Raw genomic sequence first — 134573 nt, forward strand, 5'->3', positions numbered from 1 at the left:
AAAAGAACAAAGTAACTCAGCATGAATGTTAAAAGACGACACCAATTAGTCATGTTGTCAGCGTATGCCATTAAATAAATAAATGATAAATGGGTTGTACTTGTATAGCGCTTTTCTACCTTCAAGGTACTCAAAGCGCTTTGACACTACTTCCACATTTACCCATTCACACACACTGATGGAGGGAGCTGCTATGCAAGGCGCCAACCAGCACCCATCAGGAGCAAGGGTGAAGTGTCTTGCTCAGGACACAACGGACGTGACGAGGTTGGTTCTAGGTGGGATTTGAACCAGTGACCCTCGGGTTGCGCACGGCCACTCTCCCACTGCGCCACGCCGTCCCTATGTATGATGCTAGCTAGATCCACCCAACGTCCATTGCAGCGGTCCCCTCCAAGGTTTCTCATTGTTATCCCATTGGGTTGAGTTTTTTCTTGCCCTGATGTGGGATCTGAGCCGAGGATGTTGTTGTGGCTTGTGCAGCCCTTTGAGACACTCCGGATTTAGGGCTATACAAGTAAAGATTGATTGAATGGTTAAGCTTTTATTGTTTTTAATAGTGGTAAGATCGCTGCAATCTTGTTTGTTTGTTTGTTAATGTGTGTTTAAGTGTGTAAAAACCCCAAAAGTTCAAATACAAATAAAAATAGGTTAAGATCAAATTAAAAAAGGAAAAACAACTCAAAGTGCTAAAGTGAGATAAAAGTAAAAATGTATTAAGAAATGAGAAGAAATCAATAAGAATTAATTCAAAATGGAATAAACTAATGCGTACGACAGAGATAATGTGGGGGTATTGAAATAAGATGTGAATAAATTGGAGACTGAAGAGATACATGTATGTTTGTGTATAGAAATAGCGCTGTTATATATGCAAATATATATATGTATATTTTTTAAATAATGAAACAAATAAAAACCTAGATTAATAACTATAATAAGTGTTCATATGTATAGCATGATAAAGTGGGATATGCGTTTATTCGCTGAGGAAAGAAGAAAAAAACAAGAAACGCTCCTCAAGTGTTGCTGACCTTTGCCCTTAGGAGTGCAAGCACACACTCACACACAACTTTGTGTGTGTGTCTGTGTGTGTGTGTGCGTGTGTGTGTGTGTGTGTGTGTGTGTGCGTGGTGCACTGGGGAGGTGTGAAAAAGAATGTAACACATGTAAGTTTAAAGTAGGTTTAACTTTGAAGTGTAGTATAACATTATTAGGTTAATATATGTTGTGGACATTTTTAGTACAGCATACATCTGGGTGTCGAGCTAAGATAAGATAATAACATAATATAGAATAAATTAGGAAACATGGCAATCAAAACAACTATCAATTAGCAATAGACAACTATTTGCTTTGAATATTGTTGAATAATAATTGCAAATAAGAAATATAAACAATTGGAAGAATGTAAATTCTGAATGTAAAAGTATAGATTAAGTGGCGTATAGACAGTTAAGTGAGTTTAAAATGTTACTTAAAAAATGACATAAAGTAATGCTTATAACATTTGAATTAGGAGAAAAATAACATTAGCTTTATTAAATCATTTACATAGTGAAGGATATTGAACAGTACTGCACAGAGATGGAGAGTCTGAGGAGATCTTACAACCTGAGCGGGAATAAAGTCCAACAAATTTGGATGACTGCTCTGGGACCAGATTGGCATTTAATCAGAGGGGACCGGACACCCAACAATGGCCACGATCAACCCTTGCCCTATAACAGCTTGGAATTACACCATCAAGTAGAAGGGTTGAGTAACCGAGCACGCAACAGATACAGAATGAGAGCAAATTATACAGAAATAGGAAGAACAAAGCAAAAAGACGATGAAACTTTTGCTGAATATCGAGTACGTGTGACAAAAGTGTTTAAAGCACACAGTGGATTGGTGGAAGATAATGCACCCCAGGGTGCTTATCAGCAACAATTAAAAAAGGCCCTCCACGCTGGGTCTAAAGCAGCTATACATGCATGGGTTACCAAACATTACATAGGAATGACAACAGGCCCATTGGAAGAATATATAAACCATGCACTTCATGTGGAAAAACTAGTGAAAGAGAAACAAAAAGACGTGAAAGCAACAAAAGACACTTTCCTGTTGGATCAGAACAGTGACACGTTTTATCAAAACACAGGCAAAGGTGGGGGAGGTCAGAGAAGACGAGGTCAGTTCCATAGGAGGCTTTAGAGGCCGGGGGAAGACGGTTTGCATATCAAACAGGGTGCTGGAGTTGTGGGGAAGACGCTCACATTGCAAGTGACTGCCCAAAAAGACAAAAACAAGCATGACTTGGCCAAAATCAAACTAAGTCAGATTCTCACATGACAGAGTTGGAACTTGACTGTCAAAAAGAAATAGAAGTCAGTTTAAACATACAGGAAATATTTGCATTAGACACAAAAAGCCCACAGATCGAACTAATGGTAGACGAAAAGCAAATGACTTTCTTGTGTGATTCCGGAGCACGCAAGACAGTTTGTAAAGAATTAATAGCAGGTTCGCATTTGTCAAGACACATGGTGGGAGTTAAAGCTGCAAATGGACAAGTAACTCTAGTCAGTGAATCTGAGCTAGTTTGGATAAGAGACCCTGAAGGAGAGACATGCAAATTGACCATTTTACTATACCCAAATTGTCCAATGAACTTATTGGGAAGAGATGGCTTGACAAAATTGAAATTGGCACTGATAACAGACCCTAGTGGAAAGCTAGTGGTAAAAAGACAATTTGAATTATCAGAAAGTAATGCAATGGTTTTCCAAGGTGCAGGACAACCATTTTATTACTATGCCTTGGCAGTGCCTGATAAACAGCCAATGAAAGCCACACTCTTATGATAGTGTCACCCGTCAGAGCCACAGTTACATATCTGTACTCGGATACTGAAAGTGTGGCGGAGGCAGCAATAACAATACCACAGGAAATTAATCCAAAATCAAACATAATGTGGTAACCGTTACACATATAATTATTTCGAAACAAACATATGGAACAAGATTGTTTGTACAAGATATGCAACAACAAAGCCCAGAGAATGAAATTAAATTTTGCAAAAAAAATAAAAATAAAGGGGGCAAAAATAGAAAATGGCATCTTTAAATAACCAGAGGGAAAACCTATCCTACCAAAAAACCTATCCTACCAAAAACCTATACAAATGGGTAGCAATATTGTCCCATGTCTCAAAAGGGGGGTGGTTTGGACAGGTTAACCAAAGTTACACAACATATGGTTACAAATCTTATTAAACATGTTTTTTTGTCGAGTATGTTTGACATGCGCCAAACACAATCCATAGGGTCACTTACGACCGAGATGAGGGAAATTTCCCCAACCACAATATCGGTTTCAAGTAATACATATGGATTCTATTGAATTATACCAAAGTGAAGAAAATATATATTGCCTGGTCATAATAGATGCATTTTCAAAATGGATTGAATTAACTCCAACTAAAACACCAGATGCTTTGACAGTAGCAAAAGCATTGTGCAAAGACATAATACCAAGATACGGGATCCCAGAGAGAATTTACAGTGATAATGGGGCACACTTTGTAAACCAAATAATAAAAATGATAAGTACTATGTTCCATAAAGAATTGAAAAATCACTGTGCATATCATTCCCAAAGTGCAGGGTTAGTAGAAAGAATGAATGGAACAATTAAAAATAGGTTAAAAAAGTGCATCGAAGCAACAGGAAGACCATGGACACAATGTTTAGATCTGGTCAAATTGTACATAAACATTACGAGTACCATGGGCTTAACACCATATGAAAAATTGTTTGGACGACAATATAGATTACCTTATTTCAGAAATGAATGGGAAACTGATGATGATTCAAATTTGGCAGACTATATGAGAAAAATATCTGAAAGACAAAAAGAACAAACACTTAACGAGGATGTTTCTGTCCCCCAACAGGAACTGGAATTAGTGGAACCAGGAGATTGGGTTTAAATTAAGAGCATCAAAAGGAAGAGCTGGCATTCTCCCAAGTGGGAGGGGCCATAGCAAGTATTGCTGACTACACCAACAGCCATTAAAATAGCAGAGAAATCAACTTGGGTACATTTGACACGTTGCAAAAAGGTCATCTCTTACGAGGTAACGTCCAAACAGGAAGGTGAGCCAAAGTCTGATCAATAGTGTGGTCTTAGACGGTTAGCAGCTGGGAAAAACCCAAACGTCAGTAAAGATCTTAGAAGGACACCGACCTACGTAGAGAACCTTACCTCTGAGAGATGCCAAAAACAAGGAAGTGGATTAATGATGCTATCGCATGTTGGGTAGCCACTCTCATTACCATTTTGGTATTTTTAGCAATATGGTATTTGTGGAAACCACCAGGAGTACATTCATCCACAAAAAGGATGGAAGAGACAAGTGTACAGTTCAATCAATCAAATGGTATTGTATCGACTTAAAAGACAAGTGGGACTCATTGTCCACCCACAAACCGAGTCTGCAGGACAAACTACAGACAGATGTGTAAAAAAGTCTGGCAGGAGTGTAGAAATACTGCACCAAAAAGGGACATGTTAACCAGTGCACTACAAAGTCCACTTTCACAGTTGTAAGCATACCATTTGATGGTGTGTCAAAGTTTGATAATAATTGGTTCCTGTTTTGGCAATTAATTTGTTCCTCATGACGGAGCAAGTAGGAAAGGCTACACAAATTGATTGTGTTGTATGTAAAAGCCCAGACAATTACTCAAAGATGAGTCAAAAAAGGTTTCATTGAAGTAATGAGCAAAACGAAATTTACCTTGTAGCTAAAGAGACAAAACAGAAACCAATATTTGATCAATGTGTAAAAAAAAAAAGCTAATTATACCTGCATTGACATGTACAACAGTTAGGAAACTTATCATAAGATAACTGCTTACACATAACAAATGTATGAATATTTGTACAAGGATTGTTAACACGCCTGAACAGTTTGATACCTGGACATTGGAAAATAACTAGACATGATGTAAACTGGCAAAGTGTTTTAGATCTAACTTGATCGATCCAATGGGTGTCCAAAGAAGTGTATCTGACGACTATAAATTGGTAAATTAAGTTGTAGGTGGATTTGAATCCTCCGTCTACTGGTGGTGTACGATTAACAAGAATGTTGATAGAATAAACTATGTCCACTAGAACGTAGAGGGATTAGAAAATTACACAGGCCGACTTGAAGCCGTCGCTGATCAACTCGTCGCCACCTTCCTTATGGCTTTTCAAAACCGTATAACGCTAGATATGTTGTTAGCGGAAAAAGGGGGCGTGTGCACAATATTTGGTGAACAGTGTTGCACGTTCATACCAAACTACACTGATGCAGAAAGTAGCCTGACCAAAGCACTGGAAGGCCTGCACACCCTTAACGGTAAGATTAAAAAGTACTCTGGCATAGATACATCTATGTGGGAGGGGTGGTTGGACGTGTTTGGCAAATACAAGTCTTTGATATTTAGTATCTATGGCCGTGTTCAGCAATACTGACGTTGTGTGGATGTTGTTATATTTCCTGTCTTGTGTTCTCTGCTTAACCGTCTTGATTACCACAGTAATCAGACGGTTAAACCCAGCTTTATTGTCTGCCCAGCAGACGATAAAGCTGTTCAGATGCACTTCCTGGTGGACGACAAGGAAGATGAATATGAAGATGAGAATACCTACCTGGATGGTGTTTCTGATTTGTTTCCAGAAATGTATTTACTGTCTGAACAACAAATTGATGATGATGATGATGATGATGACACAGACGATCTTGCACCTGCATTACCAGACTTGTTTCCAGATCCATATGACTCCGAATAATGAAATTGCAACATCTATATTCTGAGTGTAATCATATTTTTGAAAATCGAAAGAAGTGGTCGTTTCAAGGTGATGTGAGAATTTGAATACAAATAAACAGGAAGGAAATGTTGGATTAATTGTAAAAAAAGTTATCTCATTTTATTCAAATATGATGGTTTTGTTAATTGTGTAGACAAGTAGAAAGGAAACTTTGTGTTGGATTGAATTTAGGTCTACCTACCCATGTAAACAAGGAATTTGCAGATGGCCCAGAGGAATGCAGGGAGTTGCTAATTTTTGTATTGCTATGTATTTGCTTGTATTTAGTTATCAGCACAGGGGTTAGGTATCCCACACAGCTGTAAATCGCCTTCCCTGAGCGCAGCTGTGTGTGCGTGTTTGTACTGAAAGGGCTTCCCTAAATGAATTAAAAAGGCGAGGAGACTGGAGAAATTTTCAGAGTAAATTGGGAGCCTGTAACTGACAACTTGCTCCTTTTTCTCTCCTTGCACGTGAAAAGCAAACACTGGTCTGTCTTCTATTCTCTGTTTTGGTGTCTTTATAATGTCTCATGGTATTTGACACAAACATAATCTATGTTAACATGCTATTTAGGCTAGCTGTATGTACATTTGTAGTTGTATTTCCATCCAGCGTTTCCTTCCACCCACATTTAATGCCAAACAAACACTAACCAATCGACGTATTTAAGTTGCTCCAGTGTCAATGCAAAAGTCCCTATCGTTTGGTCCGCACATTTTAACAGCGACGCTAAAGCAGACGTGGCCGAATAGCGTCAATAGCTATTTGCTCAATTTTCAGTTTCTTCTTCAATTTCGTTTTCGCTATCTGTCTCCATACTCCAACCATCCGTTTCAATACATGCGTAATCTATTGAATTGCTCAAGACACTGAAATCCGAGTCTGAATCCGAGCTAATGCCGCTATATCTTGCTGTGGTATCCGCCATGTTGTTTGTATTGGCATCACTGGATGACGTAAGAAAATGGACAGTGGCTTCGCAGATAGCGTAAATCAGGCAGTACCTTTTTTCGGGATATTCCGGGACAAGTAAAATTTTGAAAAAAACTTCGAAAAATAAAAGAAGCCATTGGGTACTGATTTTTATTGGTCTTAACCCTTCTGAAATTGTGTTAATGTTCCCCTTTAAGGTGCGGTAGTGGGAACGAATATGGGGTCAAATAAAGACCACAAGAGGTAATAAGGGAAATGTATTAATTAAAATGTACAGACCGCTTCGGCTGATTGTACCCGTGATCTTGTTCTTTCGGTCATGACCCAAAGCTCATAACCATAGGTGAGGATGGGAACGTAGATCGACCGGTAAATTGAGAGCTTTGCCTTCCGGCTCAGCTCCTTCTTCACCATAACAGATTGATACAGCGTCCGCATTACTGCAGACGCCGCACCGATCCACCAATTGATCTCAGGATCCACTCTTCCCTCACTTGTCAACAAGACTCCGAGGTACTTGAACTCCTCCACTTGGGGGAGGGTCTCCTCCCAAACCTGGAGGTGGCACACCACCCATTTCCGGGCGAGAACCTTGGACTCGGACTTGGAGGTGCTGGGTCCTATCCCAGTCACTTCACACTCTGCTGCAAACCGATCCAGATGGCCAGATGAAGCCATCAGGACCACATCATCTGCAAAAAGCAGAGACCTAATCCTGCAGCCGCCAAACCGGATCCCCTGAACGCCTTGACTGCGCCAACAAATTCTATTTATAAAAGTTATGAACAGAATCAGTGCCATGGCGGCGTCCAACCCTCATTGGAAACTTGTCCGACTTACTGCCGGCAATGCGGACCAAGTTCTGACACTGATCGTACAGGGAGCGGACCGCCATAATCAGACAGTCCGATACCCCATACTCCCTGAGCACTCCCCACAGGACTTCCCGAGGGACACGGTCCAATGCCTTCTCCAAGTCCACAAAGCACATGTAGACTGGTTGGGCAAACTCCCATGCACCCTCAAGAACCCTGCCCAGAGTATAGACCTGGTCCACAGTTCCACGACCAGGATGAAAACCACACTATTCCTCCTGAATCCCAGGTTCAACTATGCGGCGTAAACTCCTCTCCAGTACTTCTGAATGGACCTTCCCGGGAAGGCTGAGGATGCTTCTACATATTGACACAAATATATAAAAAACACTAACCTTGTGACGAATGCTTTTGCAATTGTTTTATTTGATCTTTCACAACACCTGGTGGCCACAATAATTCATGAAGTCAAGCTCATGGCACAGAATGTTGGCTAACGCAGACTTGTTTGTTACTGGATACTTTCTATCAGACTTCTGTTTTGGAGACATTGTGTACGTATTAAGCAACTATAATTATTTGATATGCTTAAATGTGCTGTTTTAGCTTAGCTGTTGTGTAGCTGCTGGCTCCTCATAGCCTACACACTAAGGGTGTAACGGTACACAAAAATTTTGGTTCGGTATGTACCTCGGTTTTGAGGTCACGGTTCGGTTCGTTTTTGGTACAGTAAGAAAACAACAAAATATACATTTTCTGGTTATTTATTTACCAACATTTGTAAACAATGGCTTTATCCTTTTAACATTTCTTTAAAAGAGCTTTTGTTTGTGTCTACTAGTCATGAATGCTAAGCATAACAATAACATACATATACACACAGGGTTGGTTGCCAGGGTTAATGCGGTCAAAATATATCAATCAATCAATCAATCAATATTTATTTAGATAGCCCCAAATCAGTAGTGTCTCAAAGGGCTGCACAAGCCACAACAACATCCTCAGTTCAGAGCCCACAAAAGGGCAAGGAAAAACTCACTACCCAGTGGGACGTTGATGTGAATGACTTTGAGAAACCTTGGAGAGGAATGCACATGACTCGCCCCCCCCCCCCCCGACCCCCCTCCTTCTAGGGGAGACCGGATAAAATGGACGTCGAGTGGGTCTAGTATAATCTTGTGAAAGTCCAGTCCATAGTGGATCTAACATAATAGTTAGAGTCCAGTCCATAGTGGGGCCAGCCAGAGACCATCCCGAGCGCAGACAGGTCAGCAACGCAGAGATGTCCACAACCGATGCACAGGTGAGCGGTCCACCCCGGGTCCCGACTCTGGACAGATTATATATATATATATATATATATATATATATATATATATATATATATATATATATATATATATATGTATATGTATTTGTATATATATATGTATATATATATATATATACATATTTATGTATATATATTTATATATATATATATACATATATATATACATATATATATACATATATATTTATATATATATATATATATATATATATATATATGTATATGTATATGTATTTGTATATATATATGTATATATATATTTATGTATATATATTTATATATATATATATATATATATATATATATATATACACAGTGGGGCAAAAAAATGTTTAGTCAGCCAGCGATTGTGCAAGTTCTCCCACTTAAAATGATGACAGAGGTCTGTAATTTTCATCATAGGTACACTTCAACTGTGAGAGACAGAATGTGGGAAAAAAATCCAGGAATTCACATTGTAGGAATTTTAAATAATTTATTTGTAAATCATGGTGGAAAATAAGTATTTGGTCAACCATTCAAAGCTCTCACTGATGGAAGGAAGTTTTGGCTCAAAATATCACGATACATGGCCCCATTCATTCTTTCCTTAACACAGAAAAACAGCCCCAAAGCATGATGTTTCCACCCCCATGCTTCACAGTAGGTGTGGTGTTCTTGGGATGCAACTCCGTATACTTCTTCCTCCAAACACGACGAGTTGAGTTTATACCAAAATGGATACATGGATGATACAGCAGAGGATTGGGAGAATGTCATGTGGTCAGATGAAACCAAAATAGAACTTTTTTCGGTATAAACTCAACTCGTCATGTTTGGAGGAAGAAGAATACTGAGTTGCATCCCAAGAACACCACACCTACTGTGAAGCATGGGGGTGGAAACATCATGCTTTGGGGCTGTTTTTCTGCTAAGGGGACAGGACGATTGATCCGTGTTAAGGAAAGAATGAATGGGGCCATGTATCATGAGTTTTTGAGCCAAAACTTCCTTCCATCAGTGAGAACTTTGAATGGTTGACCAAATACTTATTGTCCACCATAATTTATAAATAGATTCTTTAAAATTTATACAATGTGAATTCCTGGATTTTTTTTCACAATCTGTTGAAGTGTACCTATGATGAAATTTACAGACCTTTTGTCCTCATTTTAAGTGGGAGAACTTGCACAATCGCTGGCTAACTAAATTATTTTTCGCCCCACTGTGTGTGTATATATATATATATAATAAAAACTAAATAAGATAAGGCTTAGAATTGGTTTCTTGACAAAACCTTTCTACATATAAAGTGCAACATTAAACTGCTTCAAGTTGTTGCTCAGATTAAATAAAATGACAAAACTTTTCTTCTACATACAAAAAGTGCAGCATTAAACAATTTCAAGTCAACTCAGCCTCATATTAACATTTCTTTTTCCCACCCTCCAGCCTTTAACCCTGATGACTTTCAATCAATTTTCATGTTTTCTGCCAGAAAAATCAGTTTATCCACATTGTCTGCAGAAAGAGCAGACCTGCTTGCAGTTACAATGTCTCCAGCTGTGAAAAATACCCTTTCGCTGGACACAGAGGTAGCAGGTATGGTGAGGTAGTGCCTGGATAACTTGGCAGTAAGAGGATATGTGGGCTCATTGTTCTTCCACCACAGAAGTGTGTCAAAATCGGGTTTTTAATGCAATATGGTCTTAAATCCGCTGCTGTAAAAACACCAACGGCATTTGTTATCGCTTTAGCCCTGCCTGAGTCGCCGAGTAGAAGCTGCTTGAATGCAGTGGGAGCTGTGTTTGTTCGTCTTTCTCTTCGTTGAAGCCATGTTACCCATTGTTGTATCGCACTGCAAAGCCGAAGTGTTCCCAAACGGGAGATCTTAACGAGGCAGGAGTGTCTTCCAGCTCTGGCTTTTACATGTTGTAGTAGCCCGGTCGTTGTTAGCATGCTGTGTGTTGTGCCTCAGTGTTCATTGTTTACACAACGTGCGGTGCGCTACTTAATATGTCCGTGTGGAAACTTGTTCGATACACCTCCGAACCAGAACCCCCGTACCGAAACGGTTCAATACAAATACACGTACCGTTACACCCTTAATACACACACATCCGAAGATTATAAAAAAAAAAAAAAATATTTGGTTGGCCAAATATAATGACTCGACGAACCAATGTTTGGTATGAGTGCTATGACCTCAAATCTATATCCTAATAACAATATATGTCACGATACATCATTTGGTATATGTTTGATGATAGAAAACTTTCAAAGCGGGTTACAAAAGCTCCTAATTTGGCAGTTGACATATGCAGTATCATATTGTGTCTTTTCTAATTGTATTATTTTGTCGAAACAATTATTATTAAGGACTTGTTTATTTACAGTTAATATCTGGTTAATTTATTTGCCAAAATAATACTGGAAATTATGTAATATTTGACTGCATATTTCAGCAACTAAATTAGGAGCCTGTGTAGTGTCAGAATAATTGTTTCTAAGTTATCACAAAAACTTTGTGTTGCATTGAGTGACTGGTGAGAAGCAAAAGCTGTCTTTGAAACCTACCAAGAGTAAGGCTCGTAAAACTCCACTGTGTTGGGGAAAGCAAGATGAAGGTGTTCCTGTTTTCTTTCAAACATAAAGATAATTTCTGACCCAAGTACTACAAAAGCAAAGAGGAAGCAGGACCAGTCTCCCCTGCAGGAGACCTCTTTTTGAACCTCCTTTTTCAACTGTTTTACGAACTTCTTTTTGAAATCATTTACAACCTTTTCTGTGAAGTGTTTAGGACCTTTTCTTTTGAACTGTTCCGTAACCAAAGGCAACGCTGTTTACCACCCACTTCCCTCTTGAAGCAGTTGTGGTCATTTGGTCTGAGAAAATAAAATAAAGAAGGGGGAGTACAATCTTTCGCCAGAGCGTGGGTGACACTGTAAGAGGTTAGAGGTCGACACATTTCTCCTCAATTGAATTCAAATTGAATTATTTCTCTGTTTGATTCTTTGCATCTTGTCTTGTTTAATTGATGTCATCAGTGTTTGAACCTGACATGTAGCCTGTTTTAAAATGTTTTTTTTTTGTAATTCTATATGAAATAATTTAATCGCAAAATCTAATTTAAACCATATCGTCTATCCATAGTAGAAAGTCCTGTCATCCTGGTTTGTTTTTCTATTCCTGTGAATAATGTTGTAAAGAGCAGCATGTTTGTGCGTCACTGAGGTTTCAAGAGAGTTCATACGATAACTTGTTTTTCCTAAGTGCATGTAAAAATAGTGAATGCATTGTGTGACTGAGCAGACATGGTGTGTGTTTGTCTTGCAGACATCTGTGAAGAACATCTTCACCCTGAACAACAGAAGTTTAAGGATGCGGACGGAGGAGTCACAGCTCTCCCACATTAAGAATGAAGAAGAATACACACTCATCCCCCATTTTAAAGAGGAAGAGGAACACCAATGGATCCCCCATTTTAAGGAGGATGAGGAGGACCCACTGACACCTCTTCCTCACATTAAGGAGGAAGAGGTGAATCCACTGAACTCTCACATTAAAGAGGAAGAGGAAGAACACAGCATCAGTCAGCAGGAAGAGCATCTTGAAGGACTAGAGGAGGTTAAAGTCACCAAGATGCCAGTGACTGGTGTCCCTGTGAAGAGTGAAGATGATGAGGTGAAAGGTGAAAGTGAGGAGAGGGGAGGGGGGGAGCCTCCAAGCAGCAGCTCAACACAACACATGACAACAGAAGCTGATGGAGACCACTGTGGAGGATCACAAGCAGACAAGCTCTTAGCTCCACTATCAGATAGTGAGGACACAACGTCACACTCTCCTGACACTGATGATGAAGACTCTAAAGATGATAAGACATGTCACACTGACAACACTCACTTCACATCTTCTCACTGTCACAAAACTTTTAAATACCAAAGTCGTCTGAAAAGACACATGAGAAAACACACTGGAGAAAAACCTTTCATTTGTTCAATCTGTGGTAAAGGCTTTACACAAAGTTGGAGTTTGAAAAAGCACATGGGAATGCACCGTGGTGAAAAACCTTATATCTGTTCATTCTGTGGTAAAGGTTTTACACAAAGTCAACATTTGAAAATACATAAGAGAACACACACTGGTGAAAAATCACATTTCTGTTCAATATGTAGAAAATATTTTGTACAACGTCGAGATTTGAAAGTACACATGAGAACACGCACTGGTGAAAAACCTTTTTCCTGTGTGGTCTGTGGTAAAGGTTTTACACAAAGTCATAATTTGAATGTACACAAGAGAACACACACTGGTGAAAAACCTTTCTCCTGTTCAATCTGTGGTAAAGGTTTTACAGACAGTCCAACTTTGAAAAGACACAAGAGAACACACACTGGTGAAAAACCTTTTTCCTGTTCAATCTGTAACAGAAGCTTTGGTGAACAATCAAAGCTTGTAGTACACATGAGAAGACACCCAGGAGAGAAAGTGTTGAGTTGCAGTGTGTGTGGTGAAAGATTGTCTTCTAAGTAGCAGTGTAAGAAACACAAGTGTGCTGGTGAGAACAGCAGCAGCAAATGAAACTGCAGGATTTGAAATAAACTGTCCAGACTTTCATTTTGACTTTCTAACAACATCAGCACATATAACATGTGTGACATTGTTGTTTGTTTAACAATCTGTTTAATATGCTTCTACATTTATATATTAAGATAGTTTGAAATATGAAAGTATTACATATTTGTATTTGTAATTGTTAATAATCCCATAGATTAGCACCTTTATATGATATACATATGTACTGGTTCACATCTGAAACATCTTCTGGACCACTTCAGGAAGCATATTATTATTATTTACTTCATACATCATTTGAACAGTTGTCTTTTATACAATTTTAAAATGTGTGACTTTATGAATCATTTGCTGGGTCTCTTTAATCTATTTTATTCATTATCGTTATTACTCTGTATTATTATGATTGTGTTGTGATTGTTTTACATGTATGTCCCCAGACCTTTATGCAATATAAACGTGAGAGAAAATGGCAGATTATTTTTGTGAAGGGATTTTTTTTTTTACAAACTTACATTTGTGGAAATATCAAATAAATCCAGTATTGTGTTTGAAACATTTTTTTATGTTTTTTTTTTTTCTTTTTTAACATCCCCACAACAACATCAATATCATTCAAAGTTTGGAGTGTCAGACAAAAGCCAATATTGTACATCATCCCACAGAGATTTACTTTGCATACATTCTTAAAATAAACTGTTTATTGTGTTTCCCTATCACAGATCGAACAAGTGTTGTATCCAATTGCAAAACAACATACAAAATATTACTTTAAGTGGTCAATTCTGTCTTTTTTTCTTACATTAACTCTTTTGCCTTAGAAAGAATGGAAACTTTTAATTTATGGGTATTTTTCTTGTTCCAGGTTGTACTTAATGAAATCTTCAAATAATAAACTATTTTTATCAGTCAATAAGTGCATCAGTGACCAAATGCCTTTTTCAAACCATTGCTGTACAAATATGGATTTGTTTCTCATTTTAATATAAGAACAATTCCATAGTGGAGTATTGTGTGTGATGAAGTTGTGTTTGTAAATTAGTTTCCAGTACAACAACACTTGCTGGTAGGGATGGGTACTGTTCACTTCTAATTCCATGTTTTATGTGTTATATATGTCAATATATTGTGTGTTTGTATTTTGCCAACATGGTAGAATCACATGATAGGCAGGTTGTATCATGTTTTTCTGTCACCTTGAGGAAATGGCATAAAGAGGAAGATGACAATATAATGTCACTTGGACAATGATGTACAGAACAGAGGAGATTTAGTTCATTTTTATTTTTGCTTTTAGGTGATTCTTTTTTTAATTATTATTTCACAAAACCTCTCCATTATCCAGCTATGGATTTCTGGTAGCTGGTTAAAAAGAGATGGAAGAGGATAAGGAGAGGATGTATGAGGAAGGTATGGACATGGATAGGACTAGAGGGGGGAGAGGAAAGAAGGGGAGAGGAGGTCATGAAGGAAAGTAAAGCGCTAAAAGAGTAGAAAGGAGGAAACAGATTATGGTTGATAATTGCAAGATTATATATACATTGAAGTCAGATCAAGACATGAAAGATATTAATTTGATGACACTGGTTAAGGGATGAAAGAAGGACATTGGAGAGGTGGAGATGGCCAAAGTGCTAAAGGACGGAAGTAGTTTGATTAAATGTAAAAATGGAGAGTAAAAGTACAAAGCAATGCGATTGCAAAAGCTGTGCAATAAGATACTAAAGGAAATAATGGAAGTGGGAGAATGAAAGGGGGCAAGAGGAGTGGTGACAGGAATCCCAAGAGGAGAACATTTAGAAGATTTGAAAATAAAAATGAAAAGGGTGAACTGTCACAATGATGCAGAGAATGATGGCATTTAGAAACTGAAAAAAGATGGAGAGCGAATCTGTGCTTGTGCAGTTTGTCCAGGAAGTCATCCCAGGAAAAAGTCATGTTTTATGCTTTTCAAGCTTTTAGGTTAGAACTTACGTGCCACCCCCAGTACCTTGTTTCAAGTGCCAACACTCTGGGCACATAGTAGTGTGTGTCATGCCAAGATGAGATGTGGACGGTGTGGAGGGGAGCAGGAATATGGACAATGTGGAAAATAATGGTGACTGGGAACAATTTATGGAAATAACAGACATGATATTAAAGGAAGTGGATACAAATCAAGTTATTGTGCAAATGAATGTAGATGTTACAAAGTGCATAATGGAAGCAGCCAAATAGAGCATACCAAGGAGTAGAATAGGGAGAAGAAGGAAGATGGTGGACACATGTGTGACACTTACAATTAGTAGTCACAAGTGTTTTGCAAAATGAATGTGGAAATATAGTATCCTAATCTAGTTGGAGGTATTTTCATACCTAAAGTAACAGTTAAAGGCCTACTGAAAGCCACTACTAGCCACCACGCAGTCTGATAGTTTATATATCAATGATGAAATATTAACATTGCAACACATGCCAATACGGCAAGTTTAGTTTACTAAATTGCAATTTTACATTTCCCGCCAAGTGTCGTGTTGAAAACGTCGCGGTATGATGACTCGTATGATGACGCGTGCGTTTGACGTCTCGGGTTGTAGTGGACATTATTTTCCAGCCTCATCCCAGCTCTAAGTAGTCTGTTTTAATCGCATAATTACACAGTATTCTGGACATCTGTGTTGCTGAATCTTTTGCAATTTGTTCAATTAATAATGGAGAAGTCAAAGTAGAAAGATGGAGGTGGGAAGCTTTTAGCCTTTAGCCACACAAACACAGCCGGTGTTTTCTTGTTTACATTCCCGGAGGTGAAGCTTTACTATGGATCAGAGTGGTCAAGCGAACATGGATCTCAACCACATGTCAACCGGCAGGTTTCGGTGAGAAAATTGTGCTAATAAGTTGGCTCTTACCGTAGTTATGAGCGGAGCCAGCGTCGTCCTGCAGCTGCTGCAGCGACTATTAACTCCTCCCACGAACACACTGGCCGTCACCACACCCGTGGCCACACCCCTCTGACTTTCAGGTACTGTATAATCTCACTAAAACACTAGCAACACAATAGGCAGATAAGGGATTTTCCAGAATTATCCTAGTAAATGTGTCTAATAACATCTGAATCGCTCTCACTGCAATCGCCTTTTTTTTTCTAGTCCTTCACTCTGAATTTCATCATCCACAAATCTTTCATCCTCGCTCAAATTAATGGGGAAATCATCGTTTTCTCGGTTCGATAAGCTCTAGCTGCTGCTGGCTATGATTATAAACAATGTTCAGATGTGAGGAGCCCTACAACCCGTGACGTCACGCGCACATCGTCTGCTACTTCCGGTACAGGCAAGGCTTTTTTATTAGCGACCAAAAGTTGCGAACTTTATCGTCGATGTCCTTTTTCTTTCTTTTCTTAGTTTATTTGGAATATGAATATTTACAACGCAATACAATACGGACAATACAATATTACCTCACATTTCATCAGGAGTAGGAAAAAGCAAATCTTATTTAATCCTACCCCTTTCCCACTTCAGAGCGCCCACAAATACATACATACATACATCTACTCACCCTCTTTACAGCAGAATATCAAAATGACATCCGTGAATGAGCAATACAACGGTTCTGTTACATGCAATTAACTAATCCAGTCGTTACCAACATACTGAGATGAAGAATATCTTATTTTCAATAAGGTTGAAAGTGTTTCTCATAATTCTTCTTCTTTGTACTTTGTAAGCACTATTAATTTAAACATCTTCTTAAAATGGATCATATCGGTAAAATGTTTAATTTCTTTACTTAATTCATTCCATAATTTAATTCCACATACTGATATGCTAAAGGTTTCAAGTGTTGTATGTGCATGTTTTAAATTAGATTTTCCTCTAAGGTTATATTTGTTCTCTACTAAATCCTTTCAGCAAAAATATGGCAATATGGTGAAATGATGAAGTATGACACAGAATGGACCTGCTAGCCCCGTTTAAATAAGAACATCTCATTTCAGTAGGCCTTTAAAACTCTGATTGTTAAGACCTTTTCTAGGTATAGTCAGGTAACAAAATGTGTAATTGTAATTGATTTCTAGTGACAGTGACAATCTAGAAAAAAGAAAGCAGCAATATTAAAAGGAGGCCATGTCAGGATACAGTACAAACATGTCAAGGGAAGAGGTTTATTCAAGCAACAGTAGACATGTTTAATAAAAGAGTCAGGCCACACCCTGCCATGAGAAGACAATAAAGCACTTTGTGTCTTCTTTTTATTCCTCTGAAAGAGAACAGGACACATGATTGGGAACACTAGGACCAGGCTACTCAGTGCGAGGCCTGTAACATGAGCACTGAAGTGAACACTAGGACCAGGCTACTCAGTGCGAGGCCTGTAACATGAGCACTGAAGTGAACACTAGGACCAGGCTACTCAGTGCGAGGCCTGTAACATGAGCACTGAAGTGAACACTAGGACCAGGCTACTCAGTGCGAGGCCTGTAACATGAGCACTGAAGTGAACACTAGGACCAGGCTACTCAGTGCGAGGCCTGTAACATGAGCACTGAAGTGAACACTAGGACCAGGCTACTCAGTGCGAGGCCTGTAACATGAGCACTGAAGTGAACACTAGGACCAGGCTACTCAGTGCGAGGCCTGTAACATGAGCACTGAAGTGAACACTAGGACCAGGCTACTCAGTGCGAGGCCTGTAACATGAGCACTGAAGTGAACACTAGGACCAGGCTACTCAGTGCGAGGCCTGTAACATGAGCACTGAAGTGAACACTAGGACCAGGCTACTCAGTGCGAGGCCTGTAACATGAGCACTGAAGTGAACACTAGGACCAGGCTACTCAGTGCGAGGCCTGTAACATGAGCACTGAAGTGAACACTAGGACCAGGCTACTCAGTGCGAGGCCTGTAACATGAGCACTGAAGTGAACACTAGGACCAGGCTACTCAGTGCGAGGCCTGTAACATGAGCACTGAAGTGAACACGAGGACCAGGCTACTCAGTGCGAGGCCTGTAACATGAGCACTGAAGTGAACACTAGGACCAGGCTACTCAGTGCGAGGCCTGTAACATGAGCACTGAAGTGAACACTAGGACCAGGCTACTCAGTGCGAGGCCTGTAACATGAGCACTGAAGTGAACACTAGGACCAGGCTACTCAGTGCGAGGCCTGTAACATGAGCACTGAAGTGAACACTAGGACCAGGCTACTCAGTGCGAGGCCTGTAACATGAGCACTGAAGTGAACACTAGGACCAGGCTACTCAGTGCGAGGCCTGTAACATGAGCACTGAAGTGAACACTAGGACCAGGCTACTCAGTGCGAGGCCTGTAACATGAGCACTGAAGTGAACACTAGGACCAGGCTACTCAGTGCGAGGCCTGTAACATGAGCACTGAAGTGAACACTAGGACCAGGCTACTCAGTGCGAGGCCTGTAACACGAGCACTGAAGTGAACACTAGGACCAGGCTACTCAGTGCGAGGCCTGTAACACGAGCACTGAAGTGAACACTAGGACCAGGCTACTCAGTGCGAGGCCTGTAACATGAGCACTGAAGTGAACACTAGGACCAGGCTACTCAGTGCGAGGCCTGTAACATGAGCACTGAAGTGAACACTAGGACCAGGCTACTCAGTGCGAGGCCTGTAACACGAGCACTGAAGTGAACACTAGGACCAGGCTACTCAGTGCGAGGCCTGTAACATGAGCACTGAAGTGAACACTAGGACCAGGCTACTCAGTGCGAGGCCTGTAACATGAGCACTGAAGTGAACACTAGGACCAGGCTACTCAGTGCGAGGCCTGTAACATGAGCACTGAAGTGAACACTAGGACCAGGCTACTCAGTGCGAGGCCTGTAACCTGAGCACTGAAGTGAACACTAGGACCAGGCTACTCAGTGCGGGGCCTGTAACATGAGCACTGAAGTGAACACTAGGACCAGGCTACTCAGTGCGAGGCCTGTAACATGAGCACTGAAGTGAACACTAGGACCAGGCTACTCAGTGCGAGGCCTGTAACACGAGCACTGAAGTGAACACTAGGACCAGGCTACTCAGTGCGAGGCCTGTAACATGAGCACTGAAGTGAACACTAGGACCAGGCTACTCAGTGCGAGGCCTGTAACATGAGCACTGAAGTGAACACTAGGACCAGGCTACTCAGTGCGAGGCCTGTAACATGAGCACTGAAGTGAACACTAGGACCAGGCTACTCAGTGCGGGGCCTGTAACATGAGCACTGAAGTGAACACTAGGACCAGGCTACTCAGTGCGAGGCCTGTAACATGAGCACTGAAGTGAACACTAGGACCAGGCTACTCAGTGCGAGGCCTGTAACATGAGCACTGAAGTGAACACTAGGACCAGGCTACTCAGTGCGAGGCCTGTAACATGAGCACTGAAGTGAACACTAGGACCAGGCTACTCAGTGCGAGGCCTGTAACATGAGCACTGAAGTGCCTTGATCGCACACGTGGCTCACTCTTGGTGATACTGCAAATCTTACTTTCAATCCCAAACCCAGTCAAAACTAAACAAACATGTTTTGGGTGGAGAGCAGCGTTTTGTTTGGACCAGCAATATGTAGCTGTATTGACAAGTATGGCAAGTACCGACAGCCTTTGTGACAAAAGCAAAAGGGGAAAAGGGCGCCCTATGCTGGGAGCGTCGCCAAAAGCTTACGTAACTGTTGTGGGTCAGCACAATGATGAGACTTGTTCCACTGTTCTCAGCTTTATTTATTTTCCTTCCAACCTGCGGGCGACAATCTTACGCCCTCAGCCATGTAGAACTGTTCTGTGTAAATATACATCTTTAACAATTTACAATGAAAAAGACAGATACTATTCAAACTAAATACAGGTTACAGGACTGCTAAGTGAAGTCTTTGCAGAAATGTAAAGAAGATAGCTGGAGTTGCCTGAATCAGGACTTGAACCCTGGACCCTCAGATTAAAAGTGTGATGCTCTGCTGTCTGAGATACCCAGTCCCTCTTCAAACCTGATTTGCCCAACATCTTAGAGAACAGCCATATTGGCAACCTCAGGTGGACATGGATTAGTTAGGATGTTCAGTGACAAGCTGGGAACTGTCAAAGCTCAACTCACCAATTGCTTGAACACAAACCTCATTATTGACAAATAAGCCACTTTTACACCCTCATCAAGTAAGAAGGTTTTGACCAAAAAAGAAGCTACTCTCCCGAAGTTGCCAATTCTGAGCTGGATTGACTTGGATGTTCCCCACATGTTGGAGCCAAATGCCTTGGGGACACAAGTTTAATAGTCAGTTGAGACAAATAGTCAGCTACTTTTGTTAAAGTCCAATTAACAGCAACACGGCTGAACAAGGTACACAACAGGGTATTCAAACAAGATGGTTTCAAAGGGTTTCAGGCAGGTTAAATGAAGTTTAATTGTATGCAATATTCCTAACATTTATGGTAGTAAAACATTCTTCAATGACGTGGCCTCATTTTGTTATATTTTTAATTACATCTGCGGTCCCCTCCAAGGTTTCTCATTGTCATCCCATTGGGTTGAGTTTTTTCTTGCCCTGATGTGGGATCTGAGCCAAAGACGTTGTTGGGGCTTGTGCAGCCCTTTGAGACACTTGTGATTTAGGTCAACTAAGTCAACTTTGATTGTTTGATACTAAAGTGACTCAAACATCAGAGTTAGTATGAGGTGATCCTAACCTTCGATAGCTCAGTTGGTAGAGCGGAGGACTGTAGTTGCTCATGCTGAAATACTTAGGTCGCTGGTTCAAATCCGGCTCGAAGGATCACTCTTTTTTTATTATTATGAAATCAAGATAAACAACACAAGATACACTTACAATTAGTGCACCAACCCAAAACATCCCTCCCTCATTCTCACTCATTCATACATTACATTTCTGTGTGACGTCGTTCAAATAAGAATCCAAATAATGTCTTACATCCTGAGGATGTAAACTGTGTGTTGTTTTGGCGTAAGATATTTACGAAACACAACCTGTCCTACAGTAAGATGTTTCTTTCTGTAGGGATAGTGATGCAATGGATTATGTGTCTCACTACGGACTAGAAGATTCTAGGTTCAACTCCTGGCCAGCGTGCTGTTGTTTGTTAACTCAACTGAAACAGTATTCTGTACAATTTTGGGGGGAAGTTATTTTGCTTTTTTTTTTTTTTTTTTAAATATATTAACTGAAATATGTGTTTTTTTTCTCTTTATTATTGCGAATGTATAACTGGTAGTTGTATCTGTTCTTATACCGTTTAAACTACCTTTCTTCTAAGCAAGGTTCATCTACACTTGAAGAATTAATTATTAGCCTGCTAAGAACTTTTGAACATTTCTGAAAAATCTGCCAAATGTTTGCAATAATCATAACATTCTCGGTAGTAAAACATTCTTCAGAAGCATTTAGGTACATTTTTTAGAGACCCTGATATGCTCAGTCATGGAGCGCAAGACATTCTTTTTGAGCTTCCGGGATTCAAGTACCTGTTCTGCTGACCAATACTAGACTTTGAGACCCCCTTGGAAAGACCTCCTTCCACCCCTCAAAAGTCACAAATAGGGCAGACCTTGGTTACATTTGAATGTGTAAACCCATGAAGGTGTTGCGTAGCTGAAATAGCTCAGTTGGGGGAGCATCAGACTGAAGATCTGAAGGTCCCTGGTTCGATCCCGGGTTTCAGCACAACTTGCTGAGTTTCTGAATCAAATCTTCTTACTAAAAAGCCTTCTGTGGCTCTTACAATACTGAAATGGTCTCCCTGGCCTGCCAGCCTAGCTGGTAGAATTCTAGTATCAGTAGTGACACACCTTTCCTCTCTTTTTAATTTGGACAACTGTTACGTGGTTTAACGGTGTATCGTTCCTTAAGCCAATGTTTGGTCTTTAACTGAGCCTTACATCGGGCTGTTTCAAACACAAATTTGTTGCCTTAAGGGTTTGTCTTGGACTGTATAACTTGAAACTGAGAGTAATAAAGCTGTGCTCAGTGTGAGGTGAATGTGCATCTAACACACCTACAGCAAAATATTAACCACAACTTTTTCATACAGATACACTGTCTTAACTATTTGAGTTTAAGGTATTGCGGTTAAACCTTCAGATGATCACACTAACGCTCTCCCATCCCTCACATCCACTTGTTGAATTACAGTTTTTCAAATTGAATAGAGGAAAAAGAATCATTGTTGAAAACTGTTTAAATTAAATATAGATTCGAAGGACTGCTGCAGGGGGGCAAAGGGACATTTTTTGAGAAATGTATGGAGGTCAGCATCAGCCACTTGAACAGGGACTTGAACCCTGGACCCTCAGATTAAAAGTCTGATGCTCTGCCGACTGAGCTACCCAGGACCTTTGATATGCTGATATGTCCAACATCTGAGAGAACATCCATATTGGCAATCTCAGGTGAAAGTGAATTAGTCAGCATGTTCAGTGACAAGCTGGGAACTGTCAAAGTTCAAGCTCCCCAAGTGCTTGAACCCAAAGCTCATTTTTGACAGATAGGCCAGTTTTACATCCTCATCAACAAAAAAGGTTTTGACCAAAAAAGACGCTCCTCTCCCAAAGTTGCCAACTCTGAGCTGGATGCTCCCCAAAATATTGCCAGAAGCATTTTGTTTTAATTTTTAGTGGAGGTTAGCTGCAACAGGTAGAGCTGCTGAAGGCCCAGGCTGCAACAAATAGAAGGTCACTAGATTTTAAAGTCCAACATAAGCAGTCAGTAAAGCCCTGTTTTGGTAGTAAGCCTCATGTAAACTGTGTGTTCCTTTGGCCTAAGATGTTTACGATATACAACTTGTACTACAGTAAAACATTTCTTCACATAAGGCTAGTGGCTCAATGGATAACACGTCTGACCACAGACCAGAAGATTCTAGGTTCAACTCCTGACTAGCTCATTGGTTTTCGTTAATTGAACTGAAACAAAATTCAGTGCTGTTTCTTTGAGAGTGTTTTTTTGCATTTAAAATAAATATCTACTAACTGGAACATTTTGTCTTGTTATCATTGTGAATAGATAACTGGACGTTGTATCTGTTGGTATACTCGGGACATTTATTTAGAATAAAGTGGGTGAGGAAAAAGGTGAAACAAAACAAATCTTACCTGAGCACGCCTTCCTCTTGTTAGAGTAAAACATGTTGGGGCTTGGTCACTAGCATTCAAACTAGTTGTGACTATTCTGTCTATGAACATGAACAGGGAAGCAAACACATTATCATTCAGGATGGTTTGTTACAGCTGTGATGGTATAGTGGTTAGTACTCTGTGTTGTGGCTGCAGCAACCCTGGTGTGACTCCGGTTCATGGCACTTTACCCTTTCATCAAGCTATACTTTTTTGATGATGATTTTTGAAACAAGAGGTATCTTGTTCCCTCTGGTAAGTGGTTGAACAAGATGTGAAACCAACCAGGTACTCTGGTGAAATTAAAAATATCTATTTGATGTCATTACAGTATTGTCCTTGATGCATCATTTAATATGACTGATGTGTGCTTTGTGCTGTTACTTTATCACTTGGTAAAATTGTATTATAAACTCAGTCAATCGATCAATACTTTCTTTCTTTTATTTCTTTCTTTAGTTTATTTTGAACATGAACATACTTACAACATAATACATCAGACACTTTCACATCATTTCACATTACATCATGTCCGAAAAGGAGTAGGAAGAAGCAAAGCTTATTTAATCCTACACCTTTCCCACTTCAGAGCGTTTACAAATATATACATTCATTTACTGACCTTTTTTGTAGTAAAATGACATCCGTGAATGAGTAATACAACAGTTTTGTAATATGTAATTCATTAATTCAGTCATTGTTAGTGTACTGAGATGAAAAATATCGTATTTTCAATAAGGTTGAAGTTTTTCTCATAATTCCTCTTCTTTGTACTTTATAAGCACTATTCATTGGAACAACCTCTTAAACTGGATCATATCAGTACAATTTTTAACTTCATTACTTAATCCATCCATCAATCCACCCATCTTCTTCCACTTAACCGAGGTCAGGTCGCGGGGGCAGCAGCCTAAGCAGGGAAGCCCAGACTTCCCTCTCCCCAGTCACTTCGTCTAGCTCTTCCCGGGGGAACCCGAGGCGTTCCCAGGCCAGCCGGGAGACATAGTCTTCCCAACGTGTCCTGGGTCTTCCCCGTGGCCTCCTACCGGTTGGACGTGCCCTAAATCCTGACCAGATGCCCGAACCACCTCATCTGGCTCCTCTCCATGTGGAAGAGCAGCGGCTTTACTTTGAGGTCCCCCCGGATGACAGAGCTTCTCACCCTATCTCTAAGGGAGAGACCCACCACCCAGGCGGAGGAAACTCATTTGTGCCGCTTGTACCCGTGATCTTGTCCTTTCGGTCATAACCCAAAGCTCATGACCATAGGTGAGGATGGGAACGTAGATCGACCGGTAAATTGAGAGCTTTACCTTTCGGCTCAGCTCCTTCTTCATCGATACAGCGTCCACATTACGATCCGCCTGTCGATCTCACCATCCACTCTTCCCTCACTCGTGAACAAGACTCCGAGGTACTTGAACTCCTCCACTTAGGGCAGGGTCTCCTCCCCAACCCTTAGATGGCACTCCACCCTTTTCCGGGCAAGAACCATGGACTCAGACTTGGAGGTGCTGAGTCTCATCCCAGTCGCTTCACATTCGGCTGCGAACCGATCCAGTGAGAACTGAAGATCCTGGCCAGATGAAGCCATCAGGACCACATCATCTGCAAAAAGCAGGAACCTAATCCTGCAGTCACCAAACCCGATCCCCTTAACGCCTTGACTGCGCCTCGAAATTCTGTCCATAAAAGTTATGGACTTGAATCCTGGAAGTCAGAATGAAAGTCTGATGTTCTTACAACAGAGCACTTCAGGGTTTCTTCACAACACGTAACAATAAATAAAAATGAAGCAAGATGCTTCTGGCAACATTTTACTTGCATATTTGACCCCGTTCTTGGAAATACTGGTAGATTTGATTGAAATGTGTTGCTTTCTTGAAACAGAGCCAGTTCAAAGCAATGTTCTCAAATGTTTAGCAGGGTTAAGGTCCAGTCTCTGGAACGGACATTCCAGAAACCTGCCTGAAACCCTTTGAAAACAGTTTTTATGTGTGTTTAATATTGTTGTCTTGTTGGAAAAGCTGCTTGTGTACAAAGATCAGCCTTTTCACTCCTGATTGGAGGTGAGGCAAAGTCTCATCTGACCTGTAAACTTTTCTCCCAAAACTGCTTTGGGTTCAAGCACTTGGTGGGCTTGAGGTTTGACAGTTTCCACTCTGTCACTAAACATGCTTCCATCCATCCATTTTCTACTGCTTATCCCTTAAAACTGGACAATTCAAGGCATGCGCCGACTACAGCAGTGATGAACAAACAATATGAAAGTAGGTTTGAGGTTCTAGGTCACATGACTAAAGCTACTGACAATTGAAATGTTCTTAGTGAGCTAATGACAAGTACTTTATTGACGGTCCCTTAAAGTAAAGCACTTGTCAGCAGGGACTGACAGACGTGGCATGAGTTTTCAAACAGTCAGCCTGGCTGGATGTTGAATGTCTGTTGAATATCCAACTTGGAACTCATTTGACCTCTGTTTGGCATTTGGAGATCACTCCAGCAGCACTGAGAGCAGTCGGAGTCAAACTACCTTGAGATAAATGTTGCAATTGTCAATGCCATCAAAGAAATGGACTCAAAAACGCTATAAATGTTATGTTAGCTTGATGCTAATATACATTGGCTTTGCTATTGACATGCTACTGATTAGCATTAGCAATTTCTCATGACGTTAACACCCACCAAATGAGTTGATTAAAACTATAACTAAGATGAATGTTAGAATCAGACAGCTGGTGCATAATAAATCCAATATTTACAATATTAACACTTTTTGGGGCGCAACAAAACACATTATGAATTTACACTACAGCCATCTAGCGTACTGGACTTGCAAATGTAAATAAAGCTACATTTAATGATGATATGACAACTAAAAAGAACAAAGGGTAACGAAAGGACTGCAGTTATCAATAATAATCTTATTTTTAAACGTTGCAATACAAATTTATCACAAACAATCAATATTATTAACAGGCACAAAAGTACCAAAAAGTCATACTGTTGAGGCTTGGTATTGATTTGGAGGTAGTGGAATGTGTTCCGAATCAGTTGAAAAGTGAACAGTACCCATCCCTACCAGCAAGTGTTGTTGTACTGGAAACTAATTTACAAACACAACTTCATCACACACAATACTCCACTATGGAATTGTTCTTATATTAAAATGAGAAACAAATCCATCTTTGAACAGCAATGGTTTGAAAAAGGCATTTGGTCACTGATGCACTTATTGACTGATAGAAAAAGTTTATTATTTGAAGATTTCATTAAGTACAACCTGGAACAAAAAAATACTCTTAACTTAAAAGTTTCCATTCTTTCTAAGGCAAAAGACTTAATTTAAGAAAAAAAAGACGGAATTGACCACTTAAAGTAATATTTTGAATGTTGTTTTGCAATTGAAGACAACACTTGTTCGATCTGTGATTGGGAAACAAAAAAAGCAGTTTATTTTTAAAATGTATGCAAAGTCAATCAATCAATCAATCAATGTTTATTTATATAGCCCCAAATCACAAATGTCTCAAAGGACTGCACAAATCATTACGACTACAACATCCTCGGAAGAACCCACAAAAGGGCAAGGAAAACTCACACCCAGTGGGCAGGGAGAATTCACATCCAGTGGGACGCCAGTGACAATGCTGACTATGAGAAACCTTGGAGAGGACCTCAGATGTGGGCAACCCCCCCCCCCCCCTCCTCTAGGGGACCGAAAGCAATGGATGTCGAGCGGGTCTAACATGATACTGTGAAAGTTCAATCCATAGTGGCTCCAACACAGCCGCGAGAGTTCAGTTCAAGCGGATCCAAGACAGCAGCGAGAGTCCCGTCCACAGGAAACCATCTCAAGCGGATCAGCAGCGTAGAGATGTCCCCAACCGATACAGGCGAGCGGTCCATCCTGGGTCTCGACTCTGGACAGCCAGTACTTCATCCATGGTCATCGGACCGGACCCCCTCCACAAGGGAGGGGGGGACATAGGAGAAAGAAAACAAGCGGCAGATCAACTGGTCTAAAAAGGAGGTCTATTTAAAGGCTAGAGTCTACAGATGAGTTTTAAGGTGAGACTTAAATGCTTCTACTGAGGTAGCATCTCGAACTGTTACCGGGAGGGCATTCCAGAGTACTGGAGCCCGAACGGAAAACGCTCTATAGCCCGCAGACTTTTTTTGGGCTCTAGGAATCACTAATAAGCCGGAGTCTTTTGAACGCAGATTTCTTGCCGGGACATATGGTACAATACAATCGGCAAGATAGGCTGGAGCTAGACCGTGTAGTATTTTATACGTAAGTAGTAAAACCTTAAAGTCACATCGTAAGTGCACAGGAAGCCAGTGCAGGTGAGCCAGTATAGGTATATATGTATGTATATATGTATATAAAGGTATATACAGTACAGGCGTAATATGATCAAACTTTCTTGTTCTTGTCAAAAGTCTAGCAGCCGCATTTTGTACCAACTGTAATCTTTTAATGCTAGACATGGGGAGAGCCGAAAATAATACGTTACAGTAGTCGAGGCGAGACGTAACAAACGCATGGATAATGATCTCGGCGTCTTTAGTGGACAAAATGGAGCGAATTTTAGCGATATTACGGAGATGAAAGAAGGCCGTTTTAGTAACGCTTTTAATGTGTGCCTCAAAGGAGAGAGTTGGGTCGAAGATAATACCCAGATTCTTTACCGAGTCGCCATGTTTAATTGTTTGGTTGTCAAATGTTAAAGTTGTATTATTAAATACAGGTCAGTGTCTAGCAGGACCGATAATCAGCATTTCCGTTTTTTTTGGCGTTGAGTTGCAAAAAGTTAGCGGACATCCATTGTTTAATTTCATTAAGACACGCCTCCAGCTGACTACAATCCGGCGTGTTGGTCAGCTTTAGGGGCATGTAGAGTTGGGTGTCATCAGCATAACAGTGAAAGCTAATACCGTATTTGCATATGACGTCACCCAGCGGCAGCATGTAGATGCTGAAGAGTGCAGGGCCAAGGACCGAACCCTGGGGAACTCCACACGTTACCTTAACGTAGTCCGAGGTCACATTGTTATGGGAGACACACTGCATCCTATCAGTAAGATAAGAGTTAAACCAAGACAGGGCTGAGTCTGACATACCAATTCGTGTTTTGATACGCTCTAATAAAATATTATGATCGACGGTATCGAAAGCAGCGCTAAGATCGAGGAGCAGCAACATAGATGACGCATCAGAGTCCATCGTTAGCAATAGATCATTAGTCAATTTTGCGAGGGCTGTCTCAGTAGAGTGATTTGCCCTGAAACCGGATTGAAAGGTTTCACATAGATTGTTAAACGCTAAGTGTTCATTTAGCTGCTCTGCAACAATTTTTTCTAGGATTTTCGAAATAAAGGGAAGGTGAGACACCGGTCGGTAATTTACCATGAGGTCAGGATCGAGGTTAGGTCTTTTAAGGAGAGGATGAATAACCGCTTTTTTGAATGCAAGGGGAACAGTGCCCGAGGAAAGTGATAAGTTTATAATATTTAGCACTGATGGACCTAATAATACAAAAAGCTCCTTGATAAGTTTCCCAGGAAGTGGGTCAAGTAAACATGTTGTTTGTTTAAAGTAAATCTCTGTGGGATGATGTACAATATTGGCTTTTGTCTGACACTCCAAACTTTGACTGATATTGATGTTGATTGGGGGATGTTATAAAAGAAAAAAATAACATTAAAAAAAGGTTTAAAACACAATATATATAATACATCCACAAATGTAAGTTTGTAAAAACAAAACCATCCTTTCCCAAAAAAATTAAATAAAAAATCTGCCATTTTCTCTCACTTGTATATTGCATAAAGGTCTGGGGACATACATATAAAACAATCACAACACGATCATCATAATACAGAGTAATGACGATAATGAATAAAAATGATTATAGAGACCCAACAAATGGTTTAAAAAGACACATTTTAAAATTGTATAAAAGACAACTGTTCAAATGATGTATAAAGTAAATAATAATATGCTTCCTGAAGTGGTCCAGAAGATGTTTCAGATGTGAACCAGTACATATGTATATCATATAAAGGTGATCATCTATGGGATTATTAACAATTACAAATACAAATATGTCACACTTCAATATTTCAAACTATCCAATCCATAAATGTAGAAGCATATTAAACAGATTGTTAGACAAACAACAATGTCACACATGTTATATGTGCTGATGTTGTTAGAAAGTCAAAATGAAAGTCTGGACAGTTTATTTCAAATCCTGCAGTTTCATTTGCTGCTGCTGTTCTCACCAGCACACTTGTGTTTCTTACACTGGTACTTAGAAGACAATCTTTCACCACACACACTGCAACTCAACACTTTCTCTCCTGGGTGTCTTCTCATGTGTGCTAAAAGGTTTGATCGGTCACAAAAGCTTCTGTTGCAGACTGAACAGGAATGTGATTTTTCACCAGTGTGTGTTCTAGTGTGTCTTTTCAAATCCTGACTTTGTGTAAAACATTTACCACAGATTGAACAAGAAAAAGGTTTTTCACTAGCGTGTCTTCTCATGTGTACTTTCAAACTCTGACTTTGTGTAAAACCTTTACCACATATTGAACAGATATAAGGTTTTTCACCTGTGTGTATGCTGATGTGTACTTTTAAATATGGACTTTGTGTAAAACCTTTACCACAGATTGAACAGACATAAGCTTTTTCTCCAGTGTGTGTTCTCATGTGTCTTTTCAAATCCAGATTTTGTGCAAAACCTTTACCTCAGATTGAACAAGAACATTTTTTTTCCCCAGTGTGTGTTCTCATGTGGACTTTCAAATTGTGATTTTGTGTAAAACCTTTACTACAGATTGAACAAGTAAAAGGTTTTTCTCCAGTGTGTGTTCTCATGTGTACCTTCAGGTTACGACAGTATTTAAAAGTTTTGTGAGAGTGAGAAGATGTGAAGTGAGTGTTGTCAGTGTGACATGTCTTATCATCTTTAGAGTCTTCATCATCAGTGTCAGGAGAGTGTGACGTTGTGTCCTCACTATCTGATAGTGGAGCTAAGAGCTTGTCTGCTTGTGATCCTCCACAGTGGTCTCCATCAGCTTCTGTTGTCATGTGTTGTGTTGAGCTGCTGCTTGGAGGCTCCCCCCCTCCCCTCTCCTCTCTTTCACCTTTGACCCCATCATCTTCACTCTTCACAGTCACTGGGAACTCCTCCAACCATTTAGGCTGACTGATGCACTCTTCCTCCTCTTCTTCTTTAATGTGCGGCGGCTCTTGGTCCTCCTCTTCCTCTTTAAAGTAGGGGGTCTGTGGGTCCATCTCTTCCTTTTTAATGTGAGGGGTCAGCAGGTTCTCTTGCTCCTTAAAGTGGGGGGTCAGTGGGTCCTCCTCTTCATTTTTGATGTGTAAGATCAGTGGGTCCTCCGCTTGCCCTTTAATGTGAAGGGTCAGTTTAACACTATGGGTCTGTGGCTCCTCTACTCCCTCTTTGATGTGTTGGGAATGTGGTACCTTTTCTTCCTCGTGTATGTTGGAGGACTGTGGTTCCACCTCCTGCTCACCAGGAAGATGTTCTTCATCGATGTCTGCGGGACAGGAGAAAACAAACATTCTTTAGAAAAGTCCTGCTTTGCTCAGTCACATGAGACATTGTCCTGCACCAACATATGATCTCACAATCTCATCAGTTTCCCCTCACTGCAGTCAGGGTACTTCCAGCTGACACATGAAGAAGACCTTCAGAGGAATGTCTTCCCAGGCCAACATCCAATCCACCTTATTCATATAAAAACAGTCTAAAAGTCATTCCTGCAATCCTCAATGGTAGACGCCATACGTGAAAGTGTGCTGTTCTCCCTCTGAATAAGTCATACACACACAGGAAATAATGTACCACATGCCAGCCTCCACGCAGTAGTACTAGTGATGAGCTCCCCCTGCTGGTGGACAATAAGTACAGTGATTTTCACATTCATCTTTAGAGACATGTCTGTTATAAAAGAAGCATGAGCACAGTCAACATGTTGGCCAAAAAAGATGACATCTGTTTTGCTTTCATTTAGATAGTGTCACCACAGTTAAACTGGGAAGAAGTAATCAGATTACTGACTACACCTTCAAAAGATAACGTGTTTACTTTATTAATAATAGTAATAATGGATTATATTAAGTTAGTGCGTTTCTAGACACTCAAATTGCGTTACAGAGAGAACTGAGAAGGCATCATTCATGCAGTCCACACATTCAATCAAAATCAGTATCAGACAGACCGTATGTCCTTGAATTGCCGCCGGGTATATAGTATGCACCTGCCTAGAATTACTGCCGGGTCAAACTCGTTTCGCAAAATAATTAGCGCATGCTTAGCATTACCGCCGGCCCAGGATTAACGCCGGGTAAACTTGTTTCGCAAAATATTTTTTTTATTAGCGCGTATCTTTCCGCCGGGTCAAACTCGTCACGTCACGAGTGACACTTCACCTGTCATCATTTTCAAAATGGAGGAGGCTGATTTCAATAATTTGAAATCGCATAAAGGGTAGAAGATTTAGAGCTATTCAGTACGATTTTAAGTCTAAGCTATGCTAAAAAGAACAATAAGCAGCTACGTTTTATTAATATACCGTAGCTGCGTGTGTCAAATATGAGTCATTAAATGACTCCCGCCTCCTGGTGGTAGAGGGCGCTAGTAATTTTTCTTGCGACAACTCGGCTGCAGAAGAAGTGACAACAAGCAGCAAGAGTGAGCAGCGTGTGTTTATTTTTTCCTCTCGCTTGCACTTTTAACATGGAGGATTACATATCTAAAATAAAACAGTTTTCTAAACTGGACTTTCAATAAAAGCAGGAGGTAATAAAGGAAGATCTCCATCGAGACAGAGAAACTTTTAAAACTGAAGAAAGATAGGGAAGACTTCTATAAACAAGTTATCGATGCTTTTGATCAGAAGGAGCTGCGCAGGGACTTCATTTAAAAGTAAAGGTAAGACCATAATAATGTTTTTTGTATTAAATGTGCTTTTCATGATGGTATCTTTACATCACACTCAATTTTTTAAGCACAGGCCTAAATTTACCGCTTGCCTTTGGTAAGTGTCGAAGTGTGAAGAGGGCTACACGTACGGCGCCCAGCTGGAGAAGTGCGGGCCGCAAGGTAAAAAAAGATCACTCCGAACACAAGCACAGACGAAGCAGAAACAGACTTTGCTTTTTCAAACTGTTAATCCTGCTAAAGTGATTTGGGATCCTGCAATGAAACCCAAAGGTATTTTGGGAGGTCACATAAACATCCAAAGCCTAGTTCGCAGGTGTGATGAAATCAGATTATTACTGTCTGAGTCTAATCTTGATTTTCTATGCATAAGTGAAACGTGGCTGCATGATAACATTTTAACCAGCTTAATCAGTGTTCCGGGATATAAATGTTTTAGAAGGGACCGAACTGTAGGAAGGGGAGGGGGGGGGGGGGGGGGGTACTGATATATGTCAAAGACTCACTTCCCCTGACTGCTGATATATCTACTGAATGTTTATGTATCAATGTCACACTATCACAAAACATGCAATTCAATGTATTGGTGGTATACAGCCCTCCATCTGCGTGCGCTGCAATGCTATGCGAAGACTTAGATGTACTGTTTAAGAATTTTAAGAATAACAGTGAAGTACCTGTCTTCGGAGACTTCAACTTAAACTGGCTAGATAAACACTGCAGAAAAAAGATAAAAGAACTCACATCCAAACATGACTTTAGTCAGAAGATAGAAACCCCACATGTATCACTAAAAACACTCAGACACTAATTGAGTTAATCTTCACAAACAAGCCTGACAGAATCATCAAAACGTACAATCTAGTTACCAGCTTGTCAGATCTTAATCTGACATTAGCTGCAAGAAAACTCACAAAGAGACGTCTGACGAGGTTTAAAAGTCAAGATCATAAAAATGTTAAACTTGAGATCCCTCGCCAATCAACAGCTTTATTTGAAAACAAATTAAAGGGTCTTACTTGAGACGAGCTCCAACAACATGACCAAGTACACGCCTGTTGTAATCAGCTAATGTCTGCCATCGGACACATTATTGATAAATATATTAGAAAGCGGAAAAAATCCCACGGAATATTTCAGTTACCATGGATTAATGATGAAATCCGGAAAATAATGAAAAAAAGAGATTATGCCTTAAAATTTTTTATCAAAACTCGTAGTGACACAGATTCGAAAATATTTAAAGACTTACGTAATCAAGTAGTTAAACAGCTCGGAATGTCCCAATCAAACTATTACATCCACATGCTTTTAGAGGCCAAAGGAAATGGTAAAATGATCTGGAAACTACTACACAACCTATTAAACCCAGAGGGTAACACCACCCAAACCCAATATAAACTAAAGTAGGAGACAAAATCATTACTGATTGTACTCAAGTCTCAAATGAGTTCAAAGAATTCTTTATAGAATCTGTCAAAAACCTTTCCTCGGGTTTTTCCTGTCTGACTAATGATGATCAAACAACAGACATACCTGATAAACAAGACAGCTCATTTCAGCTCAAGGAGGTTAGTCAGACAACTGTCTTAAATGCCATACATGACCTAAACACCACATACTCAAAGGATATTTATAACCTAGACACAGCTTTTATTTTTTTTTTTAAATAGTGGCATCCTTATACAGCCTCTTACCCGTCTTATCAATATTTCCATTAAAACTGGGCAATTCCCAGATGGATGGAAAACTGCACAGGTAATACCACTTTTAAAATCTGGTGATGCTGGATTGACATCTAACTATAGACCCATCAGCCTTCTTCCAGTTTCATCTAAAGTCCTGGAGAAGATTGTTTCGGAACAACTAATGCACCACCTTGAGACAAATCACTATTTGAATCCCTTGCAATTCGGATTCAGACGTAACCATTCTACAGAATCTGACACTTGTTTTTTAACTGAAAAGATCAAACATTCCCTTGACAAAGGACAGGTAGTTGGTGCAGAATTTTCAGACTTAAAAAAAGCATTTGATACAGTCAATCATAACATTTTAATTTCAAAACTAACTACTGTAAATTCAACTTATTCAAACAGTCATTGTCCTGGCTTGAGTCATTACTAAAGGGCCGTGAACAATGTGTCACCATTAATAATGTGAGATCTTCCTTCCGCAAAATTGAAACAGGGATACCTCAGGGTAGTGTCTTGGCACCGATACTATTTAGTCTATACATCAATGACCTACCAGATGTATGCACAGATATAGATTTACAGATGTATGTGGATGACACAGTCATATATACATCCGGTAAGACCTGTACTCTAGTTGCTGAAAAGCTAAATGCTAAATTAGACAAAATAGCATCTTGGCTGGCATCATCCTGTTTAACCCTGAACACTAAAAAGACTAACTCTGTCTGCTTCTCCATAAAAAAGCAACCTCAAACAAACCTGAATATAAAAATTAATGATGAGGTCATTGAACAAGTACCTGAAGTCAAATATTTGGGCATAATCATAGACTATCAGCTGAATTTTAAAAGTCACATTAAGAAAATGTGTAAAACCCTGAAGGCCAACCTAGGCTGTTTTAAGATTATAAGAAACTGCTTAACTCTCAGCTGTGCTTTTACTTTTATGAATTCAATGATTCTTTCACACATATATTATAGCTTAACTACATGGTCCCAGTCAGCAGTCAAGACCATTGAGTGTCTTTATTACCGGGCCTTGAAAGTCCTAGACAAGAGAATACAATATCATCATTGACAAATTTTAACCACATTTTAATATTTCCATTAAAACTGGGCAATTCCCAGATGGATGAAAACCTTGCCAAATTTTAACCAAATACAATATTTTAAGTTTTACCAATTGTATTTTGTTACATACAGTCAAACTGGTTTTTAAATGTTTGGATAACTCTGCTCCCCAATTGCTCTGCAAGGCCATTACAAGACTGCAAAGTGGTACCAGAACTACCACCAGAGCAATGTCAAAAGGCAACTGTTGTGTTCCATTCCGTAGAACATCTTTTGCCCAGACTGCCTTTTCAATAAAAAGACCACAACTATGGAACTCTTTACCTGACACTTTGAAAAGTATAACTGCACTTGTCACTTTCAAAAAACAAACAAAATTATGGCTAGTTGAGCAGCAATCGTGTTCCCATGTTTAGTTTTTTCTAATTTTTACCTTTTGGTTTTTATCTAGCCTGCACTTTGTGTTGTTATTATTATCATTGGCTTTTATCTAGTTTGCGCTTTGTATTATTTCTATTATCATTATTATCGACTCATTTTTGTCTTATTTTCATTTTCTTGTTTTAATGATGTTGGATCTGTGTTGTTGTGGTTGTTGGGGACAAGTGTTGTAAATTAGCTTTGGCTACAAACACTGTGATGCATACATTGGATAACTGTTTCAGATGTCTAGGTTTTTTGGATCTGTCCCTATTTCAAATAAACCTTAATATATAATATATATGAGTGGAATGTGTTGATGTTGGAATGGTTTGAATAGGTTGAAAAATGTGGGGATGGTGCAACTTGGACAAATGTCACTCAGGTGGGTGTACGCATGTGTGGAAGGTACGTAGACACAGAAAACTCCCCCACAAGCATGTTTGTGTGAGAGGTATTAAAACGGAGGTATTAAAACATTAGTCAGTCAATCAAACAAACGATCAATGAACTTTGCAGTCATGGATACACTGTTGTGTTTATTTTCTCCGGCTGCGGCTCTCAAACTGCATACAAAAGGTCTTCTTATGTTCGTTTGGTCTGAAAGCGTAAAAAAGCGCTGCCTCAATAAGACAAAAATAAAGCGGGTCTGGGGGCCCAAACGTTGCCATTCTTGTGTGAGTGTAGGCGTGTAGTCCTTATGTGACATCATCATGTCATGTTCATGAGGAAGCTGAGCTTGTTTCATACACGACTCCCCTCAGCCGTCTCCACTCCAACACGCATGAGCAGCTAACTTGGCTAACATTAGCAGGTGACCTACGAGAAAATTCTCACAAGACCACAACTCTTCTTCTCTGACCTTCCCAAAGTAATAATCCAATCAATAATCACTGAACTCAACAAAAAAATAAGGCATATTATTTCAACACTGACTTCCGGTGTCACAGAACTGGCTAATATAACAAAATCTGCTTTTCATTGCACAATATCAGGGAAATTGACAAAAAATGTAAGAGCAATATGTCATTCTTAGGAGAAGCAACATTTGTCAGGGAAAATAATGCCTTGCCGGTAAGGTCTATTCAGGTGTACTGGAGAGGAGCCTAAGTCAGATAGTCGAACCTCGGATTCAGGAGGAACAGTGTGGTTTTAGTCCTGGTCATGGAACTGTGGACCAGCTTTATACTCTGGGCAGGGTCCTTGTGGGTGCATGGGAGTTTGCCCAACCAGTCTACATGTGTTTTGTGGGCTTGGAGAAGGCATTCGACCGTGTCCCTCGGGAAGTCCTGTGGGGAGTGCTCAGAGAGTCTGATTGTGGCGGTCCGCTCCCACTATGATCAGTGTCAGAGCTTGGTCCGCATTGCCGACAGTAAGTCGGACCCGTTTCCAGTGAAGGTTGGACTCCGCCAAGGCTGCCCTTTGTTACCAATTCTGTTCGTAACTTTTATGGATAGAATTTGTAGGCGCATTCAGGGCGTTGAGGGGATGTGGTTTGGTGACAGCAGGATTAGGTCTCTGCTTTTTGCAGATAATGTGGTCCTGATGGCTTCATCTGACCAAGATCTTCAGCTCTCACTGGATCGGTTTGCAGCAGAGTGTGAAGCGACTGGGATGGGAATCAGCACCTCCAAGTCCAAGTCCATGGTTCTCGTCCGGAAAAGGGTGGAGTGCCATCTCCGGGTTGGGGAGGAGATCTTTCCCCAAGTGGAGGAGTTCAAGTACCTAGGAGTCTTGTTCACGAGTGAGGGAAGAGTGCATCGTGAGATCGACAGGTGGATCGGTGCGGCGTTTTCAGTAATGCGGACGCTGTATCGATCCGTTGTGGTGAAGAAGGAGCCGAGCAGGAAGGCAAATCTCTCAATTTACCGGTCGATCTCCGTTCCCATCCTCACCAATGGTCATGAGCTTTGGGTTATGACCGAAAGGATAAGATCACGGGTACAAGCGGCCGAAATTAGTTTCCTCTGCCGTGTGGCGGGGCTCTCCCTTAGAGATAGGGTGAGAAGCTCTGCCATCCGGGAGGAACTCAAAGTAAAGCCGCTGTTCCTCCACATGGAGAGGAGCCAGATGAGGTGGTTCGGGCATCTGGTCAGGATGCCACCCGAACGCCTCCCTAGGGAGGTGTTTAGGGCATGTCCAACCGGTACGAGGCCACGGGGAAGACCCAGGACACGTTGGGAAGACTATGTCTCCCGGCTGGCCTGGGAACGCCTTGGGATCCCCCGGGAAGTGCTAGACGAAGTGGATTGGGAGAGGAAAGTCTGGGCTTCCCTGCTTAGGCTGCTGCCCCCAAGACCCGACCTCGGATAAGCGGAAGAAGATGGATGGATGGAAGATAATGTGTTCTGGACCACTCATTCATCCTTTAAACACCCAATTGTCCCGTCCTTTTAGGCGGTCATTCGAAATAGCGACAAAACTACGAAGCTAAAGCTGGCAAGGAAAATCCATAAACGCACAACACATCTCATCTGCTTGTGTTGTTGTGAACGACATCATCAATGTTGGAATAATGTACAAAGAGGACAGCAGTCGCAAGTGTCGCCTCCACACATCGTTCTGAGAACAGCAACACACTTCCCCCTTCACAATAATAGGTCTGATTGCGCTAACAAAATAAAGGTTTAAAAAAAAAAAGCACCTTAAACAAGCGTAATGAACTTATTGATGCATTTACACAATTATTATGCTTTGACCCAAAGTACGGGTCAAAATTGTCTAAAGATTTATTGCACAAATAAATGTGAGCAATTCTACATTTAATTAAAAAACTGGAAAGAAAATAACATTTGCCTTGGTGCCCTAAAATATGAGCCCTCCTTTAAGGCAACACTTGTCTTGACCTTAAAAGTAACATTTTGAGGCCTGTCGATGATGTACCTTTTTCCCACCCATCCATCCATTTTCTATCGCTTGTCCCTTTTGGAGTCACAGGGGGGCAGAAGGTGGGGTACACCCTGGAAAATTCCATAAAACCTTTACACTATTTATTTAAATTGTATCCAAATTAAAAATGTATCCTCCGGTTTGTGGCTATTATGGGGCATATTTCCAGAGAATATGCATTTTTACAGCATGTTTTAAAGAGATAGCGATTAAAAAAATGACTTCTGGGTATATTATATTGCTCAACTAATTCTTATTAGTGAGCAGAATAGAGGCGCTCTCATTGACTCAAATGGTAAAATTAGGATGGTCAAGATTTTGCTAACGTTTGTTTAGGACTTAGAATGCATACAAAATAAAAACATGTTATTGTCTTACATATGGATTGTGAATGACAGGCAAAATAAAACAAATCAGATCCCCTTTGATCATTTTTCTACATCCTGTGAACGGGTTGATGCTGTGGTGAAAGTGAGAAAATAAATACATGTTGGGAAAATGCAAATTTAAGGAAAAATGGCTGACAAACTTTTTAAAGGGGAACATTATCACAATTTAAAAAGGGTTAAAAACAATAAAAATCAGTTCCCAGTGGCTTGTTGTATTTTTTGAAGTTTTTTTCAAAATTTTACCGGTCCCGAAATATCCCTAAAAAAAGCTTTAAAGTGCCTTTTTTCCACTACCTGCCAAGATACGGTCCATTTTCCTGTGACGTCATACAGTGCTGCCAATACAAACAAACAGTGGCGAATAGCACAGCAAGATATAGCGACATTAGCTCGGATTCAGACTCGGATTTCAGCGGCTTAAGCGATTCAACAGATTACGCATGTATTGAAAAGGACGGTTGGAGTATGAAAGTATTGAAGAAGAAACTGAAGCTATTGAGCGAATAGCTATTAACGCTATTCATAGCCATAGCATGGCCGATTAGCTGCGTTAGCATCGCCGGTAAAATGTGCAGACACTCCGGCACATTCAATGGGGGTCTGGCGGCAGATTTCTTGCCACTTTCGCATCTTCGGTGCAACTTGAATCCCTCCCTATTAGTGTTGTTACACCCTCCGACAACACACCGTCGAGGCATGATGTCTCCAAGGTTCCAAAAATAAGTTGAAAAAACGGAAAGTAACAGAGCTGGGACCCGTGTGTGTAATGTGTTGAAAATGAAAATGGCGGCTGTATTACCTCGGTGACGTCAAGTTCTGACATCATCGCCACCAGAGCAATAAACAGAAAGGCGTTTAATTCGCCAAAATTCACCCATTTAAAGTTCGGAAATCGGTTAAAAAAATATATGGTTTTTTTTCTGCACCATCAAGGTATATATTGACGCTTACATAGGTCTGCTGATAATGTTCCCCTTTAAAACCTGCTTAGAGATTGTTGGTGGTAAACCCAGAGAGGCATGTGTGTGTTATAAAATGATGGTAGAGTTACCTTTATTATTTGGGTTTAGGGGCCATGTCATGGAGCTCGTCCACAGCCCAACTCTGACTTGTTCCACCACTGACAGTTTGTAGTACAAATAGACTGGGATATGTAACTCATCTTTAGTAGTTACATTCCACAGAACACAGACAACCACGTGGTTGCAAGACCACGTTGCAAGTAGCAGACGGAATGCATCATCCTCACAAGACAACACAACTTCTTATACACAATATATTGCAGAAAAGTGTTAATAATGAAATATAGTGTTAATAAAGATGTGACAGTAAGAAGTCAACAAACCTGTTCTGTGTAACACAACTTGATGTTTCTTGAAAACAGCGTCCAGTAGTTGATGTTGTCGCTCCTTCTCCTCTTTTGTTGGACAAAGTTCCTGCTCATACTTTGCTATCCTTCTTTGGCACATTTTCACACAATCACAACACTTTACTCTCACACTTGATCTCTACTTAGCGATGTGTTGATAACTTCTGTGTCTTCTGTTAGCAGCTAACAAGCTAAGCTAACTAGCCAGCTAAGCTAACTAACAAGCAAAGATAGCACGAGAAGCGGCACAGTGCTTCTAGCGCATCGAGACCACTTTATCCTTAAAAACGAATCCCATATGTATTTCATACGACGTAAATATTATAAACTGGATAACAAATAACAAGACTGACTTATTAGCGTCCTGCACACTTCTTTCTCCTTCTCCTGTTCTGCTGTCTTCCGTTTACCCGGAAGCTGGAAATGACGTCACAGCTGAGCGGGCGAAGAGGTAGCTCTATATAAGATATTGCTTGCTGTCACTGTTACCATGCTTTTCTTTTACGTAATATTTATTTGAAAAACAATTTGATATAAACGAGTGTCTTGTTTTTCAAAAATAAATTCAAAGTATATCAAACAAAGCTTTAATGTTGGGGTTCAGTGGCGCCCCCGTGCGACATTCATTGCAATGACAAGAGTGAAAGTGCTAGAAATTGTAGCGATATTACTGCCTGATTTATTTAAATTTACCCTTCCACGTGTTTTTATTGTTGTACCCTTTTAGTCTTAATCTATTTTATACGAAAAATTAATAAAACATTGAAATATCACAGAAAGTGACGACGCAGGACCTCCTTTGTAAAAAAGTACAGGAAGTGACGTAAATTCACGCATGCGTGGATCGATCGTGTCGTGAATTTATATCCATTTTTAAAAAGTGTGAAACATTTGCTCTCATACACAAAAGTCTCTTTCTTAAAGTGAAATCCAAATCCTCACATTGTGTTAATGATTTCAATTTATTCATTCAGTCTTAGAAGATTTGTATAAAATAGAAAACACTTACATTATTACATTTATTGGAATATATTACGTCGTTTTAAATAAGCACATTTAAGCACAAGTTTATCATTTAATTATATACATTTTATTTTAATCTTATTGGAATGGTCTCTCATATTTACTTTTACTTTCTTTAACGGGTTTTGTTTGTAAGATGATTGGATTTAATGTGATGTTTTTTATATTGTTGAGTAAAATACTGAAAACACTGACTCATATTGTATTGAAAGTACCTTAATGTGTCCAAACATTGTTTATGTGTGTTTAATTGTTCAATGAAAAAAATAAATAAATACTCAGAAGTAGAACTGGTTAGCAAATAAAGTCTTATTTTAACATAAATAATGTTGAAGTCATATTAGATGACATTATATAAATATGTATATTAAATATAATTTGAATAGTTGGCAAGTAAACAAAATGCATTTGCCATACCTAATTGTATTATATCAATTATAACTCAACCCCACACATTACAACATGTATTCACACTTTGTTGTGTGAAAATATTTTACACAAACTTACATTCAATTATAGTAATGATTATAATATTATAAGATATATAACAATGTGTGTTCTGGATCTAAATTAATTCATGGAAAATAAATAGTTAAACAATCTTTTTAGTGAGGTGGCATCTTTTTCACCTGAAAACTTATCTACTTAAGTGTGCAAATAAAGTCTTACGTATTACTTGTATTACATTTGAATAGAACCTTATTGAGCATATTAACAAGACTCTGTTAAAAAATGTGCCGAGTATGAAAAAGGTAATTTTTTATTTGCGTACAGGATGTAGAATGACGATGATTTTAACCCACCATAAAACAAATCAGGAAGATTGGAGAATGTGGAAGGAAGTTATGACTGTTAAAATGTTGCACCACAAGGGGGCGATGTTGGTGTCGATATCAATGACTAGATGATCAGACCCCGACCTAAAGGCCTCATATCAGTTTGCAAGGAGATCCCATCATCTAAAGAGAAGTAAAGACAACTTGATGGTTGATGGCGAGGGGCAGTTTTGGCTGCCAGGCTCCGCCCACCACCAATGGGTACCAACAGGTACTGACCCATTCTGCACAACAGGGTGTCATCATCATCATTTGTACCAACTCTGAGTACAATCTCAGTTTGTGGAGCTGTGTTATAAATGTGGAAAGTTGTGTGGCGAGCCATCAGGTCAAAGTTTGGTCAAAGTCCCGAGGAGGAGTTTGTTCAAGTACCACCCCTTTTTGCCTTCAACATGGCTGATGGAAACCAAAATGGGCGACTTTCTTTTGGCTCTCAAATATGGCTTCTTGAGACTTTTACGTTCCTCCTGTCATGATAGACGCCGCTGGTGATGTTGGTGGCGATACGTGAATCTGGGGCGAGGGGCACAATCATTCACATTTTCAAGAGTTAATATTTGATGTTTGGCTTCGGGGCTCCTAAACTAAATCATTTTTTGCTTGCAAGATTTGGAGAGTTTTGAGAGAACCTTTCCTCACACACACTGCACATTCTATCACATTCTAGAACTATCCTTTAGCCACGCCCCCTGGGCTAATATACTTCCAGTGTTGTGACCTCTGTTTACAATTTGTCAGCTCCAAAATATACCTTCTCACTGGCTACTCGGCCTGTCAATCTTTGGCCTCCACACCATTCCATTCAGAAGCCATTCTCCATTCAAAAGCAATACTTGGCTGCCACTTCTCTCATCAACTACATCCCTCCAGAAAATACACTGATAATACTTGATCTGAAGCAATCAAATATATCATGAATCTACTCAGGTCGCATGGTTTATAACAGGGGTAGGGAACCTATGGCTCGCGAGCCAGATGTGGCTCTTTTGATGACTGCATTTGGCTCTCGGATAAATCTGAGCTGACCTTGCTTAACACGATAAGTAATGAATAATTCCACTTGTAATCACAGTGTTAAAAATAACGTTCAAAATATAAAACATTCATTTTTAATCCATCCATTCATTTTCTGCTGCACCTGTTGAAGAAGTTACATAAAGGTAAGTAGTTATTTATTTATTATTGGTTAATGTGGGGCTTGTAATCCTGGGGATTCTTCAGACCACCAAGCACCGACATGAGAGACTGTTTCAGGGTTTAAATATTGTTTTATTTTTAAATAAGACTCAGTTGCTTTCCAGCAATTGTCTTTTTCTCTTTCCTTCTTGCTCGCGCTCTGGCTCCAGCCCCAACCCCGTCTCTCTTCCTGGATGCTGCGTATAACAGAGCGACAGGTGATTACATAACAAGGCCCAGGTGGGCCTTCTACGGTCCTGGCACACCCCGCTTCGCTGCAGGCCCGCATGCCACGACCCCTCCACAGTTAGCTTCAGAATAACAATGTTATTACAAAAAATAAGAGACCTGTTATACTTTACAAATGTTGGTCTTACTTAAAAATGCACGCGTTTAGTTGTGTTCAGTGTTGAAAAAAATATTATATGGCTCTTACGGAAATATATTTAAAAAATATTTGGATTGTAGCTGAGATAGGCGCCAGCACCCCCTGTGACCCCAAAGGGAAAAAGCGATAGAAAATGGATGGATGGATGGATGGATTTTTGGCTCTCTCAGCCAAAAAGGTTCCCAACCCCTGGTTTATAAGAAAGATAATGAAGTTGGATAAATGAGTCATAATTGCAATGGTCTTGCAGACAACAGAAAAATAAATCTCATATTTATGTGGCTGAAGGAAAAAAAAAACACAATATTTTTTGTCTTCAAGAAACGCATTCAATAAATTTTAGAGTCAGAAAAATGGAGAAAAGAATGGGATGGTTCGATTTCCCGGGGTATACTATTCCCATTTATTGAACTTTGGGCTGAATACCTAAGTTAAAGTTAAAGTTAAGTTAAAGTAGCAATGATTGTCACACACACACTAGGTGTGGTGAAATGTGTCCTCTGCATTTGACCCATCCCCTTGTTCACCCCCTGGGAAGTGAGGGGAGCAGTGGGCAGCAGCGGAGCCACGCCCGGGAATCATTTATGGTGATTTAACCCCCAATTCTAACCTTTGATGCTGAGTGCCAAGCAGGGAGGTAATGGCTCCCATTTTTATAGTCTTTGGTATGATTCGGCCGGGGTTTGAACTCCCAACCTACCCATCTCAGGGCGGACACTCTAACCACTAGGCCGCTAAGTAGGTGGCCTAATGGCAGCTTGGGATGAAGTGTGCGCAGTGTTACACGGGCGCTTGGATAATACTCAGCAGTTAAAGGAGCTAGATAGTCTCCTCGGTCATTTAAGTGAGGTACAGCGTAAACAGTTGTCGGATTTGATTTTTGAGTTTTTGCCTTTGTTTTCCGACACTCCAACCTGTACCACACTAATTGAACATGACATTGACACACAGGGTGCCCGCCCAATACGACAAAGATTTTATCGAGTGGCTCCCGATAAACAGAAGAGTATGGAGGACAGTGTGCAGTATCTGCTTGATCATGGTCTCGCCAAGCCATCTTACTCCAGTTGGGCATCGCCATGTCTACTGGTGAAAAAGTCAGATAACACCTATAGATTCTGTACGGATTATAGGAAAGTAAATGCTGTGACTAGACCAGATTCTTTTCCATTGCCACGTATCGAGGACTGTGTGGATCAGGTTGGGAGTGCTCGTTATGTCAGCAAATTTGATTTATTGAAAGGTTACTATCAAGTGCCTTTGACGCAGAGAGCGCAGGAGATATTTGCATTCATGACCTCTTCCGGTTTGTACTCGTATACTCGAATGAGCTTCGGTTTGCGGAATGCTCCTGCAACCTTCCAACGGCTCATGAATAGGATCGTTGGGGGGCTGCAGGGGTGCGCGGTTTATTTGGACGACGCCGTTTGTCATTCAGACAGTTGGGACGAACATTTGGCTCGCATTCGAGCGCTTTTCCAGAGGTTGGTGGCAGCAAACCTCACAGTAAATTTAGCGAAATGCGAGTTTGCGCGTGCCACAGTCGTCTATTTGGGTAAAGTAGTCGGCCAGGGGATGGTGCGGCCCGTTAACGCAAAGGTGGCAGCTATTGATAATTTCCCTGTGCCGGCGACGAAGAAAGAACTTATGCGCTTTTTGGGTATGATCGGGTACTACCGCAATTTTTGCTGCAATTTTTCAACTGTTGTATCTCCTCTGACCAATTTGTTGAAGGGTGGCGCCAAATTCATTTGGTCGGAGGAGTGTCAGCAGGCTTTCCAGAATGCAAAGCTTTTGTTAACATCAGCTCCGGTCCTGGCTGCACCCAAACTGGATCTGCCATTCCAGCTGCAGGTGGATGCAAGCCAGGTGGGAGCAGGTGCGGTCCTCCTGCAGGCTGATGATGATGGAGTAGCCAGACCGGTTTGCTATTTTTCAAAAAAATTCAACAAATACCAATTTAATTATTCAGTGATTGAAAAGGAAGCATTAGCATTGATTTGGGCATTGCAACACTTTGAAGTCTATGTGGGAGGGGGTCTCCATCCAATTGTGGTCTACTCAGATCACAACCCTCTCACTTTTCTGCAGTCTTTCAAAGGGTCCACCAACCAGCGCCTGTTGCGCTGGGCACTGTTTCTGCAGCCATTCCACCTGTTGATCCGCCATATTCGCGGGGTGGAAAATGTAATGGCTGATGCGCTCTCTCGGGCTCTGGACCAGGAGGTCTAATCATCTCCACTCACTCCTAACCTGCGGTTTTTCTCTGTTTCCTTTAAAGGTCGCTGTCCGGGTACCAGGATTTGCTGGGTGCAGGGAAGGTCGGAGGGGAAGGAGGGTGTTTGGGATGGTTTGGGTTCTGGTTGGTCTGGGGTGGAGGGGAGGTGCGTCAGTGGGACTAGAATATAGCTACTGGGGCTACTGTAGTTTTTTGTTTTCTATTTTTTGATGGTGCTTCAGAGACCCAGTTAACACGGGTCTCTGTTTTTAAGGGGGGGGATGTCATGCCCGGCTCTGCCGGTTAGTGTTTGGGGCACTTTGGTCCTCCGACCCGCAGGTGGAGCTGGTCTGTGAAGACGTGCAACATCTCAGAGGGCTGCTGATTGGGCGGCCTATAAAAGGCCTCCCATCAGCATGCTCTCTCTCTCTCTCGTCCCACAGGCACATTCGTTTGGTGACCGTATGGTCACGGCAACAACGGCCGGGATTAGCACCACACTTGCACCCTTTTGGGACAACACTCATTTACTGATACATTCCTTGGTTAATTCACATTACTGATCACTGATACATGTTGTAAATAAAAGATCTGTTGGCTAAAATGTACAAATCGGTGTGGTCTCCCTTAATGTTACAGCCACTAACGAGCTAGTGGTTGTGACAGTTTCCTCAGTTCCCAAACGTTTATGGAGTGTTGTTAAAAGAAAAGGTGATGTAACACAGTGGTGAACATGTCCTTTCCCAACTACTTTGGCACATGTTGCAGCCATGAAATTCAAATTTAATTATTTGCAAAAAAAGAAAAAAGTTTATGAGTTTGAACATCAAATATGTTGTCTTTGTAGTGCATTCAACTGAATATGGGTTGGAAATGATTTGCAAGTCATTGTATTCTGTTTATATTCACATCTAACACAATTTCCCAACTCATATGGAAACGGGGTTTGTAGATTTAAGATTTAGGTTTAGATTTAACATTTAGATTTAGATTTAACATTTAGGTTAAGATTTAAGATTTAGGTTTGGATTTAACATCCATCCATCCATTTTCTATAGCTTATTCCCTTAACATATAGATTAATATTTGAGATTTAAATTGTGATTAAGATTTAGATTGAACATTTAGATATAATATTTAGAGTCTACATTTAAATGTGATTAAATAAGCTGAATGTGAGAAATATATTTGCTACAAAAGTTAGACTGAACTTTAACATTCGGCACCCCATAATTGCTTTTAATAAACTTTTTTCTAAACTTCTAAAGTGATATTTCTCTAAGTTAGGGCAGCTCAGAAAGAGTGATCGAAATGTAAAGTTAAGCCCAAAATGACTGCTCATTTGTTTTGATAGACTTACAATTCCACAGAAAGTAAGTCAGGACAAAGCATTGCTTTTAATGTCATCCAGTATTAGTTTTGACAGTGTGAGTACATGAATATATGTGACATACTCCGCTGCAGTAGGTGGCAGTATTATATATATTATTATCATCCAGTATTAGTTTTGACAGTGTAAGTACATGAATATATGTGACATACTCCGCTGCAGTAGGTGGCAGTATTATATATATTATTATCATCCAGTATTAGTTTTGACAGTGTGAGTACATGAATATATGTGACATACTCCGCTGCAGTAGGTGGCAGTATTATATATATTATTATCATCCAGTATTAGTTTTGACAGTGTGAGTACATGAATATATGTGACATACTCCGCTGCAGTAGGTGGCAGTATTATATATATTATTATCATCCAGTATTAGTTTTGACAGTGTAAGTACATGAATATATGTGACATACTCCGCTGCAGTAGGTGGCAGTATTATATATATTATTATCATCCAGTATTAGTTTTGACAGTGTGAGTACATGAATATATGTGACATACTCCGCTGCAGTAGGTGGCAGTATTATATATATTATTATCATCCAGTATTAGTTTTGACAGTGTAAGTACATGAATATATGTGACATACTCCGCTGCAGTAGGTGGCAGTATTATATATATTATTATCATCCAGTATTAGTTTTGACAGTGTAAGTACATGAATATATGTGACATACTCCGCTGCAGTAGGTGGCAGTATTATATATATTATTATCATCCAGTATTAGTTTTGACAGTGTAAGTACATGAATATATGTGACATACTCCGCTGCAGTAGGTGGCAGTATTATATATATTATTATCATCCAGTATTAGTTTTGACAGTGTAAGTACATGAATATATGTGACATACTCCGCTGCAGTAGGTGGCAGTATTATATATATTATTATCATCCAGTATTAGTTTTGACAGTGTAAGTACATGAATATATGTGACATACTCCGCTGCAGTAGGTGGCAGTATTATATATATTATTATCATCCAGTATTAGTTTTGACAGTGTGAGTACATGAATATATGTGACATACTCCGCTGCAGTAGGTGGCAGTATTATATATATTATTATCATCCAGTATTAGTTTTGACAGTGTAAGTACATGAATATATGTGACATACTCCGCTGCAGTAGGTGGCAGTATTATATATATTATTATCATCCAGTATTAGTTTTGACAGTGTAAGTACATGAATATATGTGACATACTCCGCTGCAGTAGGTGGCAGTATTATATATATTATTATCATCCACACACACACACACACACACACATACAAAGCACTGAGGATTTGAGGAAAAAAGTCACTTTTGAGTTGTCCACACCGGAGAATAACAAAAGATTGTTGAACAAAAAAATATGGAACTGAAAAATTTCTGCAACAAAGATAAAAAAATAAAAAGATTTGGAAAATGATATCGATCCAGATACAAATGTTTTCCCCCACATCAGTAATAATAGTTGTTATTATCCAGATGAACAATATAATAGCAACATTAATTGTAATAACAAACTGTCAATTATTCATTTTAATAGCAGAAGTTTGTATGCAAATTCTAACAACATGAAGCACTTTTTAGAACAATTCAACAAACCCTTCAAAGTGATTGCTGTCACAGAAACATGGATTGATGATTAAAAAAATGAATATATTTTGATCTGGAAGGATATGAACTAAACTACATCAACAGAAGCAACAAAAAAGGAGGAGGAGTAGTTGTGTATGTGATGAAGAACCTGAACCACAAAGTGGTAAAAAACATGTCATTTGCTGTAGATAATATCTTACAAAACCAGTGAATTTGGCACGTTGTGTAAATGGTAAATAAAAAGAGAATACAATGATTTGCAAATCATTTTCAACTTATATTCAATTGAATAGACTGCAAAGACAAGATAATTATTGTTCTAAAAGAGAAACTTGTTTTTTATTGCAAATAATCATTAACTTAGAATTTAATGGCAGCAACACATTGCAAAAAAGTTGTCACAGGAGCATTTTTACCACTGTGTTACATGGCCTCTCCTTTTAATAACACTCTGTAAACGTTTGGGAACTGATAAGACCAATGTTTGAAGCTTTTCAGGTGGAATTCTTTCCCATTCTTGCTTGATGTACAGCTTAAGTTGTTCAACAATCCGGGGTCTCTGTTGTGGAATTTTAGGCTTCATATTACGCCAAACATTTTCAATGGGAGACAGGTCTGGACTACAGGCAGGCCAGTCTAGTACCCACTCTTTTAGTATGAAGCCACGCTGTTGTAACACGTGAAATGGCATTGTCTTGCTGAAATAAGCAGGGGCATCCATCATAACGTTGCTTTGATGGCAATATTTGTTGCTCCAAAACCTGTATGTATCATTCAGGATTAATGTTGCCTTCACAGATGTGTAAGTTACCCATGCCTTGGGTACTAATACACCCCCATACCATCACACATGCTGGCTTTTCAACTTTATACCTATAACAATCTGGATGGATTATTTCCTCTTTGGTCCGGATGACACAAGTACCACAGTTTCTAAAAACAATATGAAATGTGGTCTCGTCACACCACAGAACACTTTTCCACTTTACATCAGTCCATCTATGATGAGCTCGGGCCCAGCGAAGCTGCCGGCATTTCTGGGTGTTGTTGATAAATGGCTTTGGCTTTGCATAGTAGAATTTTAACTTTCACTTACAGATCTAGCGACTAACTGTTGTTACTGACAGTGGATTTGTGAAGTGTTCCTGAGCCCACATGGTGATATCTTTTACACATTGATGTCGCTTTTTAATGCAGTACCACCTGAGGGATTTAATGTCCTCGCTTATGTGCAGTGATTTTTCAAGATTCTCTGAACCTTTTGATGATATTACAGACCGCAGATTTTGAAATCCCTAAATTCCTTGCAATAGTTCTTTGAGAAATGTTGTCCCTAAACTGTTCGACAATTTGCTCACACATTTTGTCACAAAATGGTGACCCTCGCTCCATCCTTGTTTGTGAATGAGGGAGCATTTCATGGAAGCTGCTTTTATAGCCAATCATGACACCCACCTGTTCCCAATTAGCCTGTTCACCTATGGGATGTTCCAATTATGTGTTTGATGAGCATTCCTCAACTTTATCAGTCTTTTTTGCCACCTGTGCCAGCTCCTTTGAAATTAGTTGCAGGCATCAAATTCCAATTGAACTAATATTTGTAAACAATAAAAACGTTTTCCATTTCGAATGTTAAATATCTTGACTTTGCAGTCTATTCAATTGAATATAGGTCGAAAAGGATTTGCAAATCATTGTATTCTTTTTTTATTTACGGTTCACACAACGTGCAAACTTCACTAGTTTTGGGTTTTGTAGAATGTATAAGCATTGAAATATGTCAGGAAAAAAGCAAACACATATTCATCAGTTGTATATATAGATTAAGTATAGAAACATTTGAAGATTGGATAAAGGCAAATTACATGGACAATGGTCAAAAAATAATGTTCTTATGTGGTGACTTTAATATTGACTTATTGAACCCTAACAAGCAAAAGTCCATTGATGACTTCATTGATACAATGTACAGCATCAGTTTATATCCTAAAATCACAAAGCCAAGCAGCATCACAGGACACTGTGCCACGCTTATTGATCATATCTTTACCAATGATTTTGATAACAACATTACAAGTGGTCTACTTATAACCAACATTAGTCATCATCTGCCATTTTTCGCAATATATGATGGAAACTCCAAGAAGAAGAACATGGAAGACATTAATACATTTTGAAAAATTTGCACAGAGAAGAGGATGATTGTTTTCAAAAATGAGCTAGAAAAGCTAAATTAGGACAATGTGTCCAATGAAAATGATGTTGATGAAGCATATGAACATTTCTTAAACAGGTTGATTTTTTTTTTAATGACAAACATTGTCCATGGAAACAACTCAGTAGAAAGCAGAGAAAGAATAATCAACCATGGACGACAAAAATATTTAAAATGCTTCTAATAAGAATACATTATATCGAAAATGTATAACACAAGCAAGTACAAAAGGTATAAAAACAAGCTAACTAGCATACTACAAACATGTAGAAAATAATATTACAGTCAATTATTAGACTGACACAAAAACAATATGAGAGCAACATGGGGGCATCCTCAATAGCTTTATTAAAAATGGCACAAAGAGGGATTGGCCCCAATTCTTAGACACACTGATAGAATACAATACAATGAATAATATTAAACAGGAGTTGAACATGATCAGTAAAAAGTCTGATTAAAAAGGTGTGTCCTTAGCCCTTTTAAAAAATACATCAACGGTTTCTGCAGTCCTGAGGCTCTCTGGCAGGCTGTTCCACAGGTGGGGGCCATAAGAGAATATAACACCCACTCTCTGTCAAATAGTCAAAAACAGATCAATCAAAATGGTTTATGACCTCTAAGACACGCCCCCGGAATTTAATGTGATCAATAGGTCACTGACAGTATGATTTGACTGATCAATCCATTAAAGATGACCATGTATTTTACAGTCTGATACTAACTGTCTGATTTGTCAGATGTCAGTTGTTTTGAAAATCTATGAAGGACTTGTCTGCCATCTCTGTACATCTAATATATTTCATTTAACAGTATTGTGTATGTCAACTATACACTCTATAAAACTCTTAAAAATGGAGAGGCTACTATGTTAGACATATTAATGTGTGTGTGTGTGTGTGTGTGTGTGTGTGTGTGTGTGTGTGTGTGTGTGTGTGTGTGTGTGTGTGTGTGTGTGTGTGCCCACCCAGGAAGGATAGAAGAATGTCTTGTGCTGCCATGAGGGTTTGTGTGGGCTCAGTTTGTTCCTTGCGTGCAACTTCAGAGTTGAAACAAACACATTAGGAAAAGTTCTGTTTATTTCTCATAAAAGTCATTATAATGTGTCTTGCAGACGTCTGTGAAGAACATCTTCTCTCTGAGCAACAGGAGTGGAGCTCCAGGATGGTGAAGGAGGAGCCTCAGCCCTCTTACTTGAAAGAGGAAGACAAGGACCCACTCTTCCTCCATTTTAAAGAGGAAGAGGAGGTACCAGAGACCCCACACTTTATAAAGAAAGTGAATGATCCACTGACCCCCAACATTAAACAGAACATAGAGGAGCCACTGACCTACCACTTTAAAAAGGAAGAAGAGGCGCCACAGACCTCCCACATTAAAGAAGAAGAGGAGGAACACAGCCTTAGTCAGGAGGGAGAGCATATTGAAGGACTGATGTTCCCAGTGACTGGTGTCCCTGTGAAGAGTGAAGATGATGAGGTGAAAGGTGAAAGTGAGGAGAGGGGAGGGGGGGAGCCTCCAAGCAGCAGCTCAACACAACACATGACAACAGAAGCTGATGGAGACCACTGTGGAGGATCACAAGCAGACAAGCTCTTAGCTCCACTATCAGATAGTGAGGACACAACGTCACACTCTCCTGACACTGATGATGAAGACTCTAAAGATGATAAGACATGTCACACTGACAACACTCACTTCACATCTTCTCACTCTCACAAAACTTTTAAATACCAAAGTCGTCTGAAAAGACACATGAGAAAACACACTGGGGAAAAACCTTTTTCATGTTCAATCTGTAGTAAAGGTTTTGCAAAAAGTCGATATTTGAAAGAACATATGAGAACACACACTGGTGAAAAACCTTTTATTTGTTCAATCTGTCGCTTATCTTTCGCAAGGAAGGGATATTTGAAAGTGCACAGGAGAACACACACTGGTGAAAAACCTTTTTCCTGTTCAATCTGTGGTAAAGGTTTTACACAAAGTCTGAGTTTGAAAAGACACATGAGAACACACACTGGTGAAAAATCTTTTTCCTGTTCAATCCGTGGTAAAGGTTTTACACATAGTACAGATGTGAAAGTACGCATGAAAACACACACTGGTGAAAAATCACATTCCTGTTCAATCTGCAACAGAAGCTTTAGTCGACAATCAACCCTTGTAAGACACATGAGAACACACACTGGTGAAAAACCTTTTTCCTGTTCAATCTGTGGTAAAGGTTTTACACAAAGTCTGAGTTTGAAAAGACACATGAGAACACACACTGGTGAAAAACCTTTTTCCTGTTCAATCTGCAACAGAAGCTTTTGTGACCGATCAAGCCTTGTAGCACACATGAGAAGACACCCAGGAGAGAAAGTGTTGAGTTGCAGTGTGTGTGGTGAAAGATTGTCTTCTAAGTACCAGTGTAAGAAACACAAGTGTGCTGGTGAGAACAGCAGCAGCAAATGAAACTGCAGGATTTGAAATAAACTGTCCAGACTTTCATTTTGACTTTCTAACAACATCAGCACATATAACATGTGTGACATTGTTGTTTGTCTAACACAATCTTGTTAATATGAGTCTACATTTATAGATTAGATATTTTGTATAAGTGTTTTTTCTTACTCGAGTACATGCATTAATTTGCAACATTGTGTACTTTTATTAAAAATTGAACAGAACAATTTGACTGAAAAGGTGAGAGTAATCAGTACAAAACATATTTTACATACATTAAAAAAATGTAAGTGTATATATATTCATCATACAATATTAGACTTATTCATAATAGTGTTTTTATAGGTGTTTGAAATATTGAAGTGTGACATATTTTATTTCTAATTATTAATCATCCCATGGATTAGCACCTTTATATATACATATCAATCAATCAATCAATGTTTATTTATATAGCCCTAAATCACCAGTGTCTCAAAGGGCTGCACAAACCACTACGACATCCTCGGTAGGCCCACATAAGGGCAAGGAAAACTCACACCCAGTGGGACGTCGGTGACAATGATGACTATGAGAACCTTAGAGAGGAGGAAAGCAATGGATGTCGAGCGGGTCTAACATGATACTGTGAAAGTTCAATCCATAATGGATCCAACACAGTCGTGAGAGTCCAGTCCAAAGCGGATCCAACACAGCAGCAAGAGTCCCGTTCACAGCGGAGCCAGCAGGAAACCATCCCAAGCGGAGGCGGATCAGCAGCGCAGAGATGTCCCCAGCCGATACACAGGCAAGCAGTACATGGCCACCGGATCGGACCGGACCCTCTCCACAAGGGAGAGTGGGACATAGGAGAAAAAGAAAAGAAACGGCAGATCAACTGGTCTAAAAAGGGAGTCCATTTAAAGGCTACAGTATACAAATGAGTTTTAAGGTGAGACTTAAATGTTTCTACTGAGGTGGCATCTCAAACCTTTACCGGGAGGGCATTCCAGAGTACTGGAGCCCGAAAATAAAACACTCTATAGCCCGCAGACTTTTTTGGGGCTTTGGGAATCACTAATAAGCCGGAGTCCTTTGAACGCAGATTTCTTGCCGGGACGTATTGTACAATACAATCGGCAAGATAGGATGGAGCTAGACCGTGTAGTATTTTATACGTAAGTAGTAAAACCTTAAAGTCACATCTTAAGTGCACAGGAAGCCAGTACAGGTGAGCCAGTATAGGTATATATGTATGTATATATGTATATAAAGGTATATACAGTATAGGTATATATGTATGTATATATGTATATAAAGGTATATACAGTACAGGCGTAATATGTATGTATATATGTATATAAAGGTATATACAGTATAGGTATATATGTTTGTATATATGTATATAACGGTATATACAGTACAGGCGTAATGTGATCAAACTTTCTTGTTCTTGTCAAAAGTCTAACAGCCGCATTTTGTACCAACTGTAATCTTTTAATGCTAGACATGGGGAGACCCGAAAATAATACGTTACAGTAATCGAGGCGAGACGTAACAGACGCATGGATAATGATCTCGGCGTCTTTAGTGGACAGAATGGAGCGAATTTTAGCGATATTACGGAGATGAAAGAAGGCCGTTTTAGTAACGCTTTTAATGTGTGATTCAAAGGAGAGAGTTGGGTCGAAGATAATACCCAGATTCTTTACCGAGTCGCCTTGTTTAATTATTTGGTTGTCAAATGTTAAAGTTATATTATTAAATAGAGGTCGGTGTCTAGCAGGACCGATAACCAGCATTTCCGTTTTTTTGGCGTTGAGTTGCAAAAAGTTAGCGGACATCCATTGTTTAATTTCATTAAGACACGCCTCCAGCTGACTACAATCCGGCGTGTTGGTCAGCTTTAGGGGCATGTAGAGTTGGGTGTCATCAGCATAACAGTGAAAGCTAACACCGTATTTGTATATGATGTCACCTAGCGGCAGCATGTAGATGCTGAAGAGTGCAGGGCCAAGGACCGAACCCTGGGGAACTCCACACGTTACCTTAACGTAGTCCAAGGTCACATTGTTATGGGAGACACACTGCATCCTATCAGTAAGATAAGAGTTAAACCAAGACAGGGCTAAGTCTGACATACCAATTAGTGTTTTGATACGTTCTAATAAAATATTATGATCGACGTATCGAAAGCAGCGCTAAGATCGAGGAGCAGCAACATAGATGACGCATCAGAGTCCATCGTTAGCAATAGATCATTAGTCAATTTTGCGAGGGCTGTCTCCGTGGAGTGATTTGCCCTGAAACCGGATTGAAAGGTTTCACATAGATTGTTAGACGCTAAGTGTTCATTTAACTGCTCCGCAACAATTTTTTCGAGGATTTTTGAAATGAAGGGAAGGTGAGACACCGGTCGGTAGTTTACCATGAGGTCAGGATCGAGGTTAGGTCTTTTAAGAAGAGGATGAATAACCGCTTTTTGGAATGCTAGGGGAACAGTGCCCGAGGAAAGTGATAAGTTTATAATATTTAGCACTGATGGACCTAATAATACAAAGAGCTCCTTGATCAGTTTCCCAGGAAGAGGGTCAAGTAAACATGTTGTTTGTTTTATTCCATTTACACATTGTAACAATTCCTCTAATGTTATTTCCTCAAAACGAGAGAAACTATTTTGGAGGGCAGTATCCGCCGTATATACAATCGTGTCAGTGTTAATAGAACCCCGTTGTAGCTGGGACGCATTGTCTTTAATCTCCTTTCTAATGACTTCAATTTTCTTACTAAAGAATTGCATAAAGTCATCAGCTGAGTGGGTGGAGCTACTGGAAGGAGTCCCTTGTTGGGTTAGCGATGCTACCGTACTACTTTTTAACTTTAGCGGTGCTATGTTATCAATGGTTTCGCGCAGGGCGTTGTTAAAGTTGTTAGTGAGGTTATCAATAGAGCCCACATACTTTGGGAATGGTGCCATTACCGAGGGCAGTAGGTCAGCAAGAGTTGTCGTTGTGGCAGCATTAATGTTGCGGCTGCTGTAGCATTTATTATTATGAGTGTGCCGAACATGAGTCTGAACTTCAAATTTTATAAGGTAATGATCGGACATTACTTTAGTATACGGGAGTATCATAACTTTGGAAACGGTGATACCTCTGACAAGCACTAGGTCTATCGTATTATGGCTGCGATGCGTCGGTTCATTTATTATTTGTGTAAGGCCGAAGCTATCAATTAGTCTGGAGCGCCACGCATGGTGGGTCCGATGGGGTATTCATATGAATATTAAAGTCCGCCATTATAATTATATTATTGGCGTGCATCACTAGATCAGCAACAAACTCTGAGAATTCACTGATAAAGTTTGAATAGGGCCCTGGAGGGCAGTAGATAACAGACACCACCATGCTTGACGGTGGAATGGTGTTCCTGGGATTAAAGGCCTCACATTTTTTTCCTCGAAAAATATTGCTGGACATTGTGGCCAAACAGCTAATTTTTTGTTTCATCTGACCATGGAACTTTACTCCAGAAAGTCTTATCTTTGTCCATGTGATGCCAGATGAAACATAAAATGAGCTGTTTGGCCACAATACCCAGCAAAATGTTTGGAGGAAAAAAAGGTGAGGGCTTTAATCCCTGGAACACCATGCCCACCGTCATTGCTGTTTGTATACTAACATTGCTGTATATATAATAATATTGCTGTATATATACTGCATATAACATTGCTGTATTTATAATAATATTGCTGTATATATACTGCATATAACATTGCTGTATTTATAATAATATTGCTGTATATATACTGCATATAACATTGCTGTATTTATAATAATATTGCTGTATATATACTGCATATAACATTGCTGTGTTTATAATAATATTGTAGTATATATACTGCATATAACATTGCTGTATATATAATAATATTGCTGTATATATACTGCATATAACATTGCTGTATATATAATAATATTGCTGTATATATACTGCATATAACATTGCTGTATTTATAATAATATTGCTGTATATATACTGCATATAACATTGCTGTATTTATAATAATATTGCTGTATATATACTGCATATAACATTGCTGTATTTATACTTTTGACCCAGCATATTTGGTCACGTTTTCAGTAGACCCATAATAAATTCATAAAAGAAGCAAACTTCATGAATGTTTTTAGTGACCAACAAGTATGTGCTCCAATCACTACATCACAAAAAAATAAGAGTTGTAGAAAGTATTTGAAACTCGAGACAACCATAACATGATGTTCTTTACAAGTGTATGTAAACTTTTGAACACAACTGTATGTACATCATCCTCACAAGACAACCAAACTTGTCATACACAATATATTTAAGAATGATGTTGGTAATCAAGTATAAAGTTAGTAAAGATGTGAGAGTAAGAAGTAAACAAAGCTGTTCTGTGTAACACAACTTGATGATGTTTCTTATAATAAACATCCAGTAGTTGATGTTGTCGCTCCTTCTCCTCTTTTCTTGGCCAAAGTTCCTCCTCATACTTTGCTGTGGTTCTTTGGCACATTTTCACACAATCACAACACTTTACACTCACATTAGTTCCCTACTTAGCGATGTTTAAATAACTTCCTCGTCTCTTTGTTCGCAGCTAACAAGCTAAGCTAACTAGCCAGCTAAACTAGCAGCAAACTTTCTTAAAATAAGCTAGTAAACAAAGTGCGCTCAGACTGATGTATCCGGCTACAAACAATTATTAACCGTGTGTACTCTATGAAACAACATATATGTAAGAATACAGAAATATATTGCCCCCGTTTAGGCCTTCTCCGTCAGACGCCATCTTGCTTTATCACCCGAACGGTCCACGCGTGTGCGTACCAGACGTCACTTCCGTCAACTTGTTTTGCCACACTTACTTACCATGCTTCTTTTGTGTCATCTGTATTTCAATAACAACGTCATCATAAACCATTACATACAAAACAATCGTCATTAAAAAATAAGGTGAAACAGCACAGATCTGTACACAAACATGAAAGATGTGTTCAGCAGCCTTAAATGGAAAATAAATCGATTTTTAAAATTATTTTATAATAAGTTATTTATTTCGGAAATCTAAAAATGTAAAAAAAAATAGTTAGGTTACAGTAAGTGCTTTGTTTAAAAAATATCAACATTTCAAAAATAAATGATGCGATGGGAGTTAGTGGCGCCCCCGTGTGTCATTCATTACAATGACAGAAGGGTAAAAGTGGTTGAAATTGTGGCGATACACCTTGTTTATATTCATATTCTTGTTCCCTTTGACTCCGAGGTAAGCTATTATTTTTTTATACATACATTACTAAAACATACAAGTATGTCATTAAGATGGTAGTGGCTGCTGGTGGCAGGAGCTCTGTGCTCTTGTGTCATCCTTTTCTCTTCCTGCTGTTTCCCTCTTCTTTTCATGTGGGGTTTGTTTGCCTTTTTGTTGGGGACCCTTTGGGACTGTGTGACAAGGGGTGGCACTTTCGTGACTTCTGCGTTGCTTTTTTTGTGAACTTCTGGATTTGCCTACCGGGAGCCTTTTGGCCATGGAGACCAACTGCTGGGTCTCCCAGAGTCCATTTGGATAGACTGGAGGAGATGCGGATGAAGAGACAGGACTGCAGAGCAGGCGCTGAGCGCCGTGATGGACAAGCTTCACAGTGTCTTGGCTGAATGAGCAGGTATCGGACACCTTGGTCTCCTTGGACGCGTCCTCGCTCATCCATGCGGACTGGACACTGGCCGAGAGTTGGTGGGCGGCTCTCTTGGTTGCTTTGTTGGGTCTGCTCCTGTCTCTGGCCATGCTCCTCCCACCCCAGCAGATGATGGTGTGGAACACCGCAGAGGCCCCACAGTGTATATGGGTGTTGAATGATGTTTTTGTTTGGTTGCTTGTGAATGCATGGTGCAATCGTGTGTGCGCAATATATATTATGGGTTAATTATTTGTTGTTGTTTTACTTTTACTTTTGTAGCAGTAAGTAGAAATAACACTGCTGGAGTGGCAGCTGGTTGCATCAGATCTGCTCTTTTAATGTCCTTTGTGTTCTTTGATGTTTCTCTCTTACGCACGTTTATGTGTGCTATGGCTATGTGGTTTTTCTATTTCTTCCCTCGGCCTCGGTCTGGACCACCTCTCCAGCGGCCCAAGCTTTGACTGAACATTTTTTCATTTTACTCAGCGCTCTCCCCAGCATTTACCTGTTTCTCACCTTTTTTGTAAGGGGCGCCTCTTCTGTCTCCCTGGAATGTTTGCCTGCTCTTGAATGGGATTGTCACAGCTAAACAATGTGTGCAAACCATGCAAATGCGCGTATTGATACCTGGGATATGGCGAGGACTTTTTCATTTTCAATTCAAGTCAATGTGTCGATTTCCACTGCTGCCGAACCCTTTGTCTGTGCCGTACCACAACCCTGCGCTAAATATAAGCAGAGCTTTTATATTTGCCAGATGGCACAATGCGGCAGGTCAATGGAGCTAAGATCTGCTTCAGTGGAACAGAAAGCCACGCTTAAACATAATAATACATTATCTGGTTTACTTTCAAAATAAAATACTAAAAAACTGTTTTGTTCAATGAAAATCTCCCCCAACATTTACCAAGATTAAACACAAATACGGCAACAAGAGAAGTTTCCAACCTTACTCTTTTCTAAATGAAATGTGTGCAGCTGAGTCTGTCTCTCAGCAGTAAATGTGCTGCTGCTTGCTGCTTGCTGCTTGAATAGATGCTGCAGTGTAAAACACTAAATGGCACATATGTCCTCTCTGTATGCATTGCAACTCTAAAGTACTTTTTCTACATTCCAATTGCATTTACTGATGAATAAACAAGCAACTCCACTCACGATGACTCTAAAGTTCAGTGATGTGTTGCTAACTTCTGACTTTTTCATCTTTGTTGATGTTTTGCAGTAGTTATCAACCATGATGTAACAATGCTGCTCATCTACCAGAGTCCACATTTTGTTAACAATGTTATTCATTCCTACTTACAATTGGATAATAACATCAATAATATGCAATGGTAATTTTTGGGGAGATTTTATAAGACACAAAAACAAATGAAAATATTAAAATGTCCTGTCTTCAAAGATGAGAAGAAAAAAAAACATTAGATACATATTTAATATTTAATACATGCACACAACTAAAAAAGTAACTACAGGCCAACATATAACAGTAGAAGATGAGAAACACTACATACAACTTCAAATATACATTCATTTTAAAGGCCTACTGAAATGAGATGTTCTTATTTAAAGGGGGATAGCAGCTCCATTCTATGTGTCATACTTCATCATTTCACCATATTGCCATATTTTTGCTGAAATGATTTAGTAGAGAACATCAAGGATAAAGTTCACAACTTTAGGTCGCTAATAGAAAAAGTCTTGCCTGTACCGGAAGTAGCAGACGATGTGCTCGTGATGTCACGGGTTGTAGGGCTCCACACATATTCACATTGTTTATAATGGGAGCCACCAGCAGTAAGAGCAATTTGGACCGGAAAAGCGACAATTTCCCCATTAATTTGAGCGAGAATGAAATATTTGTGAATTAGGATATTGATAGTGAAGGACTAGAATAAAAAAAATAAATAAAAAAAAAAGCGACGGCTCCGGGCGGCGGCAGTGTGAGCGTTTCAGATGTAATTAGACACATATACTAGGATAATTCTGGAAGATCCCTTATCTGCTTATTGTTTTAATAGTGTTTAAGTGAGATTTTAAAGATAGTAAAGTTATACCTCGAGGTTGGACGGCTGCGGTGAACACGCAGTGTCTCAGAGAGAAGCCGAGGAGCCAAGCTCACAGTTGCCTTTTTTGACAGCTGCTACAAGACGACAAATAATCCACTGATGTCTCATGTTAGATATATATCACAATTTTCCCATCCAAAAACATGCTGGTTGACGGAGAGAAAACATGTTCGCTTGACCGCTCTGTGTTAAAGCTTCACAACAAACAAAGAAACACCAGCTGTGTCTCGGTGCTAAAGACAGCTGCAATCCACCCACCGCATTATTATTTATAGTCTCCATCATTAAATGAAAAAAAATTGCAAGAGATTCAGCAACACAGATGTCCAAAATATTGTGTAAGCAGACGACTTTTAGCCGCTAGTAGTGCAACCTAATATTTCCTGACAGTCCGTGACGTCACGCATACGCGTCATCATCCCGCTGCGTTTTTAACAAGAAACTCGCGGGAAATTTAAAATTGCAATTTAATAAACTAAAAAGGCCGTATTGGCAAGTGTTGCAATGTTAATATTTCATCATTGATATATAAACTATCAGACTGCGTGGTCGCTAGTAGTGGCTTTCAGTAGGCCTTTAAACATGCTGTGTTTTTAAAGTACATTTAGCACAATCACTAAGTGTTTTTAAATCCCTGCAGCTTCCATGACTGTTACACACTTGTGTTTACTGACCTGATACTTATACCGGAACATCTTATTACACACAGTGCAACTAAATGGTTTCTCTCCAGTGTGTGTTCTCATGTGCGTGGACATGTCAGGCTTTCTGCAGAAACTCTTCTTACAAACAGAGCAAGTAAAAGGTTTCTCTCCAGTATGTATTCTCATGTGTGTGGTCATATGTTGCTTTGTGGAGAAACTCATCTTACAAACAGAGCAAGTAAAAGGTTTCTCTCCAGTGTGTGTTCTCATGTGTGTGGTCAAGGCAGGCTTCATTGAGAAACTCTTCCTACAAACAGAGCAAGCAAAAGGTTGCTCTCCAGTGTGTGTTCTCATGTGTATGGGGATGTGTTGCTTCATGGGGAAACTTTTCCTACAAACGGAGCAAGTAAAAGGTTTCTCTCCAGTATGTGTTCTCATGTGTGTGGTCATGAAATGTTTTCTTGAGAAACTCTTCTTACAAACAGAGCAAGTAAAAGGTTTCTCTCCAGTATGTGTTCTCATGTGTGTGGTCACGTCAAGCTTTCTGGAGAAACTCTTCCTACAAAAAGAGCAAGCAAAAGGTTTCTCTCCAGTGTGTGTTCTCATGTGTGAGGTCATTTGTTGCTTTGTGGAGAAACTCTTCTTACAAACAGAGCAAGTAAAAGGTTTCTCTCCAGTATGTATTCTAATGTGTACTGTAAAACGACTCTTGTGTCTAAATGATTTCCCACAATCAGAGCAGTCAAAGTGTTTGTTGTTAGTGTGATGTCTCGTATCACCTTTAGAATTATTTTTACTCTCCAAAGGTTTTTGGATGTGGTCACTGTGATCAGAAGAGTGTGACATCATGTGGTCCATGTCTGACAGTGGAGCAAAGATGCTGTCTGGTTGTGACTTTATATCTTCACAATGCTCTCCATCAGCTTCTGTGATGTGTTGACTTACAAGCTCCGCCCCTCTGTTCTCCTCACTTTGACTGTGATGAAGCTGTAAGGACTGAGCTTCATCTTCATCATTATCCTCCACCAACCTTTGAAGCTGCTTCCACAGTTCCTCCTCTTCCTCTTTAATGTGGGAGGGGGCCTGTAGCTCCTTCTGTCCCACACTGGAGCTCCACTCCTGCTGCTTGGAGGGAATATCTTCATGATTCTCTGCTGACACCTGCTGGACGTCTGCAGAACATAAAACACAAATGAGGTGTTACTCTATTGAAGTTTGCAGTATTCAAACTATTCACATGTGAGCTAGGTCAAATAGACAGTGATGGGCAAGCGACCTGGAAAATGTAGTAAGCTAAGCTACAAGTTACTCTCCATTAAATGTAGCTAAGCTATTCTCAGAGAATTGTAGCAAGCTACACTACAAGCTACACTGCAAAAGTAGCTTGCCACATCAAAGCTACATTTAACAGCATTTCTATCTATTGGCCCACATGTATAATATCAGTGTTAATGTAACTGAGAGTGTACAAATGGACCCAGTGAGGTTCCATTGCTGTTAACTACCTGTCATTCAGCTGGGGATACCTTACAACTACCTCAAGGGGTCCCCGCAATCCACTGTATGTATTTATTTATTTATTTTATTTCTACCATTCTTGAGACACCATCAAGGAAAAGTAGCTTCCGTATGAGCAGGTGTGAACAAGTTAGGACATACATCATGGTCCCAATACGGAAAACCATTGCATCGAATAGAGAATGTCTCATTTGCACCCCTGGTGGTGAAATCTATCAAAATGAGAGTGGTCCCAAAAAGGAGGAATTTTTCAAATTGACTTCTGAGCAACATATGAAATAACAAGTGTATGTAAGACATTGAAATGTGACCCTTTTGGCCAATATTATTTAAAAAAATATGTTTACACACACACACACACAGAGAGAGAAAGAGATCGTAATAACATCAAGTAAATAATGTATCAATCAATTATAATTTATATAGCCCTAAAACACTAGTGTCTCAAAGGGCTGCACAAACCACAACACAAACCACAACGACATCCTCGGTAGAGCCCACATAATGTAGAATAAAAACCAGTAAAAAACAAAATCCAAAAGAAATTCAAGAAAAACTTATTTTTTTCTATATTGGAATAGTATGTATATTTTATTAATGTTGTAAATATAAATCTTGATATATCTAAAAAGGGGGAACCTAAAGAGGTAGGCATTTTTCAGAGGTCTCAAGAAGGTCACACATACAAAAATGTACAGTATGTGTGTGTGTGTGTGTGTGTGTGTGTGTGTGTGTGTGTGTGTGTGTGTGTGTGTGTGTGTGTGCGTGTGTGTGTGTGTGTGTGTGTTGTGTACAAACCCTGTTTCCATATGAGATGGGAAATGGTGTTAGATGTAAATATAAACAGAATACAATGATTTGCAAATCATTTTCAATCCATATTCAGTTGAATATGCTACAAAGACAACATATTTCATGTTCAAACTCATAAACATTTTTTTTTTGCAAATAATCATTAACTTTAGAATTTGATGCCAGCAACACGTGACAAAGAAGTTGGGAAAGGTGGCAATAAATACTGATAAAGTTGAGGAATGCTCATCAAACACTTATTTGGAACATACCACCGGTATGCAGGCTAATTGGGAACAGTTGGGTGCCATGATTGGGTATAAGTGAAGTGAATTATATTTATATAGCACTTTTCTCTAGTGACTCAAAGCGCTTTACATAGTGAAAGCCAATATCTAAGTTACATTTAAACCAGTGTGGGTGGCACTGGGAGCAGGTGGGTAAAGTGTCTTGCCCAAGGACACAATGGCAGTGACTAGGATGACAGAAGCGAGAATCGAACCTGCAGCCCTCAAGTTGCTGGCATGGCCGCTCTACCAACCGAGCTATGCCGCCCCCGTATAAAAACAGCTTCCCAAAAAATGCTCAGTCTTTCACAAGAAAGGATGGGGCGAGGTACACCCCTTTGTCCACAACTGTGCGAGCAAATAGTCAAACAGTTGAAGAACAACCTTTCTCAAAGTGCAATTGCAAGACAATTAGGGATTTCAACATCCACGCTCCATAATATCATCAAAAGGTTCAGAGAATCTGGAGAAATCACTCCACGTAAGCGGCATGGCCGGAAACCAACATTGAATGACCATGACTTTCTCTCCCTCAGACAGCACTGTATCTAAAACCGACATCAATCTCTAAAGGATATCACCACATGGGCTCAGGAACACTTCCGAAAACCACTGTCACTAAATGCAGTTGGTCGCTACATCTGTAATTGCAACTTAAAGCTCTACTATGCAAAGCGGAAGCCATTTATCAACAACATCCAGAAACGCCGCCGGCTTCTCTGGGCCCGAGATCTTGTATGATGCAAATTGGAAAAGTGTCCTGTGGTCTGACGAGTCCACATTTCAAATTGTTTTTGGAAATATTCAGCACGTGTTACAACAGCGTGTTTTCGTAGTAAAAGAGTGCGGGTACTTTCATGGCCCGTCTGTAGTCCAGACCTGTCTCCCGTGGAAAATGTGTGGCGCATTATGAAGCGTAAAATACAACAACGGAGACCCCGGACTGTTGAACGACTGAAGCTCTACATAAAACAACAATGGTAAAGAATTCCACTTTCAAAGCTTCAACAATTAGTTTCCTCAGTTCCCAAACGTTTATTGAGTGTTGTTAAAAGAAAAGGTGATGTAACAGTGGTGAACATGCCCTTTCCCAACTACTTTGGCACGTGTTGCAGCCATTAAATTATAAGTTATTATTTGCAAAAAGAAAAAAGTTTATGAGTTTGAACATAAAATATTTTGTCTTTGTAGTGCATTCAATTGAAAATGGGTGCAATTCATATGGAAAATGGGTTTGTATTTGTTCCCGTCTTGAGATATCAACAAGGAAAAGTAACTTCCATATGAGGACTGGTGAACAAGTTAGGACATAAATCATGGTCCCAATACAGAAAACCATTGCATCTAATAAAGAGGCAAATAACAAGAGTCTGTGAACATTTCTCCAAAGTCAGGATTTTTTGTTGATTTAATGTGCATAAAAATTGTACATTGACATTTGCAAAGACAGGAATATATGATAAAACAAGACGGCAGATAAAGAAGGACTAAAGAAGGACATCCCAATTCCTCCCCCTCTGGTCAACATATGAAATAACAAGTCAGTCTAAATATCTGAAGTGCTCCCCCTCTGGCCAACATATGTAATAACAAGTGTGAGTAAGAAATTGAAATGTGCCTCCTTTGGCCAAAATGTACAAAATAAATATGAAGACAGAGACATACTGCAAAAACTTCAAGTAAATAATTTAGATTAAAAACCAATTACAAACAAAACATTAAAAAAAAAAAAAAAATATATATATATATATATATATATATATATATATATATAAATATATATATATATATTCAAATTAACTAAAAGCTTACATTTTTTTCACATTTGCATAGTATGTTAATATTAATATTGGAAATATAAATTGTTATATATCTAAAAAGGGTGGTCTTAAAGAGGTAGGCCCTGTTACATCTAATAGAGAGCCAAACACTAGATAGAGTCTGTGAACATTGCTCCAAAGTCAGGATTTTTTATTGATTTAATGTGCATACAAAAGGGAACTTTGACAGGTGCAAAGGCAGCAATATATGATAAAACAAGACGGCAGCTAAGGAAGGACTTCCCTATTCATCCCCAAAAAACACACCAGGTGAGCAGCTGATTTGACCACTTCCAGTGCTGACGTAAGACAACCCGCGTCCCACGTGCTGTTTTTTTTAATAAAATAAGTTTGTTTCCATCAATAATCAACAATTTTGTGTGATCAGTTTAACAGTAAAGAATATGCATAATTAAAGGGAATAAGCGGTAGGAAATGGATGGATGGATAATCATACACATTTACACACACAGAAAAAAGAAAAAGAATGACGGAAAAAGGAATAGGCTGAAGCCAAAGCTTATATGAGTCTTGGCACTAAGAGGGATTACCCCCAATACTTCTTAGATGGAAATAAACATCATGACAACATAAAGGAGGTAGTTAAAAGCCTTTGTAAATATTGGACCAAAATTGGAAGAAAGGATTCCGGGACCCAGTTTTAACTGAGGACTATATTAATAAATCCCAACTCCATGTTCCTCAGTAATGTGACACATGAGGAAATAGTTATAGTCGTGAAGAAATGCAAATCTAAGACTTCAACTGATAGTAATGGAATTGATATATAAAAGATAAAAAAGGTAATTGAAAAGATCTCAGGACCCTTAATGTCTATAAGTAACCTATCATCTCAAACAGGTACATTCCCAAACAAAATGAAAATAGCTATAGTTTTACCAATTTATAAAGATGGAGACAAACACCAATTTACAAATTGTAGACCCGTTTCTTAACTTCCACATTATTCTACAATCATTGAAAAACTGTTCAATAACAGATCAGAGAGTTCATAAATAAACATAGAATACTCGATGAGAGCTAATACTTCAACTTTGATGGCTTTAATCGAAATGAAAGAAAAAATGACCAATGTAATAGATAATAAAAAATGTGCAGCAGCAGTGTCTATGGATCTAATTAAAGCATTTGACACAATGACTCACAATATTTTAATCAACAAATTAGAATGATATTGCATGAGATGGGTGGTCCTTAACTGGATTAGAAGTAATTTAACCAACAGGAAACAATACGTAAAGCTAGGTGAACACACTTCTACAACACTAAATATATCCTGTGGTGTACTTCAGGGATCAATACTCGGACCAAAATTGTTCAATCTTTATATAAATGACATTTGTAAAGTTACAAAACATTTCAAGTTAGTATTATTTGTGGATGATACAACAGTGTTTTGTTCAGGAGAGAACACAGAAGATAATTGTCAGAAAAATTGTGTAAATTATCAAATAATTTACACAATTATTTGAAGTTCACTGGACTTCCAGGCGGACAGATGGCAGAATCTGTCCAACTTCCACAGGAACTCTTCTAAGTATTTTTACAAACTCTTTCTTTGATCTATTTTATGGACCCTCTTCGAACAATTTTATGGGACTTTCTTTGAAGTGTTCGGAACCGAAGGCAAAGCTGATCACGACGCTCTTCCATGAGAAAGCAGCTGTGGGAAGAAGGGGGGTGAAAATCAAATAAAGAACGAGGAGAACGGTCTGGGGGCAGAGTATGGTGCAGGAGTGGTAGAGATGGTACCAGGCTGTGTCTCTTCTCAAGCTTGAGTCCAAATTCAACCCTGTCTCTGTTTGATTACTTGTTTTTTGTCTCATTTAATAGATGTCAACAGTGTTTGAACCGGACATCTTCTTGGTCCTTCGAGGCGGACTCCAACACGTCTGACGATTCCAGCAAGAGTGAGTGAAACCAGAGACCATGGCATCCAAATCCTGATTGAGGAACTGCGTTTCTTCATTTTGGCTGGAATCGGACGACTGATGGAACACCGAGGACAAAAGGAAGGAACGCAGAGTTCAGTGAGTATGTTTTAAATTACAAAGAAAGAGCGGGTAACTAAGGGTTACGACGTATGGAAAGACCGTGTAACTAAGGGTTTCGATGCATATACAAACCCTGTAAATCCTAAGCTCTAACAGGTAAAAAGGCCAATACTACGGGTGACTGAGCTCGCAATGGGAAATATATAATAGAAATATATACATAATAATAATAAAAATTCCGGGAATTCAACATTGGAAATAAGCTAAAAATTAAAAATCTAAAAACTGAAGAGGCCAATATACTGAAGGTAAACGGGACCGCGAAAACTGAAACGTCCGTAGCCATAAACAAACATACTGAAGGGCGGCAGAGCCCACAATGAATTGAAAAATCTGTAAGCCATATCCTGAGGGGCGACGGAGTCCAAAACCCAGACCTGAAATGCTCTTTTCAGAAAACTGACATTTTTTTCCGTGAAAAACAATAATCTGGAGCGCGTCGGAGTCCACAATGAAAAATTTAAATTTCCGCCGATCAATATACTGAAACGTGTGAATGTGAGAGTGAGTGGAAGTAATTGCCATTAGGCTATCACTCCATATTAAAGTTGTGATGATTTAATATTCAAGACACCTCCACGATTATATAAATTAAATCACTATCTTACAACAAAGACAAAAGTAGTCCTTATAAGTTCGGCTCTCAAGGGGACGACGGATTACTCCAAATTTACAAAATGGGAAAAGAGACAAGTAAACCAAAGGATAGTCCAAAAGATGAACTAAAATGTAAAGATTAGAAGGTAATCGAAAAACAGGATCCTGATGGAATCAAATGTTTAAATAAATAGATACATTATTAAAAATTTGAGGGACAATTTAAAACAACCAAATTAGTAGAACTTAAGAGGCGCCATAAAAGCAAAAACAAAAGGCAATCTTAAAAAGATGAAAGGGCCAGAGAGAAGGGAGAGAGAGAGAGAGACAGTAAGGGGGGTGAGAAGGTGTTATATTGCAGAAAGGTGAGATAGGACACTTCAACAGGCAGAAGAGAGAGACAGAGGAAAAAGTAGATATAAGATGGTTAAAAAAGGCACATTAGAAGAATATATAAACCATGCACTCCATGCGGAAAAAGTAGTAAAAAAGAAAATAAAAGACAGCAACAACAACAGCAGTTACACCCCTACTGCGTGTTGGCGTTTGTGGCAGAGAAGGACATTTTGCAAGAAACTGTCCTGAGAAAAAATTAAAAAATATATATAAAAATTAACAAAGTAACTCAGCATGACTGTTAAAAGATGACACCAATTAGTCATGTTGTCAGCGTATGCCATGTAAGATCGCTGCAAACTTGTTTGTTTGTTTGTTAGTTTGTGTTTAAGTGTGTATCTTTCTAGGTACAAATAGTGTAAAAACCCCGAGGTTCAAATAAAAATAAAAATAGTTTAAAATAAAATTAAAATAGGAGCAAATCTCATAGTGCTAGAGTGAGATAAAACTAAAAATAGATGAAGAAATGAGAAGAAATCATAAGAATTAATTCAAAATGGAATAAACTAATGCGTACGACAGAGATAATGTGGGGGTATTGAAATAAGATATGAATAAATTGTAGACTGAAGAGATACATGTATGTTTGTGTATAGAAATAGCGCTGTTATATATGCAAATATATATATATATATATGTATATTTTTAAAATAATGGAACAAATACAAACCTAGAGTAATAACTATAATAAGTGTTCATATGTATAGCATGATAAAGTGGGATATGCGTTTATTCGCTGAGGAAAGAAGAAAAAAAAAAGAGAAACACTTTTCGAGTGGTGCTGACCCTTGCCCTTAGGAGTGCAATTACGCACTCTCACACAACTTTCTGTGTGTGTGTGTGTGTGTGTGTGTGTGTGTGTGTGTGTGTGTGCGTGGTGCACTGGGGAGGTGTGAAAAAGAATGTAACACATGTAAGTTTAAAGTAGATTTAACTTTGAAGTGTAGTATAACATTCTTAGGTTAAATTATGTTTTAGACATTTGCAGTAAACCATACATCTAGGTGTTGAGTTAAGATAAAAAATGAACATAAAATACAATAAATAAGGAGACATGACAATCAAAACAACTATCAGTTAGCAATAGACAACTATTTGCTTAGAATATTGTTGAATAATAATTGCAAATAAGAATAAGAAATAAGAAATATAAACAATGGGAAGAATGTAAATTCTGAGTGCAAAAGTATAGATTAAGTGGCATATAGACAGTTAAGTGAGTTTAAAATGTTACTTAAAAAAAATTACACAAAGTCCATCCATCCATCCATCATCTTCCGCTTATCCGAGGTCGGGTCGCGGGGGCAACAGCCTAAGCAGGGAAACCCAGACTTCCCTCTCCCCAGCCACTTCGTCTAGCTCTTCCCGGGGGATCCCGAGGCGTTCCCAGGCCAGCCGGGAGACATAGTCTTCCCAACGTGTCCTGGGTCTTCCCCGTGGCCTCCTACCGGTTGGACGTGCCCTAAACACCTCCCTAGGGAGGCGTTCGGGTGGCATCCTGACCAAATGCCCGAACCACCTCATCTGGCTCCTCTCGATGTGAAGGAGCAGCGGCTTTACTTTGAGTTCCTCCCGGATGGCAGAGCTTCTCACCCTATCTCTAAGGGAGAGCCCCGCCACACGGCGGAGGAAACTCATTTCGGCCGCTTGTACCCGTGATCTTATCCTTTCGGTCATGACCCAAAGCTCATGACCATAGGTGAGGATGGGAACGTAGATCGACCGGTAAATTGAGAGCTTTGCCTTCCGGCTCAGCTCCTTCTTCACCACAACGGACCGGTACAACGTCCGCATTACTGAAGACGCCGCACCGATCCGCCTGTCGATCTCACGATCAACTCTTCCCTCACTCGTGAACAAGACTCCTAGATACTTGAACTCCTCCACTTGGGGCAGGGTCTCCCCCCCAACCCGGAGATGGCACTCCACCCTTTTCCGGGCGAGAACCATGGACTCGGACTTGGAGGTGCTGATTCTCATTCCGGTCGCTTCACACTCGGCTGCGAACCGATCCAGCGAGAGCTGAAGATCCCGGTCAGATGAAGCCATCAGGACTACATCATCTGCAAAAAGCAGAGACCTAATCCTGCGGTTACCAAACCGGAACCCCTCAACGCCTTGACTGCGCCTAGAGATTCTGTCCATAAAAGTTATGAACAGAATCGGTGACAAAGGACAGCCTTGGCGGAGTCCAACCCTCACTGGAAATGTGTTCGACTTACTGCCGGCAATGCGGACCAAGCTCTGGCACTGATCGTACAGGGAACGGACCGCCACAATAAGACAGTCCGATACCCCATACTCTCTGAGCACTCCCCACAGGACTTCCCGAGGGACACGGTCGAATGCCTTCTCCAAGTCCACAAAGCACATGTAGACTGGTTGGGCAAACTCCCATGCACCCTCAAGAACCCTGCCGAGAGTATAGAGCTGGTCCACAGTTCCACGACCAGGACGAAAACCACACTGTTCCTCCTGAATCCGAGGTTGGACTATCCGACGTAGCCTCCTCTCCAGTACACCTGAATAAACCTTACCGGGAAGGCTGAGGAGTGTGATCCCACGATAGTTGGAACACACCCTCCGGTCCCCCTTCTTAAAGAGAGGAACCACCACCCCGGTCTGCCAATCCAGAGGTACCGCCCCCGATGTCCACGCGATGCTGCAGAGTCTTGTCAACCAAGACAGCCCCACAGCATCCAGAGCCTTAAGGAACTCCGGGCGGATCTCATCCACCCCTGGGGCCTTGCCACCGAGGAGCTTTTTAACTACCTCAGCGACCTCAGCCCCAGAAATAGGAGAGTCCACCACAGATTCCCCAGGCACCGCTTCCTCATAGGAAGACGTGTTGGTGGGATTGAGGAGGTCTTCGAAGTATTCCTTCCACCTATCCACAACATCCGCAGTCGAGCTCAGCAGAACACCATCCGCACCATACACGGTGTTGATAGTGCACTGCTTCCCCTTCCTGAGGCGCCGTATGGTGGTCCAGAATCGCTTCGAAGCCGTCCGGAAGTCGTTTTCCATGGCTTCCCCGAACTCTTCCCATGACCGAGATTTTGCCTCCGCGACCGCTGAAGCTGCACACCGCTTGGCCTGTCGGTACCTGTCCACTGCCTCCGGAGTCCTATGAGCCAAAAGGACCCGATAGGACTCCTTCTTCAGCTTGACGGCATCCCTCACAGCTGGTGTCCACCAAGGGGTTTTAGGATTGCCGCCCCGACAGGCACCAACTACCTTGCGGCCACAGCTCCGATCTGCCGCCTCGACAATAGAGGTGCGGAACATGCTCCACTCGGACTCAATGTCCAGCACCTCCCTCGTGACATGTTCAAAGTTCTTCCGGAGGTGGGAATTGAAACTTTGTCTGACAGGAGACTCTGCCAGACGTTCCCAGCAGACCCTCACAATGCGTTTGGGCTTCCCAGGTCTGAAGTAATATGTATAAAATTTGAATTAGGAGAAAAATAACATTGGCGTTATTAAATCATCTACATAGTGAAGGATACAAAGTAAGGAAAATAAAAGTCCAATTATGCAAAACAGAAGTAAAGTATGTCGGACATTGTCTAAACAAAGATGGACGCACTATTGTGGAAAGTAGAAAAACCACAAACAAAGAAGCAAATGAAGTAATTTTAGGATCAACTAATTAGATACCAAATTATGCTGAAATAGTAGCTCCATTAAATAAATTAATGTAAAAAAATGTAAAAAAAATTCTGTACAGTGGAATTCAGAAGCTGAAGCAGCAATCTGTGAAATAAAAATATAATAGGATGTATGGTTGTTACAGCAACGAAAATTGTGAAAGCTATCAAATGACCATCAAATTACTCAATGCAAGATGCAGAATTAGTAACACTAATAGAAGCATGTAAAGTAATGAAAGATCTAAAGGTCACAATATACACAGATAGCCAATACACATTTTCAACAGTGCACACATTTGCATAACACTGGAAGAATATAGGAACGTCAACAGGAAAACCTGTAAAACATGGAGAATTATTGGGAAAAAATGAGTAAAAGCAGTACAGCTACCAGCTAAAATAGCAATATGCAAATGTGCAGCACACACCAAAGGAGCAGACGCAGTGTCACTGGGAGGTGTGTTTGCTGACAGCAGCAAAACAAGGAACAGGAAAAAGAAATACACATTTACAATTACACATTAGTGACATGAATAATGATATACTAAAATATATGCAACAACAAAGTACTCCAAAAGAAAAAGATAAATGAATAAAAAAAACAGAGTCACGTTGTACAAAGAATACATCTATGTATGTCCAGACAATACACTAATCGGACCAAACAATCAGTAGAAGTGGGTAGCAGTTGTGAGCCATAGGTGAACTTATGGCTCAACAGGAGGGACATGACTAGAAGTACCATACTTCCTATAGTTTAATTCATACAAAAAATAAAAAAAATGTATACAACATCTATGCATGGATTTTATTGAACTAAATGAGAGTGAAGGAAAACATTATTGTCTGGTCATAGTAGATGCATTTTCAAAGTGGGCAGAAATATTTCCTAAAGGAAAAGCAGATGTGCTAACAGTAGCAAAAGCATTATGCAAGAGTTAGTAAAAATGTACAGTATATGAACCTTACAAGTACAACAGGACTAAGACCCTTTGAAATAATATTTGGAAGACCTTGTCAGCTCCCAAAATTTTGAAAAATCAACGAAAAGGAAACATTGGCATTCTCCAAGGGGGGAGAGAGGTTGTAAACAACTAAGACAGCAGTAAAGATAGTGGAAAGACCAAGCTGAGTACACTAAGCACATTGTAAAAAGGTCATGTAGTGGGAAAAAAAGTATTTGGGATTGTATTTGTCTTATTAAAGGGACATGTTAACTAGCACACTACAAATTCCACTGGATTGTATTTGTCTTATTAAAGGGACATGTTAACTAGCACACTACAAATTCCACTGTCACAGTTGTGTCAAAGTTTGATAATAATTGGTTCCTGTTTTGGCAATTAATTTGTTCCTTATGGCAGAGCAAGTAGGAAAGGCTACACAAATTGATTGTGTTGTATGCAAAAGCCCAGACAATTAGTCAAGATGAGTCAAAAAGGTTTGATTGAAGTAATGAGCAAAACAAAATGTACCTGTAGCTAAAGAGACAAAACAGAAACTAATATTTGATAAATATGTAAAATAATAAAATAAAATAAAAAAAAGCTAATTATACCTGCATTGACACGTACAACAGTTAGGAAACTTATCATAAGGTAACTGCTTACACATAGTAAATGTATGAATATTTGTACAAGGATTGTTAACATATCTGAACAGTTTTGATACCTGGACATTGGAAAATAACTAGACATGATGTAAACTGGCAAAGTGTTTTAGATCTAACTTGATCAATCCAATGGATGTCCAAAGAAGTGTATCTGACGACTATAAATTGGTAAATTAAGTTGTAGCTGGATTTGAATCCTCCGTCTACTGGTGGTGTACGATTAACAAGAATGTTGATAGAATAAACTATGTCCACTAGAACGTAGAGGGATTAGAAAATTACACAGGCCGACTTGAAGCCGTCGCTGATCAACTCGTCGCCACCTTCCTTATGGCTTTTCAAAACCGTATAACGCTAGACATGTTGTTAGCGGAAAAAGGGGGCGTGTGCACAATATTTGGTGAACAGTGTTGCACGTTCATACCAAACTACACTGATGCAGAAAGTAGCCTGACCAAAGCACTGGAAGGCCTGCACACCCTTAACGGTAAGATTAAAAAGTACTCTGGCATAGATACATCTATGTGGGAGGGGTGGTTGGACGTGTTTGGCAAATACAAGTCTTTGATATTTAGTATCTATGGCCGTGTTCAACAAGACTGACGTTGTGTGGATGTTGTTATATTTCCTGTCTTGTGTTCTCTGCCTAACCGTCTTGATTACCACAGTGATTAGCCCAGCAGACAATAAAGCTGTTCAGATGCACTTTCTGGCGGACGACAGAGAAGATGAATCTGACGACGAGAATACCTACCTGGATGGTGTTCCTGATTTATTTCCAGAAATGTCATAATAAATAAAAAAATACCGGACAATTCTGCAAACTTCATGGCTGGCTCACATCGTGGTCACTCCGTGATCACTTACGACCGCCAGACACTTCTGGATGTGTATGGATCGGGCCATTTTGGACTGATAGACGCGTGCTTGCTAAACCTGCTAGCTAGCATGGGAATACTTCGGCGGCTACATCCAGCGGCCTGTGAAGCAGGGGAGTATAGTAGCAGCGGAGGCCGTCAACGGAGCAGACGCCAGTGGTGTGATCGGAAACGCGGATGCCGAGCGGGTCTCTCCCTTAGAGATAGGGTGAGAAGCTCTGCCATCCGGGAGGAACTCAAAGTAAAGCCGCTGCTCCTCCACATGGAGAGGAGCCAGATGAGGTGGTTCGGGCATCTGGTCAGGATGCCACCCGAACGCCTCCCTAGGGAGGTGTTTAGGGCACGTCCGACCGGTAGGAGGCCACGGGGAAGACCCAGAACACGTTGGGAAGACTATGTCTCCCGGCTGGCATGGGAACGCCTCGGGATCCCCTGGGAAGAGCTAGACGAAGTTGCTGGGGAAAGGGAAGTCTGGGTTTCCCTGCTTAGGTTGTTGCCCCCGCGACCCGACCTCGGATAAGCGGAAGAAGATGGATGGATGGATGGATGGATGTTTACTTGACTCACTTCCTGGGAAACTTATCAAGGAGCTCTTTGTATTATTAGGTCCATCAGTGCTAAATATTATAAACTTATCACTTTCCTCGGGCACTGTTCCCCTAGCATTCAAAAAAGCGGTTATTCATCTCCTCCTTAAAAGACCTAACCACGAACCTGACCTCCCGGTAAACGACTGACTGGTGTCTCACCTTCCCTTTATTTAAAAAATCCTCGAAAAAATTGTTGCAGAGCAGCTAAATGAAAACTTAGCGTCTAAAAACCTGTGTGAAATCTTTCAATCCGGTTTCAGGGCAAATCACTCGACTGAGACAGCCCTCGTAAAAATGACTAATGATCTATTGCTAACGATGGATTCTGATGCGTTATCTATGTTGCTGCTCCTCGATCTTAGCGCTGCTTTCGATACCGTCGATCATAATATTTTATCAGAACGTATCAAAACACTAATTGGTATGTCAGACTTAGCCCTGTCTTGGTTTAACTCTTATCTTACTGATAGGATGCAGTGTGTCTCCCATAACAATGTGACCTCGGACTATGTTAAGGTAACGTGTGGAGTTCCCCAGGGTTCGGTCCTTGGCCCTGCACTCTTCAGCATCTACATGCTGCCGCTAGGTGACATCATACGCAAATACGGTGTTAGCTTTCACTGTTATGCTGATGACACCCAACTCTACATGCCCCTAAAGCTGACCAACATGCCGGATTGTAGTCAGCTGGAGGCGTGTCTTAATGAAATTAAACAATGGATGTCCGCTAACTTTTTGCAACTTAACGCCAAAAAAACGGAAATGCTGATTATCGGTCCTGCTAGTCACTGACCTTTATTTAATAATACAACTCTAACATTTGACAACCAAACAATTAAACAAGGCGACTCGGTAAAGAATCTGGGTATTATCTTCGACCCAACTCTCTCCTTTGAGGCACACATTAAAAGCGTTACTAAAACGGCCTTCTTTCATCTCCGTAATATCGCTAAAATTCGCTCCATTCTGTCCACTAAAGACGCTGAGATCATTATCCATGCGTTTGTTACGTCTCGCCTCGACTACTGTAACGTATTATTTTCGGGTCTCCCCATGTCTAGCATTAAAAGATTACAGTTGGTACAAAATGTGGCTGTTAGACTTTTGACAAGAACAAGAACGTTTGATTATATTACGACTATACTGTATATACCTTTTATATAGAGATATACATATATATATATATATGTTTATACTGGCTCACCTGCACTGGCTTCCTGTGCACTTAAGATGTGACTTTAAGGTTTTACTACTTATGTATAAAATACTACACGGTCTAGCTCCATCCTATCTTGCCGATTGTATTGTACCATATGTCCCGGCAAGAAATCTGCGTTCAAAGGATTCCGGCTTATTAGTGATTCCCAAAACCTCAAAAAAGTCTGCGGGCTATAGAGCATTTTCAATTCGGGCTCCAGTACTCTGGAATGCCCTCCCGGTAACAGTTTGAGATGCCACCTCAGTAAAAGCATTTAAGTCTCACCTTAAAACTCATTTGTATACTTTAGCCTTTAAATAGACTCCCTTTTTAGACCAGTTGATCTGCCATTTCTTTTCTTTTTCTCCTCTGTCCCACTCTCCCTTGTGGAGGGGGTCTGGTCCAATGGCCATGGATGACGTACTGGCTGTCCAGAGTCGGGACCCAGGATGGACCGCTCGTCCAGAGTCGGGACCCGGGATGGACCGCTTGCCTGTGTATCGGCTTGGGACATCTCTGCGCTGCTGATCCGCCTCCGCTTGGGATGGTTTCCTGCTGGCTCCGCTGTGGACGGGACTCTCGCTGCTGTGTTGGATCCGCTTTGGACTGGACTCTCGCGGCCGTGTTGGATCCATTATGGATTGAACTTTCAGAGTATCATGTTAGACCCGCTCGACATCCATTGCTTTCCTCCTCTCCAAGGTTCTCATAGTCATCATTGTCACCGACGTCCCACTGGGTCATTATTGTCACCGACGTCCCACTGGGTGTGAGTTTTCCTTGCCCTTATGTGGGCCTACCGAGAATGTCGTAGTGGTTGGTGTTGTGGTTTGTGCAGCCCTTTGAGACACTAGTGATTTAGGGCTATATAAGTAAACATTGATTGATTGATTGATAATTATGAGGGAAAAATTGATGTTCAATCCTGAGTGTAAACATAGCTTGTTTCAAGGGAAGTTAAACAATAACTGAAAATCGCAAGAAGAAGTTATTAGGGATACGAAGATTATGGGGAATTTATTTGATAAACAGGGGGGAATGTCAGAAGAATTCAGTGTAAATTATCAAATAAAACCTTGTATTACATTGTGTTCCTGACGAGAAGAAAAAAGGCTGGAGCTTTCCAAGAAGAATGCTGGACTTCCAGGCGGACAGATGGCAGAATCTGCCCAACTTCCAGAGGAACTCTTTTAAGTATTTTTACGAACCCTCTTTGATCTATTTTATGGGACTTTCTTTGATCTGTTCGGGAACCGAAGGCAATGCTGGTCATGACCCACTTCCATGAGGAAGCAGCTGTGGGAAGGAGGGGGGTGAAAATCAAATAAAGAACCACGAGAACGATCTTGGGGCAGAGCATGGTGCAGGATTTGTACAGGCAGTACAATGGCCATGCCTCTCCTCGGATCCGAGTATAAATTGAATTCTGTCTCTGTTTGATTCTTTGTCTTTTTGTCCTGTTTAATAGATGTTATCAATGTTTGAACCTGACAGATGGAGGTCTCGCAACTACGGTAAGCAGCTGCCAACTTCATTTTCCCCCGTAGAAGAAGAAGTACGTTTGACACCCCTGATGTAAAGGATGCATAACGTAACCCCAGCCTCTACTCAGTGGCCTAGTGGTTAGAGTGTCCGCCCTGAGATCGATAGGTTGTGAGTTCAAACCCCGGCTGACTCATACTATAGAATATAAAAATGGGACTCATTACCTCCCTGCTTGGCACTCAGCATCAAGGGTTGGAATTGGGGGTTAAATCACCAAAAATTATTTCCGGGCGCGGCACCACTGCTGCCCACTGCTCCCCTCACCTCCCAGGGCGTGATCAAGGGTGATGAGTCAAATGCAGAGAATAATTTCACCACACCAAGAGTGTGTGTGACAATCATTGCTACTTTAACTTTAACTTTACTGTTCCATCTATTCTATGCACCTTATAATGCGGTGTGCTTTATATATGAACAAAGTTTTAAAATAGGCCAATCATTGAAGGTGCACCTTGTAATCCGGTGCGCCTTATAGTGCGGAAAATACAGTATATCTCCATCTTTAGTGATAAATGTGTCCCCCGGATGAACATGTGTCACAAACATTGTATTAGATGATATGTGGATGTTGTGCTTACTTGGACTGTGATGAAGCTGTGAGGACTCAGGTGGTTTGTCTTCATGCTCTTCAGTCTTCACAGAGACAACAGTCAGTGGAAACTTGCTGACATCAGCCTCCTCCTGCCCTACAGGACACTCTCCCTCCTGACTGATCCACACTTCCTCCTCTTCCTCTTTCATGTGGGGGGGCTGTGGATCCTCCTGCTGCTGAAGGGGACGTTCTTCTTGACGAGCGTTCATCTGTTGGACGTCCGCAAGACAACACAAACAAACTTCAGCTCAGATGTGTCAAATGTTGTTTAGTCTATCAAATATAAAATTTTCCAAGTGGACTGACACCACTTTGTGGTGATGTTCTTCTACACATGGAATAATCATCAGTTATTGATTATTATGAATTGTGTCATTGATCCTATTTTCTGCATTTACATTAATTATTGTTTAAAAAGTAACAACTTATAGAAAACCTCCTGCTGGGATTTTAATACCGTCATGACTGCATGAAGTCAGTCTGCACGTATAAAAGTGTCATTGTGCTGCAGCATCAAGTGACGCCAACTGGCTCCTCCCACTACCAACCTACCAGCCAACCTTGACGTGCACCTCCAAAATAGTCCCACCTCACGTCAACGGTGACCAGGACTACAGAGCTGTGGTCGGTTGGCTTTACTTTTACGCGCAATATCCTCTCCTTGTTCTCCATTACCTACCTGCTTGGCACTCAGCATCAAGGGTTGTGATTGGGGGTTAAATCACCATAAATGATTCCCGGGCGCAGCACTGCTGCTGCCCACTGCTCCCCTCACCTCTCAGGGGGTGATCAAGGGGATGGGTCAAATGCAGAGGACACATTTCACCACACCTAGTGTGTGTGTGACAATCATTGCTACTTTAACTTTCTTCTGCGAAAGCAACATTTTTAACCCAACAGAAAACAAACAGAAGTGCAGCGAAGCACATGGAATAAGTGCCAGTGAGTATGTATATATAAATATATACATATACACATACATATATATATATATATATATATATATATATATATATATATATATATATATATATATATATATAAATGTATAAATATAAACAAATATTTAGAATATTTGGGTACCTCATGTTTCGACTACAAACAAAATATTGATGCAAATTCATTTTGTGTGCAGTATATTAAAGCTATTTTTTAATATTTAACATTTATTTAATTAAATATTTTACTCCGACTGAATAAGCATTAATCACTTACAATTGTGCAAATAGTGTATTCTTAATAACAAACACCAGTTAATTTAATTTCCATGATATGTCCACCAAATGCAGCTGAGATAGGCTCCAACACCCCCCACCCCCCCTCGCAACCTCAAATAGCGACAAGCGGTAGAAAATGGATGGATGGATGTTATCAAGGTAATAGAAGTGCGTGCAAACATCATTTGTATTTATTGCTAATAAAGTTGACACCAACATAAAGCAGACCACTGCAATAATACATTATATTACACTGTCATTACAATAACAATAATATTTTTTTTTCATCCTGTAAAGCATCTTTGAGTACACTGAAAAGCGCTATACCAAATAAAATGTATTATTATTATTATTATACCATGTGACTTATTCCAGACTTAAATTACGAGACGTTCGTTTCTTTCTAGTAACAAATATTCAATGATGTTAAGCGTGACTGTAATATACAACAGAAACAGTTAAAGTATTAAATAAGTCAATATAATTCTCATAGAGAACATATAAAATACACTCCTCAAAAAAAAAAAAACAGTTAAAGTATTAAATAAGTCAATATAATTCTCATAGAGAACATATAAAATACACTCCTCAAAAAAATGCTCGCATTTGCTACAAAGGCCTGCTAGCGGGCTAACGCTAGCACGTTAGCTTCGAACAACATATGAGGTAAATAAGATAAATAATATGAAAATATATCATGTATATTACCTCATAAGCCGCGTGTACAAGAGAGGAGTGGAATATATTCTTCCTATTGTTACACCAGCAACTCTTTTTTGTCTTCTGTGGCCGGGCGAAGGAAGTGTGCACCACTCACTATTGTCCCAGTGAAACACGTGTTTGAAGGAAGTGTGTACCACTCACTATTGTCCCAGTGAAACACGTGTTTGAAGGAAGTGTGCACCACTCACTATTGTCCCAGTGAAACACGTGTTTGAAGGAAGTGTGCACCACTCACTATTGTCCCAGTGAAACACGTGTTTGAAGGAAGTGTGCACCACTCACTATTGTCCCAGTGAAACACGTGTTTGAAGGAAGTGTGCACCACTCACTATTGTCCCAGTGAAACACGTGTTTGAAGGAAGTGTGCACCACTCACTATTGTCCCAGTGAAACACGTGTTTGAAGGAAGTGTGCACCACTCACTATTGTCCCAGTGAAACACGTGTTTGAAGGAAGTGTGCACCACTCACTATTGTCCCAGTGAAACACGTGTTTGAAGGAAGTGTGCACCACTCACTATTGTCCCAGTGAAACACGTGTTTGAAGGAAGTGTGCACCACTCACTATTGTCCCAGTGAAACACATGTTTGAAGGAAGTGTGCACCACTCACTATTGTCCCAGTGAAACTCGTGTTTGAAGGAAGTGTGCACCACTCACTATTGTCCCAGTGAAACACGTGTTTGGCCAACATTTGTTCCGCGGTTGAGAACACCTCGATGACGTCACACAGGAGGAAGAACAAAACAAGATGGCGTCTGGCGGAGACTACGTTGTTTTGGTTATTATGGTTTCTAGGTCTTAATTACAACGTACATGTGCACATGTGTGTCGTTTAACAGAGTAAACGTCGTTATTAATTGTTTGTATGCGGATACATTAGTCTGAGTGCACTTTGACGTGCTAGCCTAGCCTGCTGGTTAGCTTAGCTTGTTAGCTGCTAACAAAGAGAGGCGGAAGTGATCGACACATCAAAGCAGAGATCCAATGTAAGTGTAAAGTGTTTTTATTGTGTGAAAATGTCTACATTACAAATGATGTGAGTGTTGGTGAGTCAGCGACTAACTGCTGCCATTGAAGAAATATTTGTGATGTTAGAAAAAAAAAAAAAAAACGATAGCAGAGTACAAGGAGGAACTTTGTCCAACAAAAGAGGAGAAGGCGCGACAACATCAACTACTGGACGCTGTTTTCAAGGAACATCAAGTTGTGTTACACATCCTTCCATCCATCTTCTTCTGCTTATCTGAGGTCGGGTCGCGGGGGCAGCAGCCTAAGCAGGGAAGCCCAGACTTTCCTCTCCCCATTCGCTTCATCCAGCTCTTCCCGGGGGATCCCAAGGCGTTTCCAGGCCAGCTGGGAGACATAGTCTTCCCAACGTTTCCTGGGTCTTCCCCGTGGCCTCCTACCGGTTGGACGTGCCCTAAACACCTCCCTAGGGAGGCGTTCGGGTGGCATCCTGACCAGATGCCTGAACCCCCTTATCTGGCTCTTCTCGATGTGGAGGAGCAGCGGCTTTACTTTGAGTTCCTCCCGGATGGCAGAGCTTCTCACCCTATCTCTAAGGGACAGACCCGCCACCCAACGGAGGAAACTCATTTAGAATAGAATACAATAGACTTAATTGTCATTATATTTGCATATAACAAGATCAAAGACTCCAACTAAAGGTGCGGTAGGGGGAACAAATATAGGGTCAAATAAATAACACAAGGGGTAATAAGGGAAAACTAACGATTGAAATAAACAGACCGCTTCGGCCACTTGTACCCGTGATCTTATCCTTTCGGTCATGACCCAAATCTCATGACCATAGGTGAGGATGGGAACGTAGATCGACCGGTAAACTGAGAGCTTTGCCTTCCGGCTCAGCTCCTTCTTCACCACAACGGATCGATTCAGCGTCCACATTACTTCAGACGCCGCACCGATCCGCCTGTCGATCTCACGATCCACTCTTCCCCCGCGTGTGAACAAGACTCCTAGGTACTTGAACTCCTCCACTTGGAGGCAGGGTCTCCTCCCCAACCTGGAGATGGCACTCCACCCTTTTCTGTACGAGAACCTTGGACCCGGACTTGGAGGTGCTGATTCTCATCCCAGTCGCTTCACACTCGGCTGCAAACCGATCCAGTTAGAGCTAAAGTTCCTGGCTAGATGAAGAGACTTAATCCTGCAGCCACCAAACCGGATCCCCTCAACGCCTTGACTGCGCCTAGAAATTCTGTCCATAAAAGTTATGAACAGAATCAGCGCTTTGGCGGAGTCCAACCCTCACTGGAAAAGTGTCCGACTTACTGCCGGCAATGCGGACCAAGTTCTGACACTGATCATACAGGGAGCGGACCGCCACAATCAGACAGTCCGATACCCCATACTCTTTGAGCACTCCCCACAGGACTTCCCGAGGGACACGGTTGAATGCCTTCTCCAAGTCCACAAAAAACATGTAGACTGGTTGGGCAAACTCCCATGCACCCTCAAGAACCCTGCCCAGAGTATAGACCTGGTCCACAGTTCCACGACCAGGATGAAAACCACGCTGTTCCTCCTGAATCCGAGGTTCGACTATGCGGCGTAAACTCCTCTCCAGTACACCTGAATGGACCTTCCCGGGAAGGCTGAGGATGCTTCTTCATATTGACACAAATATAAAAAAAAACACTAATCTTATGACGGATGTTTTTGCAATTGTTTTATTTGATCTTTCTCAACACCTGGTGGCCACAATAATTCATGAAGTCAAGCTCATGGCACAGAATGTTGGCTAATGCGGACATGTTTGTTACTGGATACGTATTAAGCAACTATAATTATTTGATATGCTTAAAAGTGCTGTTTTAGCTTAGCTGTTGTGTAGCTGCTAACTCCTGGCGTGTCCAAAGTGCAGCCCATAGCTATGTTTTTTACCGACAACGGGGAGTGTTGAAAATGTGGTATTTGCGTGTCGGTCCAATCAGCGGCAGCTACGCCCTGTTTCACTGGCACACCATTTTAAAGAGGAAGCGGTGGATTCACTGAGCCTTCACATTAAGGAGGAAGAGGAGGACCCACTGACCCCTCACATTAAAGAGGAAGAGGAGGAACACAGCATCAGTCAGCAGGGAGAGTGTCTTGAAGGACTGGAGGAGGTTGAAGTCACCAAGCTGCCAGTGACTGGTGTCCCTGTGAAGAGTGAAGATGATGAGGTGAAAGGTGAAAGTGAGGAGAGGGGAGGGGGGGAGCCTCCAAGCAGCAGCTCAACACAACACATGACAACAGAAGCTGATGGAGACCACTGTGGAGGATCACAAGCAGACAAGCTCTTAGCTCCACTATCAGATAGTGAGGACACAACGTCACACTCTCCTGACACTGATGATGAAGACTCTAAAGATGATAAGACATGTCACACTGACAACACTCACTTCACATCTTCTCACTGTCACAAAACCCTTAAATACCGTCGTAGTCTGAAAAGACACATGAGAACACACACTGGAGAAAAACCTTTTTCCTGCTCAAAATGTGGTAAAAGTTTTGTAATAAACCAAAATTTAAAATTACACATAAGAACACAAACTGGAGAAAAACCTTTTTCATGTTCAATCCGCGGTAAAGATTTTACTCATAAGCACAATCTCAAAGCACACATTAAAACACACACCGGAGAAAAACCTTTTTCATTTTCAATCTGCGGTAAAGATTTTACTCGAAGGGACCATTTCAAAACACACATGAGGTTACACACTGGAGAAAAACCATTTACCTGCTCAGAATGTGATAAAAGTTTTGTAATAAATTAAAATTTAAAAGCACACATGAGAACACACACTGGTGAAAAACCTTTTTCCTGTTCAACCTGTGGTAAAAGTTTTACAAGAAGTGCAGATGTGAAAGGACACACTAGAACACACACTGTTGAAAAATCACATTCCTGTTCAATCTGCGACAGAAGTTTTGGTCAACGATCAGCACTTGTAGCACACATGAGAAGACACCCAGGAGAGAAAGTGTTGAGTTGCAGTGTGTGTGGTGAAAGATTGTCTTCTAAGTACCAGTGTAAGAAACACAAGTGTGCTGGTGAGAACAGCAGCAGCAAATGAAACTGCAGGATTTGAAATAAACTGTCCAGACTTTCATTTTGACTTTCTAACAACATCAGCACATATAACATGTGTGACATTGTTGTTTGTCTAACAATCTGTTTAATATGCTTCTACATTTATAGATTAGACACTTCAGATTAGTACTTTTATTTCAGTCAAGTACATGAGTTAATATACATATTTGTGTACTTTAAAATGAACACAACAATTTAACTGAAAAGGTGAGAATAAACAGTACATAAAATGTTAGATAAAATAAACATTTGATATGTAGACAGTCATAATTCACTTTTATAATTATTCGTAATAGTGTTTTAATTTTCCTGAAGGAACTCTCCTTAAGGAATCAATAAAGTACTATCTATCTATCTATCTATCTATCTATCTATCTATCTATCTATCTATCTATCTATCTATCTATCTATCTATCTATCTATCTGTCTATCTATCTATGTTTTTTGAAATAATGAAGTGTGACATGTTTTTTATTTTTTAATTGTAGATGATTCCATAGATGAACTCCTTTATATGATGTACATATTTGTTTTACATGTGTTCATACCTTTGCTTTTGAGTACACATAAATCCCTCTTAGTTCATATTTACTGGTTCACATCTGAAACATCTTCTGGACCACTTCTGGAAGCATATTATTATTTACTTTATACATCATTTGAACAGTTGTCTTTTATACAATTTTAAAATGTGTGACTTTATGAATCATTTGTTGGGTCTCTATAATCCATTTTATGAATTGTCTTTATTACTCTCTTGTGTAATATGATGATTGTTGTGTGATTGTTTTATATGTATGTCCCCAGACTTTTATGTAATAAACAATGTATGTTTCAACTAAAGTTGTGTACAATAAATGTAGTTAATATTTGTGGGTTTGTATTTTATTCTATTTATTATCGCGGTCAATTTTTAAAATGTTTTCCTCATATGATTTACATGTAGTTTCCCACTTAATTCATCATGTAGACTAACTCAGCCTGGAGGATGTGTGTAATGTTGAGATGTATTGGAGATGACTTGGTTTGTTTGGATGTTGTCAACCTGTCAATTGTTCTATTTAAACTATTAATGTTGTCAGATCTCGCGAGAGAAACAAGCAACCAGCTCTATTACTTCTTCTTCTTACTGGCAGTTTGCAGCCACGACTTGAAAGGTTCATACTGTCACCTACCGGACTGTAGAGTATAGTGTGGGCCATAGGACAGAAGAAGGAAATCCTATTAAGAACCTGTGGAGGGCAGCAGTAAACCTAAGATGTTCTACTAGTCTGCTGGAAATAGAAAGAAGAAGAAGAAGGAGGGGAAAGCAAAATGGCGTTTGATGGAGAAAGTCTAAATGTGGGCATTATAGTTCTGTATTTGTAATCAGTGCATACATGTGCACATATATGTCCTTTTATATAGACTACCTTTTATTTTGTTTCCAGAGTATCCTGGTTCCTTGATTTTTGTAAATACAAATAATCTTGAATCGCGCTGCTTGATCAGTTTGAATTACTAGATGGATAGCGGGAAAAGGAAAAATATGTGACAAGGAAGGCTGTGCATGGTGCGAGTCAGACAAGATGCCCGCGCCCCAAGTGGAACAAACATTTGAACAAAGGGGTTATAGGAACATTGGGAAATGGGTTATACTTTGACACTATTTCCACATTCACACACTGATGGCGGGAGCTGCCATGCAAGGCAATGACCACGACTCATCAGGAGCAAGGGTGAAGGGTCTTGCTACCAGTCCCTTTAAGAACATTGGAATGTGGGCCAGGCCCAACGTCAAGCCATCAGAGCCCTGTCCAGTGCTGTGGAACGAGCAAGCCAGTGGCACTGGATCAGAAGGAGAGACAACAGCTGGGCTCCAAAATGACCAAGACCATGAGATTTTAAGGGGGAAAGGGAGAGGGGAGCATACTTTGGATGCTAGGAGTTGCTACTGAGCTCTCTGGAGGTGCAGTGGGCCTTGTCAGTGAAACACCGGTGAAGGAGTGAGCCCGCCTGATGACCCCAATGCCACCTTTCCTCCCCCATAACATCATACCATGTGTCTGTGAAACCAACTTGGAGCAATCTTTGCGGTGCCCAAAGCTGCCATGAACATCCGTCTGTGTAACCACGCCCGGCTTGACACGACAATTTTGTGATGACTATCATCCCCACCCACGTTTCTCAAGGGAAAAAGGATTGGAACATCTCACCCCGCTCAGGTATGGCTTGGCTCAGGGAGAAGGACGCCCCTGCCATTCAGAGTCCATGGCATTTTGGGTATTAACATCATATCCTGTGTTTGTAAAACATATAAAGAAGAAAATATCAAAATTAAATCATCATGGGGTATCAGGCCTGTTTGCAGGCATCGATAATCTGGGCTCTCCAGTCTTCTCCGTCGTCCGCTCAATGTATGAGTCCCATATTATTGATATTTCCCATAACATTTCTTAGGCTGCTGACATATGTTGTTCGTTGTTGACCTGGAGCTTGCTTTCCTACTAGTTTTCCTGCTAACACCAGTTTATCTAAGCTGTCTTTTAATGATATGACTGAGGAATTTCGGCTGCCTATTTCGAATCGTTGCAATTAGAGATCTTCTTATTTTAGCCTTTGCCAATACTTCTTCATTCCTTTTCTTTTCAGTCTATGAGTTGCAGAGTATTTTTCTGAATAACCACATTTCAGTTGCCTCTAATTTTCTAGATTGTTGATTGTTTAATGTACAGCATTCACAGCCGTAAAGTAGGACAGACCGTACATATGTTTTCAGGACTCTGACTCTAAATATAAATTCAATATTTAATAACAAAACACATACTCAACAAATAATAACTACTTTTACTGGACCCAACTTTTATTGAAGTATAAATTGTTTAATTGCATAAAAGTCTGGGGACATACATACAAAACAATCCAAAAAAAAAAATTACAAAAGAGAGTAATAAAGACAATTAACAGAATGGATTACAGAGACCCAACAAATGATTCATAAAGTCACACATTTTAAAAGTAAATGATCTTGAATAGAACACAAATGATGTAAAAAGTATTTTTTTTTTCCAAAAGTGGTCCAGAAGAACACGTGTTTTTTACTTTCACCTTTTCAGCCAAATAGTTCTCTTCATTTTTAAATCAAAGTACCAAAAATTACATAATAACACATGTATTTACCTGTAAAAAAAACACTAATCTAAATTATCTAATCTATGAATGTTAGGATAATATTAACACGATTGTGTTACACACACACCAATGATGTCACACATGTTATATGTGCTGATGTTAGAAAGTCCTTATTCAAGTTTTGACAGTTCAACACTGCAACACAACACTCTCTCATCTGTGTTTTCTCGTGTTTTATTTAAATAGAGACCTAATCCAAAACCTTCACAACAGATTGAACAGTGTGCATTCTCATGTGAACTTTGAAAGAGATAGGTAGTGCAAATTCTTTGCAACAGATTGCGCAAGAAAACGTTTTTTTTCTAGTGTGTATTTTCATGTGCTCTTTCAAATTATTACTTTGTGTAAAACCTTTACCACATTCTGAGCAGGAAAACGGTTTTTCTCCAGTGTGTATTCTCATGTGTCTTTTCAAATCATTACTTTGTGTAAAACCTTTACCACATTCTGAGCAGGAAAAAGGTTTTTCTTCAGTGTGTATTCTCATGTGTCTTTTCAAATCATTACTTTGTGTACATTTTTTACCACATACTGAGCATGAATAAGGTTTTACACCAGTGTGTAGTTTTGTGTGGTTTATCAAATGTGCCTTCTGGGTGAATCTTTTACTACAAATTGAGCACAAAAATGTTTTTTCTCCAGTGTGTGTTCTCATGTGTGCTTTTAAACTTTGATTTCTTGCAAAACTTGTACCACATTCTGAGCAGGAAAAAGGTTTTTCCTCCAGTGTGTATTCTTATGTGTCTTTTCATATTGCGACAGTCTTTAAAAGTTTTGTGACAGTGAGAAGATGTGAAGTGAGTGTTGTCAGTGTGACATGTCTTATCATCTTTAGAGTCTTCATCATCAGTGTCAGGAGAGTGTGACGTTGTGTCCTCACTATCTGATAGTGGAGCTAAGAGCTTGTCTGCTTGTGATCCTCCACAGTGGTCTCCATCAGCTTCTGTTGTCATGTGTTGTGTTGAGCTGCTGCTTGGAGGCTCCCCCCCTCCCCTCTCCTCACTTTCACCTTTGACCCCATCATCTTCACTCTTCACAACCACGTGGAACTTCTCCAACCATTCTTGACTGATGCTGTGTTCCTCCTCTTCCTCTTTAAAATGGGAGGTCAGTGGGTTATTTTCTTTCCTTTGCATTTGCAATGTATGTGGCGCCTCTTCTTCCTCCTTAATGTGGAAGGGCTGTGGCTCCTCCTTGCCCGTCCTAAAGCTCCACTTATGTTGCTCAGAGAGAAGATGTTCTTCACAGACGTCTGCAGGACACAAGAAGACAAACATGGTCGAGAGGAGTCCATCTTTGTTCAGTCACATGTTAGGAGCCATATTGATAAGATTTTACCAATTCAGATTAAATTTTCAATTCTGCTTTACGATTCAGTTATTTGTGGACTTTTGCTTTCAAATTTGATAGAAAGGAGAAGAAACAGGTCGATTAGCAGCAACAGTGAGGTCTTAAGAGGCACAGACCTTACGGGTCCCCTATGGGGTGCCAGAGGACCCTAAGGACATTATTCTGCTTTGAGAATATCTATAAAATAAAAATATTTTTGGCTATAAATTAACAAGACACTACAAGTTATTTTGTGGCATTTCACAGAACTTTCCTCTAGAAGGTCTTAACTTCATCCATGTCAGATGAAACTAAAATGGAGCTTTTTGGTCACAATACCCTGCAATAAGTTTGGAGGAGAAAAGGCGAACACCATTCCCACCGTCAAGCATAGTGGTGGTAGTGTTATGCTCTGGGCCTGTTTTGCTGCCAATGGAACTGCTGCTTTAAATTGGACAATGAAAAGAAGGATTACCTCCAAATTCTTCAGGACAACTTAAAATCATCAGCCTGGAGGTTGGGTCTTGGGCACGGTTGGGTGTTCCAACAGGACAATGACCCCAAACAAAAGTCAAAAGTGGTGAAGGAATGGCTTGATAAAGGTTTTAGAATGGCCTTCCCAAAGTCCTGAATTAAACGTGTGGACAATGCTGAAGAAACAAGTCCATGTAAAAAAAACAACAAATTTAGCTGAACTGCACTAATTTTGTCAAGAGGAGTGGTCAAAAATTCGAGCAGAAGCTTGTGGATGGCTACCAAAAGCACCTTATTGCAGTGAAACTTGCCAAGGGACATGTAAGCAAGTATTAACATTGCTGTATGTACACTTTTGACCCAGCACATTTGCTCACATGTACAGTAGACCCATAATAAATTCATAAAAGAAGCAAACTTCATGAATGTTTTTTGGAACCAACAAGTATGTGCTCCAGTCACTCTATCACAAAAAAAATAAGAGTTGTAGAAATTATTGGAAACTAAAGACAGCCATGACATTATGTTCTTTACAAGTGTATGTAAACTTTTGATCACGACTGTACATACATACATACATATAAACCCACACAAACATAGACACTAGGGATGTCGCGGAATTAACAATTATTTTCCCGGTTATCATTTTTATCGTGGTATTTTTCAAATTTGCTGCAAATGTTCTTAAAGTATTTTTTTTTAACAAGTTTTTTTTTTTTTAAATAACACATTGAAAAGTCTGTACTTAGTAGAAGAAACATTATTGTAGATAACGTCACATTTAACTCCAGTGGAATTTAAATGTGCATATTAAAGCACAAAGTAATATGGCAGAAACTAAAAACATAAATAAATACAAATAATTGTGCAAGATGGCACATGATGGCTGTTGAGTAAATGTGATCTCATTGTAATTAATGCTGTTTCTGTGTATCAAGAGAGAGGCTTGCTGTTGTTGTTTTGCGCCTCCAACAGGTTATATACGGTAGTGCAGGCTCGCGTGTGTTATCATCACGTGATCTCTTCCGGTTCACTTCGCGCGAGAGAATATGAGGGACTAACAGAAAGAAGCGCGATGAAGTTGTGTTCTATTTTCCACAGTTACCGATGTTTTGTTTCCCGGTGCTGTGAGGCATTGTACTGAACCATCCTTAAAATAAACCATCATCTTTCTTTTATATTCAACTTGAGTATTCATTGAAGATGAGTGAAGAAAGAAGAAACCCAACAGGTTATGGGCCCAGACATGCAACGGGAGGAAGATGGCAGCGCCTGGTCTTCGATGGAGACGAGGACAACTACAAACTTTGGGAAGTAAAATTTCTTGGTCGCATGAGACTTGAAGGTTTAAAGGACACAATACTTTCCTCTGGTGAAGTAGACCCAGAGAAGAATGCAGAATGTTTTGCAGAGCTAATCCAGTTCCTCGACGACAAAAGTCTGTCGTTGGTGATGAGAGACGCTGCTGACGATGGTCGCAAAGCACTACAAATTTTACGGCGCCATTATGCCAGTGATGGTAAGCCAAGAATTATTTCCCTGTACAACGAATTGTGTTCCCTGAAGAAAAACTCAGAAGAAACTATTACAGACTACATCATTAGAGCCGAAAAGATTGTGACTTCTTTAAGAAATACAAAGCAAGTAATAAGCGATGAGTTGAGCATTGCTATGGTTCTGCGGGGCCTACCGGAACCATACAAACCATTCGTCATTCACATGACACAGAGCAACGATGAAGTGACTTTTGTGGAGTTTAAGAGCAAACTACGAAGCTACGAAGAGACAGAGAAATTTGAACACAAACCAAATTCAGACAACGTAATGAAAGTGGACATAGCGTCAGCAACCTGTTATGGATGTGGGAATCGTGGACATTTTGCGAGAAATTGTCCCCACAAAACAACACCAAAGTGGTGCAACTACCACAGAAGCACAACACATACAGACGAGACGTGCAGAAGAAAAACCAAGCCTGACTCTGCTAAACAAACTATGGAGAAAGAAGAAGATTCAAAGGAAAGTGGAACCTCCTTTGTGTTCCAAGCCAGTCATTTGGTGCTTCCAGACGGCATCAAACAAAATGGACTGATGGTGGACTGTGGGGCGACGTCACACATAATCACTGAGAAGAGCAAATTTACACGATTTGATGAGACTTTTAACCCAAACAAACACTACATGGAGTTGGCCAATGGAACAAGGAAGAACAACGTGGCTCTGAAGAGAGGCGATGCAGTGGTTCTTCTACGCAACACGGAAGGTAAAAGTGTCCCCGTCACACTGAAGAATGCCTTGTTCATCCCAATCTACCCACAAGACTTCATGTCGGTGAAAGCAGCCACGACTGATGGAGCTCAAGTGATCTTCGAAGAAGGACAAAACCGGCTCATCACGAAAGAAGGAAACACCTTCAAGTTAGAAGTACACGAGAGACTGTACTACCTCAAAACGGTAAACCATCAAAAACCATACGATGACTCTGTGCATGACATGATGTCAAAAGACAAAGTGAATCTATGTTGTGATGTGAAAACATGGCACGAGATCTTGGGGCACTGCAATGTGAATGATGTGTTGAAGCTTCAAAATGTTGTGACAGGCATGACAGTTACAGGAGATACAAAGATAGAATGTGACATTTGTACACAAGGAAAATTCACTAACACTAGGAACAAATTACCTGATGTCAAAGCTAGTGCACCCCTAGAGCTGGTGCACACTGACCTGGCCGGCCCCATTGACCCCATTGGATTAGATGGGCATAAATATTCAGTCTCATTTACTGATGATTATTCAGGGGCAGTATTTGTTTACTTCTTGAAGAATAAGAGTGAAACTACCCTTGCGACAGAGAAGTTCATTGCAGACGTTTCCCCATATGGCAACGTAAAATGTATACGCTCAGATAATGGAACTGAGTTCACTGGAAACAATTTTCAAACACTTTTGAGAGAGAAAAGTATCAGACATGAAACTTCGTCACCTTATTCTCCTCATCAAAACGGTACAGCTGAAAGACAGTGGCGAACACTGTTTGAAATGGCAAAGTGTATGCTACTAGAAAAAGAGTTACCAAAAACATTATGGCCTTATGCTGTTCAAAGTGCCGCCCATATTCGGAACAGATGTTACAATGACAGAACAAAGAACACACCATATTTCATGCTAACTGGGAAGAAGCCCAACATTTCAAAAATGTGGGTGTTTGGCTCGGAGTGTTACGCATACACTCACACTCACAAGAAACTTGAACCAAGGTGTGAGAAAGGAGTATTTGTGGGCTATAGTAAAATTAGTCCAGCATACTTGGTCTATGATCCACAGTCAAGAAAAGTGTCAAAACACAGACTGGTAAAATTCACCAAAAAGAACACTGCAGAAAAAGACACACAAACAAATGCATATGACTTGGACATCCCAGATTGCGAAAGCAATGAAACCAAACTACCTGACACTGTGTCAGAAAAATCAGGGAGCTTCGAAAGTCAAACTGTACCTCAAAATGATGTTGACAACCAAACACAAACTCTGGAAGTAGAGGAAGAGGTGGTGTTAGATGATGCCACAACTAACATAGAGACTAGGATAGAACAAAGAGGTCGTTACCCAAAGAGAGAGAGAATTGTTCCTCCAAAATACTTAGAGGAATATGTAACAAATATTGATGATACCAATGAAAGCCATGACATTATTGATCACTGTTGCAGGGCAGTGTGTGGAGTCCCACAGACGTATAAAGACACCCTGATGTCATCAGAGGCAGCCAGCTGGGAAAAAGCCATGAAAGACGAATTGGCATCTCTCAAAAAAATGACACATTTGAACTAACAACATCACCAAAAGGGAAAAATGCAATAGGCGGAAAGTGGGTTTATGCCCTCAAAGAAAACACAGAGAAAGGACAGCTTTTCAAAGCTAGATATGTTGCCAAAGGATACAGTCAAACTGAAGGTATAGATTATCAAGAAACATTTGCACCAACTGCAGACATTACTTCTGTGCGTGCATTGATGCAAATAGCTGTTCAAAATGACCTCACCGTCCACCAGATGGATGTGAAAACGGCATATTTACATGCCCCCATTGATGAAGAGATATACCTAGATCAACCAGAAGGTTTTCAGAAAACATCGGACACAGGTGAAAAACTGGTATTTAGGTTGAAGAAATCAATCTATGGCCTAAAACAATCAGGAAGAAATTGGTACAAACTTCTAAATGACCATTTAGAGCAAAACAATTTCAAAAGAAACCTATCTGATCATTGTGTCTACCGAAAACAAACAGAAAATGAAACAGTCATTGTCATCATCTGGGTGGACGACCTGATCATTGCTGCAAGTAGCAAAGAAGCACTTGAGCAATTCAAAAACATAATGAAAGCCAAATTCAACATGAAAGATCTGGGCAAGATATCTTATTTCCTGGGTATTCATTTTGAACAGAAACAGAATGAAATCAAGATGGATCAAAAGATGTACATACAAAAGATGCTTGAAATGTTTGGCATGTCAGAATGCAAACCTAGAAGCACTCCTGAACAGAAAGTAGAACTGAACAAAAATCCAGTTAATAGACAGAGGTCAGACATATTGATGTCAAATACCATTTCATTCGTGAGGCACTCACTGAAGGGAAAATGTCATTGGTCTACTGTCCTACAGAAGACATGGTTGCAGACATCTTAACCAAACCTACTACAAGAGTCAAGATTGACAAATTCAAATTATTATTTTTTTTGGAAACTAATGTGTTTCACTGTTTCATGGTCATGAGATCAAGGGGGTGGGGGGGTGTTGAGTAAATGTGATCTCATTGTAATTAATGCTGTTTCTGTGTATCAAGAGAGAGGCTTGCTGTTGTTGTTTTGCGCCTCCAACAGGTTATATAAGGTAGTGCATGCTCGCGTGTGTTATCATCACGTGATCTCTTCCGGTTCACTTCGCGCGAGAGAATATGAGGGACTCACAGAAAGAAGCGCGATGAAGTTGTGTTCTATTTTCCACACTTACCGATGTTTTGTTTCCCGGTGCTGTGAGGCATTGTACTGAACCATCCTTAAAATAAACCATCATCTTTCTTTTATATTCAACTTGAGTATTCATTGAAGATGAGTGAAGAAAGAAGAAATCCAACAATGGCCATAAGATGTAAGTGCACTTTTTGTCCTGGTGTAGAACAATAGTGTTGATACATGAGAGGTCTAGTCTTACACATATCAGAGAACACCTCTCAACTCTTTGAAAGTTTGCCAATGAAATATGACAGCACTGCAGCGAGCTCTTTTGCATAAGCAGCTGCTTCTGGAAGACATCAGGTATTGTATGCGTGATGTTGGTAGATGATGATGTACTGTAAGTGTGGCATCCAACTTGCCCTCTGCACTCCCACTCTGTAAATACGGATTATGTTATATTTATTAGAAGATGATTATTATTATAATCATCTGACTGACACACACACTCTAATGTTAGTCCTGTAAAAACTAAACAAGTTGCAGTGTTTCTGCTAGGATTTGATTTTAACACTAAGTTTAAAAGTAAATAAAGTAGCTCTGCTACAGTACGTGTCGCTTTCACTGATAGCGTCCAGTAACAGTGGTTTTCAACCACTGTGCCGCGGCACACTAGTGTACCGTGAGATACAGCCGGAAATAGTCTAATTTCACCTATTTGGGGTAAAAATGTTTTTTTGCAAAGCAATAATTACAGTCTGCAAATGATGTGTTGTTGTTGAGTGTCTGTGCTGTCTAGAGCTCGGCAGAGTAACCGTAAAATACTCTTCCATATCAGTAGGTGGCAGCCGGTAGCTAATTGCTTTGTAGATGTCAGAAACAGCGGGAGGCAGCGTGAAGGTAAAATTGTGTCTAATGCTTAAACCAAAAATAAACAAAAGGTGAGTATCCCTAAGAAAAGGCATTGAAGCTTTGGGAAGGCTATGCAGAACCAAACTAAAAATTAACAGGCAACAAAGTCAACAAAAACAGAATGCTGGACGACAGCAAAGACTTACTGTGGAGCAAAGACGGCGTCCACAATGTACATCCCAACATGACATGACAAACAACAATGTCCCCAAACAGAAGGATAAAAACAACTGAAATAGTCCTGATTGCTAAAACAAAGTAGATGCGGGAAATATCGCTCAAAGGAAGACATGAAACTGCTAAGAATAAAAAGAGAAAAGGACACCAAAATAGGAGCGCCAGACCAGAACTAAAACACTACAGACAGGAAAACCGCAAACAACTCCAAATAAGTCAGGGTGTGATGTGACAGGTGGTGACAGTACACCTACTTTGAGACAAGAGCTATAGTCATGCATGGTTGCTTATGCTTTAAAGTCATATCCAACAATTGCGACAACGACTTTTTACTGTCAAATGAGTTTAGTTTTTTTAATGATTTCTGTTGGTGGTGTGCCTCCAGATTTTTTCAATGCAAAAAATGTGCCTTGGCTCAAAAAAAGGTTGAAAATCACTGCAGTAACAAGACACTATAGGCAACACTTAATAAAGTGTAACTAGAAGAATGTTTGACGGACCAACGTTAGTAATAACAATAATAATAATGGATTAGATTTTATATAGCACTTTTCTACTATTAGATACTCAAAGCGCTCACAGAGAAGTGAGAACCCATCATTCATTCACACCGCATGGTGGTGGTAAGCTACATTTGCTGCCCTGGGGTAGACTGACGGAAGCGAGGCTGCCAGTTTGCGCCTAAGGCCCCTCCCACCACCACCTATCATTCATCATTCATTCATTCACCAGTGTGAGCGGCACCAGAGACAAGGGTGAAGTGTCATGCCAAAGGAAACAACGACAGCGATTTGGCTGTCAAGAGGCCGGGAGCGAACCTGCAACCCTCAGGTCTTTGGCACGGCCTCTCTACCCACTACGCCATGACATGACATGTTCATTTTGGCTGCTGGTGGCAGGAGCTCTGTGCTCTTGTGTCATCCTTTTGGGTTCTGGATGTTTCCTTCTTGTTTTCATGCCTTTTGGTTGGGGACCCTTTGGGACTGTGTGACAAGGGGTGACTCTTTGGTGACTTCTGCGAAGCTTTTTTGTGAACTTCTGGATCTGCCTCCTTGGAGCGTTTTGGCCATGGAGACCAGCTGCTGGGTCTCTGCCACACCAGAGTCTGTTTGGAGAGACTGGAGGAGATGCGGATGAAGAGACAGGACTGCGGAGCTGGCACTGAGAGCCGGGACGGACAAGCTTCACAGTGTCTTGGCTGAATGAGCAGGTATCGGACACCTCGGTCTCCTTGGACGTATCCACGCTCATCCATGCAGAGTGGACACTGGCCAGGAGTTGGTGGGCGGCCGACGGTGGAGTTGGCTCTCTTGGTTGCTTTGTTGGGTCTGCTCCTGTCTATGGCCATGTTCCCCCCAACCCAGCAGACGATGGCGTGGAACACTGCAGAGGTCACCACAGTCTATATGTTTTGTTTTGTATTTTTGATGATTTACTTTTGTGGCTGTGTGCAGAAGTAACTGGTTGCATCAGCTCCGCTCTTTTAATGTCTTTAAAGGGGAACATTATCAAAATTTCAGAAGGGTTGAAACAAAAAAAAATCAGTTCCCAGTAGCTTATTTTATTTTTCGAAGTTTTTTTCAAAATTTTACCCGTCCTGGAATATCCCTAAAAAAAGCTTTAAAGGGGAACATTATCACCAAACCTATGCAAGCGTCAATATATAGCTTGCAGTTGCAGAAAAAAGACCATATATTTTTTCAACCGATTTCCGAACTCTAAATGGGTGAATTTTGGCAAATTAAACGCCTTTCTTTTTATCGCTCTTTTAGCGATGACGTCAGAATGTGACGTCATCGAGGTAACACACCCGCCATATTAATTTTCACATTACAAACACCGGGTCTCAGCTCTGTTATTTTCCGTTTTTTCAACTATTTTTTGGAACCTTGGAGACATCATGCCTCATCAGTGTGTTGTCGGAGGGTGTAACAACACTAACAGGGAGGGATTCAAGTTGCACCACTGGCAAGAAATCTGCCGCCAGACCCCCATTGAATGTACCAAAGTGTCTGCACATTTGACCGGCGATGCTAAGACAGACATGGCACAGAGATGTATGGATAAACTGCAAATGAATTTGCAACGATAGTCGACGAAATCACAAAGGTGAGTTTTGTTGATGTCGTTGACCTATGTGCTAATCAGACATATTTGGTCAAGGCATGACTGCCAGCTAATCGATGCTAACATGCTATGCTAATCGATGCTAACATGCTATTTACACTAGCTGTATGTACATTTGAAAATAGATACCCACATTTAATGTGAAACAAACACTTACCAATCGACGGATTTAAGTTGCTCCAGTGTCACAAGATGCGAAAGTCCTGATCGTTTGGTCCGCACATTTTACCGGCGATGCTAATAAGGCAGCCATGATATGGGCCACTTCATTAGGTACACCCATACTATGGCCGAATAGCGTCAATAGCTATTCGCTCAATAGCTTCAATTTCTTCTTCAATTTCGTTTTCGCTATCTGCCTCCATACTCCGACTATCTGTTTCAATACATGCGTAATCTGTTGAATCGCTTAAGCCGCTGAAATTCGAGTCTGAATCCGAGCTAATGTAGCTATATCTTGCTGTGGTAACCACCATGTTGTTTGAATTGGCAGCCCTGTATGACGTCACAGGGAAATGGATAGTAGTTTCTAAGATAGCGAGAATAAGGCAATTTAAAGCTTTATTTAGGGATATTCCGGGACCGGTAAAATTTTGAAAAAAAATTCAAAAAATACAACAAGCCACTGGGAACTGATTTTTATTGTTTTTAACCCTTTTGAAATTGTGATAATGTTCCCCTTTAAAGTGCTTGATTTTCCCTATTTGCTTAAGCCACTGTCCATTTCCCTGTGACGTCACATAGTGATTCCAATACAAACAACGTGGCGGTTACCACAGCAAGATGTAGCGACATTAGCTCGGATTCAGACTCGGATTTCAGCGGCTTAAGTGATTCAACTGATTACGCATGTATTGAAACAGATGGTTGGAGTATGGAGGCAGATAGCGAAAACGATATTGAAGAAGAAACCGAAGCTATTGGATAGCTATTGACGCTATTCGGCCATGCATACTATGTTAGCATCGCCGGTAAAATGTGCAGACCAACTGATCAGGACTTTCGCATTGACACTGGATCAACTTAAATCCGTCGATTGGTAAGTGTTTGTTTAGCATTAAATGTGGGTGGAAGGAAACGCTGGATGTAAATATAGTTTAAATGTACATACAGGTAGCCTAAATAGCATGTTAGCATCGATTAGCTGGCAGTCATGCCGCGACCAAATATCTCTGATTAGCACATAAGTCAATAACATCAACAAAACTCACCTTTGTGATTTCGTTGACTTTATCGTTGGGAATGCATCTGCTTTGAGTGTCGCATGATATCCACACATTCTTGCCATCTCTGTCGTAGCATCGCCGGTAAAAACCAAACGAGGGACTTCCGCATCTCTTGATACTGGAACAACTTAAATCCGTCGATTGGTAAGTGACCTAAATAGCATGTTAGCATCGATTAGCATACCGTGCTAATCGATGCACATTCTATGTAAATCAACTTGAATCCGTCCCTGATTGTGTTGTTACACCCTCCGACAACACACCGACGAGGCATGATGTCTCCAAGGTATCGGAAAACAGTCGAAAAAATGGAAAATAACAGAGCTGATTTGACTCGATGCGTGTAATGTGGTAGGGAAAAATGGCGTTGAGTACCGATGTAACGTCATGTTCTGACGTCATCGCTCCGAGAGGGATAAACAGAAAGGCATTTAATTCGCCAAAATTCACCCATTTAGAGTTCGGAAATCGGTAAAAAAAATATATGGTCTTTTTTCTGCAACATCAAGGTATATATTGACGCTTACATAGGTCTGCTGATAATGTTCCCCTTTAATGTCCTTTGTGTTGTTTGATGTTTCGCTCTTACACACGTTTCTGTGTGCTATGGATATGAGGTTTTTGTTTTCTCTTTGGCCTCAGTCTGGATCCCCTCTCCAGGGGCCCAGGCTTAGACTATTTTTTTTTCTCACCACCCACCCCCTCCCAGAGTTTACCTGTTTCTCACCTTTTTTGAAAGGGGCGCCGGAAGTTGGCAGACCCGTCAGCGATCCTGTTCTGTCTCCCTGTAATGTTTGTCTGCTCTTGAATGGGATTGTGCTGAAAATCTTAATTTCCTCCCTGGGATTATAAAAGTATTTCTGATTCTGATTGTATTTTTATCGGCCATCTTCAGAGTAATGAACTGTCCGGTACAATTTATAAAATTTTGATTCACCAAAACTTTTATCAGTCACAAATAGTTTGCACTTGGACAACTTTACCGCGAGGGGGCTGTCAAATTAAAGACTTTAGAAAGACAAGAAAACTTTGCTAATTAGTACTAATAAACTTGATTGATTAAGACATTGCTGGACAGCAGAGAAGTAACTAAATCCAAATAAACGTTGAATATATATTTTAAAGATATCTGGCTTGTATCTTCAGTAGAGATGTTAATCACTGAAAATTTATCGATATGATACCCTATTTGATATTCCTTATTGATACCAGTATTTATCGGTACTGCATGTAATTTGTGGAACTAAAAAAGTGGGAAAAAAAGGCTTTTTATATAGCATTCCTATTACAGAACACCTCCAACATGATGTTCTGTAACAGCAGGGAAGTCTTTAATCAGCAGCTGTTTATTTGAAGTCTTAAAGAAGTCAACTATGTGTGCAGTGCAAGGTGAAATGCAGTTATGTCATCTTCTTGTCAATAACACACACATCAAACTTTTGTTGCTTCCTTATTTGTCATTATTCAAAGCTGATTGTAATGTGTAGCAGCGGCAGCTGAACTCAATGTGACAACGTGTCATAGTTACTTCAGTCAGCTGGAATTAAAAATACAAATAGTTGTGTCTTTAGTCCAGAATCTTCACGGTCCTCATGGACGACATAATTAGGAACCAGTATCAATAAAAAAATGGTACTTGGTGTACATCCCTAATCTGCACCACTAAACCTTTGAAATATGCTGACATATGTGCTGCTAAGGTAAATAAACAGAAGCCATATTGAATGTTTGCCTTCATTTGACCACGTGAGGTAAGGAGGACGGCCTCTAGGTCACATGGTTACACCCCAGCAATTACACTGTTGATGATTGATGAGCAATCATTTTTAAATGGTGGTGTTAAAAAGCAAATATATCTCCATCTGTAGTGATAAATGTGGCCCCCGGATGAACATGTGTCACAAACATTGTATTAGATGATATGTGGATGTTGTGCTTACTTGGACTGTGATGAAGCTGTGAGGACTCAGGTGGTTTGTCTTCATGCTCTTCAGTCTTCACAGAGACAACAGTCAGTGGAAACTTGCTGACATCAGCCTCCTCCTGCCCTACAGGACACTCTCCCCCCTCTTCCTCTTTGAAATAAGAGGGCTGTGAATCCTCCTTGTTCCCTTTAAAATGTGAGGGCTGTGGATACTCTAAAGTGAAACTGTCCCCCTGCAGATGAGGAAGACATTCTTCTTGGTGTCCAATCAGCTGATGGATGTCTACAGGACACAAACAAAACACATTTTAACTCCTAGATGCTAAATATTAAATCCTAGATGAAGTAATGGGCTGTAGCTATTGAACATTTTATTAATCAAGTGTTCTACGGGAAAAGTTTCCGATTAATTGAGTAACTGGATGAAACATAGTGTTGCTTGTTTAAAGACAAATTTAAGCGACTATAAGACACTTCACTTAATAATGAACGGTCAATTAGTCTGAGATGGTATGAGATCAAGATGTCATCTTTAGATCAGGCTTTGTTTTTTCGACAATCACTGGAACATTAATGGCTGCATCAACGAACACCGACATGAAGGAAATAGCAGGTCAGAATAGCTTTTACACAAATATATAACTTGCCAAACCTGCCAGCTAGCAGGCTAGGTTTACAGCATCAGTAACCATGGTAACTGACTCTGACTTTGTCTTACCGCTCTTATTTTTGGAGGTAAAACTCTCGAGCTTTACATACTCAGGACTTTGCACTTAACCTGCTCTCTGGAATATTCCCCCGGTGACTGTGTGAGTTTTGTGTAAACATGTTGATACACATTGTTACAAACATCAACCTCTCTTAAATATTGTGTGTCTGACAATGTCTCCTTCTTATCAACAATGTAAAACAATCAGTGCATCATCCTCAAATGACAATTAATCTTCCTGTAGACAATCTATTTTAGAATAGTGTTAATAATGAAATATAAAGTTAGTAAAGATGTGAGAGTAAGAAGTAAACAAACCTGTTCTGTGTAACACAACTTGATGTTTTTCATGTTGTCGCTCCTTCTCCTCTTTTGTTGGACAAAGTTCCTCCTCGTACTCTGCTATGGTTCTTTGGCACATTTTCACACAATCACAACACTTTACACTCACACTTGATCTCTACTTAGAGATGTGTTTTGATCACTTCCGCCTCTCTTTGTTAGCAGCTAACAAGCTAAGCTAACTAGCAGGCTAAGCTAGCTCGAGAAGCATCAAAGTGCGCTCAGACTAATATAACCGGATGCAAACAGTTATTAACGATGTTTACTCTATTTACTAGTGTAATAAAGGACATATATGTGTACATGGAGGCACAGATTAAGAACATTGAACTGTGACGACTGCAATAACGTCTTCACCGTCAGACGCCATCTTGCTTTGTCCTCGCCGTGTTTGGTTCGCGCGCAGTGTTGTCAGATCTCGCGAGAGAACCATCTAGGCAGCTCCCTCTTCCAGATCTCGCAAGAGAAACAAGTAAGCAGCTCTTTTCCAAATCTCGCGAGAGGAATAAGTACAACCAGCTTTCCAACCCCGGTAAAACTATTTTGTTATATACTATTTACTTATTGTGAAAATAAAAGTAAACTTTTCCATTTCAAATTTTCAAAACAAAGACATAAAACTTATTTCTGTAAAAATATTCAAATATTTAACAATGTATTGAAACAACAGTAGCATAAGGAAAGAAAAAAAAAGAAAAAAAAAAGAAATATTACACTCATGATATTATTTTTGTCTTTGATGTTAATCGTTTTTATAATGTATTTTAGAATGTGGGAGGTTTTCATGTTCTTTTTAAATTTCCTTTACTTATATATATATGTATAATATATATACGTATATATATATATATATATATATATATACATATGTATGTATATATATATATGTATGTATATATATATATATATATATATATATATATATATATATATACAGACATAAATACATCCATCCATCCCATTTCTACCGCTCATTCCCACATAAATATATATATATATATATATATATATATATATATATATATATATATATATATATATATATATATATATATATATATATATATAGATAGATATATATAGATATATATCTGCGTGTGTGTAATGACAGAATTAAAAAAAAAATATTTGGTTTACATTTTCCTAGTAAACAAAACAGTTTGACAGCATTCTCCAGTGGAACATTCTGGAGAAACATCCTGGATAATTTTGGATCGAAGTGAGTTACAAAGGTCAACTTTTTGAATGATTTCACTTTATTTGTGATGATTTATGTCTTATGCTCAGTCCATTTTTTTCCAAATTAATTTGAGGGAAGTTTTCCCGCCTGCTGCCACCTAGTGGTTTGTATTGTCAGTTTCCCTCTTTTGGTGCAGTTGACCTTGTTCTAACGTTTCTCCTCCCTCCAGAGTTCCTGTGTTGCCCTTGTGGGCGGAGTTGTGGGATGTGCACAGCTGCTTCCAATCGACCCTGGTGCTTAAGCAGCACCTTGACAGCTGGATGGCACTCGGTGAATCCGCTCCACGCCAGTTGATTCCATGCTTTGAGTATTTTGCCACCTTGGCCATTCCCGGTGCCATCCATCTTGGTGTTGTTTTGTAGTGTGCACGTCTTGTAACTCCAAACCAAGTTAAGTTTATTTGTGTATAGAAGTAGCTTTTGTTCTTTTTTCCACGATGCACATTTTGTCTTCTTTTTTTCGCACTGTCGCTTTTTGTTACCTCCTGTTTGGATTGTTTTTGTGAGTAGATTTCCGCAGAAAAAGAAGTGTTTTACTCAGCGTCCTGCACATCCTTGGGTTCCTCTTTACTGTGTTGAACAGCACTCTGACAGAAGGAGTTTCTCCAAAACGCAACACCCTTTGGCGTACGAGTTTGTGATTAAAGGCTATACATACGAAATGAAAGGGACAAGTGGTAGGAAAAAAATGGATGGATGTACAATAGAGCTCTGTGTGATGATGTACATTATTGACTTTTACCTAACATTCCTAACTTTCCCATGCTTTCTAAAATTGATCATGGTTAACAGATTTTAAAAAAGGGGGGGAAAAATACTTTAAAAAACAATGGTCATGTGTAGTTTTTTAATAAGAAATCTACCTTATCAAAAACTAAATTATCCTTCATAACCTTCAACATTTGTTGCCATTTTCTCAAATCTACTTATTGCATGAAGGGAACATACATATAAAACAATATTCATATTACAAAAGAGAGTAATACAAATTAATTAAAACAATGGATTATTGAGACCCAACAAATGATTCATAAAGTCACACATTTTAAAAGTAAATGATCTTGTATAAAAGACAACTGCTGAAATGATGTATAAAGTAAATAATAATATGCTTCCAGAAGTGGTCCAGAAGATGTTTCAGATGTGAACCAGTAAATATGAACTAAGAGGGATTTATGTGTACTCAAAAGCAAAGGTATGAACACATGTAAAACAAATATGTACATCATATAAAGGAGTTCATCTATAACATCATTAATAATTAAAAAAGATTTCTGAATATATCTATACACGAGTATTTCTAACAGGATTTGTCCTGTTTATTCTCACCTTTGCAGTCAAAGTGTTGTGTTCATTTTTAAATAAAAGTACACCATGTTGTATATTAAACATGTACTTGACTGAAAATAGCAATTAACTGATATATCAAATCTATTAATGTTAGCATCTATGTGCTGGTGTTGTTAGAAGGTCAAAGTTAAAGTTATGACAGTTTATTTCAAATCCTGCAGTTTCATTTGCTGCTGCTGTTCTCACCAGCACACTTGTGTTTCTTACACTGCTACTTAGAAGACAATCTTTCACCACACACTCTGCAACTCAACACTTTCTCTCCTGGGTGTCTTCTCATGTGTCTTTTCAAATACGTAGTTTGTATAAAACTTTTACAACATACTGAACATGTGTAAGGTTTTTCTCCAGTGTGTGTACTCATGTGTGTTTTTAAATAGTGCCTTCAAGTAAAATATTTACCACAGATTGAACATAAAAAAGGTCTTTCTCCATTGTGTGTTCCCAAGTGTTCTTTTAAGGTATGATTTGTTATGAAACTTTTACCACATTCTGAGCAGGAAAAAGGTTTTTCTCCAGTGTGTATTCTCATGTGTACTTTCAAATTGATCCTTAGAGTAAAATATTTACCACATTCTGAGCAGGAAAAAGGTTTTTCTCCAGTGTGTGTTCTCATGTGTCTTTTCAAAGAGTGCCCTCGAGTAAAACCTTTACCACAGATTGAGCATGAAAAGGCTTTTTCTCCAGTGTGTGCTCTCATGTGTCTTTTCAAATAACTAGGATATTTAAAAGTTTTGTGACAGAGAGAAGATGTGAAGTGAGTGTTGTCAGTGTGACATGTCTTATCATCTTTAGAGTCTTCATCATCAGTGTCAGGAGAGTGTGACGTTGTGTCCTCACTATCTGATAGTGGAGCTAAGAGCTTGTCTGCTTGTGATCCTCCACAGTGGTCTCCATCAGCTTCTGTTGTCATGTGTTGTGTTGAGCTGCTGCTTGGAGGCTCCCCCCCTCCCCTCTCCTCACTTTCACCTTTCACCTCATCATCTTCACTCTTCACAATCACATGGAACTCCTCCAAACATTCTTGACTGATGCGGTGTTCCTCCTCTTCCTCTTTAATGTGAGGACTCAGTGGGTCCACTGATTTCTCTTTAAAAAGGGGTGTCAGTGGGTCCTCCTCTTCCTTTTTAAAATGGGGAATCAGTGTGTATTCCTCTTCCATCTTAATGTGGGAGGGCTGTGGCTCCTCCGTCCGCATCCTGAAGCTCCACTTCTGTTGCTAAGGGTGAAGATGTTCTTCACAGACGTCTGCAAGACAAACACAGCATCTCTGCTCAGTCACACAATGCATTCACTACTTTTACATGCACTTAGGAAAAACAAGTTATCGTATGAACTGTCTTGAAATCTCAGTGACGCACAAACACGCTGCTCTTTACAACATTTGTCACAGGAAAAGAAACAAAAACCAGGACGACAGGAGTTTTTACTATGGATGGACAATATGGTTTAAAAAGGATTTTGCGATGTATTACTTCATATAGAGTTACTTATAGAACCATTTTAAAACAGACCCATTGCCTCCTTGCTTGGCACTCAGCATCAAAGGTTGGTGGTTGAATCACCAAATGATTCCCGAGTGCGGCCTCCGCTGCCCTCACCTCCCAGGGGGTGAACTTGGGGATGAGGATCATTTCACCACACCTAGTGCGTGACTACCGTTGGGAACTTAACTTTAACTTACATAGGGACTGTGAATGATTCCAAAAACTGCAGTTCCCCTTGAAATTAGAAAAACAAGATATCATGTGAAGTGAAGTGAATTATATTTATGTAGCGCTTTTCTCTAGTGATTCAAAGCGCTTTATATAGTGAAACCCAATATCTAAGTTACATTTAAACCAATGTGGGTGGCACTGGGAGCAGGTGGGTAAAGTGTCTTGCCCAAGGACACAATGCTAGCGACTAGGATGGCAGAACTGGGATTGAACCTGGAACCCTCAAGTTGCTGGCACGGCCACTCTACCAACCAAGCTATACCGCCCCAAGTAACAAAAACATAATATATCAATAACAAAATGCCTCATAGCAAATGTAATGAATTCATCTTAATACTGTCCTTTTTGAGGCTTTACCTTTTAAAGGGCAAAGTCCTCTCAGGGTCTTTTGTCCTAATGACTGTCTGGTTCAAGTGAGAAGACTATAATTTAGAAAAAAAAAATATTTACAAATGGACAACAATAAGTCACTAATTTTTACAGGTAGCTAAAGTTGGGATACAATTAAGATAATGAAGGATGAAGTGATTAAGAAATGTTTAATATAGATAAGAATAGGCCGTGCAACTAATCATATGTCCTGAGTTCCAGTTGAAAGTGGGTGCAAGTTCATGCCCACGCACACACACTCTTATCGCCCACATTCTTCACACTGTTTACGTGGCTTCTTGGCCGAGGTCTGAAGGACAACACCAGATATGAAGTCAGAGTCCAGGGAGAAAAAAAGCACCAGTCAATGTCGCACAGAAAGAACCTTCCTGGTGTTACCTGACGGCACGACCACTGAGCTGCGACACCACTACAAAGGCTCCTCCGTGCTCGTGCTCGTACCACCTGGCTTGGTAGCCTCGTACCCGCCTACCAAGCCAAAGACTTAGGTCCAATGATGAAACAGGGCGTAACTGCTGCTGATTGGACCGACACGCAGATACCACATTTTCAAAATTCCCCGTTGTCAATTAAAAACATAGTTATGGGCTGCACTTTGGACACACCTGCTGTAAGCTACAAGGAGCTAGCAGCTACACAACAGCTAAGCTAAAACAGCACATTTAAGCATATCAAAAAATTATAGTTGCTTAATACGTACACAAAGTCTCCAAAACAGAAGTCTGATAGCAAGTATCCAGTAACAAACATGTCCGCATCATTCAACATTGTGAGCCATGAGCTTGACTTCATGAATTATTGTGGCCACCAGGTGTTGGGAAAGATCAAATAAAACAATTGCAAAAGCATCCGTCATAAGGTTAGTGTTTTTTATATATTTGTGTCAATATGTAGAAGCATCCTCAGCCTTCCCGGGAAGGTCTATTCAGGTGTACTGGAGAGGAGTTTATGCCGCATAGTCGAACCTCGGATTCAGGAGGAACAGTGTGGTTTTCATCCTGGTCGTGGAACTGTGGACCAGGTCTATACTCTGGGCAGGGTTCTTGAGGGTGCATGGGAGGTTGCCCAACCAGTCTACATGTGTTTTGTGGACTTGGAGAAGGCATTCAACCGTGTCCCTCGGCAAGTCCTGTGGGGAGTGCTCAGGGAGTATGGGGTATCGGACTGTCTGATTGTGGCGGTCCGCTCCCTGTATGATCAGTGCCAGAACTTGGTCCACTTTTCCAGCGCCGATTCTGTTCAAAACTTTTATAGACAGAATTTCTAGGCGCAGTCAAGGAGTTGAGGGGATCCGGTTTGGTGGCTGCAGGATTAAGTCTCTTCATCTGGCTAGCAAATTTAGCACTAACTGGATCGGTTTGCAGCCGAGTGTGAAGCGACTGGGATGAGAATCAGCACCTCCAAGTCCGAGTCCAAGGTTCTCATACAGAAAAGGTTGGAGTGCCATCTCCGGGTTGGGGAGGAGACCCTGCCTCCAAGTGGAGGAGTTCAAGTACCTAGGAGTCTTGTTCACGAGTGAGGGAAGAGTGGATCGTGAGATCGACAGGCGGATCGGTGCGGCGTCTTCAGTAATGGGGACGCTGTATCGATCCGTTGTGGTGAAGAAGGAGCTGAGCTGGAAGGCAAAGCTCTCAGTTTACCGGTCGATCTACGTTCCCATCCTCACCTATGGTCATGAGCTTTGGGTTATGACCGAAAGGATAAGATCACGGGTACAAGAAGCTGAAATGAGTTTCCTCTGCCGGGTGGCGGAGTTCTCCCTTAGAGATAGAGTGAGAAGCTCTGCCATCCGGGAGGAGCTCAAAGTAAAGCCACTGCACCTCCACAACGAGAAGTGCCAGATAAGGTGGTTTGGGCATTTGGTCAGGATGCCACCCGAACGCCTCACTAGGGAAGTGTTTCGGGCATGTCCGGCCGACAGGAGGCCACGGGAAGACCCAGGACACGTTGGGTAGACTATGTCTGCCGGTTGCCCTGGGAACGCTTCGGTATCCCCCGGGAAGAGCTGGATGAAGTGGCTGGGGAAAGGAAAGACTGGTGTTTCCTTGCTTAGGCTGCTGCCCCCGCGAACTGACCTCAGATAAGCAGAAGAAGATGGCTGGAAGAATGGATGTGTAACACAACTTGATGTTTCTTGAAAACAGCGTCCAGTAGTTGATGTTGTTGCTCCTTCTCCTCTTTTGTTGGACAAAGTTCCTCCTTGTACTCTGCTGTAGTTTTTTTTTTTTCTAACATCTCAAATATTTCTTCAACGGCAGCAGTTAGTCGCTGATTCAGCAACACTCACATCATTTGTAATGTAGACATGTTCACACAATAAAAACACTTTACACATACAGTGGATCTCTGCTTTGATGTGTCGATCACTTCCGCCTCTCTTTGTTAGCAGCTAACAAGCTAAGCTAACCACGTCAAAGTGCACTCAGACTAATGTATCCGCATACAAACAATTAATAACGACGTTTACTGCGTTAAACGACACACACGTGCACATGTACGTTGTAATTAAGACCTAGAAACCATAATAACCAAAACAACGTATTCTCCGCCAGACGCTATCTTGTTTTGTGCTTCCTCCTGTGTGACGTCATCGAGGTGTTCTCAACCGCGGAATAAATGTTGGCCAAACACGTGTTTCACTGGGACAATAGTGAGTGGTGCACATTTCCTTCAAACATGTGTTTCACTGGGACAATAGTGAGTGGCGCACACTTCCTTCAAACACGTGTTTCACTGGGACAATAGTGAGTGGTGCACACTTCCTTCAAACACGTGTTTCACTGGGACAATAGTGAGTGGTACACATTTCCTTCAAACACGTGTTTCACTGGGACAATAGTGAGTGGTGCACACTTCCTTCAAACACGTGTTTCACTGGGACAATAGTGAGTGGTGCACACTTCCTTCAAACACGTGTTTCACTGGGACAATAGTGAGTGGTACACACTTCCTTCAAACACGTGTTTCACTGGGACAATAGTGAGTGGTGCACACTTCCTTCAAACACGTGTTTCACTGGGACAATAGTGAGTGGTGCACACTTCCTTCAAACACGTGTTTCACTGGGACAATAGTGAGTGGTGCACACTTCCTTCAAACACGTGTTTCACTGGGACAATAGTGAGTGGTGCACACTTCCTTCAAACACGTGTTTCACTGGGACAATAGTGAGTGGTGCACACTTCCTTCAAACACGTGTTTCACTGGGACAACAGTGAGTGGTGCACACTTCCTTCGCCCGGCCACAGAAGACAAAAAAGAGTTGCTGGTGTAACAATAGGAAGAATATATTCCACTCCTCTCTTGTACACGCGGCTTATGAGGTAATATACATGATATATTTTCATATTATTTATCTTATTTACCGAATATGTTGTTCGAAGCTAACATGCTAGCTTTAGCCCGCTAGCAGGCCTTTGTAGCAAATGCGAGCGTTTTTTTCTTGAGTGTATTTTATATGTTCTCTGTGAGAATTATATTGACTTATTTAATACATTAACTGTTTTTTGTTGTATATTACAGTCACGCTTAACATCATTAAATATTTGTTACTAGAAAGAAACGAACGTCTCGTAATTTAAGTCTGGAATAAGTCACATGGTATTATAATAATAATAATACATTTTATTTGGTATAGCGCTTTTCAGTGTACTCAAAGATGTTTTACAGGATGAAACATTATATTACAGTGTAATATAGTGTATTATTGCAGTGGTCTGCTTTATGTTGGTGTCAACTTTATTAGCAATAAATACAAATGATGTTTGCACGCACTTCTATTACCTTGATAACATCCATCCATCCATTTCTACCGGGGGGGGCAGGGGGTGTTGGAGCCTATAGCTCAGCTGCATTTGGTGGACATATCATGGAAATTAAATCAATTGATGTTTGTTATTAAGAATACACTATTTGCACAATTGTAAGTGATTAATGCTTATTCAGTCGGACTAAAATATTTAATTAAATAAATGTTAAATATTAAAAATAGCTTTAATATACTGCACACAAAATGAATTTGCATCAATATTTTGTTTGTAGTCGAATCATGAGGTACCCAAATATTCCAAAAATATGTTTATGTTTATAAATTCGTATATGTGTATATATATATATATATATATGTATATGTATATATATATATATATATATATATATATATATATATATATGTATATGTATATATATATATATATATATATATATATATAAATATATATATATATATATATATATATATATATATATATATATATATATATATATATATATATATATATATATATATATATACTCACTGGCACTTGTTCCACGTGCTTCGCTGCACTTCTGTTTGTTTTCTGTTGGGTTAAAAATGTTGCTTTCGCAGAAGAAAGTTAAAGTAGCAATGATTGTCACACACACACTAGGTGTGGTGAAATGTGTCCTCTGCATTTGACCCATCCCCTTGATCACCCCCTGAGAGGTGAGGGGAGCAGTGGGCAGCAGCGGTGCCGCGCCCGGGAATCATTTATGGTGATTTAACCCCCAATTCCAACCCTTGATGCTGAGTGCCAAGCAGGGAGGTAATGGAGAACAAGGAGAGGATATTGCGCGTAAAAGTAAAGCCAACCGACCACAGCTCTGTAGTCCTGGTCACCGTTGACGTGAGGTGGGACTATTTTGGAGGTGCACGTCAAGGTTGGCTGGTAGGTTGGTAGTGGGAGGAGCCAGTTGGCGTCACTTGATGCTGCAGCACAATGAAACTTTTATACGTGCAGACTGACTTCATGCAGTCATGACGGAACTACAATCCCAGCAGGAGGTTTTCTATAAGTTGTTACTTTTTAATCAGTAATTAATGTAAATGCAGAAAACAGGATCAATAACACAATTCATAATAATCAATAACTGATGATTATTCCACGTGTAGAACATCACCACAAAGTGGTGTCAGTTCACTTGGAAAATATTATATTTGATGGTTTAAAGGGAATAAGCGGTAGAAAATGGATGGATGGATGGAAAAACATTTGACACATCATAGCTGAAGTTTGTTTGTGTTGTCTTGCGGACGTCCAACAGATGAACGCTCGTCAAGAAGAACGTCCCCTTCAGCAGGAGGAGGATCCACAGCCCCCCCACATTAAAGAGGAAGAGGAGGAAGTGTGGATCAGTCAGGGGGGAGAGTGTCCTGTAGGGCAGGAGGAGGCTGATGTCAGCAAGTTTCCACTGACTGTTGTCTCTGTGAAGACTGAAGAGCATGAAGACAAACCACCTGAGTCCTCACAGCTTCATCACAGTCCAAGTAAGCACAACATCCACATATCATCTAATACAATGTTTGTGACACATGTTCATCCGGGGGACACATTTATCACTAAAGATGGAGATATACCGTATTTTCCACACTATAAGGCGCACCGGATTATAAGGTGCACCTTCAATGATTGGCCTATTTTAAAACTTTGTTCATATATAAAGCACACCGCATTATAAGGTGCATAGAATAGATGCTACAGTAAAGTTAAAGTTAAAGTACCAATGATTGTCACACACACTCTTGGTGTGGTGAAATTATTCCCTGCATTTGACTCATCACCCTTGATCACGCCCTGGGAGGTGAGGGGAGCAGTGGGCAGCAGTGGTGCCGCGCCCGGAAATCATTTTTGGTGATTTAACCCCTAATTCCAACCCTTGATGCTGAGTGCCAAGCAGGGAGGTAATGAGTCCCATTTTTATATTCTATAGTATGAGTCAGCCGGGGTTTGAACTCACAACCTATCAATCTCAGGGCGGACACTCTAACCACTAGGCCACTGAGTAGAGGCTGGGGTCACGTTATGCATCCTTTACATCAGGGGTGTCAAACGTAAAGCCCGCGGGCCGGATCAGGTCCTCAAACAGGTTTTATCCGGCCCGCGGGATGAGGTGGCTAAGTATGAAGATGAGCCAAAATGTTTGAATGAAAGAAACTGCTGTTCTAAATGTGTCCACTAGATGTCGCAATAACAATTTTGTGTATTTTTGTAGATGATGCTACATATGTAAAAACACAAAAAACACACATGATTTTAGTGCACCGGTAGACAAAAATGATCAACGTACATAAATAACATCCTGTAATTTGATTTTAATTTTTTTTTTTATCTTGATGGATGGAACATTAACACCAACGAGTTGATTGATGAACCTTATCACATAATTTAATCAGAAAGTATAGATAACAACAAATAAAGATAGAATACTATCAACAGCAACATATAAATGTAAAAAAAAAAAAATTCAGAATGTGCTTGTTCTATTTTCGAACAAAGAAAACAATCCGAAGTTGTCTTTATTTTTAAGTTATCGTGCCGTGATTTTACCAGTCCAGCCCACTTGGGAGTAGATTCCTCTCCATATGGCCCCCCACCTAAAATGTTTGACACCCCTGCTTTGGAGGGAGCTGAGCTAAAGGGAATGTCAACAAAACAGTCAGATAGGTCAGTCAAACTTTATTAATAGATTACAAACCAGCGTTCTGACAGCTCCGTTCACTCCCAAAATGAATAAACAGCTGTTTTATTATTTTCCCCGATTCAATAAACAGGTAAAAAACAGTCTGATACTGTTACGGTAAATCAAAGGTTAGTGCAATCACAATATAGTAACACTGGAAATAGTGCAAAGCAATAATATATCAATAACTCAACGTTGCTCAAACCCTAATGTCACAAAACACAAAATAAACATGTAAAGCTCACTTTATTAAGTTATTCCTCATCCACTAATCCCTCTAATTCTTCTTCCTCAGTGTTCCAATCAAACAGTTGGGCGTATACAACATCCAACATGTCTCGTCAAAGTCGTCATTAAATGAGTCATTGTCGTTGCAGTTAATGTTAAATTTTCTCGCTGCTGCTCTATTCCCGTCTTCTACTGTGTGACTGATCTCCTTGAGTTTAAACTCTGCGTGGTGGGAGCCATTTTGGAGTCTTTACACACAGAAACGGCATGCCTCCCGCAGTCATGTATCCCAGCATGCACCGTGCACTTCTTCTTCTACGGGGGAAATTAAGGTTGGCGGCTGTAGAAGAAGAAGAAGCATAGAAGAAGAAGCGCACTTCTTCTTCTACGGGGCAAAATAAGGTCGGCGGCTCGAAAAGAAAAAGAAGCGCACTTCTTCTACGGGGGAAAATGAAGTTGGCAGCTGCTTACCGTAGTTGCGAGACCTCCATCTGTCAGGTTCAAACATTGATGACATCTATTAAACAGGACAAAAAGGCAAAGAATCAAACAGAGACAGAATTCAATTTATACTCGGATCCGAGGAGAGGGATGGCCATTGTACTGCCTGTACAAATCCTGCACCATGCTCTGCCCCAAGATCGTTCTCGTGGTTCTTTATTTGATTTTCACCCCCCTCCTTCCCACAGCTGCTTCCTCATGGAAGTGGGTCATGACCAGCATTGCCTTCGGTTCCCGAACAGATCACAGAGAGTCCCATAAAATAGATCAAAGAGGGTTCGTAAAAATACTTAAAAGAGTTTCTCTGGAAGTTGGGCAGATTCTGCCATCTGTCCGCCTGGAAGTCCAGCATTCTTCTTAGAAAGCTCCAGCCTTTTTTCTTCTCGTCAGGAACACAATGTAATACAAGGTTTTATTTGATAATTTACACAGAATTTTTCTGATATTCCCCCCTGTTCATCAAATAAATTCCCCATAATCTTCGTATCCCTAATAACTTCTTGCGATTTTCAGTTATTGTTTAACTTCCCTTGAAACAAGCTATGTTTACACTCAGAATTGAACATCAATTTTTCCCTCATAATTATCAATCAATCAATCAATGTTTACTTATATAGCCATAAATCACTAGTGTCTCAAAGGGCTGCACAAACCACAACACAAACCACTACGACATCCTCGGTAGGCCCACATAAGGGCAAGGAAAACTCACACCCAGTGGATGTCGGTGACAATGATGACTATGAGAACCTTGGAGAGGACGAAAGCAATGGATGTCGAGCGGGTCTAACATGATACTGTGAAAGTTCAATCCATAATGGATCCAACACGGCCGCGAGAGTCCAGTCCAAAGCGGATCCAACACAGCAGCGAGAGTCCCGTCCACAGCGGAGCCAGCAGGAAACCATCCCAAGCGGAGGCGGATCAGCAGCGCAGAGATGTCCCCAGCCGATACACAGGCAAGCAGTACATGGCCACCTGATCGGACCGGACCCCCTCCACAAGGGAGAGTGGGACATAGGAGAAAAAGAAAAGAAACGGCAGATCAACTGGTCTAAAAATGTAGTCTATTTAAAGACTAGAGTATACAAATGAGTTTTAAGGTGAGACTTAAATGCTTCTACTGAGGTGGCATCTCGAACTGTTACCGGGAGGGCATTCCAGAGTACTGGAGCCCGAAATGAAAACGCTCTATAGCCCGCAGACTTTTTTTGGGGCTTTGGGAATCACTAATAAGCCGGAGTCCTTTGAACGCAGATTTCTTGCCGGGACATATGGTAGAATACAATCGGCAAGATAGGATGGAGCTAGACCGTGTAGTATTTTATACGTAAGTAGTAAAACCTTAAAGTCACATCTTAAGTGCACAGGAAGCCAGTGCAGGTGAGCCAGTATAGGTATATATGTATGTATATATGTATATAAAGGTATTTACAGTATAGTCGTAATATAATCAAACTTTCATGTTCTTGTCAAAAGTCTAACAGCCACATTTTGTACTAACTGTAATGTTTTAATGCTAGACATGGGGAGACCTGAAAATAATACGTTACAGTAATCGAGGCGAGACGTAACAAACGCATGGATAATGATCTCAGCGTCTTTAGTGGACAGAATGAAGCGAATTTTAGCGATATTACGGAGATGAAAGAAGGCCATTTTAGTAACGCTTTTAATGTGTGCCTCAAAGGAGAGAGTTGGGTCGAAGATAATACCCAGATTCTTTACCGAGTCGCCATGTTTAATTGTTTGGTTGTCAAATGTTAAAGTTGTATTATTAAATACAGGTCAGTGTCTAGCAGGACCGATAATCAGCATTTCCGTTTTTTTTGGCGTTGAGTTGCAAAAAGTTAGCGGACATCCATTGTTTAATTTCATTAAGACACGCCTCCAGCTGACTACAATCCGGCATGTTGGTCAGCTTTAGGGGCATGTAGAGTTGGGTGTCATCAGCATAACAGTGAAAGCTAACACCGCGTTTGCATATGATGTCACCTAGCAGCAGCATGTAGATGCTGAAGAGTGCAGGGCCAAGGACCGAACCCTGGGGAACTCCACACGTTACCTTAACGTAGTCCGAGGTCACATTGTTATGGGAGACGCACTGCATCCTATCAGTGAGATAAGAGTTAAACCAAGACAGGGCTAAGTCTGACATACCAATTCGTGTTTTGATACGTTCTAATAAAATATTATGATCGACGGTATGGAAAGCAGCGCTAAGATCGAGGAGCAGCAACATAGATGACGCATCAGAATCCATCGTTAGCAATAGATCATTAGTAATTTTTACGAGGGCTGTCTCAGTAGAGTGATTTGCCCTGAAACCGGATTGAAAGATTTCACACAGGTTTTTAGACGCTAAGTTTTCATTTAGCTGCTCTGCAACAATTTTTTCGAGGATTTTTGAAATAAAGGGAAGGTGAGACACCAGTCGGTCGTTTACCGTGAGGTCAGGTTCGAGGTTAGGTCTTTTAAGGAGAAGATGAATAACCGCTTTTTTGAATGCTAGGGGAACAGTGCCCGAGGAAAGTGATAAGTTTATAATATTTAGCACTGATGGACCTAATAATACAAAAAGCTCCTTGATAATTTTCCCAGGAAGTGGGTCAAGTAAACATGTTGTTTGTTTTATTCCATTTACACGTTGTAACAATTCCTCTAATGATACTTCCTCAAAACGAGAGAAACTATTTTGGAGGGCAGTATCCGCCGTATATACAATCGTATCTGTGTTACTCTAACCCAGTTGTAGCTGGGACACATTGTCTTTAATCTCCTTTCTAATGACTTCAATTTTCTTATTAGAGAATAGCATAAAGTTATCTGCTGAGTGGGTGGAGCTACTGGAAGGGTTCCCTTGTTGGGTTAGCGATGCGGCATGGCGTAGTGGGTAGAGCGGACTTGCCAGAATCCTGAGGATTTCAGGTACGCTTCCCACCTATTACCATCCAAATCGCTGCCGTTGTGTCCTTGGGCAGGACACTTCACCCTTGCCCCCGGTGCAGCTCACACTGGTGAATGAATGATGAATGAATGATTGGTGGTGGTCGGAGGGGCTGTGGGCGCAAACTGGCAGCCACGCTTCCGTCAGTCCACCCCAGGGCAGCTGTGGCTACAGATGTAGCTTACCACCACCAGGTGTGAATGAATGATGGGTTCCCACTTCTCTGTGAGCGCTTTGAGTATCTAACAATAGAAAAGTGCGGTATAAATCTAATCCATTATTATTATTATTACCGTACTAAACAAACATTTAGGATTGTTTTCATTAAGGTGGATGAGATTCGAGTAATATTTAGCTTTAGCTAAGGTGAGCATGCGTTTATAAGTTATTAAACCATCACTCCATGCTTGATGGTGCACCTCAAGTTTAGTCGTGCGCCATTTGCGTTCCAGCTTTCTACATAATAATTTCTGAGCTCTAGTTTCTTCTGTAAACCACGGGGTAGGCTTTTTTGGAGCCTTTTTTAACTTTAGTGGTACTATGATATCAATGGTTTCACGCAGGGCGTCGTTAAAGTTGTTAGTGAGGTTATCAATAGAGCCCACATACTTTGGGAATGGTGCCATTACCGAGGGCAGTAGGTCAGTAAGAGTTGTCGTTGTGGCCGTATTAATGTTGCGGCTGCTATAGCATTTATTATTATTATTAGTTTGCCGAACATGCGTCTGAATCTCGAACTTTATAAGGTAATGATCTGACAATAGTTTAGTATACGGGAGTATCGTAACTTTGGAAACGGTGATAACCCTGACAAGTTCTAGGTCTATCGTATTACCGTTGCAATGCTTGGGTTTATTTATTATTTGTGTAAGACCACAGCTATTAATTATAGTCTGGAGCGCTACGCACGGTGGGTCCGATGGGGTATTCATACGGATATTAAGGTCCCCCATTATAGTTATATTATCGGCGTGCGTCACTAGATCAGCAACGAACTCTGAAAATTCATTGATAAAGTAAGAAAAGGGGCCTGGGGGGCGGTAGATAACGGCCAGGAATAGAGGCAGCGGTGTGACAAACCTCATAGTAAGCACCTCAAACGATTTATATTTATTATTTATGTTAGGACTAAGGTTAAAGTTTACGTTGTATATTAGTGCGACCCCGCCCACCCCTTTTAAGGGGACGGGCAATATGCGCATATGTATAGTTAGGAGGACATGCCTCATTTAGCGCAAAAAAGTTGACTGGTTTAAGCCAGGTTTCGCTGAGACCGATGACGTTAAGATGGTTGTCTCTGATGACCTCATTAATTAACAACGTTTTGGGAGACAATGATTTTATGTTTAAAAAACCTATATTATAGGTAATTGGCTGTTTTAGGGAATTTTTGATCAAATTATCTGTAGTAGTAATATTAATAATGTTGTGTTTATTATGCCCAGTGCATTTAGTATAATTACGACCATATCTAGGAATTGATACGACGGGAATTTTCCGATTGTTTGTTTGGTGCTTTGATAAACTGGACGCATCATAGTTTTCCACCTCAGTAGAACGCATGTCTAACTCTGAAACAATCAAAGCAGAAAAAACTTGTTCTAATTTAACTGACTCCTTACCCAGACCAGTAGTCTCGTATCTTCCATTTAAATCCTGCTTCAGGATGGAGGGAAGTGGTGTTCTGTGGGCCTTTAGCTTTGTTTTCAGCCCCGCTCGGCATCCGCGTTTCCGATCACACCACTGGCGTCTGCTCCGTTGACGGCCTCCGCTGCTACTATACTCCCCTGCTTCACAGGCCGCTGGATGTAGCCGGTGAAGTATTCCCGTGCTAGCTAGCAGGTCTAGCAAGCACGCGTCTATCAGTCCAAAATGGCCCGATCTATACACATCCAGAAGTGTCTGGCGGTCGTAAGTGATCACGGAGTGACCACGATGTGAGCCAGCCATGAAGTTTGCAGAATTGTCCGGTATTTTTTTATTTATTATGACATTTCTGGAAATAAATCAGGAACACCATCCAGGTAGGTATTCTCGTCGTCAGATTCATCTTCTCTGTCGTCCGCCAGAAAGTGCATCTGAACAGCTTTATTGTCTGCTGGGCTAATCACTGTGGTAATCAAGACGGTTAGGCAGAGAACACAAGACAGGAAATATAACAACATCCACACAACGTCAGTCTTGTTGAACACGGCCATAGATACTAAATATCAAAGACTTGTATTTGCCAAACACGTCCAACCACCCCTCCCACATAGATGTATCTATGCCAGAGTACTTTTTAATCTTACCGTTAAGGGTGTGCAGGCCTTCCAGTGCTTTGGTCAGGCTACTTTCTGCATCAGTGTAGTTTGGTATGAACGTGCAAAACTGCTCACCAAATATTGTGCACACGCCCCCTTTTTCCGCTAACAACATGTCTAGCGTTATACGGTTTTGAAAAGCCATAAGGAAGGTGGCGACGAGTTGATCAGCGACGGCTTCAAGTCGGCCTGTGTAATTTTCTAATCCCTCTACGTTCTAGTGGACATAGTTTATTCTATCAACATTCTTGTTAATCGTACACCACCAGTAGACGGAGGATTCAAATCCAGCTACAACTTAATTTACCAATTTATAGTCGTCAGATACACTTCTTTGGACATCCATTGGATTGATCAAGTTAGATCTAAAACACTTTGCCAGTTTACATCATGTCTAGTTATTTTCCAATGTCCAGGTATCAAAACTGTTCAGGCGTGTTAACAATCCTTGTACAAATATTCATACATGTGCTATGTGTAAGCAGTTATCTTATGATAAGTTTCCTAACTGTTGTACGTGTCAATGCAGGTATAATTAGCTTTTTTTTAAATTTTATTTTATTTTTTTACATATTTATCAAATATTAGTTTGTGTTTTGTCTGTTTAGCTACAGGTAAATTTTGTTTTGCTCATTACTTCAATCAAACCTTTTTTGACTCATCTTGAGTAATTGTCTGGGCTTTTACATACAACACAATCAATTTGTGTAGCCTTTCCTACTTGCTCTGCCATAAGGAACAAATTAATTGCCAAAACAGGAACCAATTATTATCAAACTTTGACACAACTGTGACAGTGGAATTTGTAGTGTGCTAGTTAACATGTCCCTTTAATAAGACAAATACAATCCAGTGGAATTTGTAGTGTGCTAGTTAACATGTCCCTTTAAGAAGACAAATACAATCCAGTGGAATTTGTAGTGTGCTAGTTAACATGTCCCTTTAATAAGACAAATACAATCCCAAATACTTTTTTTCCCACTACACGACCTTTTTACAATGTGCTTAGTGTACTCAGCTTGGTCTTTCCACTATCTTTACTGCTGTCTTAGTTGTTTACAACCTCTCTCCCCCCTTGGAGAATGCCAATGTTTCCTTTTCATTGATTTTTCAAAATTTTGGTAGCTGACAAGGTCTTCCAAATATTATTTCAAAGGGTCTTAGCCCTGTTGTACTTGTAAGGTTCATATACTGTACATTTGTACTAACTCTTGCATAATGCTTTTGCTACTGTTAGCACATCTGCTCTTCCTTTAGGAAATATTTCTACCCACTTTGAAAATGCATCTACTATGACCAGACAATAATGTTTTCCTTCACTTTCATTTAGTTCAATAAAATCCATGCATAGATGTTGTATACATTTTTTTATTTTTTATATGAATTAAACTATAGGAAGTATGGTACTTGTATATGAGGCTAGTCATGTCCCTCCTGTTGAGCCATAAGTTCACCTATGGCTCACAACTGCTACCCACTTCTACTGATTGTTTGGTCCGATTAGTGTATTGTCTGGACATACATAGATGTATTCTTTGTACAACGTGACTCTGTTTTTTTTAATTCATTTATCTTTTTCTTTTGGAGTGCTTTGTTGTTGCATATATTTTAGTATATCATTATTTATGTCACTAATGTGTAATTGTAAATGTGTATTTCTTTTTCCTGTTCCTTGTTTTGCTGCTGTCAGCAAACACACCTCCCAGTGACACTGCGTCTGCTCCTTTGGTGTGTGCTGCACATTTGCATATTGCTATTTTAGCTGGTAGCTGTACTGCTTTTACTCATTTTTTCCCAATAATTCTCCATGTTTTACAGGTTTTCCTGTTGACGTTCCTATATTCTTCCAGTGTTATGCAAATGTGTGCACTGTTGAAAATGTGTATTGGCTATCTGTGTATATTGTGACCTTTAGATCTTTCATTACTTTACATGCTTCTATTAGTGTTACTAATTCTGCATCTTGCATTGAGTAATTTGATGGTCATTTGATAGCTTTCACAATTTTCGTTGCTGTAACAACCATACATCCTATTATATTTTTATTTCACAGATTGCTGCTTCAGCTTCTGAATTCCACTGTACAGAATTTTTTTTACATTTTTTTACATTAATTTATTTAATGGAGCTACTATTTCAGCATAATTTGGTATCTAATTAGTTGATCCTAAAATTACTTCATTTACTTCTTTGTTTGTGGTTTTTCTACTTTCCACAATAGTGCGTCCATCTTTGTTTAGACAATGTCCGACATACTTTACTTCTGTTTTGCATAATTGGACTTTTATTTTCCTTACTTTGTATCCTTCACTATGTAGATGATTTAATAACGCCAATGTTATTTTTCTCCTAATTCAAATTTTGTACATATTACTTCATGTAATTTTTTTAAGTAACATTTTAAACTCACTTAACCGTCTATATGCCACTTAATCTATACTTTTGCCCTCAGAATCTACATTCTTCCCATTGTTTATATTTCTTATTTCTTATTCTTATTTGCAATTATTATTCAACAATATTCTAAGCAAATAGTTGTCTATTGCTAACTGATAGTTGTTTTGATTGTCATGTCTCCTTATTTATTGTATTTTATGTTCATTTTTTATCTTAACTCAACACCTAGATGTATGGTTTACTGCAAATGTCTAAAACATAATTTAACCTAAGAATGTTATACTACACTTCAAAGTTAAATCTACTTTAAACTTACATGTGTTACATTCTTTTTCACACCTCCCCAGTGCACCACGCACACACACACACACACACACACACACACACACACACACACACAGAAAGTTGTGTGAGAGTGCGTAATTGCACTCCTAAGGGCAAGGGTCAGCACCACTCGAAAAGTGTTTCTCTTTTTTTTTTCTTCTTTCCTCAGCGAATAAACGCATATCCCACTTTATCATGCTATACATATGAACACTTATTATAGTTATTACTCTAGGTTTGTATTTGTTCCATTATTTTAAAAATATACATATATATATATATATATTTGCATATATAACAGCGCTATTTCTATACACAAACATACATGTATCTCTTCAGTCTACAATTTATTCATATCTTATTTCAATACCCCCACATTATCTCTGTCGTACGCATTAGTTTATTCCATTTTGAATTAATTCTTATGATTTCTTCTCATTTCTTCATCTATTTTTAGTTTTATCTCACTCTAGCACTATGAGATTTGCTCCTATTTTAATTTTATTTTAAACTATTTTTATTTTTATTTGAACCTCGGGGTTTTTACACTATTTGTACCTAGAAAGATACACACTTAAACACAAACTAACAAACAAACAAACAAGTTTGCAGCGATCTTACATGGCATACGCTGACAACATGACTAATTGGTGTCATCTTTTAACAGTCATGCTGAGTTACTTTGTTAATTTTTATATATATTTTTTAATTTTTTCTCAGGACAGTTTCTTGCAAAATGTCCTTCTCTGCCACAAACGCCAACACGCAGTAGGGGTGTAACTGCTGTTGTTGTTGCTGTCTTTTATTTTCTTTTTTACTACTTTTTCCGCATGGAGTGCATGGTTTATATATTCTTCTAATGTGCCTTTTTTAACCATCTTATATCTACTTTTTCCTTTGTCTCTCTCTTCTGCCTGTTGAAGTGTCCTATCTCACCTTTCTGCAATATAACACCTTCTCACCCCCCTTACTGTCTCTCTCTCTCTCCCTTCTCTCTGGCCCTTTCATCTTTTTAAGATTGCCTTTTGTTTTTGCTTTTATGGCGCCTTTTAAGTTCTACTAATTTGGTTGTTTTAAATTGTCCCTCAAATTTTTAATAATGTATCTATTTATTTAAACATTTGATTCCATCAGGATCCTGTTTTTCGATTACCTTCTAATCTTTACATTTTAGTTCATCTTTTGGACTATCCTTTGGTTTACTTGTCTCTTTTCCCATTTTGTAAATTTGGAGTAATCCGTCGTCCCCTTGAGAGCCGAACTTATAAGGACTACTTTTGTCTTTGTTGTAAGATAGTGATTTAATTTATATAATCGTGGAGGTGTCTTGAATATTAAATCATCACAACTTTAATATGGAGTGATAGCCTAATGGCAATTACTTCCACTCACTCTCACATTCACACGTTTCAGTATATTGATCGGCGGAAATTTCAATTTTTCATTGTGGACTCCGACGCGCTCCAGATTATTGTTTTTCACGGAAAAAAATGTCAGTTTTCTGAAAAGAGCATTTCAGGTCTGGGTTTTGGACTCCGTCGCCCCTCAGGATATGGCTTACAGATTTTTCAATTCATTGTGGGCTCTGCCGCCCTCCAGTATGTTTGTTTATGGCTACGGACGTTTCAGTTTTCGCGGTCCCGTTTACCTTCAGTATATTGGCCTCTTCAGTTTTTAGATTTTTAATTTTTAGCTTATTTCCAATGTTGAATTCCCGGAATTTTTATTATTATTATGTATATATTTCTATTATATATTTCCCATTGCGAGCTCAGTCACCCGTAGTATTGGCCTTTTTACCTGTTAGAGCTTAGGATTTACAGGGTTTGTATATGCATCGAAACCCTTAGTTACACGGTCTTTCCATACGTCGTAACCCTTAGTTACCCGCTCTTTCTTTGTAATTTAAAACATACTCACTGAACTCTGCGTTCCTTCCTTTTGTCCTCGGTGTTCCATCAGTCGTCCAATTCCAGCCAAAATGAAGAAACGCAGTTCCTCAATCAGGATTTGGATGCCATGGTCTCTGGTTTCACTCACTCTTGCTGGAATCGTCAGACGTGTTGGAGTCCGCCTCGAAGGACCAAGAAGATGTCCGGTTCAAACACTGTTGACATCTATTAAATGAGACAAAAAACAAGTAATCAAACAGAGACAGAGTTAAATTTGGACTCAAGCTTGAGAAGAGACACAGCCTGGTCCTGTCTTTACCATTCCTGCACCATGCTCTGTCCCCAGACCGTTCTCCTCGTTCTTTATTTGATTTTCACCCCCCTTCTTCCCACAGCTGCTTCCTCATGGAAGAGCGTCGTGATCAGCTTTGCCTTCGGTTCCGAACACTTCAAAGAAAGTCCCATAAAATTGTTCGAAGAGGGTCCATAAAATAGATCAAAGAAAGAGTTTGTAAAAATACTTAAACGAGTTCCTGTGGAAGTTGGGCAGACTCTGCCATCTGACCGTCTGGAAGTCCAGTGAACTTTTACAAGCATTCTTCTTAGAAGGCTCCAAATAATTGTGTAAATGATTTGATAATTTACACAATTTTTCTGACAATTATCTTCTGTGTTCTCTCCTGAACAAAACACTGTTGTATCATCCACAAATAATACTAACTTGAAATGTTTTGTAACTTTACAAATGTCATTTATATAAAGATTGAACAATTTTGGTCCGAGTATTGATCCCTGAGGTACACCACAGGATATATTTAGTGTTGTAGAAGTGTGTTCACCTAGCTTTACGTATTGTTTCCTGTTGGTTAAATTACTTCTAATCCAGTTAAGGACCACCCATCTCATGCCATATCATTCTAAGTTTTTGATTAAAATATTGTGATTCATTGTGTCAAATGCTTTAGTTAGATCCATAAACACTGCTGCTGCACATTTTTTATGATCTATTGCATTGGTCATTTTTTCTGTCATTTCAATTAAAGCCATTAAAGTTGAAGTATTAGCTCTCATCGAGTATTCTATGTTTATTTATGAACTCTCTAATCTGTTATTGAACAGTTGTTCAATGATTGTAGAATAATGTGGAAGTTAAGAAACGGGTCTACAATTTGTAAATTGGTGTTTGTCTCCATCTTTATAAATTGGTAAAACTATAGCTATTTTCATTTTGTTTGGGAATGTACCTGTTTGAGATGATAGGTTACTGATATACATTAAGGGTCCTGAGATCTCTTCAATTACCTTTTTTATCTTTTATATATCAATTCCATTACTATCAGTTGAAGTCTTAGATTTGCATTTCTTCACGACTATAACTATTTCCTCATGTGTCACATTACTGAGGAACATGGAGTTGGGATTTATTAATATAGTCCTCAGTTAAAACTGGGTCTGGAATCCTTTCTTCCAATTTTGGTCCAATATTTACAAAGGCTTTTAACTACCTCCTTTATGTTGTCATGATGTTTATTTCCATCTAAGAAGTATTGGGGGTAATCCCTCTTAGTGCCAAGACACATATAAGCTTTGGCTTCAGCCTATTCCTTTTTCCGTCATTCTTTTTCTTTTTTCTGTGTGTGTAAATGTGTATGATTATTAATTATGCATATTCTTTACTGTTAAACTGATCACACAAAATGGTTGATTATTGATGGAAACAAACTTATTTTATTAAAAAAAACAGCACGTGGGACGCGGGTTGTCTTACGTCAGCACTGGAAGTGGTCAAATCAGCTGCTCACCTGGTGTGTTTTTTGGGGATGAATAGGGAAGTCCTTCCTTAGCTGCCGTCTTGTTTTATCATATATTGCTGCCTTTGCACCTGTCAAAGTTCCCTTTTGTATGCACATTAAATCAATAAAAAATCCTGACTTTGGAGCAATGTTCACAGACTCTATCTAGTGTTTGGCTCTCTATTAGAAGTAACAGGGCCTACCTCTTTAAGACCACCCTTTTTAGATATATAACAATTTATATTTCCAATATTAATATTAACATACTATGCAAATGTGAAAAAAATGTAAGCTTTTAGTTAATTTGAATATATATATATATATATATATATATATATATTTTTTTTTTTTTAATGTTTTGTTTGTAATTGGTTTTTAATCTAAATTATTTACTTGAAGTTTTTGCAGTATGTCTCTGTCTTCATATTTATTTTGTACATTTTGGCCAAAGGAGGCACATTTCAATTTCTTACTCACACTTGTTATTACATATGTTGGCCAGAGGGGGAGCACTTCAGATATTTAGACTGACTTGTTATTTCATATGTTGACCAGAGGGGGAGGAATTGGGATGTCCTTCTTTAGTCCTTCTTTATCTGCCGTCTTGTTTTATCATATATTCCTGTCTTTGCAAATGTCAATGTACAATTTTTATGCACATTAAATCAACAAAAAATCCTGACTTTGGAGAAATGTTCACAGACTCTTGTTATTTGCTTCTTTATTAGATGCAATGGTTTTCTGTATTGGGACCATGATTTATGTCCTAACTTGTTCACCAGTCCTCATATGGAAGTTACTTTTCCTTGTTGATATCTCAAGACGGGAACAAATACAAACCCTGTTTCCATATGAATTGCACCCATTTTCAATTGAATGCACTACAAAGACAAAATATTTTATGTTCAAACTCATAAACTTTTTTTTTTTTGCAAATAATAACTTATAATTTAATGGCTGCAACACGTGCCAAAGTAGTTGGGAAAGGGCATGTTCACCACTGTTACATCACCTTTTCTTTTAACAACACTCAATAAACGTTTGGGAACTGAGGAAACTAATTGTTGAAGCTTTGAAAGTGGAATTCTTTACCATTGTTGTTTTATGTAGAGCTTCAGTCGTTCAACAGTCCGGGGTCTCCGTTGTTGTATTTTACGCTTCATAATGCGCCACACATTTTCCACGGGAGACAGGTCTGGACTACAGACGGGCCATGAAAGTACCCGCACTCTTTTACTACGAAAACACGCTGTTGTAACACGTGCTGAATATTTCCAAAAACAATTTGAAATGTGGACTCGTCAGACCACAGGACACTTTTCCAATTTGCATCATACAAGATCTCGGGCCCAGAGAAGCCGGCGGCGTTTCTGGATGTTGTTGATAAATGGCTTCCGCTTTGCATAGTAGAGCTTTAACTTGCACTTACAGATGTAGCGACCAACTGCATTTAGTGACAGTGGTTTTCGGAAGTGTTCCTGAGCCCATGTGGTGATATCCTTTAGAGATTGATGTCGGTTTTAGATACAGTGCTGTCTGAGGGAGAGAAAGTCATGGTCATTCAATGTTGGTTTCCGGCCATGCCGCTTACGTGGAGTGATTTCTTCAGATTCTCTGAACCTTTTGATGATATTATGGAGCGTGGATGTTAAAATCCCTAATTGTCTTGCAATTGCACTTTGAGAAAGGTTGTTCTTCAACTGTTTGACTATTTGCTCACGCAGTTGTGGACAAAGGGGTGTACCTCGCCCCATCCTTTCTTGTGAAAGACTGAGCATTTTTTGGGAAGCTGTTTTTATACGGGGGCGGCATAGCTCGGTTGGTAGAGCGGCCATGCCAGCAACTTGAGGGCTGCAGGTTCGATTCTCGCTTCTGTCATCCTAGTCACTGCCATTGTGTCCTTGGGCAAGACACTTTACCCACCTGCTCCCAGTGCCACCCACACTGGTTTAAATGTAACTTAGATATTGGCTTTCACTATGTAAAGCGCTTTGAGTCACTAGAGAAAAGTGCTATATAAATATAATTCACTTCACTTATACCCAATCATGGCACCCAACTGTTCCCAGTTAGCCTGCATACCTGTGGTATGTTCCAAATAAGTGTTTGATGAGCATTCCTCAACTTGATCAGTATTTATTGCCACCTTTCCCAACTTCTTTGTCAAGTGATGCTGGCATCAAATTCTAAAGTTAATGATTATTTGCAAAAAAAAAATGTTTATGAGTTTGAACATCAAATATGTTGTCTTTGTAGCATATTCAACTGAATATGGCTTGAAAATGATTTGCAAATCATTGTATTCTGTTTATATTTTCATCTAACACAATTTCCCATCTCATATGGAAACAGGGTTTGTACACAACACACACACACACACACACACACACACACATACGCACACACACACACACACACATACGCACACACACACACACACACACATACGCACACACACACACACACACACATACATACTATACATTCTTGTATGTGTGACCTTCTTGAGACCTCTGAAAAATGCCTACCTCTTTAGGTTCAGCCTTTTTAGATATATCAAGATTTATATTTACAACATTATTAATATATACATACTATTCCAATATAGAAAAAAATAAGTTTTTCTTGAATTTCTTTTGGATTTTGTTTTTTACTGGTTTTTATTCTACATTATGTGGGCTCTACCGAGGATGTCGTTGTGGTTTGTGCAGCCCTTTGAGACACTAGTGTTTTAGGGCTATATAAATAATCATTGATTGATACATTATTTACTTGATGTTATTACGATCTCTTTCTCTCTCTCTGTGTGTGTGTGTGTGTAAACATATTTTTTTAAATAATATTGGCCAAAAGGGTCACATTTCAATGTCTTACATACACTTGTTATTTCATATGTTGCTCAGAAGGGGAGCACTTTCAAAACCGACACACAGTCAATTTGAAAAATTCCTCCTTTTTGGGACCACTCTCATTTTGATAGATTTCACCAGCAGGGGTGCAAATGAGACATTCTCTATTCGATGCAATGGTTTTCCGTATTGGGACCATGATGTATGTCCTAACTTGTTCACACCTGCTCATACGGAAGCTACTTTTCCTTGATGGTGTCTCAAGAAGGGTAGAAATAAAATAAATAAATAAATACATACAGTGGATTGCGGGGACCCCTTGAGGTAGTTGTAAGGTATCCCCAGCTGAATGACAGGTAGTTAACAGCAATGGAACCTCACTGGGTCCATGTGTACACTCTCAGTTACATTAACATTGATATTATACATGTGGGCCAATAGATAGAAATGCTGTTAAATGTAGCTTTGATGTGGCAAGCTACTTTTGCAGTGTAGCTTGTAGTGTAGCTTGCTACAATTCTCTGAGGATATCTTAACTACATTTAATGGAGAGTAACTTGTAGCTTAGCTTACTACATTTTCCATGTCGCTTGCCCATCACTGTCTGTTTGACCTAGCTCACATGTGAATAGTTTGAATACTGCAAACTTCAATACAGTAACACCTCATTTGTGTTGTATGTTCTGCAGACGTCCAGCAGGTGTCAGCAGAGAGTCATGAAGATATTCCCTCCAAGCAGCAGGAGTGGAGCTCCAGTGTGGGACAGAAGGAGCTACAGGCCCCCTCCCACATTAAAGAGGAGCAGCTTCATGATGAAGATGAAGCTCAGTCCTTACAGCTTCATCACAGTCAAAGTGAGGAGAACAGAGGGGCGGAGCTTGTAAGTCAACACATCACAGAAGCTGATGGAGAGCATTGTGAAGATATAAAGTCAGAACCAGACAGCATCTTTGCTCCACTGTCAGACATGGACCACATGATGTCACACTCTTCTGATCACAGTGACCACATCCAAAAACCTTTGGAGAGTAAAAATAATTCTAAAGGTGATACGAGACATCGCACTAACAACAAACACTTGGACTGCTCTGATTGTGGGAAATCATTTAGACACAAGAGTCGTTTTACAGTACACATTAGAATACATACTGGAGAGAAACCTTTTACTTGCTCTTTTTGTAAGAAGAGTTTCTCCACAAAGCAACAAATGACCTCACACATGAGAACACACACTGGAGAGAAACCTTTTGCTTGCTCTTTTTGTAGGAAGAGTTTCTCCAGAAAGCTTGACGTGACCACACACATGAGAACACATACTGGAGAGAAACCTTTTACTTGCTCTGTTTGTAAGAAGAGTTTCTCAAGAAAACATTTCATGACCACACACATGAGAACACATACTGGAGAGAAACCTTTTACTTGCTCCGTTTGTAGGAAAAGTTTCCCCATAAAGCAACACATGACCACACACATGAGAACACACACTGGAGAGCAACCTTTTGCTTGCTCTGTTTGTAGGAAGAGTTTCTCAATGAAGCCTGCCTTGACCACACACATGAGAACACACACTGGAGAGAAACCTTTTACTTGCTCTGTTTGTAAGATGAGTTTCTCCACAAAGCAACATATGACCACACACATGAGAATACATACTGGAGAGAAACCTTTTACTTGCTCTGTTTGTAAGAAGAGTTTCTGCAGAAAGCCTGACATGTCCACGCACATGAGAACACACACTGGAGAGAAACCATTTAGTTGCACTGTGTGTAATAAGATGTTCCGGTATAAGTATCAGGTCAGTAAACACAAGTGTGCAACAGTCATGGAAGCTGCAGGGATTTAAAAACACTTATACAGTGATTGTGCTAAATGTACTTTAAAAACACAGCATGTTTAAAGGCCTACTGAAAGCCACTACTAGCGACCACGCAGTCTGATAGTTTATATATCAATGATGAAATATTAACATTGCAACACTTGCCAATATGGCCTTTTTAGCTTATTAAATTGCAATTTTAAATTTCCCGCGAGTTTCTTGTTAAAAAACGCCGCGGGATGATGACGCGTATGCGTGACGTCACGGACTGTCAGGAAATATTAGGTTGCACTACTAGCGGCTAAAAGTCGTCTGCTTACACAATATTTTGGACATCTGTGTTGCTGAATCTCTTGCAATTTTTTTTCATTTAATGATGGAGACTATAAATAATAATGCGGTGGGTGGATTGCAGCTGTCTTTAGCACCGAGACACAGCTGGTGTTTCTTTGTTTGTTGTGAAGCTTTAACACAGAGCGGTCAAGCGAACATGTTTTCTCTCCGTCAACCAGCATGTTTTTGGATGGGAAAATTGTGATATATATCTAACATGAGACATCAGTGGATTATTTGTCGTCTTGTAGCAGCTGTCAAAAAAGGCAGCTGTGAGCTTGGCTCCTCGGCTTCTCTCTGTGACACTGCGTGTTCACCGCAGCCGTCCAACCTCGAGGTATAACTTTACTATCTTTAAAATCTCACTTAAACACTATTAAAACAATAAGCAGATAAGGGATCTTCCAGAATTATCCTAGTATATGTGTCTAATTAAATCTGAAACGCTCACACTGCCGCCGCCCGGAGCCGTCGCTTTTTTTTTTATTTTTTTTTTTTATTCTAGTCCTTCACTATCAATATCCTAATTCACAAATATTTCATTCTCGCTCAAATTAATGGGGAAATTGTCGCTTTTCCGGTCCAAATTGCTCTTACTGCTGGTGGCTCCCATTATAAACAATGTGAATATGTGTGGAGCCCTACAACCCGTGACATCACGAGCACATCGTCTGCTACTTCCGGTACAGGCAAGGCTTTTTCTATTAGCGACCTAAAGTTGTGAACTTTATCCTTGATGTTCTCTACTAAATCATTTCAGCAAAAATATGGCAATATGGTGAAATGATGAAGTATGACACATAGAATGGACCTGCTATCCCCCTTTAAATAAGAACATCTCATTTCAGTCGGCCTTTAAAATGAATGTATATTTGAAGTTGTATGTAGTGTTTCTCATCTTCTACTGTTATATGTTGGCCTGTAGTTACTTTTTTAGTTGTGTGCATGTATTAAATATTAAATATGTATCTAATATTTTTTTTTCTTCTCATCTTTGAAGACAGGACATTTTAATATTTTCATTTGTTTTTGTGTCTTATAAAATCTCCCCAAAAATTACCATTGCATATTATTGATGTTATTATCCAATTATAAGTAGGAATGAACAACATTGTTAACAAAATGTGGACTCTGGTAGATGAGCAGCATTGTTACATCATGGTTGATAACTACTGCAAAACATCAACAAAGATGAAAAAGTCAGAAGTTAGCAACACATCACTGAACTTTAGAGTCATCGTGAGTGGAGTTGCTTGTTTATTCATCAGTAAATGCAATTGGAATGTAGAAAAAGTACTTTAGAGTTGCAATGCATACAGAGAGGACATATGTGCCATTTAGTGTTTTACACTGCAGCATCTATTCAAGCAGCAAGCAGCAAGCAGCAGCACATTTACTGCTGAGAGACAGACTCAGCTGCACACATTTCATTTAGAAAAGAGTAAGGTTGGAAACTTCTCTTGTTGCCGTATTTGTGTTTAATCTTAGTAAATGTTGGGGGAGATTTTCATTGAACAAAACAGTTTTTTAATATTTTATTTTGAAAGTAAACCAGATAATGTATTATTATGTTTAAGCGTGGCTTTCTGTTCCACTGAAGCAGATCTTAACTCCATTGACCTGCCGCATTGTGCCATCTGGCAAATATAAAAGCTCTGCTTATATTTAGCGCAGGGTTGTGGTACGGCACAGACAAAGGGTTCGGCAGCAGTGGAAATCGACACATTGACTTGAATTGAAAATGAAAAAGTCCTCGCCATATCCCAGGTATCAATACGCGCATTTGCATGGTTTGCACACATTGTTTAGCTGTGACAATCCCATTCAAGAGCAGGCAAACATTCCAGGGAGACAGAAGAGGCGCCCCTTACAAAAAAGGTGAGAAACAGGTAAATGCTGGGGAGAGCGCTGAGTAAAATGAAAAAATGTTCAGTCAAAGCTTGGGCCGCTGGAGAGGTGGTCCAGACCGAGGCCGAGGGAAGAAATAGAAAAACCACATAGCCATAGCACACATAAACGTGCGTAAGAGAGAAACATCAAAGAACACAAAGGACATTAAAAGAGCAGATCTGATGCAACCAGCTGCCACTCCAGCAGTGTTATTTCTACTTACTGCTACAAAAGTAAAAGTAAAACAACAACAAATAATTAACCAATAATATATATTGCGCACACACGATTGCACCATGCATTCACAAGCAACCAAACAAAAACATCATTTCAACACCCATATACACTGTGGGGCCTCTGCGGTGTTCCACACCATCATCTGCTGGGGTGGGAGGAGCATGGCCAGAGACAGGAGCAGACCCAACAAAGCAACCAAGAGAGCCGCCCACCAACTCTCGGCCAGTGTCCAGTCCACATGGATGAGCGAGGACGCGTCCAAGGAGACCAAGGTGTCCGATACCTGCTCATTCAGCCAAGACACTGTGAAGCTTGTCCATCACGGCGCTCAGCACCTGCTCCGCAGTCCTGTCTCTTCATCCGCATCTCTTCCAGTCTCTCCAAATGGACTCTGGGAGACCCAGCAGTTGGTCTCCATGGCCAAAAGGCTCCCGGTAGGCAGATCCAGAAGTTCACAAAAAAAGCAACGCAGAAGTCACGAAAGTGCCACCCCTTGTCACACAGTCCCAAAGGGTCCCCAACAAAAAGGCAAAAAAACCCCACATTAAAAGAAGAGGGAAACAGCAGGAAGAGAAAAGGATGACACAAGAGCACAGAGCTCCTGCCACCAGCAGCCACTACCATCTTAATGACATACTTGTATGTTTTAGTAATGTATGTATAAAAAAATAATAGCTTACCTCGGAGTCAAAGGGAACAAGAATATGAATATAAACAAGGTGTATCGCCACAATTTCAACCACTTTTACGCTTCTGTCATTGTAATGAATGACACACGGGGGCGCCACTAACTCCCATCGCATCATTTATTTTTGAAAT

At 40.0% G+C, this 134573-nt stretch overlaps 3 protein-coding genes and 3 non-coding genes across 7 annotated transcripts; 3 read left to right on the forward strand and 3 right to left on the reverse strand.

The window, feature by feature from the left end:
* The first annotated feature begins 21169 nt into the window (after window positions 1-21169).
* Window positions 21170-21256, forward strand: trnay-gua (transfer RNA tyrosine (anticodon GUA)). The gene is given in 2 exon segments: window positions 21170-21206; window positions 21221-21256. It is a non-coding gene; the product is annotated as a tRNA-Tyr (tRNA).
* An 833-nt stretch (window positions 21257-22089) lies between these two features.
* Window positions 22090-22162, forward strand: trnaf-gaa (transfer RNA phenylalanine (anticodon GAA)). The gene has a single exon. It is a non-coding gene; the product is annotated as a tRNA-Phe (tRNA).
* A 595-nt stretch (window positions 22163-22757) lies between these two features.
* Window positions 22758-22830, reverse strand: trnak-uuu (transfer RNA lysine (anticodon UUU)). Its single transcript has one exon. It is a non-coding gene; the product is annotated as a tRNA-Lys (tRNA).
* Window positions 22831-28689: 5859 nt separating this feature from the next.
* LOC133547114 (zinc finger and BTB domain-containing protein 24-like) lies at window positions 28690-40808 on the reverse strand. Its single transcript, XM_061892945.1, has 3 exons — window positions 40779-40808; window positions 40402-40514; window positions 28690-31185 (listed from the first exon to the last, which is right to left on the reverse strand). The coding sequence occupies exon 3, from the start codon at window positions 30917-30919 to the stop codon at window positions 30371-30373; it is 549 nt and encodes a 182-aa protein (XP_061748929.1). The 5' UTR covers window positions 30920-31185; window positions 40402-40514; window positions 40779-40808; the 3' UTR covers window positions 28690-30370.
* Window positions 40809-52649: 11841 nt separating this feature from the next.
* LOC133547109 (gastrula zinc finger protein XlCGF17.1-like) lies at window positions 52650-53756 on the forward strand. Its single transcript, XM_061892934.1, has one exon. It carries the CDS (start codon window positions 52695-52697, stop codon window positions 53718-53720), a length of 1026 nt encoding a protein of 341 aa, XP_061748918.1. The 5' UTR covers window positions 52650-52694; the 3' UTR covers window positions 53721-53756.
* Window positions 53757-88601: 34845 nt separating this feature from the next.
* LOC133547101 (uncharacterized) lies at window positions 88602-103458 on the reverse strand. Of its 2 annotated transcripts, none has more exons than XM_061892927.1 (3): window positions 103044-103458; window positions 102033-102299; window positions 88602-90142 (listed from the first exon to the last, which is right to left on the reverse strand). In XM_061892927.1, exons 1-3 carry the CDS (start codon window positions 103144-103146, stop codon window positions 89499-89501), a joined length of 1014 nt encoding a protein of 337 aa, XP_061748911.1. In that variant the 5' UTR covers window positions 103147-103458; the 3' UTR covers window positions 88602-89498. The 2 variants fall into 2 exon arrangements, with proteins under 2 accessions (XP_061748911.1, XP_061748912.1); XM_061892928.1 differs by lacking the exon at window positions 88602-90142 and adding an exon at window positions 97276-98122.
* Window positions 103459-134573: the final 31115 nt, after the last annotated feature.

The sequence above is a fragment of the Nerophis ophidion genome, unplaced genomic scaffold (assembly GCF_033978795.1).
Source record: "Nerophis ophidion isolate RoL-2023_Sa unplaced genomic scaffold, RoL_Noph_v1.0 HiC_scaffold_62, whole genome shotgun sequence".
NCBI lineage: Eukaryota > Metazoa > Chordata > Actinopteri > Syngnathiformes > Syngnathidae > Nerophis > Nerophis ophidion.

Bases quoted from the DNA above. Each gene is read 5' to 3' on its own strand.
- LOC133547114 (XM_061892945.1), bottom strand. From the start codon at position 30,919: ATGGACCCACAGACCCCCTACTTTAAAGAGGAAGAGGAGGACCAAGAG.
- LOC133547109 (XM_061892934.1), top strand. From the start codon at position 52,695: ATGTTCCCAGTGACTGGTGTCCCTGTGAAGAGTGAAGATGATGAGGTG.
- LOC133547101 (XM_061892927.1), bottom strand. From the start codon at position 103,146: ATGTGCCAAAGAACCATAGCAGAGTACGAGGAGGAACTTTGTCCAACA. The intron at 102,300-103,043 runs GTTTGTTTACTT...TGTGTCCTGTAG, and splicing joins AGTTGTGTTACACAGAACAG to ACATCCATCAGCTGATTGGA. The intron at 90,143-102,032 runs GTAAGCACAACA...TGTGTCCTGCAG, and splicing joins ACAGCTTCATCACAGTCCAA to ACGTCTGTGAAGAACATCTT.